The 144,179-nt window shown below is 46.8% G+C and overlaps 1 pseudogene; it reads left to right on the forward strand.

The window, feature by feature from the left end:
- Nucleotides 1-17,473: 17,473 nt before the first annotated feature.
- On the forward strand, nt 17,474-93,256 carry LOC137537958 (wolframin-like; annotated as a pseudogene).
- The last annotated feature ends 50,923 nt before the right edge of the window (nt 93,257-144,179 follow it).

Raw genomic sequence — 144,179 nt, forward strand, 5'->3', positions numbered from 1 at the left:
GTCTCCGGGATCCGGATTTGAGCATCACTAATCATCACCAAATGTGGCAACTTGCAGAAAACCACTGCGGGGCATATTTTAAATTATTTAAATATGCCACCTAAGAATGGCCTCCTCCTCTCCTACAGCCATGCCAATCCTCACCAAACGTGGCAATCTGCAGAGTACCACTCAGGGGCGTATTTAAAATGATTTAAATATGCCGCCCAAGTATGGCCTCCTCCTCCCCTACAGCCAAGCCAATCCTCACCAGTGATGCTCAAATCCGGATCCGGGAGACACACGGATAGTTGCTATCCAGATATCTTTTACTAAACCTGTGCGCGGTGGGTGGGGGGGGGGGCAATATTACCTGTCTGACGTCTTTTCGTCCGTCCCTGACGCCTCCCATGATGCGGTCCTTGTGGCGGTCACGTGACTACAAACACTTCCACCTTTCAGGTTGAAGGAGGAAGTGTTTGTAGTCAAGTGATGCGCATGAACCGCATCGTTGGAGGTGCCAGGGATGGACGAAGAAGATGTCAGACGGGTAAGATTGAGCCCCCCGCCCACCCCGCACAGGTCTACTGGGAGATATCTGGATAGCAACTATACGGGTGTCTCCGGGATCCGTATTTGAGCATCACTAATCGTCACCAAATGTGGCAACTTGCAGAAAACCACTGTGGGGCATATTTAAAATTATTTAACTATGCCGCCTAAGTATGGCCTCCTCCTCCCCTACAGCCATGCCAATCCTCACCAGTGATGCTCAAATCCACATTTGGGAGACACCCGGATAGTTGCTGTCCGGATATCTCTTAGTAAACCTGTGTGGGGTGGGCGGGGGGGTTCAATCTTACCAGTCTGACGTCTTCTTCGTCCGTTCTGGGCACCTACCACGATGCGGTCCACGCGGCGGTCACGTAACTACATACACTTCCTCCTTCCGGGTTGAAGGTGTGATGCTTGCGGGATAACCTCCACAGTCAGTGTGCAATGTGCACGCTGACACAGAGGAGATCGTGCGCAAGCGCTGTATGAGAAATAGGATTTCCCCAAATATAGTGGAGGAGCGGAAACAGACACAAGGGGGAGTTGTGGAGCACAAAGCAACCGTGCCTCTGTGCGACCCACAAATCCCGATGAACAATGGCTGCACGGTGCAAACACAGCGCAGCGCTTAACCTGCGCAACTCAGAAAAGAGCAAGGACAGACTGGGTGAATGTCCGCCAATCTAGTCGCCACCCATTCAAGAGAAGGACAGATAGAACGAGATAGCTAATCGCAAGATCCGCGATAGCAGACAGATAAACAGAACAGGACGAAACAGCAAGAAAGGAATAGAGGAACACACAGTAAAATAACAATGTAAGGAAAAAAACAAACGCTAGCTAAACGCGAACTCCGCACTCATTCGCAACAGAGAACGTGTTTAAGACACGATCACCGCGCGTTAGTCGCCCAGTGACAAGCGTGCCACCCTAACTAAAACAAGTAATACAAATGAACACAAATAGACAGAGACAGACAGAATGAACACTTGCGAGAGCAAGCGATCAACACAGACAAACAGATAGCGTAAACACTTGCTAATCGGTTGCCTAACACCAAGCAACAGCAGGCGCAGAAACATCGTGGCCAGCAGGATAAGTCACAAACATGATCATGACAGGACATGATCCTGACAGAAGGAGGAAGTGTTTGTAGTTACGTGATGCGCATGGACCGCATCGTTTGAGGCGCCAGGGATGGACAAAGAAGACGTGAGACAGGTAAGATTGAGCCCCCCGCCCACCCCGCACAGGTTTACTGGGAGATATCCGGATAGCAACTATACGGGTGTCTCCGGGATCCGGATTTGAGCATCACTAATCCTCACCAAATGTGGCAACTTGCAGAAAACCACTGCGGGGCATATTTAAAATTATTTAAATATGCCACCTAAGAATGGCCTCCTCCTCCCCTACAGCCATGCTTATTCTCACCAAATGTGGCAATCTGCAGAGTACCACTTGGGCGTAGTTAAAATGATTCAAATATGCCGCCTAAGTATGGCCTCCTCCTCCCCTACAGCTATGCCAATCCTCACCAAATGTGGCAATCTTAATGGGTCCACAAGAACAGAAAAACAAATCGGCACAAGATGAGCTCCTGGCAGGTTGGGAGATGCAGGTGCAAAAAACAATTGTGCCTCCGGCAGACAATTGTATGATTAAAAAAAAAAAGAGCAGAGGATTTCCGGGCACCAATTCAAGTAGTCACCTTTAATCTATACTCCCAACACCTTCAGACATGTACATGCAATAAAGATCAGCCTAACAGCCGTTTCGCAGGAAACCTGCTTCTTCAGAGGCAGCAATGTGGCAATCTGCAGAATACCATTTAGAGGCGTATTTAAAATGATTTAAATATGCCGCCCAAGTATGGCCTCTCCTCCCCTACAGCCAAGCCAATCCTCACCAAATGTGGCAATCTGCAGAGTACCACTGCGGGGCATATTTAAAATTATTTAAATATGCCACCTAAGAATGGCCTCCTCCTCCCCTACAGCCATGCCAATCCTCACCAAATACCAAATATGGCAATCTGCAGAGTACCACTCGGGCGTAGTTAAAATGATTTAAATATGCCGCCTAAGTATAGCCTCCTCCTCCCCTACAGCCAAGCCAATCCTCACCAGTGATGCTCAAATCCGGATCCGGGAGACACACGGATAGTTGCTATCCAGATATCTCTTAGTAAACCTGTGCGTGGTGGGTGGGGGTGGGGGGGGGGTCAATATTACCTGTCTGACGTCTTCTTCGTCCGTCCCTGGCGCCTACCATGATGCGGTCCTTGTGGCGGTCCCGTTGACTACAAACACTTCCTTCTTCCGGGTTGAAGGAGGAAGTGTTTGTAGTCAAGTGATGCGCATGAACCACATCGTTGGAGGCGCTAGGGATGGACAAAGAAGACGTCAGAAAGGTAAGATTGAGCCCCCCGCCCACCCCGCACAGGTTTACTGGGAGATATCCGGATAGCAACTATACGGGTGTCTCCGGGATCCGGATTTGAGCATCACTAATCGTCACCAAATATGGCAACTTGCAGAAAACCACTGCGGGGCATATTTAAAATTATTTAAATATGCCACCTAAGAATGGCCTCCTCCTCCCCTACAGCCATGCCAATCCTCACCAAATGTGGCAATCTGCAGAGTACCATTCGGGCGTAGTTAAAATGATTTAAATATGCCGCCTAAGTATGGCCTCCTCCTCCCCTACAGCCATGCCAATCCTCACCAAATGTGGCAATCTGCAGAGTACCACTCAGGGGCGTATTTAAAATGATTTAAATATGCCGCCCAAGTATGGCCTCCTCCTCCCCTACAGCCAAGCCAATCCTCACCAGTGATGCTCAAATCCGAATCCGGGAGACACACGGATAGTTGCTATCCAGATATCTCTTAGTAAACCTGTGCGCGGTGGGTCGGGGGGGGGGGGTCAATATCACCTGTCTGCAGTCTTCTTCATCCGTCCCTGGCGCCTCCCATGATGCGGTCCTTGTGGCGGTCACGTGACTACATACACTTCCTCCTTCCGGGTTGAAGGAGGAAGTGTTTGTAGTCACGTGATGCGCATAGACCTTATTCACGCATAGATCACACACAAGGATTCAAGTTAAGCACCTCTTGAAGCCTTGTGCAGATCGCTTCATACTCCTCCCTGTATTGCCTAATGAAGCGGAATTGAGCCTGTGAAACCCGTTGCAAAAAGTTTTTGGGGAGTTTCTAATAAATGTGTTTGATTTTCTGAATCACAGACCACCACTTTCTCCTTCATTTTTGCCATTTGAGTCGGTTTTTAAGCTCATTTAAATATTTAATGTAATTTTATACTTTTGGCACCTCTGTTCACTGTATACAATTTTGAGTCTACCCTTGGTGGAGGGTTGCTACCCTTTTGTCCTGTCCATAGAGAGCGACTTCTTAATCCTGAGTGGGGTCAGGAGAATCTCCCCACCTGCCTTTACAGTGGTTGCCTGCTGGTGACCCTGACTTGTGAGTGTCTAGCAATACAAATTTATTGCCCCCTTATCCAGTGCGTATTACACTATTGGGGCTCTTGGTGTTCCCTGTTTTTATCTCTTTGCAAGAACTTACCTGAGCATCAGCCTTGTGCTGCCTCATCCTGCCACTGCTGGCTGCACTGTGTCAAATGTTACAAGTACCTCATTTACTTATAGTGTAAAGAGTACTATGACATCAGAGTGGGCGTGGCCAATGTTACCAGACAATAACAACAGAAAACCCCAGACTTATCCCCCACAGAAAATGCTGGAACAGTCCCCAGACATGCCCCCACAAAACAAGCACACTCATCCCCACACCCCGCACCCAATCAAAATGTAGCCATATTCTTGCCACTGCCACTTATTAAGTTTTGAAGCTACAGTCACCAAACGTGGACCAAATATTTTGGGAGTCAACCTGAAGTAAAATGTAAATTTATGTGGTTTACCCCAATGTGGGCGGAGCCTAAAACACCCAATGAAAAAATAGGGGTTTTTTTTAATCATTTTCCAATTATTGCCACTGATACAGTTTTGAAGCTACAGTCACTAAAATTGGAGGAAATATTCTGGGAGTCAAACCTAATTAAAATGTGAATTTTGGGGGCTTACCCCAAAATGGGTGGAGCCTAAAACAGCTAATCACAAATGAGCTATTTTTCTATCACTGCCACTCATACCGTTTTGAAGCTATAGTCACAAAAAACTTGAACCAAATATTTTGGGAAACAACCAAAGACCTAGAGCTGCCAGGCCACAGGCCAGAACTTACCTGAGCAGCAGCATTGTGCTGCCTCATCCTGTCACTGCTGGCTACACTGTGTCAAATGTTACAAGTACCTCATTTACTTATAGTGTGAATAGTACTATGACATCAGCAGGGGCAGTACGATGACATCAGAGGGGGCGTGGCCACCTTTACCAGACAACAACAACGGAAAAACCCCAGACTTATCCCCCACAGAAAATTCTGGAACATTTCCAAGACATGCCCACAAAAAACACTCACACACATCCTACCCACCCCAACCCCCCTCCCCCGCAGCCAATTAAAATGTAGCTATATTCTTATCATTGCCACTTATACCGTTTTGAAGCTATACTCACAAAAGACGTGAACAAAATATTTGGAGAACCAACCAAAGACCTAGAGCTGCCAGGCCATAATTTACCTGAGCATCAGCCTTGTGCCGCCTCGTCCTGCTACTGCTGCCTGCACTTACAAGTACCTCATTTCCTTACCGTATATACTCGAATATAAGTCGACCCCGTATATAAGTCGACCCCAATATTTGACCTTCTTAAGCTGGAATTTGTTGATTTCTCAAGTATAAGTCATCCCACTCAGGGGCGTAGCAAAAGGGGGTGCAGCGGTAGCAACCGCATCGGGGCCCTTGGGCCAGAGGGGCCCCGAAGGGCCCTCCCTCAACCACAGTATTAGCTCTTTATTGGTCCTGTGCTCATAATAATCACTTCTATAGATACATTGAATAGTGGTAATTACAAACAAACTGTTCCCCATCCCTTTCTTGCACCTCTGACACTGTAGTTGTCATTGGCAGGTTTTGGTGCGCCGTATCAATTGTTATGTATAGAGGGCTTGGGGGGCCCCAAAGTAAAACTTGCATCGGGGCCCACAGCTCCTTAGCTACGCCACTGATCCCACTGTTCAACTCCCCACACATATAGTAGTCGTCCTTTTCTTCAATATATTTTATGTATTTTTTAAATATATTTTATAATAATCCTTTAAGGAAATTACTGTACATTTTTATATGTTGTTTTTACATATATGAAGCAAGATACCTGGAGCAAATGACCCTGCATGATTTCCATGCATCTTCCCCACACTGTGCTGCTGTTAATGTGTTAATACATAACATTAACAGCAGCACAGTGTTATATGCTTGTAGATAAGGGTTACTTGTTCCAGGTATCTTGCCTCAGATCTGGCTGGGATGGATACCTGCTGACTGTAGGGTCAATAACGCTGCTCTCTCCCTGGCGCTGCACAGTGACGCTATAATCACTGTATCAGCAGCGCTGACACTTCAGGGGGGAGCAGCAATTAGACGGGCTGGGCATGGGACAGTGATGCGGTGGGCGGAGCTTAAATCGCCGGTGTCCTGCTGAGAATGTTACCTAGGCTGCGGGGGTAGGAGCTGCTCACTGTGCCTCATCTAGCTGGCTAAGAGGACTAACGCAGCTCTCTCCCCGGCACTCGCTGTATAAACAGCGCTGACACTTCAGGGGGGAGCAGCAATTAGACAGGCTGGACATGGGAAAGTGATGTGGCTGGCGGGGGGCGGAGCTTAAATCGCCGGTGCCCTGTCAAGAAAAGCTGCTTGCCTCAGGGACAGGCTGGTGAGGACAGTGATCGGTGGCTGGATCAGAGGGATTTAGAGCAGCTCCTACCCCTGCAGCGGTTGTAGGAGCAGCTTTAAATCCCTCCGTTCCAGCCACCGATCACTGTCCTCGCCTGCCTGTCCCTGATAGAAGCAGCTTTTCTTGACAGGACACCGGCGAATTAAGCTCCGCCCCCGCCAGCCACATCACTTTCCCATGTCCAGCCTTGTCTAATTGCTGCTCCCCCCTGAAGTGTCAGCGCTGTTTATACAGCGAGTGCCGGGGAGAGAGCTGCTGACAGGGGAGGATTGCTGGCAGGCTTGACAGGCGTTTTGATCTGATTTTACACTGTGAGTGTGTTTTTTTATGCGTGTCTTTTTTAAAGTAAAAACTTATTGCACCAGCGGTGCGCTCCTCTCTTCTTGCCTCTTGTGCTGCCTCATCCTGCCACTGCTGGCTGCACTTACAAGTACCTCATTTACTTATAGTGTAAAGAGTACTATGACATCAGAGTGGGCGTGGCCAACATTACCAGGCAATAACAACAGAAAAACCCCAGACTTATCCCCCACAGAAAATTCTGGAACATTTCCAAGACATATCCCCCACAGAGCAGGCACACATATCCCCTCCTCCCCTCCTGAATTTTGGAGTGTGTGGAGAAAATCCACACCGACAAGGGGAAACACACAAATCTCCTGCATATAGTGTCCTGGCTGGGATTCCAACCAAAGACCTAGAGCTGCCAGGCCAGAACTTACCTGAGCATCAGCCTTGTGCTGCCTCATCCTGCCACTGCTGGCTGCACTGTGTCACATGTTACATGCACCTCATTTACATATAGTGTGAAGAATACTATGACATCAGCAGGGGCAGTACTATGACATCAGAGGGGGCGTGGCCAACTTTAACAGACAACAACAATGGAAAAACCCCAGCCTTATTCCCCACAGAAAATTCTGGAACATTTCCAAGACATGCCTCCAAAAAATAAGCACACAGAGCCCCCCCTCCCCCGCAGCCAATCAAAATGTAGCTATATTCTTATCGCTGCCACTTATACCGTTTTGAAACTATAGTCACCAGGGATGATCGTAATCAAGTACCTCATTTACATATAGTGTAAAGAGTACTATGACATCAGAGTGGGCGTGGGCAACATTACCAGGCAACAACAACAGAAAAACCCCAGACTTATCCCCCACAGAAAATTCTGGAACATTTCCAAGACATATCTCCCACAGAGCAGGCACGCATATCCCCTCCTCCCCCACAGCCAATCGAAATGTAGCTGTATTTTTATCACTGCCACTTATACAGTTTTGAAGCTACAGTCACCAATCTTGGACCAAATATTTTGGCAGTTAAACCAAATTAAAATGTGAATTTTGGAGTGTGCGGAGAAAATCCACACCGACAAAGGGAAAACACACAAATCTCCTGCATATAGTGCCCTGGCTGGGATTCCCACCAAAGACCTAGCGCTGCCAGGCCAGAACTTACCTGAGCATCAGCCTCGTGCTGCCTCATCCTGCCACTGCTGGCTGCACTGTGTCACATGTTACATGCACCTCATTTACATATAGTGTGAAGAATACTATGACATCAGCAGGGGCAGTACTATGACATCAGAGGGGGCGTGGCCAACTTTACCAGACAACAACAATGGAAAAACCCCAGACTTATCTCCCACAGAAAATTCTGGAACATTTCCAAGACATGCCCACAACAAACAAGCACACAGAGCCTGCCGCCCCTCCCCCTCCCCCGCAGCCAATCAAAATGTAGCTATATTCTTATCGCTGCTACTCATACCGTTTTTAAACTGTAGTCACCAGTGATGATCGTAATCAGCAAAATTACGATTTTGCAAAATTTCGCTTACATTTTTGCAATTACGCCTATACGTAATTACGATTAGCAAACGAAAATTGATTTCAAAGTCATTCGTAATTTCACATAAAAATGTGCGTAAGTTCGCGAAATTTTGCGTAATTTTGTGCCGACTTTGGAGGTTAATAGCAAAGCCCCCATACATGCTACTGACACCAAAATTGCTACCAATGTTAAAGGGAATAGTGGGTACAAGGGAACATTTTTTTTCCAAAAAGGCCATATAGTTTTTGAGAGAATCAATATTAAAAATGCAAAGAAAAATGGTTTTTAAACTTGCAAAAAATGACAGTTTAAAAACCATTTATTTTTGCATTTTTAAAATCGATTTTCTCAAAAACGACGTCTTTTTGAAAAATATTTTTTTTTAATTGTACTCAAAAATTCTCTTTAACATATGTACCAATTTTGGTAGCTATAGCATGTATAGGGGTTTTGCTATTAACTGCCAAAGTGGGCAAGAAATTGCGCAAAATTGCGCGAATATTCAAAAATTACACAAAATTATGAAATACTATTATTACATACTAAATCAATTAAGATTTTCTCAGAAATTTCGCATTATGAATATGATGTGAAAATGCAAATTTATTTTCAAAATTTTGCATATGCGAAATTTCGGCCCATCACTGATAGTCACAAAAAACTTGAACCAAAAATTTTGGGAAACAACCAAAGACCTAGAGCTGCCAGGCCAGAACTTACCTGAGCATCAGCCTCGTGCTGCCTCATCCTGCCACAGCTGGCTGCACTGTGTCACATGTTACACATACCTCCTTTACTTATAGTGTGAAGAGTACTATGACATCAGAGTGGGCGTGGCCAATGTTACTAGACTTATCCCCCACAGAAAATTCTGGAACAGTCCCCAGACATGCCCCCACAAAACAAGCACGCACATCCCCCCAAAATGGGTGGAGCCTAAAACAGCTAATCACAAATGAGCTATTTTTCTATCACTGCCACTCATACCGTTTTGAAGCTATAGTCACAAAAAACTTGAACCAAATATTTTGGGAAACAACCAAAGATCTAGAGCTGCCAGGCCACAGGCCAGAACTTACCTGAGCAACAGCCTTGTGTTGCCTCATCCTGTCACTGCTGGCTACACTGTGTCAAATGTTACAAGTACATCATTTACTTATGGTGTGAATAGTACTATGACATCAGCAGGGGCAGTACTATGACATCAGAGGGGGCGTGGCCACCTTTACCAGACAACAACAACGGAAAAACCCCAGACTTACCTCCCACAGAAAATTCTGGAACATTTCCAAGACATTACCACAAAAAACAAACACACACATCCCCCCACCCCAACCCCCCCTCCCCGCAGCCAATCAAAATGTAGCTATATTCTTATTATTGACACTTATACCGTTTTGAAGCTATACTCACAAAAAACTTGAACAAAATATTTGGGGAAACAACCAAAGACCTAGAGCTGCCAGGCCATAATTTACCTGAGCATCAGCCTTGTGCTGCCTCATCCTGCCACTGCTGGCTGCACTTACAAGTACCTCATTTACTTATAGTGTAAAGAGTACTATGACATCAGAGTGGGCGTGGCCAACATTACCAGGCAATAACAACAGAAAAACCCCAGACTTATCCCCCACAGAAAATTCTGGAACATTTCCAAGACATATCCCCCACAGAGCAGGCACACATATCCCCTCCTCCCCTCCTGAATTTTGGAGTGTGTGGAGAAAATCCACACCGACAAGGGGAAACACACAAATCTCCTGCATATAGTGTCCTGGCTGGGATTCCAACCAAAGACCTAGAGCTGCCAGGCCAGAACTTACCTGAGCATCAGCCTTGTGCTGCCTCATCCTGCCACTGCTGGCTGCACTGTGTCACATGTTACATGCACCTCATTTACATATAGTGTGAAGAATACTATGACATCAGCAGGGGCAGTACTATGACATCAGAGGGGGCGTGGCCAACTTTAACAGACAACAACAATGGAAAAACCCCAGCCTTATTCCCCACAGAAAATTCTGGAACATTTCCAAGACATGCCTCCAAAAAATAAGCACACAGAGCCCCCCCTCCCCCGCAGCCAATCAAAATGTAGCTATATTCTTATCGCTGCCACTTATATCGTTTTGAAACTATAGTCACCAGGGATGATCGTAATCAAGTACCTCATTTACATATAGTGTAAAGAGTACTATGACATCAGAGTGGGCGTGGGCAACATTACCAGGCAACAACAACAGAAAAACCCCAGACTTATCCCCCACAGAAAATTCTGGAACATTTCCAAGACATATCTCCCACAGAGCAGGCACGCATATCCCCTCCTCCCCCACAGCCAATCGAAATGTAGCTGTATTTTTATCACTGCCACTTATACAGTTTTGAAGCTACAGTTACCAAACTTGGACCAAATATTTTGGCAGTTAAACCAAATTAAAATGTGAATTTTGGAGTGTGTGGAGAAAATCCACACCGACAAGGGGAAACACACAAATCTCCTGCATATAGTGCCCTGGCTGGGATTCCCACCAAAGACCTAGCGCTGCCAGGCCAGAACTTACCTGAGCATCAGCCTCGTGCTGCCTCATCCTGCCACTGCTGGCTGCACTGTGTCACATGTTACATGCACCTCATTTACATATAGTGTGAAGAATACTATGACATCAGCAGGGGCAGTACTATGACATCAGAGGGGGCGTGGCCAACTTTACCAGACAACAACAATGGAAAAACCCCAGACTTATCTCCCACAGAAAATTCTGGAACATTTCCAAGACATGCCCACAACAAACAAGCACACAGAGCCTGCAGCCCCTCCCCCTCCCCCGCAGCCAATCAAAATGTAGCTATATTCTTATCGCTGCTACTCATACCGTTTTTAAACTGTAGTCACCAGTGATGATCGTAATCAGCAAAATTACGATTTTGCAAAATTTCGCTTACATTTTTGCAATTATGCCTATACGTAATTACGATTAGCAAACGAAAATTGATTTCAAAGTCATTCGTAATTTCACATAAAAATGTGCGTAAGTTCGCGAAATTTTGCGTAATTTTGTGCCGACTTTGGAGGTTAATAGCAAAGCCCCCATACATGCTACTGACACCAAAATTGCTACCAATGTTAAAGGGAATAGTGGGTACAAGGGAACATTTTTTTTTTCCAAAAAGGCCATATAGTTTTTGAGAGAATCAATATTAAAAAATGCAAAGAAAAATGGTTTTTAAACTTGCAAAAAATGACAGTTTAAAAACCATTTGTTTTTGCATTTTTAAAATCGATTTTCTCAAAAACTACGTCTTTTTGAAAAATTATTTTTTTGAATTGTACTCAAAATTCTCTTTAACATATGTACCAATTTTGGTAGCTATAGCATGTATAGGGGCTTTGCTATTAACTGCCAAAGTGGGCAAGAAATTGCACAAAATTGCGCGAATATTCGAAAAATGACACAAAATCATGAAATACTATTATTACATACTAAATCAATTAAGATTTTCTCCAAATTTTGTATTATGAAAACGATGTGAAAATGCAAATTTCTTTTCTAAATTTCGCATATACGAAATTTTGGCCCATCACTGATAGTCACAAAAAACTTGAACCAAAAATGTTGGGAAACAACCAAAGACCTAGAGCTGCCAGGCCAGAACTTACCTGAGCATCAGCCTCATGCTGCCTCATCCTGCCACTGCTGGCTGCACTGTGTCAAACGTTACAAGTACCTCATTTACTTATAGTGTGAAGAGTACTATGACATCAGAGTGGGCGTGGCCAATGTTACTAGACTTATCCCCCACAGAAAATTCTGGAACAGTCCCCAACACCCCACCCACCCCGCAGCCAATCAAAATGTAGCTATATTCTTGCCACTGCCACTTATTAAGTTTTGAAGCTACAGTCACCAAACTTGGACCAAATATTTTGGGAGTCAACCTGAAGTAAAATGTAAATTGATGGGGTTTACCCCAACGTGGGTGGAGCCTAAAACACCCAATCAAAAAATAGTTTTTTTTCCAATTATTTTCCAATTATTGCCACTGATACAGTTTTGAAGCTACAGTCACTAAAATTGGAGGAAATATTCTGGGAGTCAAACCTAATTAAAATGTGAATTTTGGGGGCTTACCCCAAAATGGGTGGAGCCTAAAACAGCTAATCACAAATTAGCTATTTTTCTATCACTTCCACTCATAACGTTTTGAAGCTATAGTCACAAAAGACTTGAACCAAATAATTTGGGAAACAACCAAAGACCTAGAGCTGCCAGGCCACAGGCCAGAACTTACCTGAGCAGCAGCCTTGTGTTGCCTCATCCTGCCACTGCTGGCTACACTGTGTCAAATGTTACAAGTACATCATTTACTTATAGTGTGAATAGTACTATGACATCAGCAGGGGCAGAACTATGACATCAGAGGGGGCGTGGCCACCTTTACCAGACAACAACAACAGAAGAACCCCAGACTTATCCCCCACAGAAAATTCTGGAACATTTCCAAGACATGCCCACAAAAAAACACTCACACACATCCTACCCACCCCAACCCCCCTCCCCCGCAGCCAATCAAAAAATAGCTATATTCTTATCATTGCCACTTATACCGTTAAGCTATACTCACAAAAAACTTGAACAAAAATATTTGGGGAAACAACCAAAGACCTAGAGCTGCCAGGCCATATTTTACCTGAGCATCAGCCTTGTGCTGCCTCGTCCTGCTACTGCTGGCTGCACTTACAAGTACCTCATTTACATATAGTGTAAAGAGTGCTATGACATCAGAGTGGGCGTGGCCAACATTATCAGACAACAACAACAACAAAACTCAGACTTATCCCCACAGAAAATTCTGGAACATTTCCAAGACATATCCCCCACAGAGCAGGCACACATATCCCCTCCTCCCCCGCAGCCAATCAAAATGTAGCTGTATTCTTATCACTGCCACTTATACAGTTTTGAAGCTACAGTCACCAAACTTGGACCAAATATTTTGGCAGTTAAACCAAATTAAAATGTGAATTTTGGAGTGTGCAGAGAAAATCCACACAGACAAGGGGAAAACACACAAATCTCCTGCATATAGTGCCCTGGCTGGGATTCCGAATCAAAGACCTAACGCTGCCAGGCCAGAACTTACCTGAGCATCAGCCTCGTTCTGCCTCATCCTGCCACTGCTGGCTGCACTGTGTCAAATATTACAAGCACCTCATTTACTTATAGTGTGAATAGTACTATGACATCAGCAGGGGCAGTACTATGACATCAGAGGGGGCGTGGCCACCTTTACCAGACAACAACAGCGGAAAAACCCCAGACTTATCCTCCACAGAAAATTCTGGAACAGTCCCCAGTAGAGTTGGGCCGAACGGTTCGCCTGCGAACGGTTCCATGCGAACTTCCGTGGTTCGCGTTCGCGTCCCGCAGGCGAACTTTTGCGGAAGTTCGGTTCGCCCCATAATGCACCATGAGGGTCAACTTTGACCCTCTACATCACAGTCAGCAGGCCCAGTGTAGCCAATTAGGCTACACTAGCCCCTGGAGCCACTCCCCCCCTACTAAAAGGCCTGTACTGTGAACCCACCACTGCATACCTGTTCTGTGAACCCACCACTGCATACCTGTACTGTGAACCCACCACTGCATACCTGTTCAGTAAACCCACCACTGCATACCTGTTCTGTGAACCCACCACTGCATACCTGTTCTGTGAACCCACCACTGCATACCTGTTCTGTGTACCCACCACTGCATACCTGTACTGTGAACCCACCACTGCATACCTGTTCAGTGAACCTGCCACTGCATACCTGTACTGTTCAGTGAACCCGCCACTGCATACCTGTTCTGTTCAGTGAACCCACCACTGTATACCTGTTCTGTTCAGTGAACCCGCCACTGCATACCTGTTCTGTTCAGTGAACCCGCCACTGCATACCTGTTCAGTGAACCCGCCACTGCATACCTGTTCAGTGAACCCACCACTGCATACCTGTTCTGTGAACCCACCACTGCATACCTGTTCTGTGAACCCACCACTGCATACCTGTACTGTGAACCCACCACTGCATACCTGTTCTGTGAACCCACCACTGCATACCTGTTCTGTGAACCCACCACTGCATACCTGTACTGTGAACCCACCACTGCATACCTGTTCAGTAAACCCACCACTGCATACCTGTTCTGTGAACCCACCACTGCATACCTGTTCTGTGAACCCACCACTGCATACCTGTTCTGTGAACCCACCACTGCATACCTGTACTGTGAACCCACCACTGCATACCTGTTCAGTGAACCTGCCACTGCATACCTGTACTGTTCAGTGAACCCGCCACTGCATACCTGTTCTGTTCAGTGAACCCACCACTGTATACCTGTTCTGTTCAGTGAACCCGCCACTGCATACCTGTTCTGTTCAGTGAACCCGCCACTGCATACCTGTTCAGTGAACCCGCCACTGCATACCTGTTCAGTGAACCCACCACTGCATACCTGTTCTGTGAACCCACCACTGCATACCTGTTCTGTGAACCCACCACTGCATACCTGTTCTGTGAACCCACCACTGCATACCTGTTCTGTGAACCCACCACTGCATACCTGTACTGTGAACCCACCACTGCATACCTGTACTGTGAACCCACCACTGCATACCTGTTCAGTGAACCTGCCACTGCATACCTGTACTGTTCAGTGAACCCACCACTGCATACCTGTACTGTGAACCCACCACTGCATACCTGATCAGTAAACCCACCACTGCATACCTGTTCTGTGAACCCACCACTGCATACCTGTTCTGTGAACCCACCACTGCATACCTGTTCTGTGAACCCACCACTGCATACCTGTTCTGTGAACCCACCACTGCATACCTGTTCTGTGAACCCACCACTGCATACCTGTTCTGTGAACTCACCACTGCATACCTATACTGTGAACCCACCACTGCATACCTGTACTGTGAACCCATCACTGCATACCTGTTCAGTGAACCTGCCACTGCAAACCTGTACTGTTCAGTGAACCCGCCACTGCATACCTGTTCTGTTCAGTGAACCCGCCACTGTATACCTGTTCTGTTCAGTGAACCCGCCACTGCATACCTGTTCTGTTCAGTGAACCCGCCACTGCATACCTGTTCTGTTCAGTGAACCCGCCACTGCATACCTGTTCTGTTCAGTGAACCCGCCACTGTATACCTGTTCTGTTCAGTGAACCCGCCACTGCATACCTGTTCTGTTCAGTGAACCCGCCACTGTATACCTGTTCTGTTCAGTGAACCCGCCACTGCATACCTGTTCTGTTCAGTGAACCCGCCACTGTATACCTGTTCTGTTCAGTGAACAGTTTGGTGTGTCAGTGTGAAGCAGTACCTTAATTACACTATCTGATTGATGTATACACATGCAAGATGTTTTAAAGCACTTTAGGCCTGTCATTTAGCATTCAATATGATTTCTGCCCTTAAAACGCTGCTTTGCGTCAAATCCAGATTTTTCCCGGGGACTTTTGGCGTGTATCCCACTCCGCCATGCCCCCCTCCAGGTGTTAGACCCCCTTGAAACATCTTTTCCATCACTTTTGTGGCCAGCATAAATTTTTTTTCCAAAGTTCGCATCCCCATTGAAGTCTATTGCGGTTCGCAAACTTTAACGCGAACCGAACCTTCCGCGAAAGTTCGCGAACCCGGTTCGCGAACCTAAAATCGGAGGTTCGGCCCAACTCTAGTCCCCAGACATGCCCCCACAAAACAAGCACGCACATCCCCCCATCCCAACACCTGCTAAAGGAACGGAGTGCTGGAGATGGAAAACTAATGCCTTTAAAATCCATGGATCAGTTTTTAAAGGCATCAGTTTTCTATCTGTGCCAGTGTGGCCCGGGGCTTAAATTAATAATTTCTTACTTTTAAATATTATGAAATAAACTAATTGATGGTAGACAGGACCAGCATAGTTTGAATGATAAAACAAATTATTTTGCTTTCGAACTTCTTTGTGATCACAACTTCTTTGTGATATGTTTGACTAGGGGTGTAGTTAGAGGTAGTACTGTGCAGGTGCAGAATGCTAGATAGGGGCATGCGCAGTAAAGCACAACTCAGAACGACACAGGACTTTACTAGGACAGCCAGTGGATGATCGAAGCGGCCCGGGAGGACAGCGAGGGAAGCCCATGTCTGAATGGGGTTGGAGAAAGCCCCAGGAATATATAAAAGCGTTCATTTATTTTTGGTCTCAGGTTTCTTTTAAAGTGAACCTAAATCGGTTGAAAAAAAGACCTGTGCATGCGCCGTCCATCAACGATTCTCCGGTCCTCCGCCGTGGCTGTTTCGTTCTTCAGAAATTGACCAGTCGATGGCCAGTGCGCCTGCGTGGCCCTGGCTTGTCCTCGATCACGCTCCCGTCTCATGAAGTGTACTGCGCAGTGGGATGCTCCTGGCAATAGGCGCGTGATCGAGGACGCTCACGGCCAGGGACGCGCAGACGCACTGGCCATCGACTGAAGAAGGAAACTAAGCCACAGCGGGGGACCGGAGGATTGTTGACTGATGGCGTGTGCACAGGCTGGTTGCAAGGGGCTGGTAGACTTTAAAGTGTCCCTTTTTCTTAACTCAAAAAGTTGACAACGCCCTGATATCATAAGTGTGCAGCCACCTAAATGAAAGTTAAGAAAGCATTCTTAAACACTTACAGAGCTCTCACTGCTAATAAAAACATGGAAGTCAAGAGGGTACTCCAGATGATAACCACAGCAGTGGGTGCTTGATAAAATGTATCCTTAATAAGTGATTACATCATGTGGTAAAGATGTTGAGAAACATTTAATTGCTCAGAGCAACGTCTTCAGTTCTGATTAAGCAAGTTAGATAACGGGAAACCTTCACAAACCCACGCAGGCCAAAAAGGCTATGCAGCCAGAGCTTGGCACTCGTCTGAAGCCAGCACACTGCGGAACCCACTATAGGGTTAATGACGTCGGCGCGCGCAGCCAGGAATGGAACACACAGGCCAGTCATTTAGAACGCTTCCAGCGGCCAGCATGCGCAGTACATCTGCCTTTGACTGCCACAGGGAAAAGCAATCGAGCGCCGCACGTGAGTGCAGGGAGTTTAGTGAGTGAGGCGAAGAGCGATAGATTGGTGCGGCCTGGCCGTACAGTCAGCTAGAATTGCAGAGTACAGCAGTGTGGAAGTAGAGAGAGGATAGGAGGAGAGGTGTGACAGTCTGCAAGTGGATCTGCTCTGCTGGCATTGGCACTGCAGGGAGGACACCCCTCAGCACCTCACTGCATGGGAGAACCTGCTGCTGTACTGGTGAGCATGGGGGGCATTGTGTGCAGGGAGCCCATACACGCCCAGGTGATGACAGGGTGCTGCTCTCAACTGGGCAGAGATGGGGGCAAGACGTCAGCCAGTCATTCCTGACACTACATTGCTGGGTCATGTGCCTGGATATGCCCCTCCAGGCTTGGCCAGTGTACAGATGGACATACAGAGCAGGAGGGCAGTTTCTGAACTCCTCCACAGGTCCCAACAGTGTCTGCAAGTCATCAGCAGCTATTCCTTTGTTTGTGATTGTTTGGTACTAGCAGCTCCCTTGCAGGATTAGTTAGATGCACTATCTGTCCCAGGGAGGACATTAAGGATATGTGCTCCTATTCCCTAGATAGGGTTTGATGCGCCGAACGTGTGCATGTTTGTGCTATGCATGCTACAGGGCCAGAGTTAGGACACAAACGACACTGGGCTACCTCTACGCGGTGTATGTGACTACGCAAAACACTTTATTGTAACGAAGATCTAAGCTTTTAACTTAGCTGTAGGGACAGCATTGATTGCTGCATGATTTTTGTAAATGGATTTGCACGAGTGTGCAGAAGTTCATTTTGATGTTTTGCTGGTTCCAGACCAGACACCACTCCTTGTAGATTGCATGCTCTTTTTCTACAGATGTTGTGCCAGATCAGATCAGGTTTCTCAACATCAGTGTAGCTAATACGCTATAATCAAATAATTAGTTTGTAAAGTATTACTTGTCGATAACATCATCTCAGTACACCTTTGCAAATGTAAATTTGTTGGAGGCTATAGATTCCCAGATGATTTGATGAAAGTTAGATTAGGGGCTGAGCTTGTATTAGGATGTTTCATACCAAGTAGGGATTCAGCACAAGCACTGCTTCATATTTTTCCCTACATAAGGTGAATGTTTACTATCCTGGGATATATGGGATTTAACTTTACTGTAAATCTTGCAGTTGTTTTGGGGCAGGTTGGTAGTGTGGAATTTGATTGTAGAGATGTGTGGAAGGCACAGATGAAGCAGAAATAAACTAAAGGGAACCCGAGCTGAGAGCTACAGTGCTGCCCTTAATTATTCATATACCCCTGGCAAATTTTGACTTAAAGTTACTTTTATTCAACCAGCAAGTAATTTTTTGATCAGAAATAACATAGATGTCTCCCAAAAGATAATAAGACAATGTACAAGAGACATTATTGTGGGAAAGAAAAAATTTCTCAGCTTTTATTTACATTTGAGCAAAACGTGTTGGGATCACTTTAAAGAGGAACTGTAACGACAAAACGGCCCCTGGGGGGTACTCACTTCGGGTGGGGGAAGCCTCAGGATCCTAATGAGGCTTCCCACGCCGTCCTGCGTCCCTCGGGGGTCTCGCTGTAGCCCTCCGTGCAGCGGTGACGCAATATTTACTTTCCTGGCTCCTGCGCAGGCGCTCTGATGCCTCTCGGCGCCGAAGTAGGCGGAAATACCCGATCGCCGTCGGGTCTGCTCTACTGCGCAGGCGCAAGTTTCCGGCGCCTGCGCAGTAGAGCGGACCCGACGGAGATCGGGTATTTCCGTCTATTTCCGTGCCGAAAGTCGCCACAGCGCCCCCGCTGGAGCCAGCAAAGGTAAATATTGAACTGACAGTCGGCACAGTCGCCGGCTGTTCGGAGGGCTGCAACGAGACCCTCGTGGGACAGAGGACGGCGTGGGAAGCCTCATTAGGATCCGGAGGCTTCCCCCACCCGAGGTGAGTACCCCACAGGGGAGGTTTTTGTTGTTACAGAGTCTCTTTAAAGAAGGTAACAGATTTGCATTGCTTTCCATATTTACCTTTTCAGTTTACATATACCATTTACCTCTGAAAACCACATACACAGGGCAGCAACAGGAGGTATTCCTACCTAGCTATGATGCAAAATGAAGGGGTGATTATTTTCATTGCTCTTGCGGGGTTTCTGTTACCTCAAATTTTGCTTGCCTACTTAAAGTGATCCTAAAGTCAACCCCAAAAAAAAGAGTTTTACTCACCTGGGGCTTCCAATAGCCCCCTGCAGCTGTCCGGTGCCCTCGCCGTGTCCCTCCAATCCTCCTGTCCCCGCCGGCAGCCACTTCCGGTTTCGCTGTCAGGACCCGACAGGCTATAGCAAGCACATGGCAGCATAGAGGGCCATATTGTGGCTGGGAACGCGAAGAATCACTCACGTTCCCAGCCTGTCGGCTCCTGACGGCGAAACCGGAAGTGGCTGCCGGCGGGGCCAGGAGGATCGGAGGGACATGGCGACGGCACCGGACAGCTGCAGGGGGCTATTGGAAGCCCCAGGTGAGTAAAACTCATTTTTTTTGGTTGACTTAAGGTTCATTTTAAAGGCCAGAGTGGCTAAATGAAGTAATATGGGGCCCTAAGGGCTCATTCACATTGCATTCCGCTCGCGTTGGCTTTCGTGTTGAGATTTTTTGTAGCGATTTTTTTTTTTTTTGATTCCCGGCGCTTGGGTTGGCGTTCCGTTTTTGTGAAAAGCGTTTTTTCTAAGTGCTTTTCCCAAGCGTTGTTTTTTATTCACTCCCTGACGCAAGTCAGGAAGTGAACTCTTTGACTCGGAATATAATAAATACAGTGTATTTATTCTTTAAAACGCGAACTCAATCGCTGCACAAAGTGATTTTGTGAGCGTTTTGCGTTTTTCCTATACCTTCCATTATAGCAAAATCGCCCCAAAAATGGTACAGGCAGCGCTTTGCTGGACGCACAGCGCACGACCCGCACTGATATAAACCTTCTTATAGACATTTATTGCGCAAGCGTTTTGGGGGCGATTTTAAAAATCACCTGCGCTTGAAAAAAGGCCAAAAACGCCCTAGATGTGAACGAGCACGAATTGAGGTACAAGCTTATGCTTCCCCTGAACATTTTTGGTAAGAAGTAATATGAGAGGTCGGCATCCGAGGTGGCTCCTTGACTTCCACCAGACCCTAGACAACCACCCAGATTGCCTTGTGTATAATCTGGTACTAGCTATACTAAATTGGCCTTGTGCTCAAATGTTATATTTTAGTGTTTCCCCTTATATATTTATAAGATTGCATGCGTATTTGCTTATTTGTGAAACTATAAGGCAAGGTTCGCACGAGGCAGGGCGTCTTGGCGCGTGCCGGGTAGCGCCTGCATTGGGCGCCACTATATTCACAGTGCTACAGTGCACGGCCCACGCAGTGGTTATTCAGGGTTCTGGCAACTGCTGTCATTTGGCTCACCCTGTGCCAAAGTGCCCGGGCGCCAAACTGGCAAGGATCAAGGTTTGCAGTGGGTGTTGTGTTGCGTTTTCCATAAAAGCAAGAGCTCAGCAGAATGGAAAAGTCATGCGACCTGTCATCTGTGCATTGCATTGCATCGCATAGAGTGAAGCATACAGTCACTGAAAAGTATGCTTCACTGTCACCGTTAAACGCACGTGTTTTTTTCATTACACGTTGGGATGCTACATGCTGTTAAAAAACACACCACCGGCCACACTGAACGTCACATTGTTTTTTCATTGCAGTGCGGAAAACTGCGTTGCAATATGGCCTTCACTTTACACCGAAACGCCCCACTGTGAACATATTGCACATACCGCTAGCACATTTGCTGCTAATGTTATCCTATGGTATTGCTACTATCTATTCCACACTAGCAGCAGCTTGGTGCTTCATCCTCTTGTGTTGTAGTTTCTACACACTCAGAGGCGTATCTAGAGGGGTGCAGGTATGGCTTGTGCCATGGGCGCCACAGCACCGTGGGGTGCCATGCCTCATGCCTCAAATAAGGGGAATCTGGGGAACATGGGTACTTAATCTGCCCTCTTTTCTCACTTGGCTTAGTGTTAGAAAAGGGGGCAGAGAGGGAATAAGTAGAAATACTTCCCAAAAAGTAACTTCAGCAATCTCCCGAGCCAAAAAACACAGGCAACCATAACATGTACGCGAGAAAGAACATTGCGGCCAGCTGGTCGCAATAGCAGCATAGGGGGCGATATACAGGCTGGGAACGCAAACATTCACTCGCGTTCCCATGCCTGTCGGCCGGTGACGGCCAAACCGGAAGTGTTCGCCGGCGGGTCCTGGAGCGTCAGAGCGTGGCTGCGAGGGCACCGAACGGCTGCAGGGGGCTGAGGGAAGCCCCAGGTGAGTAAATCTCATTTTTTATACTTGACTTAAGTTTTCCTTTAATGCTTTAAGATTGTGCTGAGCTACTATCTTGTAATTTTGTGCTTTCAGAAACTACGACACATAGAGAGTGTTTGATGAACTCCCAAGCTTGTACCATGTTTTCTGAGCTTTGCAGATCATTAAAGTTATTTGGTATTGGAAGGGTTAACCACCCTGGCGTTCTGATTAAATCGCCAGGGTGGCTGCGGGAGGGTTTTTTTTAAATAAAAAAAAAACTATTTCATGCAGCCAACTGAAAGTTGGCTGCATGAAAGCCCACTAGAGGGCGCTCCGGAGGCGATCTTCCGATCGCCTCCGGCGGCAAGAGATAACACGGAAGGCCGCAATGAGCGGCCCTCCGTGTTTCGCTTCCCTCGTCGCCATGGCGACGAGCGGAGTGACGTCATGGACGTCAGCCGACGTCCTGACGTCAGCCGCCTCCGATCCAGCCCTTAGCGCTGGCCGGAACTGTTTGTTCCGGCTACGCTGGGCTCGGGCGGCTGGGGGGACCCTCTTTCGCCGCTGCACGCGGCGGATCGCCGCGCTGCAGCGGCGATCAGGCAGCACACGCGGCTGGCAAAGTGCCGGCTGCGTGTGCTGCTTTTTATTTGGTTAAAATCGGCCCAGCAGGGCCTGAGCGGCAGCCTCTGGCGGTGTTGGACGAGCTGAGCTCGTCCAGACCGCTCAGCAGGTTAAACTGTGGTGCACTCCGCGAGTATATCTTGGCCAGCACTGGGAGCAGGCATTTTATTGGTTGTCAGCCAAAGGCTCTCCCAGCGGTAATGTTTATCTGCTGCCATAGCTTGGCATGTGAGGTTGCTGCAGACTTGTGATGTCCTGGGTGCAGAGAGATGGCCTGGCTGAGTGGCCTGGGAGGGACTCCTCCTGAGTCACTCTCTCAGCCTGAAGGTCAGCACATTCTTTGTCCTGAATCTGGAAAGTGTCAGGTCTGTCCACATTCTCCCGGCAGCTGCACCATTTTTGGAATAATATGTGACTGCCGCAGCCTCAGATCTGTTTATAAAATGGGATTGGCATTGGGAAGTTGTAGTGCAGAAAATATGACTTTTTAAATTTTTTCCCCCTACAGAAATCATGGACTCGGAGCCAGCAGCTACCCCGCCCGTGCTTGGCAGATCACAGCTGAATGCTGCTACTGATGCCGATGTGCAGCATGAAGATAGCCACAAGGCGGCCCCATCCACCCCAGTGTCCCCCAGAGATTTTGCAGCTGTGCCAGGTATGCCTAAAACCAACCTGTTGCTGCTTGTGTCTGCCCACCACTGCTGCTACTGTAAAAATGCACAGGGGCACCTCAAATCCACTTGGCAATTGTTGGCGAAATGACTTGAGCCATGTACACACTATTATTTATTTATTGGATTTATATAGCGCCAACATATTATTATGCTGCGCGGTGACCGACAACACAATACAGGTAATAAGCAGTACGACACACAATGCCAGATCATACACTTGGCAAAGACAGTTAGGGCAGTGGCGAGGTGAGGTAGGCCTTCTTGAATAGGTGAGTTTTGAGGCCTTGTTTGAAGGTGCTGAAAGCATACCTGAGTTTATGGATAAGAAAGATTTTATACTTACCCTGGGCTTCCTCCAGCCCCATGAACACCACTGCGTCCCTTGCCGTCCTCCCGGGAAGCTCCATTCAGCCCCAATCAGCCCTGTTAATCTGGCTTGGCTGCGCCAATCGGGTTCTTCTGCGCATGCGTGGCCGAGCCAGTTACCGTGGCTGATTGCGGCCAAACGGAGGCACTTGGGAGGACGCCGAGGGATGCAGCGGTGCTCATGGGGCTGGAGGAAGCCTGGGTAAATATAAAATCTTTCTTATCCATGGTCTAAAGTACACTTGAAGTAAGGGGAAACCTGAGGGACAGGTGGAGAAAGTTCCAAAGGATGGGGGCAGCTTTAGTAAAGTCCTGTAGTCGCACATGGGCGTGCTAAATGTATGGTATGGTTAGGAAGAGGTCATTGGATTAGTGAAGTGGGCAGCCAGGTTTGTATCTGCTGACCAGGTCAGAGATGTAGGTCAAGCAAGACTTGTGTATAGATGTGTAGGCCAGGCACAGGATCTTGAAACTGATTCTGAAGCGGATCAGGAGACAGGGGAAGGATTTGCATAGGGAAGTCGTGGAGATGGCGATGTGGAAGGAGTAGATGGCTACTGCATTTATGATGGAATGTAGGGGAGGTGACGCGTTTCACAGGGAAGCCTGACAGGAGGGTGCAGAGACTGTCACCTGCAGGGTTCGGGACTTGATCCTTCAGGCAACATTTTGGTGCTGAGTTCTGCACAGAATAACGTTGCAGCACTTTGTACCTATGGTAGTTTGAATCCCAACATTATCTGCATGGAGTTTGTATGTTCCCTCTGTGTTTAGTGTGGGTTTTCTCCAGGCACCCCGGGCACATACAAGACATTATTGTATGTCTGGTGGGGGACTGGACGTCTGGGTTAGTAATACAGCAGGCATAAGATTTCCCCATACATGGTCTTTTGGAAGAAGAAAAGAACACTAAATGTATTTTGAATGGTAAGTTCTCCCCAATGCAGTGTTCTGAGTAAAATGTAACCTGTGAAGATAAACAGCCATCCTCCCCTCTCTAGGAAGAGTAGCTTGCGTCCTCACCGCTCCCTTCTCCCCCTTCAGGGAGGGTGCGATAGCTGGCGCCATGCTCCTCTCAGCTCCGGTACCCCCGCTGTTGTGTTCTCGTCTGATAGGGAGGGTGCGATAGCTGGCGCCATGCTCCTCTCACCTCCGGTACCCCCGCTGTTGTGTTCTCGTCTGATAGGGAGGGAGCAATAGCTGGCGCCATGCTCCTCTCAGCTCCGGTACCCCCGCTGTGGTGTTCTCGTCTGATAGGGAGGGTGCGATAGCTGGCGCCATGCTCCTCTCACCTCCGGTACCCCCGCTGTGGTGTTCTCGTCTGATAGGGAGGGAGCGATAGCTGGCGCCATGCTCCTCTCAGCTCCGGTACCCCCGCTGTGGTGTTCTCGTCTGATAGGGAGGGAGCGATAGCTGGCGCCATGCTCCTCTCAGCTCCGGTACCCCCGCTGTTGTGTTCTCGTCTGATAGGGAGGGAGCAATAGCTGGCGCCATGCTCCTCTCAGCTCCGGTACCCCCGCTGTGGTGTTCTCGTCTGATAGGGAGGGAGCGATAGCTGGCGCCATGCTCCTCTCAGCTCCGGTACCCCCGCTGTTGTGTTCTCGTCTGATAGGGAGGGAGCAATAGCTGGCGCCATGCTCCTCTCACCTCCGGTACCCCCGTTGTTGTGTTCTCGTCTGATAGGGAGGGAGCAATAGCTGGCGCCATGCTCCTCTCAGCTCCGGTACCCCCGCTGTGGTGTTCTCGTCTGATAGGGAGGGAGCGATAGCTGGCGCCATGCTCCTCTCAGCTCCGGTACCCCCGCTGTTGTGTTCTCGTCTGATAGGGAGGGAGCAATAGCTGGCGCCATGCTCCTCACAGCTCCGGTACCCCCGCTGTGGTGTTCTCGTCTGATAGGGAGGGAGCAATAGCTGGCGCCATGCTCCTCTCACCTCCGGTACCCCCGCTGTGGTGTTCTCGTCTGATAGGGAGGGTGCGATAGCTGGCGCCATGCTCCTCACCTCCGGTACCCCCGCTGTGGTGTTCTCGTCTGATAGGGAGGGTGCGATAGCTGGCGCCATGCTCCTCTCAGCTCCGGTACCCCCGCTGTTGTGTTCTCGTCTGATAGGGAGGGAGCAATAGCTGGCGCCATGCTCCTCTCACCTCCGGTACCCCCGCTGTGGTGTTCTCGTCTGATAGGGAGGGAGCGATAGCTGGCGCCATGCTCCTCTCAGCTCCGGTACCCCCGCTGTTGTGTTCTCGTCTGATAGGGAGGGAGCAATAGCTGGCGCCATGCTCCTCTCACCTCCGGTACCCCCGCTGTGGTGTTCTCGTCTGATAGGGAGGGTGCGATAGCTGGCGCCATGCTCCTCACCTCCGGTACCCCCGCTGTGGTGTTCTCGTCTGATAGGGAGGGTGCGATAGCTGGCGCCATGCTCCTCTCACCTCCGGTACCCCCGATGTGGTGTTCTCGTCTGATAGGGAGGGAGCGATAGCTGGCGCCATGCTCCTCTCAGCTCCGGTACCCCCGCTGTGGTGTTCTCGTCTGATAGGGAGGGAGCGATAGCTGGCGCCATGCTCCTCTCACCTCCGGTACCTCCGCTGTTGTGTTCTCGTCTGATAGGGAGGGAGCGATAGCTGGCGCCATGCTCCTCTCACCTCCGGTACCCCCGCTGTTGTGTTCTCGTCTGATAGGGAGGGAGCGATAGCTGGCGCCATGCTCCTCTCAGCTCCGGTACCCCCGCTGTGCTGTTCTTGTCTGATAGGGAGGGTGTAATAGCTGGCGCCATGCTCCTCTCAGCTCCGGTACCCCCGCTGTGCTGTTCTCGTCTGATGGGGAGTGTGCAATAGCTGGCACCATGCTCCTCTCAGCTCCGGTACCGCCGCTGTGGTGTTCTCGTCTGATAGGGAGGGTGCAATAGCTGGCGCCATGCTCCTCTCAGCTCCGGTACCCCCGCTGTGGTGTTCTCGTCTGATAGGGAGGGTGCAATAGCTGGCGCCATGCTCCTCTCAGCTCTGGTACCCCCGCTGTGGTGTTCTCGTCTGATAGGGAGGGTGCAATAGCTGGCGCCATGCTCCTCACAGCTCCGGTACCCCCGCTGTGGTGTTCTCGTCTGATAGGGAAGGTGCAATAGCTGGCGCCATGCTCCTCACAGCTCCGGTACCCCCGCTGTGGTGTTCTCGTCTGATAGGGAAGGTTTGCCATCACACTAGCGATATCCCATGCCAGATCAGTGTTTACCCAGCAGCATCCTGTGTTCCTGCCAGTAAATAACAAATATTGCCTGTAGGAATGTATGGCTCAGCATTTAGGAATAATTATCCAGGCTTAGCATGTTTATGCAGCGACCTTTATTACTGCGGTCTGCATCCGCTGGAAGCATCTGGAGGATTTTTTTTTTTCTGAAGAAATCCTTTGAGTAGAAATGATTTAAAAGTCCAGGCAGATATACAAACTTCGATTTCATGAGGTTGTGGAGTCATTAAAAGATTTTCAAGGTTTATGATAAGTGTGTGTGTCATTGTGTGTGAGCCTTCATGTTATTACATCCCCATCGTCCTCTCCACACAGCTGCAAATCACATCACATTATTGATGGGAGTTCCTGCAATGGCTTCTGGGATATGGGCATTAAGGACCAGAGATATCCACCAGCAGATCTCTCTTCTCACAGCTGGGAATAGTGCCATACATCATACACTGGCGTTTTAAAGGACAACTGAAGTGAGAAGACTATGGAGGCTGCCATATTTATTGCCTTTTAAACAATACTCGTTGCCTGACATCCTGCTGATCTGTTTGGCTGCAGTAGTCTCTGAATAACACCAGGAATAAGCATGCAGCTTATCTTGTCAGATCGAACAATAATGTCAAAAACACCTGATCTGCTGCATGCTTGTTCAGGGCCTATGGCTAAAAATATTAGAAGCAGAGGATTAGCAGGACAGCCAGGTAACTGGTATTGCTTAAAAGGAAATAAATACCTATAACAGCCTTCATGCCCCCTCCCCAACTCTTCTCAGCAGTATACAAGATTAATATATCCCCGCAGTAGCTGTAGCAATTATTACAATCAATCTGATGGTACCGTTGATGTGTCATGGAGTGATTTCAAATGGTTAACATTTGTTTTCGTAGGTCATTTAGTCCATGTATTCCTATATCAGCACCATCTTTAGGCCTGGAACCGACTACAAATCGCAAAGCGCTATCGCTAGCGTTTTTCATGAGCATTTTGTAAGTGATCTCATGAGCGTTTTCCAGCGATTTTGGTAGCGATTTTAAAAAGTGTAAGCTTTTTTACCAGCGATTGTGATAGCGATTTGCGATTTTATTTCTGATTGGTCCTTTCAAATTATTATACATTTTTTACAGTTTGCAGCATTTGTAGCGATTTTCATATCGATTAGCCAGCGCTTATATACTTTATATTGAAGCACAAACGCTCCCAAATTGCATGGCCTGCGATTGCGCTAATCCCAATCGCTACTGTGGAATGTGTTACATTTATTTACATTGGCAGATTGTTAAAGAGACACTGAAGCGGAAAAAAAAATGATATAATGAATTGGTTGTGTACTATTTTCAGGTATATAGTGTGTTTTCTAACATTGCATCACTCTATAATATGTGCAGATTACACAACACTCAGCATTCAAAATGATTCTTTCAGGGCTGGAACCCACAGGAGCGCTTTTGGCAGCGTTTTGGCAGCACTGCGATACGCTAGCAGTTTGCCAAAACGCTGGGCTAATGTTAATGGATGGGGCAACTTCCACAGGAGCGTTTGCGTTTCTCAGAAACGCAAACGCAGGACGTGCAGCATTTTGGGAGCGTTAGCGCTTCAATGTAAAGTATTGAACCGCTAGCGGAAATGCTCAGCAAAACCTAAACCGAGCGGTTTTGCTAGCGTTTTGCGGTTCAGCACACTGTAACAAAATGAAAAATAATTCACAGGACCAATCAGGATAAAAACGCAAAACGCTAGGCACCCGCTGGGGAAAAAAATACAATGTTGCAAAACACGACCCAAAACGCGCATGAATCCGCTTGCAAACCGCGCAGACAAAACGCTAGCGGTTGCGTTTTGCGTTTGCGGTTTTCAGTGGGTTCCAGGCCTCAGAGCAGTCTGTGAACTAATGACCTCTCCTCTGCCAGAGAAAAAGACATTTGTTTACTTACAGTTGAGATAATAAAAGTCAGATAACAGCCCTTCCTACGACTTTGAAAGTCATAGAGATTATTGGCTTTTTTGCATAGAGATAACAACTGGAGTTTCTTAACTCTTACTGTACTGGAAACAATTACACTAATGTATCTGATCTTAATGTTTTATTTCTTAGCTGTGCTACACATACAAATCATAATATCATAATTTTTTTTTCGCTTCAGTGTCTCTTTAAGGGAAAACGCTAGCGATTTAACCACTTCGCCATATCTGGACGCATATATCCGTCCAGATAGGCAGTGGTGCTGCAGCCGTGTGGTGCGCGCGATCGGGCGCGCGCCCGCGCGCGCCCCCGCTGCCTCCCGCTACCCCCCCCGATCAGTGAATGGGAATATAATTCCCATTCACCGATCCAAGTCCCCGGCAGAAATACCGACGCTTTCTCATCAGAGAGCGTGGTATTTCTGCCCCCAGGAAACAACTTCTCTTCATTTTAGTTCCTAGATGCGACATCGTTCGCATCTAGGAACTTTTTGAATGTGGCCATCTTGTGGCCAAATAGTAAACTGCACCCACATACCTGTATTGAATAAAAAATACATTATTTTACATCTAAAATTGGCTATTTACCTCCCAAACTAAAATTACCCAAATACATTTTTGTATTAAAAAAAATAATTAAAAAAATTACAATTAAAAAAAAAAAAAACTACATAAATAGTTACCTAAGGGTCTGAACTTTTTAAATATACATGTCAAGAGAGTATCTCATTACATTTTTTAAAATTATAAGCTTGTAAATAGTGATCGACGCAAATTGAAAAAATGCACCTTTATTTCTAAATAAAATATCGGCGCCATAAATTGTGATAGGGACGTAATTTAAATGGTGTAATAAGCGGGACAAATGGGCACATAAAATACATGGGTTTTAATTACTGTAGCATGTATTAATTTTAAACTATAATGGCTAAAAACTGAGAAATAATGTTTTTTTTCCATTTCTATCTTAATCTTCCTGTTAAAATGTATTTACAGTAAAGTGGCTCTTAGCAAAATGTACTACCTAAAGAAAGCCTAATTAGTGGCGGAAAAAACGAGATATAGATCAATTAATTTTGATAAGTAGCGATAAAGTTATTAGCGAATGAATGGGAGGTGAACATTGCTTGGATGCATAAGATTTTCGAAGCTGTAGGCTGAAGTGGTTAAAGCGCTCCCTAAATGCTCAAAAAAGCGCTCTAGTGGGTTCCAGGCCCCTGGTTACTTTTAGGTTGTGTCTTTTTTTTTTGTTTTTTTTCGTTACTGTTATTGCAAGAAATAAAAGAGGAACTGGTGAAAATTACAAATAAAATAGCTTCTTTTTTTTTTTTTTTTCTTTTTTTTTTTTTTTTTTTAATACAATGTTCGTTTATATATTATATAGGCAGTATTTGCTAATTGTAAAATCTTTCCTCGCCCTGATTTACATTCTGAAATGTATCAAAGGTGGTAAGATCTTTTCTGCTGTCAGATGCATCACTGCAGAATGTTTGGCTACTGGGAGTTCCAAAGCCATTACAAAATATACCTGGGTTCCCAGAATGCTCTGGGAGGAGAATTCAGCACAGTTAATCAGCCTAGGCTAAACATCACTGGGAGGTATACAGGAATATATGTAGGAAGTGTTTCTGTTGCTGCAACCACAAACATTACCAAAAAAGTGGGTCGCCTGAATAATTTACTGCATTCTACTGTATGTGACTACTGTGCTACTGTACTACTGTATGTGACTACTGTGCTACTGTACTACTGTATGTGACTACTGTGCTACTGTACTACTGTATGTGACTACCGTGCTACTGTACTACTGTATGTGACTACTGTGCTACTGTACTACTGTATGTGACTACCGTGCCTCTTGAAAAAGCTGCACAGACGTGAGGAGGTCAAACAAACAGCCCCCAAAAGATGCATGCAGAAAATTGGAAGACAAGTGTGTCCCCTGCTTCCTGCTTTAGTCATAATGCATTCTCGTAAATTAACCTCCTTGTCAGCTGTTGTTACAGAGTTGTTTAAAGCTGAATGCTCGCCTAATGATGGATCAGGGAACCTCACAGCGACGCCTCCCAACAAACGTGGTTCTCCGATCCATCTTCCTGCCCGCAGGAACAAGCGACAGGTGAAAACGAGAGTCCACGCGATCATGGCGCTTTGCAATCTGCCGTGACGGTCTTTATTGCTGCATGTCGCAAAGTGTTGTTCACCTCATTGCGTGCCTGTACCCACATCGCTGGTCGTCGGAGGAATCGCGTAGTAGGTACCGGCCTTTACAGTTCAGCATTCTGACACCAGAGCAAGGCCCGCTGAATTCACTCTGCCTCCCTTGTGCTGGATATTGGCACAGTAACCATACATCAGGGAATTTTCTACATCTGCTTGTGGAGGTGTCTCCTGAGCTGGCCTGAGTTTGTTCTCACAGGAACCTCACAGCTGCTCTGATAGAGGGTGCAGGAGGTGAGTGTGGAATGCTGCTGCTGCTGCTGATAATGATGGAGACCAGACCAGCAAACAGGCTATTTTCCTATGCTGCTTCTGCAACAGACACTTCAGCTTTTTTTCCTGCCTGGTCTGTATTTCCTGTACTAGAGGAGTAAAGCAACCACAACATAATGCAATCACTACTGGCAGACTGATTCAGCTGAGTTATGTTATGCATACTCGGGGATAAAGCAAACAGCAATAAATGGCGCAGTTATGTAAAATGAATACAAAAGTTTGCTTTCTTAAAACAGAAATAATTTGCTATAATTCAGGTTGGAGTGAGCTTGAGATGTCTCCCACAATGCATCACTGCTGAATATATGCAAATTAACCATTGTTGCCCTTAGAAGCTAAACACACCTGCAGATCCGCTGGAATGCAATGATGTGTCAGCTTGTTAATTTGTACAGAGCCATAATAATCCAACATGCATACAGACTGTTTCGGATTGTTTGATCCTCATCAGTGCATGGCATGGATTAATTTGGCTCTGTAGAGTAGGGCTTGTAACACCGAGAGGTACAGACTAACCAGCAAGCTCATGGTGACCCAGGACTCATTGGAGTGCGTGAGGGGCTACAATGGTCCTAAAAGCCCCCTTACTAAAATGCTATGAATACAAACGTTTGCTTTCTTAAAGGGGAACTGAAGTAAGAGGTATACGGAGGCTGCCATATTTATTTCCTTTTAATCAATACCAGTTGCCTGGCAGCCCTGCTGGTCTATTTCTCTGCAGTAGTATCTGAATAACACCAGAAACAAGCATGCAGCTAGTCTTGTCAGATCTGACGTTAAAGTCTGAAACACCTGATCTGCTGCATGCTTGTTCAGGGGCTATGGCTAATAGTATTAGAGGCAGAGGATCAGCAGGGCTGCCAGGCAACTGGTATTGCTTAAAGAGAGTCTAAAGCAAGAATAAATCTCGCTTCAAACCTCATAGATAGCAGGGGCATGTGTGCCCCTGCTAAAACGCCACTATCCCGCGGCTTAAGGGGGGTCCCTGATCCCCCAAATCTCCTCCGTACAGCCGGGGAGCGCTTCCTGGTTGGGGCAGGGCTAACCGCCGCAGCCCTGCCCCACGCGCGTCTGTCAGCGCGTATCTCCGCCTCTCCCCCGCCCCTCTCAGTCTTCCTTCACTGAGAGGGGCGGGAGAGAGGCGGCGATGCGCCGCTGATGGACGCGACTGGAGGCAGGGCTGCAGCCGTTATCCCTGCCTCCAGGAAGCCATAAATCTGCAACCAAAAGACGACCAAGCTTTTGCGGGGGTAGGTTTGGGGGTGAAGGGACCCCCGTTTAGCGGCGCGATAGCGACGGTTTAGCAGGGGCACACATGCCCCTGCTAACTATGAGCTCTGAAGCGAGATTTATTCTCGCTTCAGAGTCTCTTTAAAAGGGAATAAACATGGCAGCCTCCATATACCTCTGTCTTCAGGTCCCCTTTAAAACCAGGGCTGTGGAGTCGGTACAAAAATCCACCGACTCCGACTCCTCAGTTTAGGATTCCACCGACTCCTCGACTCCGACTCCTAATTTGCATATTACAATCTTGTTGAATGAAAGTATGTCACATGAAATTCGTCTCTTATCTGCCAACGCTTAGGAATTTTAAAAGACAACTGAAGTGAGAAGGATATGGAGACTGCAATATTTATTCCCTTTAGTCATAGACTAAAACTAGTCCTTGGTAAGAGTACTTGTAAAAGGTACAGGCCGGAACAAAGAACATCTATCAGGCCCTAGGCAATGTAACTGTGGGTACATGTAAGAATGATGTGCAGGTACTCTGCAGGGGAATGAGGAGATTCTTCCTCTATTACACATTCTTCATGTACAATCTGAACCAGGTTTATGGGTGATAGACAACACCTCTGTGTTCAATGTACACAACATTCTCAGTGGATTCCCTGCAGCTCTGTGGGGAGAGCATATGTAGAGTATAGTACTACTGTGTAACAAAGTAAACCTGAGACAGATGAAATTAAAGTTTTATACATACCTGGGGCTTCCTCCAGCCCCTTCAGGCTAATCAGTCCCTCGCTGTCCTCCTCCGCCACCTGGAACTTCTGCTATGAGTCCAGGTACTTGAGCCAGTCGGGCGTAGTGCGCATGCACACACTCCGCCGCTGGGAGCGTACTACACCTGTGCAGCACTATTGTGCAGGTGCAGAACACTTCTGGCTGTGGAAGCGGCATGCGGCCGGACTGTGCTGACTGGCTGAATTACCAGGACTCATAGCAGAAGATCCAGGTGGTGGAGGTGGACAGCGAGGGACTGATTAGCCTGAAGGGGGCTGGAAGAAGCCCCAGGTATGTATAAAACTTTTCTTTTCATCCGTCTCAGTTACCCTTTAATTTGTAGTCACCAAACCAAATTTTAACAACATATCAAATTATTTGATTTCATGAGCAAAGAGAGTGTGTACATTTGCATAAATCAGCATCAGTGCAGAATTATTTCCATCTCATTGACCATCTCTTTTAGTGACACAGCTACACATCAGGCTTTATTCTTACAGCATAGATGTTATTTAGTATATATAAGAGATTCCTGTGTACACATCATATATACAGTCACAATCAGATATGTATATCTGACCTTAAAAATACGGGGACTGCTTTATTGAAGCAGCACAAGTAACTAAGTTTGATTGTTTTATTTCATTTTTGTGGACTAAGCACAACTATTACTGTATGTATAAATTATTTATGATGACTATTATTTGAGAAATAGAACATTTTATTATATTTTCTATTTTAATTACAGTTTAAATTTATTAGGAGTCGGAGTCGGTGCATTTTTTCCTGACTCCGACTCCAGGCACCCAAAATTACTCCGACTCCACAGCCCTGTTTAAAACAGAAAGAATTTGCTATAATTCAGGTTGGAGTGAGCTTGAGATGTCTCCCAGTGCATCACTGCTGAATATATGCAAATTAACCATTGTTGCCTTTAGAAGGCAATGTGCAATGTGTAGCTACTTCATAAATAAAGGAGAACAGCAATGTGTAGCAGCTGGTTCTACAGGCAGGTCTTGTGGGGTGGTAGGAGATTCTCTATTCATTCCTCCTGCTCCAGTCAGCTGAGTTGTAAGGAAATTCTGCTTTCATCATTTCATTATTGCCATACACTCAGATCTGTGCTGCACCGGTGTATGTGTGCTTCAAAGTGACCCTGACAAAAAATGTATTAAAGTGCTATGAAACTCAGCATTTCCACTTTGTTCTTAAAGAGTAACTGTCAGGCTGCAGAAGCTAATTTAAACCTCTATTCTCCTGTGTTAAACAGTTTAGAAGGAAGCCAGAAAGCCATTAGTGAAGATAAAAATCTCAGTTACCTTTGATGTGTGCTTATCTTAAAGGCTGTTATAGACCCATAAGGACGCAAGCCGCATAGTAAACTGCAAAGCATTCTGGGGCCCTCCCCTCGGCTGCTAATGAGACGTTACAGCAGCTTTCTAATCAGTCCAGCGCGAAGCACTGATAAATCTCCGGGCAGAGTACACTGCAGGAGTCAGCTATTGTTCCTAGCCACATGGCTCATTAATATTCACTGCACACTGTGTTATTCTGTACGAGCTCCTCTGTGATCAGGAAGCAGGCAGGACATGACGACACATTTGGCAGAAAAACATGGAGCCTGCCATGAGCTGTCAGGAGCATCTATCTCTGCATATACTATATAAAAATTCTGTGAAATCCAAACGTGGACAGTGAAATGCATATGTAATGTAAGTACAGCCAATCTTTAGCTACTGATATATGTGTTTATTTTCTCTGATACCTTATACCTAACAGCTCCTCTTTAAAGATTATTTACAGCGTAAAAACTACTACCACACACAAATAAAATAAAATAAAAATGTAGCAGAACAGCATTCAGACAGCTAAACACAGCACTTTGTTCTTCAGTGGGAAGTACCTTGCTTTAGGGGAAAGCTTCTTGCTTGAATTGAAAGCTTCTGGCAGCATCTGAAGAGGCGGTACATTAACTTTTGTTTACATTCCTTTGTCAGATACATTTTGTAAACATTAGCAAATTGCTGAAGCTGAGCTGCACTGAGCTGAGAAGTGATCACTAGATAGATTTTAATATATAAATACAGCAGCTATGCAATAAAATGCAATGGCAGCTTTCAAAGCAGATAAACTGTACTTTGGGAATTTGTAAACAGACAATATTACTGCACATTTGCACAAAAGCATATATGATAACTATATGGGTAATAAAAAGTCGGAAAACACATTTTTATGGAATGTTATATCAGAGTTTTATCCCACTTTAAAGCCCAATCTACACGATACGATTCTTTGTACGATTCGATTACGATTCTATTTACGATCCGATTAAATCTGACATGTCCGATCGGGATTCGATTCAATTTTATTTTCCATTGAAAAACAATGGCAAATTGAATCGAATCGAATCCCAATCGGACATGTCGTATTTAATCGGATCGTAAATAGAATCGTAATCGAATCGTATAAAGAATCGTATCGTGTAGATAGGGCTTAAAGGTCTAGCTCTCTTCCTCTCCCAATAGCATTTTAAAAAATAGATTTGAGGTTTGAAAGATTTGTAAGTAATTGTATTGTGATGCCAGCAGCAGCAGTCATGTGACCATCGCTGCCCATCGTATCCGGCAATAGACAGGCAGGCTCTACTTAGCAGGATCCAAGGAGACTACAACTGAATCCTATGCCTTCTGTTAAAGAGGAACTGTAACGACAAAACGGCCCCTGGGGGGTACTCACCTCGGGTGGGGGAAGCCTCAGGATCCTAATGAGGCTTCCCACGCCGTCCTGCGTCCCTCGGGGGTCTTGCTGTAGCCCTCCGTACAGCGGTGACGTCAATATTTACCTTCCTGGCTCCTGCGCAGGCGCTCTGATGCCTCTCGGCGCCGAAGTAGGCGGAAATACCCGATCGCCGTCGGGTCTGCTCTACTGCGCAGGCGCAAGTTTCCGGCGCCTGCGCAGTAGAGCGGACCCGACGGAGATCGGGTATTTCCGTCTATTTCCGTGCCGAAAGTCGCCACAACGCCCCCGCTGGAGCCAGCAAAGGTAAATATTGAACTGACAGTCGGCACAGTCGCCGGCTGTTCGGAGGGCTGCGGCGAGACCCCCGTGGGACAGAGGACGGCGTGGGAAGCCTCATTAGGATCCGGAGGCTTCCCCCACCCGAGGTGAGTACCCCCCAGGGGAGGTTTTTGTTGTTACAGAGTCTCTTTAAAGGGACACAATGCCGGAAAAATGGACATCTTGTCTACGCCCCCATGTCTTGGTTGGAGTGGTATGTGTCAAAACGGCATTCCTTTCCTCCAGTCAAAGGGCTGGTGCACACCAAGAGCGATTCTGAGCGTTTTTTTTAAAGGGGAACTTAAGTAAGAGGTATACGGAGGCTGCCATATTTATTTCCTTTTAATCAATACCAGTTGCCTGGCAGCTCTGCTGGTCTATTTCTCTGCAGTAGTATCTGAATAACACCAGAAACAAGCATGCAGCTAGTCTTGTCAGGTCTGAAACACCTGATCTGCTGCATGCTTGTTCAGGGGCTATGGCTAATAGTATTTGAGGCAGAGGATCAGCAGGGCTGCCAGGCAACTGGTATTGCTTAAAAGGAAATAAATATGGCAGCCTCCGTATACCTCTATCTTCAGTTCCCCTTTAAATACTTGCGGGTTGAAAACCGCATGGCTAAAGTATTGCAATGGAATGGTGCACACCACAGTGGTTATTTTTCCCTCAAACGCAAACTCTGGTCCTGCAGCATTTTTCCGGATTTCTGAGGAGTTTCTGCCTCAAAGTAAAGTATAGGAAAGTGGTGATCAAAGTGGTAGATCAGAGCGGTTTTGCAAGCATTTTTGTTACAGAAGCTGTTCAGTTACACCAAAACACTCCAAAAACTCTAGGCCTGTTTAGATAATCGCTCCAAACATGCCTAGAATTGCTCTGAAAAACCGCTAGCGTTTGTGGATATGCTAGTGGTTTTTGGTGTGCACTGGCCCAAAGTCAGTACCTTTCTCCCGGACACTGAGAGTGCATGTGCCGGTCACATAACTGCAGCTGATTGCATCTAAATACATGAATTTTACATTTTTCCCCCCCTCTTTTTGATCTACTTTATGACTGTTGAGTGAGAACTTTAATAGTAGTTTTGCCTGGAGCGTTTCTTTAATGGGAGTCCAGAAAGTCCTGGGTATTCCTCTTCCTTATGTTCTACCCTCTATATAACCCTATTTTCCAGTAGAAAGACAGCGCTATCCCAGACTTAGAAGCTCAGGCTCTGTGCATAACTCTTTGTGAACTGCTAGAGGGGTAATTTGGTACCTTACCAAATAACTACATTGATTGCTGCTTCTATGCCCAGGGGTTCACATTCCCCCTCTAAATATCCTCAGCCTTGATGTATATACTGTACATATATCTCATAAGCCAGGGGTCCCCAAACTTTTTGGGTCAAGGGCCAGGTCAACATACTTCAGACTGCTGGGGGCCGGAGCATACATGAAATGATGTAGAAAAATATAACATTGAGCCTAGGTATTGTAGACAGCGCCTATTAACATAGGCAGCCCTCATGTCTCACATTTAACCAGAGCAGATGTTATGCCGCCCAACACAGCATGTGTAGACAGTATTCCCCCCCCAACACAGCATGTGCAGATAGTATGCACTCCACCACAGCATGTGCAGGTAGTATGGCCCCCCCAACACAGCATGTGCAGCTATTATGCCACCAACACAGTGCAGATATCGTGACCCTAACATAGCAAGTCATATGTGAACCGTAATGTCACCCAATGGCCTGCCAAAGCCTGCAGCACAATCTCACCCATACACACACTATCTCTGTAGAAACATATGCAGTGCAACCCTCCATTTCCCCTTCGCAAAGAAACCATAACATTCCTGCACAGCACTGACCAAAATATATGTGACTATGCTTGCTACAAGTCATCCCCTCCAGCCAATAACCCAGAAGCCAGTAGTGTTGTCCGGATCATGAACGATTCGGATCTTTGATCCGAATCTATTTTGTGAGTCGAATCATCCGAATCATCAAAATGAGTGATTCGGATCGCAAAAGGGGCGGGGCCAGGAGCGACACGCCCCCTCTCAGCGGGCAGCGGGGTCCTGGAAGCAGAGCAGAGATGGATCGCTTTGTTGGAGGGGACTCAGGGGAGCCAGCCTTGCAGGGACAGGTAGAGGGGACATGGGTGCCACTGCCAGATATGTGTAGAGCACACATACTGGCTGAAATGTGCTGCTGATTATAGGCTGTCTGTTCCTAGTTGTGCACAGTGAACACATTGGAAGCTTTTGGCTCAGCTCAGCATAGCTCAGTAACTTTGCAGGCACTGTGATTGCTGTGCAATATGATCCTCCTGCACTCGGCACTAAACAGCTGCACTTCACTTCTGGGAATGCTTTGGGGAATGCTTTCTTTCACTGTGCGACACAGATGAACATATAGGTGAAATATATGTAAAGCATATGATTGCAGTATGTGGGTATTGTGTGCAAGCAAACATTTCTGCTCGTCCCTCCTCCCATCTCTGTCCAGTCCCTGCCCTCTGTCCATCTTCTCCCCTTCTCTGTGTGTCCACCCCCCTCCCCTTCTCCTGTCCACTGCAGGGAAAGACCTCTCCTGCTGTTCATTTCACCCCCGAATGCTTCGTAGTAAAATGATCCGAGATTCGGATCAAAGATCCGGATCTTTTCAATGATCCGATTCGAATCATCCGGATCATTGAAAAGATCCGAACTTCCCATCTCTAGAAGCCAGCAAATGACTGCTTTCTGGCTTCAATGTGGAAGGGGGTGGTGCCAGAACTGCTATTCTATATACGGCCACCAATATTTAAAGATGCAGCAGACCGCATTGAAAAGTAATACAATTTGTGTGTGGGGGGCCGGTAAAAAAGCCTCAGGGGGCCGCATCCGGCCCGCGGGCCTTAGTTTGAGGACCACTGTCATAAGCCATAATGTTTTGTCAACCTTCTAAGTTTAATATAAAGCCCATTTATAGGCATAGACCTAAATATGCAGTGTACGGGGTTATATGTTACCATTTTGTGTGAAACAAGGCTACTGCATGATAAAAATCCTGGGGTTTTTATTTTGATTGTTTTTTTTGTTTTTTTTTAAATGATCACGACTTAAAACCTGTATTAAAGTTGACCTCAGCTGTTGCACAGGACGGAAGGAAACAGTGAGAAATTCACCCTGTATGTATTTAGAGAGTTTAGCCTGTAATTCCCCCTCATCTGTGACTAATCACAAGTGTAATTTGATCTCCCATCTGTGTCATCTCAGGAATCTCTGCAGTCCTCTGCACAACAGCTAATTTGTAAACACAGGATATTAACCGTATGCCTGCTTCCATGAAAGCAGGAAATAGACACTGCAGATTTATTGCAGGATTTCTATCAGCTGTAACAAATGTTTTTTCTTTAAAGGTTATTATGCTGTTGCTTATCTTTTAGAGCAGAGGGGAAGTTCTGAATTTAGGTCCGCTAAGGCAGTCTACTTCTGGTTGTGACGGCTGCTCAGATTGCATCATCGAACTTTTCAGGGATGCAGGCGCAGACTGGATTCCATGGGTAAATTACATCCTGTTGTAATAAATATATGAGGTACAGGAAGTGGCCAATGCCTGGGCTCCTGATCAGGCTCATATGTGCTCAACAAGAGCTTTTACAGGAAACTATTTCTGGCACTGGGTACCTGCACAGAACTAGAAAAACACAGGTGTGTGGAGTGGGGCTTTGAGAAGAGAGATTTACTCCTAAACCTGCTGTCCAGATACAATATACCAGTCCTGTATTCTGTAGTTGTCTGTGAATATGTGCAGCATGTGATCTGATGGGACTTCCTATTGCAGATACATTGGCTGGAGAAGATGAGGCCACACTGCAGGAGCTGCTGGACAGAGCCAGACATGGGGACTCCAAGGCTCAGAGTGAGGTGAGCCATGTTGTGTGTTAGCAGATAGGACAGTGGTTTTTCTGGAATTCTGCTGTGTGAGGCCAAGATGATTCACTACATAAACAGCTTCACACCCCTCCACAAACAATGCAGCCTGCCAATGCAATGCCAGTGTGTACTGATAGGACTGGTACACAAGACTGGTTCTCCTCTGTAAGAGAGCACTCCATTTCCCTTTGTTTTACTATCTACCCTCTGCCTTTACTCCTCTGCATTTCCTGTGTCTGTTCTATTTGAAGTTACAATTTTCCGATCTTAAATGGACACTTAAGGCAAAAAAAAGTTTTACTCACCTTGGGCTTCTACCAGCCCCCTGAAGCTGTCTGGTGCCCTCGCAGTCTCGCTCGGATCCTCCTGTCCCCGCCGGCAGCTACTTCCGGCTTTGGCAAAGGGCCTGGGAATGCGAGTGATTCTTCGCATTCCTGGCCGCAATAGCAGTATAGACGGCGCTATTGCGGCCAGGAACGCAAAGAATCACTCGCGTTCCCAGGCCTGTCGCCGAAACCAGAAGTAGCTGCCGGCGGGGACAGGAGGATCCGAGCGAGACTGCATGGGCACGGGACAGCTGCAGGGGGCTGGTAGAAGCCCAAGGTGAGTAAAGCTCATTTTTTTTTGTTTGCCTTAAATGACCCTTTAAAGCAGTGGTCCCCAACCTTTTTTGACCCAAGGACCGCTTCAGCATCTGGCCGTTTTTCCAAGGACCGGGGGCGTATGCGGGGGACAGGGGTGTTATTGCGTGGGGAGGGGGGCAGGGGGCTTGTTCTACAGGCTGGGTCATTACATAAAGAAGTCCTGGCAACACCAGCTCTAGCTAACCACTATCTTCATCACCCTCAGCACTTTGGAAAAGATGTCTTCGCACTGCACTGGGGCTGCTGCTTAAGCCACCAGCACAAGATGTGACAGGTGGTGTGAAGGGGAGTACTGCCTGGGCTTCCTTATCTATTGACACAGTAATTTCGGTACTATTCCATAGCCGGGCGTATCCACTAGGTGGCGATAATTACTATTCCCCCTCCAGGCCGCCATGAATAGTAGGAAAAGATGTAACTGGAGTTTTATCGCCACCTAGTGGATGCTCCTGGCTAACGGAAAAGAACTGTAATTTCCTACCCTCATCTGCCTCCTCTCACTTTTACCCTTCCCTCCACCCCACAGCCCCTTTACCCTCCTCCCCACCCCACAGCCCCTTTACCCTCCTCCCCACACTCAATTCACCCTTTCCTCCTCCTTACACCCACTTCACACTTCCCTCCTCCCCACACTCACTTCACCCTTTCCTCCTCCTTACACCCACTTCACACTTCCCTCCTCCCCACACTCACTTCCCTCCTCCCCACACTCACTTCACCCTTTCCTCCTCCATACACCCACTTCACACTTCCCTCCCTCCCACTCTCACTTCTCCCCACACTCACTTTACCCTTCCATTCTTCTTCCCACACTAGCTTCCAGAATCAGCTGCTCCCCTCCATGCAGACTGAACTCTGTGGCTGGCAAGAGACCAGAGCATCCCAGTCGTCCTCGCTACTGCTACCTGGTCTCCGTACAGACAGAAAGCATGCTACATTACAAATAACAGACACTAGGTGGCAGCAGTAAAAATGGCTGCAGGAGGCTCTTCTCTATAGCTTCCGGCAAACTTCAGTGACACTTCTCTCTGCACTGTGATGATGGCGCTGCCCAGCTCAGAGCAGCCTGCGGCCCGGCAGTGGGCCGGGGGTTGGGGACCCCTGCTTTAAAGGGATTGTTTATTGAAAAGTCATGGTGGCCAGTCGCTGGTCTGTTCCCCTGGTGTCCCCCTTCATAACCTGATTGGCTCGGCCAGTCGCTGACTGCGCACCTCCTCGCTCGTGCTCCTGTTGCTGGGAGCGTTCTGCGCAGTAGCAATTTATACCTTGACTTGGTTCACGCATAAAAGGGTGTCCAGTCCTGCCATGTCAGTTTTTGAGAGTTGGCATCAGTTTTGTATGTGTTTCTGTGGCTGTGTTCACACATATAAGGTGTTCATTTCCGGCCCAGTCAGGTAAACCTGACGGGACAGTACTGGCCCGGACCGGAAATGTGAAGATTTATGTGTGAACCAAGCTTTACTGCACAAGCACCAATAGCTCTTGGCTATGGGAGCATAATGGAGATGGCAGAGGGCAGCGCATGCAGTGTTTGGAGGGGGGCAGAGGATGAACAGCGGAGCACGGAACAGCCTAGGACTTCAGGGGGCTGGAAGGAGCCCCAGATAAGTAACTGGCCACATTACTTTTCAATTAGTTCCTTTAACCTAACTGGCTTTCAATACCCCAGGATTTCTGTGCTAGTATACAGTGCAGGAGAGTATTGACGTGTATGCATGCCAATACTGTTCACATCATATTTTGTATTGACATGTGTAACCGTCTATTCTGCTAGGGAGGTTAAGTGTGAAGATATGTGCAGGTTTCACCTCCACATAAGCGAGAAGCAGCCCTTTACACCCTCAGAAGCCGTTTGTACATCCAGGTTGGGTTTTAGCACACCTGTAACTTGTGAATTTATTACGTTTGTGAACCTTTTGAAATGCTCTATATTTTTATATGAATGTTACCTCTGATGTTCAAACCATTCCTAAATGCAGATGAAGGAATTCTAGTTAAAAAAAAATGACCACTTCCTATTCCCAAAAACTCCATGGAGCTTAGTCATTTTAATATGGAAACTAGTAGTCCTGGGACAGCCCATGTGGGGAAGCAATAAACAGTTGTCAGGGATTCCCACTTTTTTTTTCCCCACGGTACAAAAAAGGGTTTTATTTGTTGCTGTTTTTGTTGTGAGGTAGATTTCCATACTTCATGTCTAAAGGTGGCCACTAATGATCCAATTTGTAGCGAAAAATCGTTAGAGCGATCAGAAATTCTGATCGGAAGTGAAATATTGTAATACATTGTTCACTACACCATCAACGAACCAATCTTTGCTTTCTATCTATCACAGCCAACAAGAAAATCCAAATTTTGGTTCGACAAATCCATTCGGACGACATTTTTTTTTCACTCGTTCATAATCGATTGAGTCCATCAACGGAGGCTATTTACAACCAATCCGATCAGAATTTCTGATCGCTCAAACGATTTTTCGCTAGAAATTGGACAGTTAGTGGCCACCTTAAAGAACTTGGAGATGACCCAAGAGAATTTCGTATCTTCAAAGCATAATTCAGGTTTAAAAGAGTAATAATAGGCTAATAATCAGAAAGGCTTCAAAGATGCTAAATTTACTGCATATTGATGGTGCTGGGTCATCTCTAAGTTCTTACAATTTGCTTCACCTCCCTGGGCATGGAGGTTGGACCTGCAGCACGCAACTGGTCTGGTGGGTGCAGCCTACATCTTTGTTGTTCAGTACTTCCTGTCTAGACAGGAAATGATGGAAATTCTTACAGATGGGGCCTGGGACAGAAATACAAATTCCCAAATGAGATTCTAACTCCTTTTCAAACTATCTTTGAAGTAATTTTTTTGTCTTTGGGCTCAGGCTTTAACCTCCTGAGCAGTATGGACGAGCTCAGCTCGTCCATCACCGCCGGAGGCTGCCGCTCAGGCCCTGCTGGGCTGATTTTGATAAAATAAAAAGCAGCACACGCAGCCGGCACTTTGCCAGCCGCGTGTGCTGCCTGCGGCGGCGATCCGCCGCGTGCAGCGGCGAAAGAGGGTCCCCCCAGCCGCCCGAGCCCTGCGCAGCCGGAACAAATAGTTCCGGCAAGCGCTAAGGGCTGGATCGGAGGCGGCTGACGTCAGGACGTCGGCTGACGTCCATGACGTCACTCCGCTCGCCGCCATGGCGACGAGGAAAGCCAAACAGGGAAGGCTGCTCATTGCAGCCTTCCTTGTTAATTCTGATCGCCGAAGGCGATCAGAATTATGCATCAGGAGCGCCCTCTAGTGGGCTTTCATGCAGCCAACTTTCAATTGGCTGCATGAAATAGTTTTTTTTTTAATTAAAAAAAACCCCTCCCGTTAATAGAACGCCAGGGAGGTTAAAGGAAGAGATAGTTGCACTTCCTTTTTTTGGCATGACAGCTGAAGTGGGCATGTTGTCATGGGACGAGCAACAGAGCATCAAAGGAAGCCGGAGAAAGAGTAACAGTCTGAGACTTGGAGGTCTCCCATAATACCAGAAGAAGATGAAGGGAGATGCCAAGAGCCATTAGTGCAAACTGTAAATGACACCTTTCGGGATGAGGATTAGGTATTATACTCACGTTTCTCGGGTTGCAAGTATATGGTAACCACTTTCATTTCATTTGGAAAGTCCTCGCTTCTGCTCAGGTTTGGTCGCTCTCTAGAGAATTAGGCTCCTTGATGTAGGGAGTTACAGAGTACCCAGCAAGCTCATAGTGAACCATAACTCCCAATCTATCTTTAGCTGACACCACATCAGACTGGAGAGCAGCTATGGAGTCTTCTAGGTCCTCAAGGTCCAGATCGGGGACCTCTTTCCATCTTTAAAAAAAAGAGACTGAAAAGCTGTTATGATCGCTTCTGCAGCGTTTACTGCTGACTGCACTGGTATTGCAAACCAAGCAGTTCTAATGTCATTACATGCATTTGCTTGCATAGTTTGGTTTGCACTTAAACTAGTTGCTGATTCCATCTGCAGTCGCTCTGAAGTTTATGACAGTTTAATATGCTTTTGTGTAAACAAACATTGTCTGCTGCAGTGGAGGGGCGGTCCCTTTCCTGCAGGCTGCATATCATTGTCTGCCTTTTCCTGCTATCAGCCTGTGATTAATTACCATTCACTTGTGTGGGAATCTGCAGGTCTGCTCCCATTGGATGACCTCAGTATAAAGAACTGCTTCCTGCAATGCCTCATGGGCTATCATAGTTTCAGACTCTATCTGTTACTCTGCTCGTGCCCCACCTCGTTCCTGGTCCGTGTGGACTGCGCTGACTCCTGCGAAGGGGTCAGCGAGTCCTCCTAGTTCTGCTCTTGTTCTAGAAGTTGCTACTTGCTTGTCTTGTGTCATATATTGGTTCATCGCCAATATATACGCATACTTGCGCATTTTGTTATTTTCCTTGTATTCGTGTTACGTTAATATATCAGTGTCGCTGATATATACGTACACGAACTGTTTATTTCCTGTGTTCAGTTAGTCAGTTTTCCAGCACGTTTTGGTAGTTTGCGCGTATCGTGAACACCCGTGCTGAGCTAGTTATCCTGTTCCTGGTCCTGTTTGTGGATTGCGTTCATCTCTGCGAAGAGATAACGAATCCTTCTGAATCCTGTTCCTGGTCCTGTTTGTGGATTGCGTTCATCTCTGCGAAGAGATAGCGAATCCTTCTGAGTCCTGTTCCCTGTATTACTTCAGTCTTAGTCAGAGTTCCTGCTTATGTCATATATCGGTTCATTGCCAATATATACATATGTTAGTCAGACGTTACGAATAGTTTCATTGATAGCTGTAATTGTAATACGCTAGGAAAACATACTTATTGTATATTTATCTGTGTTACGTTCATCTATCTCGATCCTGCTATTCCTGTCTCTCCTGTCCTGTCTTTGTGAGGCACGCCATCGCCGCAACGCATTGGCTGCCTCATTCCAGTCTGTCTGGTCTTGGACGCTTGCTGTCGCTAAGTAATCGCTAGCTAGCAAGCGTTCATTCTGTCTACCTGTCCTGATCTCCTCAGTCCTGGTTTATGCGCTCAGCGCTACTTTGCGCTGAGACGTTATTACGAAAGTGTTTGTGGCTGTTCAGATCTGCACCGGCTCTGTGCACCACAATCTCCTATTGGAGTCAGTCCTCTCCTCCACTAAACTGGGGATATCCTGATCCCTTGTGCTGGTGTGTGTACCTCCTTCACGTCAGCTTATGTGTTGTATGCTGACTGTGGAGATTACACCCCCAAGCTTAACATTATGATAGCCCCATTACCAATCCCCATTGTGGGGGGGGTTCCCAGCAAAAATGACACTGTTTGTTATGGTTCCTGTTCCTTTAAGAAATTTGAGAAGCTCAATTCTGAAACAGAAAATGAGTTTTTTTCTGAATGTGCCAGGTTCCTGGCCAATCCTGAGCTCCAGGCTACTCCTGTTTCAACGTGGGCCCCCCAGCTAGTTTATGTTTTATTTAAGGGAAGATTGTTTCAGTGGGCCTACGATGTCTTGGATTATACCAATTTAAAAGAAAGACCACTGGAATTTCTAGCGTTTGTGATCCATAACTGGCTGCGCAAAACCGATTTGCCTAGCCCTTTTGATAAGCTCCTGGCAGCTTGTCAATCAGCTGCTCCTTCTACTGCCTACAAAAATAATCAGCAAGCAGATAATTGTTCTGATAACTTTTCTTCTGCTAAGGCAGCAGGGTCTAAAGCCAAACGTAAACGCTCCAAAAGAAAAGCGTTACAATCAGCGGAGTCGTTGCCCTTGGCGACTGCGCATCAGATCTGTAACGAGACTCCACCATTAGCAGATAATGAAATTCAGTCACCATTCAGGGGAGTCAAATGGACCTATGAAACTACTAATGAACTTTCATTGCTAGCCAGGGAAAATAAAGGTTCTTGTTTAAATGAATTATCTGAATATGATTATGAAGATATATTACAGAGTATTGAACAGATCAATTTATTCGTGCAGCAAGGGAAATTTGCATACACTACAGTTCAATACTTGCTACAGGTATTGGAGATCCTTAGGAATAAGAAATCGGCCAATCACCTGCTAAATAACTCAATGTATGTTTCTGCCACTAACACATTTGCAAACTATGATCAGCCGGAATGCTCAGCTGTTAAATATGCATGGGATCCTCCATTTGAGAAAGGAGAGATGGAAGCTCTGGTCTATGAATGGAAGAAAGATGCAAGTTCATTTTGTCAGTTTTACAGTGCAAAAAGTGAATTAGTATTGAATGCATGCATTAAGTCTGCTTATAACCTAATAAAAACTGGTGTGTGTGGGTATGACTTTGTGGCTCCATTGATCGATGTGTGGAGAATGATTCTGGACGATTTTTATGCAATTCAATCAGTTGATACCAGGGAAGACACACTGTCAAGTGGAGATTGTTCCACTTCCTCAGTTCCTGAGGACTCGCCTGCTTCAGCACCTTTGGCTGATTCAGCGAGTGATTCTGAGCTCCTTTTGTGTGAAATTGAAGTTCCTGTAATTCCACCCTGTACCATGGATAACTCAGTGTTACTTCCCAGTAAGACAGAAATTACTAATACTTCCTTAATCTTGCCCTGCACAAATTTCTCAGCAGAGGACCCAGAGGTCCTGCTGACTTTCGAGTCCAGCCTAGCCAGTACTCATGACTCTTTGTTTAGTGAAACAGACACCAGAAAAATCTTGCCTGTCTCTGCAAACACTTCTGCAGAAATTACCTGTGTTAATAAAGTTCAACTCTTGTCTGATCCAGCAGATGCCAATAGATGCACTACATCAGTTTCCGAGTCCCAGCAATCCTGTCTAGTAAACTCAGAACCCCAGCATCTGAATTTTCCAATTTTACAAATGAATGGTGATTCAGATGCGCAAACATTGTGTCTTGATCTTCCTGTTTCTACACCTCGCTCTAGTTTCGTGAATAGCTCAGAGCATCTGCTATGTGAACCTGAAATCGCAGAATTATTACCTTGTTCAGAAAATTTTCCAATAAATTTGCCCTGTACCATGAATTGTGCAGTAGATCTCTCCAATGAAACTCAGGTCACAGAATCATTATGCTGTCCAGCAGGTGCTTCCATGGTTTTGCCCTGCAATATGGACTGTTCAGTGATCCTGTCCAGTGAAGCTGTGGTCGCAGAGTCTTATGCTTCACCCAGTACTTTGGATACTTTAAACCCTTTAGCAGAGGAGGCTGAAGCACTGCTTACCTCAGTTGGTGTTGCAGTAATATTCACTTGTCTAGCAGCTGTTTTGGAATTACAGTCTGCTCTAATAAAACTTGATGAATTTCTGCCCAGCGAAGCAGAAGCCATTGAAATATTGTCCTCATCAGCAAGTGTGTTAGATACCTTGCCCTGTACACAGTCTGATTTAACCAATGTTGTTGAGTCCCTCTCCAGTGTTGTAACAGCCGAGGAACTCCAGCCCTGTCCTCTGAATGTTTCAAAAGTCTTGCCCTGTAACATGGATAATTCTGACTCGCTGGAAAAAATAATAGAAATCTCAGAATTTCAGTCCGGGTTAATGAGTGTTTCTGAAACCCAGCCCTGTATCCTGGAAAATTCTGGTTCTCTGGCCGGTGTGGCAGAAGTTCCAGAGCCCCCTTCCTGTCCAGTGAGTTACTCAGTTTTGCCTAGTTCAGTGGGGATTGCTGCAATATTGACTTGTTTTGCAGCCCTTCATGAGCTCCAGTCCAGTGTATTTGATGAGTCTCTGTCTAGTCCAGAAGAAGCTATGGGAACCCTGTCTAGTTCAGTGCATACATCAGAAGATTTGCCCTGTCTTGTAAATGCCCCTGAACATGATTTGTTAATAACCCTGCTGGAATCAGCGACATCTAAGTCTGATCCTGCAGTTTTTAGTGAGAATCCAGTAACTATGAAGTCTAGTCATGATGAATTTTTTTTGCCCAGTTCTGGTTTCGGTCCTGTCTTGACTGACTTTGAGGTTCGCAGTTCCTTGACATGCCCAGAGGTTTCTCTCGTGCCGGTGTGCCCAGATGTGCTTCGTATGCCAGACTGCCCAGATGTGTCTGTGTTAGCGTGCTCACGTGCTTCCCTAGTGGAGACATGTTCTGATGTTGCCGGTTGGCCTGCATGCCCGGAGATGGTTCTGGTCCCTAAAAGCCCTGATCTTGATGTTTGTCCTTGTGACCCTGACTCTGGAGTTGCCCTGGGTTCCATAGGGGTTCTTGATGGTTCTCCATGTGAGCCTAAGGGGCGTTCTGACCTGTGGGGATCTCTTTGGAGCTTCCAAGTGTTCTGGGAGATCTCTGAGGAAACTTGTCCTGGTACCTTGGACTGGTTCAACGGTGGGTTTTGTGTTGGTAGGGACAGTTCCGGTGGGCATTGCAAAGGCTTTGGCGTTTTTGGACAGTCCTTGGAAGGCGGTGGGTATCGCGCAGAGAGTTTCTTGGGGTTGTTTTCTGGAAGTCGTGGTTCTGATGGGTGTCACACTGAGGCTTGTAGTGCTGACGGGCATGGTTCGGTAGGTTCTGGTTCCAATTGGTCTAGTTTTGGTGAGACTGATTCGGGAATTTGGTTTTGTCGGACGGATCCGACCTTCATGAATTTTCAGTCAGATCAGTTTGCTGGATTTCCCACTTCTGATTTTTTGGTTTGGGTGGTTCAGGAGAAATATGTCAGTTTTCATAGGCGTCCAGAGGCCGCGTTTAAGGGAGGGGGTACTGTTATGATCGCTTCTGCAGCGTTTACTGCTGACTGCACTGGTATTGCAAACCAAGCAGTTCTAATGTCATTACATGCATTTGCTTGCATAGTTTGGTTTGCACTTAAACTAGTTGCTGATTCCATCTGCAGTCGCTCTGAAGTTTATGACAGTTTAATATGCTTTTGTGTAAACAAACATTGTCTGCTGCAGTGGAGGGGCGGTCCCTTTCCTGCAGGCTGCATATCATTGTCTGCCTTTTCCTGCTATCAGCCTGTGATTAATTACCATTCACTTGTGTGGGAATCTGCAGGTCTGCTCCCATTGGATGACCTCAGTATAAAGAACTGCTTCCTGCAATGCCTCATGGGCTATCATAGTTTCAGACTCTATCTGTTACTCTGCTCGTGCCCCACCTCGTTCCTGGTCCGTGTGGACTGCGCTGACTCCTGCGAAGGGGTCAGCGAGTCCTCCTAGTTCTGCTCTTGTTCTAGAAGTTGCTACTTGCTTGTCTTGTGTCATATATTGGTTCATCGCCAATATATACGCATACTTGCGCATTTTGTTATTTTCCTTGTATTCGTGTTACGTTAATATATCAGTGTCGCTGATATATACGTACACGAACTGTTTATTTCCTGTGTTCAGTTAGTCAGTTTTCCAGCACGTTTTGGTAGTTTGCGCGTATCGTGAACACCCGTGCTGAGCTAGTTATCCTGTTCCTGGTCCTGTTTGTGGATTGCGTTCATCTCTGCGAAGAGATAACGAATCCTTCTGAATCCTGTTCCTGGTCCTGTTTGTGGATTGCGTTCATCTCTGCGAAGAGATAGCGAATCCTTCTGAGTCCTGTTCCCTGTATTACTTCAGTCTTAGTCAGAGTTCCTGCTTATGTCATATATCGGTTCATTGCCAATATATACATATGTTAGTCAGACGTTACGAATAGTTTCATTGATAGCTGTAATTGTAATACGCTAGGAAAACATACTTATTGTATATTTATCTGTGTTACGTTCATCTATCTCGATCCTGCTATTTCCTGTCTCTCCTGTCCTGTCTTTGTGAGGCACGCCATCGCCGCAACGCATTGGCTGCCTCATTCCAGTCTGTCTGGTCTTGGACGCTTGCTGTCGCTAAGTAATCGCTAGCTAGCAAGCGTTCATTCTGTCTACCTGTCCTGATCTCCTCAGTCCTGGTTTATGCGCTCAGCGCTACTTTGCGCTGAGACGTTATTACGAAAGTGTTTGTGGCTGTTCAGATCTGCACCGGCTCTGTGCACCACAATCTCCTATTGGAGTCAGTCCTCTCCTCCACTAAACTGGGGATATCCTGATCCCTTGTGCTGGTGTGTGTACCTCCTTCACGTCAGCTTATGTGTTGTATGCTGACTGTGGAGATTACACCCCCAAGCTTAACAAAAGCCCACTTACTAAGATGATATAAAAAAACAGAAGGTTGCCTTCTTAAAACAGAAGGTATTTACAATTATTGAGGTAGGGAGGCAAGCTCACAAACCGAGTTAGAAATGGAAAAAAACAACCTTTAGGCAAATTCATCAAAACTGGCAGCAATGCATATAGTGTGAACCCATCCCTAAGACTGTAATGATGATGTCAGCAGATATTACCAGTTGCTTCTAGATGTCTGCTTTAGTTTTCACAAGTTTGAATGTGAAAAGGATGAAAGATGTAACGTTACAAGGTTATACAACATAGGACAAAGTATTCAATCTTGCAGATATGCACCCTGTCGCGTTTGTGATGTAGATGTGCCCAGCAATGGAATCACCACTCCATCAATCACAAAAGCATGTACGCTGGCACCATCTGTATTATAAGCTCTTTATTCAGTCATGTCATCAATAACCACGACGTTTCGGAGTAGTCTCCTTTATCAAGTGTTTGACAGACTGACACCAATTCACAGTATTACATTGCTTTTTTTTAAAAAAAAACATGTTTTTAAAAAACATGCTATTACTTGGATGAGATATATAGATGACATATTTTGCATATGGGCGGGGTCACGTTCGGCTCTTGATCTATTTATATCAGAGGTACATACTCAATGTGGATCTATACGACTTACTGTACATTGCGATTCCCAACAGATCAATTTTTTGGATACAGTGATTTCTTTACAGGAGGGCAGACTGATATCTGACCTATATGTAAAACCTACGGATCGCAATGCTATATTATCATACAATAGCTTCCATCCTACTCAAACCAAAGATGCCATTCCCAAGAGCCAATTTCAGAGGGTCAATAGAATAGTGGGAGATACTCAGAATAAGCAGCTTAGATTCACAGAAATGACTCAGAAATTTTTGGCAAGATCATATCCTGTTGAACTAATAGAGACAGCCAAAAGTGATACCCTCATTCAGAGGCCAGACAACAGGAGGGGAAGGAGACAATGTGCCAACCGTTTACCTTTTGTATCTAAATACAATGTATATAGTGATACTATACATAAGATTATTAAAAAGCATTGGTCACAGCTGGCAGTCTCTTCCCTCTATAGGTGAGTTACAAAACCCTCCTTTAATGTCATACAAGAGACCACCTACACTTCGAGACCGTTTAACACATGCAGAAATGAGGACCCTGGTTAGACCACCAGAGTCCTCTCGCAAAGGCACGTTTCCATGCCTAAACTGTGTCCATTGTAACTCTATAATTAGAAGTCCTTATTTTGTTCACCCCCTTACTGGTAAACGATATTACATTCATGGTTGTTACACGTGTGATTCACAATATATAGTATATCTACTCAAATGCCCATGTGGATTAATTTATGTAGGGCAGACGACTACCAAATTTAAGGTGCGCCTGTCCTCTCATGCTATTAGAAAAAAATTGACAGATCAGGCAGTATCCAATCATTTCAGATTGTATAATCATAATGTCAGTCAACTCAGATGCCAGATAATTGAAGCTATACCTCCACTCAAAAGGGGAGGGGATAGATACAAAAAATTATTAGAACGTGAGGCATACTGGATTAGGACTTTAGATGCACTTGAACCCAATGGTCCCAATCGAGAATATGATCTATTGCCTTGTAATTACTGTTATTATTATTCTTTATTGTTCTTCCAATATTTCTGATCTACTGTCTCTTCTTACTTCTTGCAGTATTGGTGACTCCAGATGAACGGGGACTCTCTGCCGCTCGTCACGGCACGACTATACCAACTACTGACTCTTGTCAGTTTATACTGTTCACCATGTATTGTGGCCCCCCACGATCGGCCACGGGCTGTGTCTCCGGATGGTGCTAGGTATAACCACACTCTGCGGAGATGGGTTACTTGGTGTCGGGCGGTGGATGCAGGCTGGGGCTGATGCCGCCGTCTACTGCTGGCCAACCTACGCACAGACCTCGTGCACCATTCCGAGTGGAGCTGCATAGCAACGCTTTGCTTGGTTGCTGGGGTGTGGGTGGGTTGCGCTGCGGTGGATGACGTGCAAGTGGGTGGTGCGCACACATCCTGGTGATTGGTCGCTTCTCTCTGGCCTTATGCCAGAGATGACGTGCCGCTTCTCTTGTCCCCCATCCGGTCCGCAGACTTGGAGGTGGAGACGGAGAAATGACGAGCGGCAGAAGGGCATGCGCCCCTGACGGAGCTGTCACGCCCTCTTTCCCCCGGCATTTCCTGGATGATCACGAGGTCTATTGCAGAATCCGTAAGTGGCTCTTCCTTTTCAGCACTAGTTCTCCATCAGGTCCGCAGACCTATAGATGGAAAATGATTGGATGATTTTAACACAGATAGATTATTGGCTGTATTAGATAAGGTGAGGGTATAAAAGCAATGTAATACTGTGAATTGATGTCAGTCTGTCAAACACTTGATAAAGGAGACTACTCCGAAACGTCGTGGTTATTGATGACATGACTGAATAAAGAGCTTATAATACAGATGTTGCCAGCGTACATGCTTTCATACAACATAGGACAAAGTTATACAAGGCAAATGGGAGTACCTATAATTAAGCCGCTGGGAAATTTGGGCCCAGGGTAAAGCTGATAAACTGCTCACCCTGCTCCTGTAAAAGTCCCGGCGGTGTTAAATCGAATCCGAGATGAAAAACGAACTATAGCAAGTAACTTGTGTGTGTGTGTGTGTGTGTGTGTGTGTGTGTGTGTGTGTGTATATATAGATAGATAGATGGATAGATAGATAGATAGAGAGAGATAGATGGATGGATGGATGGATAGAGAGAGAGATAGATAGAGATATCTACTGCATGCGCAGTAGAGCCCGGAGGACGTCCGATGACGTCAGCGCGCCGGCGTGGGACGCAGAAGTTCCGGGCCTTGGAGCGCAGAAGAGCCCGACCTGGCAGCCGGCCAGGTCGGGTCGGCCACCGGAGAGCCTTCGGAGCGGCGGCAAGGGCACCTCCTGCCTGCCACGGGCTGGAGGAAGCCCCAGGTAAGTGGAAATTGATTTTTATTTTTTACCCACCCTCCCTGAACCTTCCCTTTAAGTTTATTGGATTTACAGAAAGTGTGCAATAATTGTTTAAACAAAATTAGGCAGGTGCATACATTTGGGCACCACAAAAAAGAAATGAAAATCAATATTTAGTAGATCCTCCTTTTGCAGAAATTACAGCCTCTAAATGCTTCCTGTAGGTTCCAATGAGAGTCTGAATTATGGTTGAAGGTATTTTGGACCATTTCTCTTTACAAGACATCTCTAGTTCTTTCAGGTTTGATGGCTTCCGAGCATGGACAGCTCTCTTTAACTCACGCCACAGATTTTTAATTATATTCGGGTCTGGGGACTGAGATGGCCATTCCAGAACGTTGTACTTGTTCCTCAGCATGAATGCCTTAGTGGATTTTGAGTAGTGTTTTGGGTCCTTGTCTTGTTGAAAAATCCAGCCATAGCGCAGCTTCAGCTTTGTCACTGATTCCTGGACATTGGTCTCCAGAATCTGCAGATACTGAGTGGAATCCATGCATTCCTCAACTTTGACAAGATTCCCAGTCCCTGCACTGGCCACACAGCCCTGCAGCAAGATGGAACCACCACCATATTTTACTGTAGATAGCAGGTGTTTTTCTTGGAATGCTGTTATTTTTCCTCCATGCATAACACCCCTTGTTATGCCCAAATAACTAAATTTTAGTTTCATCAGTCCACAGCACCTTATTCCTAAATGAAGCTGGCTTGTCCAAATGTGCTTTAGCATACCTCAAGCGGCTCTGTTTGTGCTGTGAGCAGAGAAAAGGCTTCCTCTGCATCACTCTCACACACCGCATCACCTTGTGTAAAGTGCGCCGAATGTTTAAATGATGCACAGTGACGCCATCTGCGGCAAGATGATGTTGTAGGTCTTTGGTGCTGGTCTGTTGGTCGACTCTGACTGTTCTCACTATTTATCACTTCTGTCTATTCAATATTTTTCTTGGTCTGCCACTTCAAGCCTTAACTTGAACTGAGCCTGTGGGTTTCCATTTCCTCAATATGTTCCTAACTGTGGAAACAGACATCTGAAATCTCTGAGACAGCTTTCTGTATCCTTCCTCTAAACCATGATGGTGAACAATCTTTCTCTTCAGGTCATTTGAGAGTTGTTTTGAGACCCCCATGTTGCTACTCTTCATAGAAAATTAAAAGAGGAGGGAAACTTACAATTGCCCCCCCCCCCCCCCCCCACCACCACCACCACCACCACCACCACCTTAAATACTCTGTCTCATAATAGGATTCACCTGTGTATGTAGGTCAGGGGTCACTGAGCTTACCAAGCCAATTTGAGTTTTAATAATTAGTTCTAAAGGTTTTGGAATCAATAAAATGACAACAGTGCCCACATTTATGCACCTGCCTAATTTTATTTAAACAATTATTGCACACTTTCTGTAAATCCAATAAACTTAATATCACTGTGTGTGTCTCCTATATAATATACTCAACTTACATTTTTTGTTGTAACAACCAATGATTTATACAGGAAAATCATGACAATTAACAAGGTTGCCCAAACTTTCGCACCCCACTGTATAGTCACCTGATGCCTGGAGGATGAGGCAATCCAGATGAATGAATCAGATGCCTGCAGAGACAGATGTTCCAGAGTGGCAAGGAAGTCCAGATAATACTTTTCAAAGATAGCATAGTCTAGGTAGGCCGAGGTCAGTCAAGGCAGTGTTCATGCAAGTCTGTGTCCAAGCCGAAGTCCATCCAGGCAGTTAGCAAGCGTAGTCCAGGAACAAGAATAAGTTTGGCAACAGGAAATCCAGTAGAGATAAGCGTAGTCAGGATACCAGGCAGTAGTCGGCACAGGAATCAATCAGAGGTTAAACGTGGTCAGGATACAAGGCAATAATCGGCAACAGGAATCAATCAGGTAGTGACCGCATACTCAGCAACAAGCCACAGCTAATGCTATCACGGGCAATGACTGGGGCCGCTCTCTGAGTTTAAATACAAGTGCTTAACCAATCAACACAAAACAGAATTGAAACTAAACCAATAGTTATTCAGCGTGTCAGCTAATCAGCTGACAGGCAGGCACACGTGAACTATTGTTTACATCTGCGGAGCGCGTACTGGGAACGTGCCTTCCGCTTATCCAATGGCATCTGAGAACCACCCTGTGCTCCAGTGACGTCAGCTGCTCGCCGAGACCCGGAAGTCCGAGCTGCAGCTCTTGTCTCGGTGTTCTGTCGCCGCATACACACTGTGGATCTTACAGTGTTAAAGTGGACCTGAACTCTAGCACAGGACAGAAGGAAAACATATAGAAATACACCCTGTATGTTTTAGAGAGTTTAGCCTGTCTAATCTCCCCCCCCCCCCATCTGTGACTAATCACAACTGTAATTTGAGCCCACAGCTGTTTCAGTTGACTGCCATGGCAGAGAGGTAATTGGTAAACACAGGATGTTAACAATATGTCTGCTTCCATGAAAGTAGAAAGTAGACACACTGCAGATTTATTGCAGGATTTGTATCAGCTGTAACGAAGAAATTTTTTTCTTTAAAGGTTATTATGCTGTTTCGTATCTTTTAGAGCAGAGATGAAGTTCTGAGTTCAGGTCCGTTTTAAATAAAATGATCCACCTAGTTACGGTAGTACATTTCTTTTTAACCACGTTTTCTCTTGCTTATAGTCTGCTTTAAAAGGCAGTTAGAAACGTTCAGGCAGTGAAGGATTTAAGCAAACTTTAGGAAGGTGTGTTTCTATTTACACATCTTTCTATGCTAAAAGTACTGTAGGCTGTTTTCCAAGCGGTTCCCAGTCATTTTGTTGAATTTCTAAGCATTATTACTGATACAAAAAATATTTTTTCCGATCTTCCGTAGTTGCTTCTTTTAAGGTCTGATTTATATGACGTGAGTCAGCCAGCTGGCTAGAATGAGAGCTTGAAGAATCGTATTATTTTATTATTATTTAGTATTTATATGGGGCTGACATCTTCCACAGCACTGTACAGAGAATATATAATCATGTCACTCAGGGGAGCTCAAATCCCTACCATAGTCATGTGTTGTACTCTAGGGCCAATTTAGAGGCAATAATAGTATATAGTAGCGTATAAGACTACTTTTTAACCCTTGAAAATCTTCTGAAAAGTCAGGGGTCATCTTAAAAGCCGGGTGTCATTGATGCCGGGTGATACACCCTATCCTGTTACCGACTCTCAGATCTCGCTGAGGACTGTAGTGGAGTGTCGCAGGCACACGTGCGAGATCTGAGTGGCAGGGAAGGAGGTTAATAGGATACAAGGGTGGGCCAGAAGTGTGAAAGAGGCGTGTTTTATGGGCACAGCGCAATCTATTCTTCCATAACACTCAGATAAACAGACAAGGAGAACTGACCAATCCACTTAGGGAGAGGGAGAGTTGACCAATTTAACCAGTCAATCGCCTGTATACTGTTATATACTGGGTACCCCTTACAGTACAGCACCAGTATCTGTTCATACATAGCAACAGTATATGATGTTGTTTAATTTTTATTTGGTGTGCGTTGGAAGAAGGGTAGTCTTATATGGCAAGTATATCCCAAACTCTATATTTTAACTGGAAAAGTTGAGGGGTCGTCTTATTCGCCACAATATACGGTACAGTAACTTATCTGTATGTTTTTGGAACGTGGGAGGAAACCAAAGATCTCGGTTACAAAACTCCATGCAGTTAGTGCCCTGGCTGGGATTAGAACCAGGGACTCAGTGCTACAAGGCGAGAGTGCTAACCAGGGGTGCTCGGATACCCCTTTTCAAAATCCGAATTGATCCGGATACCCTGATATCCGGATCAATATCCAGATCTGATCGTTCAGATATCCGCGTTCATGCGGATATCCGAACGCATTATCGGGTGGATTTGGATATCCGGATAGAAAAACCGGAAGTGCACTTTAAATTGCTTTAAAAAAGTTTTTTGGGGTAAATGAGGCATGTAGCATCATTATTTTTTAAAGGGGAACACTAAATGATGATGTGGGGAGTTAAAATCCTCCCCCCCCCCCAAAAAAAAAAAATTGCTGTCAATTAACATTAGGCCTAGGTTCCAGACAGCGGTCGTGCAGCCCACATTGTGTCCAAAGTCCAACCGCACAACTGGGACATGACAGTTTTCAGCCAAGACACCTCCAAAGAATTATGCAGCAATTGTGTTTTGGGTTAAATATAGGTGGTATTAGTGGCCTGTGGCACCCTGGCCTGGTGGTGGGAGTTGCACAGGCAGCAGGAGCAGAGCAATGCAGCAGGTGTAACGTTTGCCAGGAGCATGCCAGACGTGGCACATGGCAATTGGCACTTAGCACGTGGCACTGGGCACTTGCCATGTTGCACTGGGCACGTGTCAAGTGGCACTTGTCACATGGCACTTGTCACGTGACACTTGGCAAGTGGCACGTGCCAAGTGACACATGCTACGTGGCAAGTGACACGTGCCAAGTGCCAAATGACAGTCAGACAGCAGAGGAAAAGACACTAGTGCACACTAACTGTCACACTGGCACTGCTCACAGCACAGCAGTTCTGTAGAAAGCTAACATAGTAATACTACTACTCTAACAACTACTAGCACACTGACTGCAGTACTACAGTACTAACTACACAATAACACAGTAATCCTATCTCCTAATCCCTAACCTATACCTAAGGCTAATAGCTGGCCAGCAGGCAGCAGCTGGCCTGGTCTGTGCACAGAGCACACACAGACACATAGCAGCTGCCTACAGCACACACTCTGTCACACAAATGACATCAAGCTAATTAATGATTTAACAATAGTGTAGTGATTAATCGCTGAACAGCTTTCAAGTTAATCACTGCTAGGCCAGCAGCACTGGAGCACACATTCTGACTGTCATACATTGACATCAGTCAAGCTAATTAACGATTTAACAATAGTGTAGTGATAGTAGTGAAGGGGTTAATCACTGAACAGCTTTAGGTTTATAACTGTGTACAGGCTTACAACCCTTGCTAGGCCACCAGCACTGGAGCATGTCTCTCAGGCCTAGTGCACACCAAAAACCGCTAGCAGATCCGCAAAATGCTAGCAGATTTTGAAACGCTTTTTCTTATTTTTCTGCAGCGTTTCAGCTAGCGTTTTGCGGTTTTGTGTAGCGGTTTTGGTGTAGTAGATTTCATGTATTGTTACAGTAAAGCTGTTACTGAACAGCTACTGTAACAAAAAACGCCTGGCAAACCGCTCTGAAGTGCCGTTTTTCAGAGCGGTTTGCGTTTTTCCTATACTTAACATTGAGGCAGAAACGCATCCGCAATCCAAAATCTGCAGCAGCCCGGGAGTATGCGTTTCTGCAAAACGCCTCCCGCTCCGGTGTGCACCAGCCCATTGAAATACATTACCCTAGCGGATCCGCACCCGCAAGCAGATCGCAAACCGCAGCGGAAACGCTCCGGTGTGCACTAGGCCTGTGTGAGCATTCAGCAAGCTAAGACCATGGGCTCGATTCACAAAGCGGTGCTAACCCAGTTAGATACTTTAGGCGTGATAACCATTGCACCACGCTGGTGAAAAGCCAGTTTAGGCATGACAGTTTAGGCGTGATAAGTTTAGATAACTTTAGATCGCGCGCAAAGTCCTGCACGCAAAGCAGCGCCAGTAAACTGTATGCGAAGTACACCAAAACTTTTGATCAGCTGTGCACTGCGGTGCTAACCCAGTTGGTGTTATAGTTATCACGCCTAAACTTATCACGCCTAAACTGAGTTTAGGCGTGATAAAGGGCTTTTCACCAGCGTGCTAACTGTTAGCGCCGCTTTGTGAATCAAGCCCAATATGTCTCATCATGGCAGCCCTCCTTATTATACAGGGGGGCTGGCCAGTGTTTCTTTCTGTGATTGGGTGCCAGGGTTTAGGCTGGGAGCCCTCTGATTGGCTCAATGAGGTCAGGTGGGGCTGGCCAGAGTTCCCCTCTGTGATTGGTTGCTAGGGCTTCTGCTGGGAGCCCTCTGGTTGTTTCCAGGATGTCATCTCCTTAGTTACATTATTTCGGATCCGAATATCCGCGTTATGCGGCCAAATATCCGCAGATCGCTAGCCGGATTTTAAAAAATTAGAATCCGAATCAGATAGCGTAAAAAGTTTGGATATTCGGGTTACCCGGATGTCCGGAATCCGGATGAGCATCCCTGGTGCTAACCACTACTCCCCCGTGTTACTGATGCACCTTTCTTCGGATTTGCGTCAAATGATAGTGAGCTTTCTTTGTATTATTAGCTATGGCTCCTGATAAAATACTTAGAGGAATAGCAGTGATTGGTGATGAAGTACCGCTATTAAAAAATATTAAAATGTACTGTTTTCTCCTTTTGCCTTTTTCCTATGTTGCTGTCACTTACAGGAAGCAGTAAAAATCTGACAGATTTTGAACTCATCCGTCTGCTCATGAAGGATTCTCAATATTACCTTTATTCTTTACAAAAGCGATTACTGGAGAAGAACTAAACAAAGACGTCGCCCAGCCACCCTACTAGTTTGCACACTCTTTTGGCAGCCGGACTGGCAACTGCTATTGAGTAAATCGTTTTGTAAGGAAAAAAAATACAAAAATAAAAATCTGTTTGTCTATCTGAGAATTCCTCATGAGGAGATGGACTAGTACAAAATCTGTCAGATCCCAGAAAGCTTGCATCATTTAACTCTATTCGTTAGCCATTAAAAGGTATTATTTTTTACAAAACGTTGTTTTTTTCTACCTATTTATACTGTCTACAGTAAGTGACAGGAACATGGGGGAATGGTAATTTATGGTGCATCTTACTCTATGAGAAATGTATATTATATACCAGGTAGTCCCTGAAAGAATGAGATAGGAACTGTAGATTTGTTCTTAACTTGAATCCGTTCTTAAGTCGGGACATTTGAGACCGCTTCTTTAAACTTCCCCCACGGAAATGACATCATCGCGACGGGATCGGGCCGTTCGTAAATCAAGCGTCTGTAAACCGGGGACTACCTGTATTCTGTATTTATTTTAAAGTTTAAAATTTTTGGTGATAGGTTTCCTGTAACACGTTCGCTTGTGGAGCAGTGTTGTACCTCTTGTCCATTCTGTAAACAAGGCAAGCTCGTGTCAGTTTTATGTTACTACATGTGGAGTTTTCAGGTGCCGCATCCTAAAATATTTCACACATCTCTTAGACAACGTTTCAACTTGTAAAGCAAAGTTTAAGAAGCCGTTTCTACCTCAACTTGAACCAGAAATTCTAGTTAAACTTATTATGTCTTTCTGTCTTTCCAGGTGACACAGATCCTTTCAGCTGCCTTCGTATTGCCAAAACGAGGCAGGGAGAGGTTACTGTGGGGGGTGGCTAGGGGGCAGAAGTGACTGTGGCTGCTGTGAGGAGGTCACGGTGTGGGGTGTCAGGGGGGAGAGGAAACTGTGGGTTCTGTTGGGGTAACTGTGGCAACTGTTGTGGAATAGTGTGGGTGGGTGGGTGGGTAGAGAGAAAGAAAAGATGGCCCCTGAGCTCAAACCACCAACCATTAAGACACCAGGGAGTCAAACAACAAACGCCCACATCCCACAGAGGTGTAACGTCAATCGTGACGAATAAGCAGGCAGTAACTTTATTTATTAGTGGTAACATAACCACAAACAGCACACAGGCCTTTGCCAAATGGCCTGCGTGCCAAAATATTGTGCTGTTTGTGGCTATGTTATCACTAATAAATTAAACTATAACTGCAAAAATCTGGAGGGGGTAGAGAGGTCACTGTGAGTTCTGCTGGGGAGTGTTCGGGATGGGGGAAGGGGGGGAGCTCACTGTGGGCGCTGCTAGGGGAAAGGAGAGTTAATTGTGGTTGCTCCTAGAGATGGAAGGGAGGGGAGTGGTCACTGGGGGTTGTGTTGGTGAGGAAGAGGTCACAGTGGTTGCTGCTGAAAGGAGGACAAGGTCACTGGAGGTGGCTAGGGGCAGAGGTCACTGTTGGGAGGAGCGAGAGGTCACAGTTGGGGGTGACCAGAGGGAAAAGGTCATTTTGGTTGCTGCTTTAAAGAGACTCCGTAACAAAAATTGCATCCTGTTTTTTATCATCCTACAAGTTCCAAAAGCTATTCTAATGTGTTCTGGCTCACTGCAGCACTTTCTACTATAACAGTCTCTGTAATAAATCAATGTATCTTTCCCCTGTCAGACTTGTCAGCCTGTGTCTGGAAGGCTGCCAAGTTCTTCAGTGTTGTGGTTCTGTGATGAATCTCCCCCCTCCAGGCCCCTCTGCACACTGCCTGTGTGTTATTTAGATTTTGGCAGATTCTCTCTTCTCTCTTATCTTTTACAAGCTGGATAAATCGTCCTCTGAGCTAGCTGGGCTTTCACATACTGAGGATTACAGACAAGGGCAAAGCTGTTTGCAAGAAGAAAAGACCAGCCTGAAACTTCAGTGCATGAGAGCAGAAGGGGGAAATAAAAACACAATGATCTCTTGAGATACAAAAGGAAGGGTGTATACAGCCTGCTTGTGTATGGATGTATTTTCTATGTGTGGACATACTGTACATCAACCTACTTCCTGTTTTGGTGGCCATTTTGTTTGTTTATAAACAAACTTTTTTAAACTGTTTTTAACCACTTTTAATGCGGCGGGGAGCGGCAAAATTGTGACAGGGTAATAGGAGATGTCCCTCCGGCGATAGGCGGGGCTGGGGGGATGCCGCTGAGCAGCGGCTATCATCAGGGCTCGCTACATGATTTAAAAAAAATAAAATAAAAAAAAAACTGCTGCGCTGCCCCCTGGCGGTATTTTTCATACCGCCAAGGGGGTTAAGGACAACTGAAGTGAGAGGTATATGGAGGTTGCCATATTTTTATAAGCAATACCAGTTGCCCTGCTGACCCTCTGCCTCTAATAATTTTAGGCATAGACCCTGACCAAGCAGATGCAGATCAGGTGTTTCTGATAATATCATTAGAACTGACAAGATTAGCTGCATGCTTGTTTCTGGTCTACTTCAAACACTACTGCAGCTAAATAGATCAGCAGGCTAGCCAAGCAACTGGTATTGTTTAAAAGGAGATAAAAAAAATATGGCAGCATCCATATTCTTCTCACTTCAGTTATCTTTTAGTTGAGCAGCACGGTGGCATATTTGTTATTACTTTCGCTTGCAGCACTTGGTCCCTGGTTTGAACCCCAGACAGGGCACTATCTGCACAGAGTTTGTATGTTCCCATCGTGTTGCCCGGAAGCTGCGCGGCCCGTCCTCTCGCTCCGTCCACTGTCCTCCCGGCGGCTTCTCATGCGTCGCATAATGACGCAATCAGGAGAAGCCCCCTAGTGGCGGCGCCTCCTGATGCGTCATTATGCGACGCATGTGAAGCCGCTGGGAGGACAGTGGACGGAGCGAGAGGATGGGCCGCGCAGCTTCCGGGCAGCACGAGGGGACCTTCTACCGCCGAGGATCAGGTGAGATGTCCCCTGTCTACCTTCCGCTGCGCTTACTCTGCATTAAAAACGGGGGCAAAGGGGCTGTCCCGACTTAAGGACAGATTCAGGTTAAGAACGAGCCGACAGTCCCTATCTCGTTCGTTAACCGAGGACTACCGGTATTTCTTCCTGTGATACAATGACAGCAGCCAAGTTGTTTGTAAACCTTACACACAGGCAAGCTTATCTGCATCTTCAGCGCTCAGCCTGTGAAAAAAACCTAATCCTCCTCCCCTCTGCCTCTGAAATCTCTGGCTAGTGAAACCTCCCCCTCCTCCTGCCCAGACTGAGCTCCCATGAGCCCTTGCTACTGTCTGCAAATGCCAAGGCTCTCTAAAAAGCTGAGGGCGAGGCTTGTTTAGTTTATAGGGAATTTGAGTATTAAAACAAAAACAAAAAAGTATTTGGCTTGAGGAATGCCCTATAAACTATAGGAAAGGAACACAATTATGCAATGAGTAAAAGTTCATCTCGGATCCACTTAAAAAAAAATCTCCCAAAGCAGCACTAGACTCCCCCTGAAATTAGAAAAGAATAGCCACACGGCCAAATGGTCTCCAGTAATTTACTTCCTTACCAGCTTTGCACATCTAGCCTGTCCAGTATTTGCCCACCTTTCTTTACAGAACTTGTCAGACAAATTAGATTTTCCTTTCAGTCACTGTGTGGTAAATTTTGTTGTGTGCTTCTGGTCATTGTCATGTTGGTAGGTGCACCTTCTCCTCACTGGCAGCTCTCTGGAAGGGCAGTAGATTTTCCTCAAGAATTTGTCACATTTATATTTCCTGCTATCCTGTCAAGTGACCCAGTCCCTGTTGCAGAAAAACATCCCCACAGAATTATACCATCTTCATTCATCTACTGTACTGTAGGTATGGTGCCCTTTTGAATAGTGAACTTAATTGGTTGTCTACTAGATATACCATTTGGCATTAAAGTGGACCAGAACTCTTGCACAGGACAGAAGTAAAACACAGAGAAATGCACCCTGTATGTATTTAGAGAGTTTAGCCTATCTAATTCCCCCTCATTTGTAATTTGACCTCTTCCTGTGTCACATGACTGCCAATGGCAGAGATGGTAGACATACTGCAGATTTATTTTGGGATTTGTATCAGCTGTAACAAAGAAATGTTTTTTTGTTTGAAGGTTATTATGCTGTTGTATATTTTTTAGAGCAGAGAGGAAGTTCTGAGTTCAGGTCCACTTTAAAAGACCACTGAGGCTGGGGGAAGAAGTTGAGCTTACTTACCTGGCACCTCTTCAGCCTTTTCTAGCACCCCGTAGTCTCTAAGGTCCTCCAGTTTTTACATTTCATCACCTAACGTGAACGGTGCCCCCCATTATGAGTTACTTTAGGTGACGAAACATGTAGGGACAGGAGCCAGTCCATTGGCCTACTTGCAGGGGAGAGCCCTTAAAAACTCATGCGTAAAAATGTATGCATCATTTATGATGCGTTAAACCACTTTTTAATAAATTGTTACACAATTTTACACTATGGAGAGTATTAGGTTGTATTTCCTGAGGTGATTGGTCCGTGCTAAACGTTCTGGAGACTGAGGAGGAAGTCCAGTGTGTCCATGTAAGACAAAGGGGTGGCCTGACTACCCCTATAGTGCTTCAGACCCATATAACATTAGGGTCACCAATTAACAGTGAGTTCTACTTTGAAGAGGGTGAGGTGGAGGTGTTCACCACAAATCGAAGGAATCCACTGCCTGAAGTCTTTGTGTATTCACCAAGGTGTATGGAGTGTTTAACCACTTCGCCTTATCTGGACGGATATATCCGTCCAGATAGGCACTGCTGCTGCAGCCGTGTGGTGCACGCGATTGGGCGCACGCCCGCGGGCGCTCCCACTGCCTCCCGCTGCCCCCCCAATCAGTGAATGGGAATATAATTCCCATTCACCGATCTAAGTCCCCGGCAGAAATACCGACGCTTTCTCATCAGCGAGCGCGGTATTTCTGCCCCCAGGAAACATCACCTTCTTCTTTTAGTTCCTGGATGCGAGATCGTTCGCATCCAGGAATTTTTTGAATGTGGCCATCTTGTGGCCAAATAGTAAACTGCACCCACATACAGTTATTAAATAAATAAACACATTATATTACATCTAAAATGATCTATTTACCTCCCAAACTAAAATTGCCCAAATACATTTTTTTACTAAAAAAAAAAAAAAAAAAAAAACTACATAAATAATTACCTTAGGGTCTGAACTTTTTAAATATACGTGTCATTAACCACTTGCGGACCTTGATGATTGAAATCTACACCCTGTTTAGGTCCTGTTATTCCTGCCAGGGCATAGATTTCAATCATCCCTGCCATGTGCGCTGTTCGTTCTCGCCCTTCCCGCCGATGTCCATTTCCCTGCACCCACTCGCTCTGCTGTTACGCTGACAGCAGAGCTTCTGTGTATCGGATTTCGTTGGCTCTTGACCCTGTGATTGCTGTGAGCCATTCACAGCAATCACTGCTTTTAAAAGGTCAATGACAGTTCTGGTCTTAAAGTGGCCAGAGCTGTTGGGTCCGCAAGGGTTGCATATTGAGATTGTTTTATAAGAAGCACACCACTAAATAGCCCAGCCTTTTTAAATAGTTAAGCACAGCATGGGATCTATATTACATCTGTATTCCTTGTGCCATGTTTATGCAGGAATCACCAATGAGAATGAGAGTGAGGTGAAGAAGCTGTCCTCTGAGACGGACCTGGAGAGAGCTGTGAGAAAGGCGGCTTTGGTCATGTACTGGAGACTAAACCCCAAGAAGAAGAAACAGCTCTCTGTATCTGAGCTGCTGGAGAACGTCGGCCATGTCAATTCTGGAGGTGGGTTCATCTCAGATTTTGATGTTATGTATGTGTTCTGAAGAATGCCTTGATTGTGTTTTACCTGCAGAATCCTATGTATGCCTACATTGCATTTACATGGTACAGCAGCAGGCGGGCCCTTTTCCACTAGCATGCGTTTGCTGATTCTGAAGTGCACCCTGTTTAAAATAAGAATCTTGGGTGGCCTTTTCCACTGCTGCGTTCCGATTTTTAAACATGCATGTGTATGCGATTATGCTGCGTTTTGCGTTTTAATGTAAAGTATAGGAACACACGAAAAACGCATAGAAATGCGTTTTGTATTGATTTAACCACTAGTATCAATTTTCAAGACAACACTTGACACTTACCAATCAGAAAAACAAAAACCGCAAATGCATAAAAAACGCACATCAAAATTGGGAAAAACACAAACATTTGCAGTTGCGTTTTGCAGTGGAAAAGGGACCTAAACTGTGTCAAGTAAGTCAGCCAATGAATCGGCGTAAACTTGTATAACGTTTGAGACGTTTGGCTAATATTCTGGAGGCCTCAGTGTTGCAGACATGACTCTACATGCAGGACAGGAAGTGGAGAGATTGGTCATCCTGCTGACTGTGCCTGTACCACATCCTTGCATGCACAGTACAGGTGTATTGATGGTACTGATCAGAATGGAAGAGTCTTTGTAAGGGCCGATCAGCCATATCAAATTTCTGTAATTTGAGCATTTAAAGAGAAAGCTCTAGTACAGAAACACATACTTGCCTAAGGAGAGGGAAGCCTCTGGATCCTAGTGAGGCTTCCCTCACTGTTCTCTGTTGCTCCTCCACCTGATCTGGGCTGTGCTCCTTTTCTAGGAGGCATTATAGCTACTGTAATATCTTATCACACACATGTTCTGACCCTCTCTACAATGAAATGTTCCTCTGCATGTATCAGGTAAGACCACACCTCCATGACAGACAGAATCTTGGCCAGTGGGCTATGTTAGCTCTTGGTTGGCTCATCTGCAGCAAGGACAGCGATTCTTGACCTGCCAGTTTAACAGGTAGCTGTGATGTTTCCAAGCCTAGTGTTGTAGAATGCTTTGAAGTCAGGCCCTGGAGCTTTCTCCCCAGGCGGGAGCATTTCAATCACTAGTAGATATCTGAGTTTCAAAGCTCGTGTATTGTTTCCAGCTGTTTACCAATGTCCTTGAGAAGTGCCCACAGAGGTGCGTACACACCAAACTACTGATATCACACGTCGGAACAGAACCCGATCCCCTTAGACAACATCGCTGGATTCAGCTGTACAGACGTGTGTCAGCTTTTAGCTGACGACCTGCTGTATTCCTATGCAGGGGGGTGGAGGGATGACAGAGCTACGTGTGCGTGATGTCACACAGTGGGCGGGGGAGCTGCGCGAACAATGAAGTTGGCCATCGCTGGAGGTCAGTTGATCCGCCGGCCTTCATACACACGCCTGATTATTGGCAGAGGTGTGTACAGAATCCCCCCCTACCCCACTCCCACTTGTATTTCCCTGCTTCTAATTGATACTGCTATAATGTGTATTTATGGCCACTTGTCACTAGGGGGCACCGAGAGACAATAATAGAGGACTTCTGCTTTCAGTTTCTATATTTTCTGCTAGTAGAGAGAGATCAAAGCATTCCAAACATTTAATGCACAAAGAGTTCCTGCAGAATGAGGTCAAAAGCAGTGCACTTATCTCAAACGAGATAACCATCGAATCTGCTAATGGGTTAATGTGGAAATCTGTATGCGCTATCAATCATAGTTCGGTAAACTGATTCATGGTGCAGAAATCTGCAGCAAACAATCCATATGTTTTCCTGCATTGCAGCACAATTGCAAATTTGCATTTTAATGAAAAGGACTCCATTGGCATGCATAGCTTTCAGTGTCAGTGGGAATAATTGCATTGCAATTTCATACTAGTGAACTGAATGCTTTGTGTCTTTCTCAACATACGTGGAATTTTCCCTGTAATGATTCGGTGATTTTTTTTTTTTTGTGGCATGAGCCATTTGCCTTATAGAACAGAATCTCAGTTTTGCACTGGGAAACACTGTCATTCCAGTACTACAAATGATTCCAGCAGAGCCATGACTTCTCCTAATGTCAGTGCAGAGTCACACTCATGTGATGGGCTGTGAGGCTGAAAATCCATTCTACGGTATATGTGAAAAAACAAGCAATGATACAGCCTCACACAATGGGCTTATTTGTATGTAGCTTATATACGGTACAGGAGGATTAGCTCTGCATTTTATGATAATCTGTATTATAATGCACATTGCATACTTCATGTTAGGACTGGACAACTTTCCTGCTTGGAGGGTGGTGAGAAGGATGCTGTTTTTTTCATGTTGGCTCTCACTCTAAAGGTCATTGGGTCTGTTTTATGTAAGAATCCACCCAGCCACTGCCTGCAGCATACAACATGGATCTGAATCTGCTTACCTCATCAAGTGTGTGTGTGTCAGTGTGTCATATATTTTAAAGTGGACCTGAACTCACAGGATAGAAGGAAAACATATTGAGGTGTGCCCTATATGTATTTAAAGAGTTTAGCATGTTTAACCCTCCTGGCGTTAACCCCGAGCTACGCTCGGGCTAGCCGCCGCAGAGGATCACATGGCGCCGGGAGGATTTTTAAAAATAAAATTTGCAGTGTATGCTTAAGCTAGCACTTGGCTAGCTAACCATGTCCCCCAAGTTTCGCCGCTCTCCACCGATTTCCCCCCCCATCGCCGCCGGTATACGTACCCCCCAGGGATCCCGCGATGGCGCAGCCTCCCAATCAGCTCCAGGCTTCGCTATAGGGAGGATCGGGAGTGCGCATGACGTCATGTCCGATCGTCGCCATAGCGTCGAGTGAAGCTGAATGGTGAAGCTGCAGCTCTCGCGGGAACGCGGAGGGGTAAATATTGCCGCCGGCGATCGGGGGGTTTAGTTAGGTGCGGCGGGGCTTGGGGGACATAGTTAGCTAGCGAAGTGCTAGCTAAAGCATAAAAAAAAAATTTCATTAATAATAATCCTCCCGTGGACGCAGCCTCTGAAACTGTGTACCGCCAGGAGGGTTAATTCCCCCCCTATCTGTAACTAATCAAAATGTGTAATTTGATCTCTCAGATGTGTCAGCTCCTGCCACAGAGTTTTTCTACATGGGCACTGACGATGTAGCCTTTTCCAGGAAACAAGCCATACACAGTTAGATTGCCATACGATGTGGCAAACAGATCAATCCTTCTCGGATCTGAATCTGATCAGAGAGGGATCAAATTCCCCCTATACATGGCACACAGATTTTTAGTAGATTTCATCATGAAATCTATTGAAAATCTATCAAATTGCAGCTGTACAGTTCGATAGGTTGCAACGATATAGGCAGTTCGTCTACCGATGGTCCCCCATATCTGTTTGACAGAAATTCTGTACCATCCGATGAGTCGAAATTTAGTATTGTCCTAACGTAATTTCTATCGATTTTGCCACAAATGAATCTAAATGTGTCTTTGCGTCACAGATAACCAGCAGATTCGATCACGGTGATCAAATCTGCCGGTAAAAAAATCAATGCTTGTATGACCAGCTTAAAGCTTGAAAAAAAAAAACCGTCAGTCTCCAGTCTAGCAGTAGACTGATGAGCAGCTGGTTGGTAAATCGGTCTACTAGGGCCCTCTGCCCCATCTGAAAATTTTAGATTAGGAGTCTCACTTATCCGGTGAACTGAAACTAACTTGTTTGGGTAGAGTTTTGGGGTATCTTCCCAGTACTGATTTAGGTTCCACTTTCCCCATGGTAAACTAAACCATCACGATAATCATGCACTTTGTGAGCCTACTCCTGACATCCTTCCCTGGTTGACCTTGCTTGAACAAGTTGAGATCTGTCCTACTTACCTCATGTAAGCACTGGTGTTGAGTGCGTGGCTACATGAATGTAACCAATCCATCGTAGGTAACAGTGCCCTGGACAGGGGTGTCCACACTTTTTAGGCCAGGAGCCATATCGCCTTTCTAAAAAATGCTAGGGGGTCAAACTAGTATGATTAAACACCATTTTTGCTGATTGCCATTCTGTATACTATGCCTGTGACATTTTGTCAAATAAAACATTTGCATGGGAAATAACCCATATACCGTGTGCAGTTAGCACAGTGGCAGCTGCTAATTGGTGGCTGTTACTGCTGCTGGCCCCTGCATGTGGCACTGCAGTTATGGCCTGTGGTCCGCATGGAATAAACAACTGTAGAAAGCTTTGAGGGCCACCAGAAATGGTTCGGCAGGTCGCAATTGGCCCCCAGGCTGGACTTTGGACATGCCTGGCCTAGGTGGTCTTATTCAGAATAGCCTCTGGGATTTCATGATTTTAGTCTGTGGATATTGGGCCCTGTACATTTTTGGATGGCACTGTCAATTACTGTTGCACAATAAAGGTTGGGAACTATAAGTGCAGGTTATCATTTATTCTCTTGCTGTAGGTTGGACAAACCAGTTATATACCACATCTCTTTCTTTGTGAGGTGGTTCATAAATGATTATGAAAACTGTGTTTTTAGTCCTCAGAATGTTTGCAGGTGGTGGTAATTGTATGTTTTGTACTTTTGTATTCCAGAAGGAGAAGCTCAGCCAGGCCCAATTCCAAAGTCAGCCCAGAAGGAGCGGCGAGTGCTGGAGCGCTTAGTCAGCAGTGAATGTAAGTATCTGTTTTGGGAGTCCCTAGAAAATGCCCCTACGCATTTCTGACTCTCTTCTGAAACTTCACTGAAGTACTTGAAAGTCCAATTTTTGGAATCTTGTTTTTTCGTTTCGACTCCATTGCGGAATGTGAGGAATAGCGGAGCCACCGCCGCGCAGGGCAGCATGGCGGCGGCCTCCGCTTCCCAGCCGGCAGTTTCCGACTCCAATACGGAGCCGCCGGCGCAGAGCAGGGGGGTCACCGCCGCGACTGACAGCATGGCGGCGGGTCCCGCTACCCAGCCGGCGGACTTCCGTGTGCGGGCGTGCGATGACCGGGGACCTGGCCTCTCTGATGTTCAGAGGCAGAGGGTCATGCGCACGCGCGTGAGGCGGCAGGACATTTATCAGTTGAGAAGAAGGGTCAGCTGATCCGGCGATCAGCTGACCTCAGCCAACCTATCACAAGCTGACTTCAGTTCCAGCCCCCTGGGCGGGCTGGTGGAGCAGGGCTTCTGCATTTACATGTGTTAGCGCTCAGACCTTAGCTCAGTTTCCCAGGTGTTGTCACCAAGGACGTCACACCTTAGACTAGGATTGTATCTTGTATATTTACCTGTGTTTTGACCTTGGCTTGCTCTGACTTCTCTTTACTCTTGCCGCTCTTGTACTTCTGCCTATCTGATTCAAGTTGCCGACCCTGCCTGTTAAACGACAGCCTTCTGTTTCTGTACTGTTGCCACCTTCTCTGTTGCCGAACCTTTTGCTCGCCTGACCTTTCTCCCTCCAGTGGAACGTCTCCCACTGTAGGGTTATCTCTGAGGCTTACCTCTCCGAGACGCCTGCCCTAGCAGACTATTACTGCCAGAGGCCGAGATTCCTCTCTTTGTCCGGACTGAGGATCTCACACACGGAGTTCCCATTCAGAGGTAACCACACCTCTGAGGAATCGCCGTGTGGTGGATATTTCCACGATCTTATACTATCATTACTGTTGTGATCGTTTATCTACTGTGTTAGGTGTCCAGAGGTTAGTCGCACTTGTATTATTGGTGATACTGCAGATCATCAATAATCGGGTGACCTTTGTATTATTGGTGATACTGCAGATCGCCAGTAATCAGATTCTCTTTGCGTGCTGACACCAATCCTTACAGGGAAGAGTTAGAATCGTTTTATTGCTGTTGGTATTCCCATTCTAAAGATCTTCTCTCACATCTTTTCTTTGGGCCCTCCATGGAGCTTTATAGATTTACAGTAATATCAAAACTGGTAATCCAGAGGTCAGGAATGAGGGACAGCAATAAAATATTTGAGAGCTCCTTATTGTACAAAAATGTTTTGTTGCTGTTTCTCTTACTCCTGTAGAGATTTTCCCACTTCCTGTCTGAACAGGAAGTGATGGGATTCTCAATGGTGTGGACAGGGGACAGCAATGTTTATACTGAAAAAGGCAAATCATTTTTTTCTTTTAGTTCCTTCTTACTGATGTAGAAGCAAGGCACCATCTATTTTCTCTGTCCTCCATTTCTCTTCTCTCCTCTTTTGCATAACCACTCCTCCCATGCAACGCTTCCCCTCCAACCTCGGGTTGCAAGCACGACTTATGCAGTAGCGAAGCATCCTCCTCAGAACCACTCAAGAAAATGAGTAAGTGCCAAAGAGCTGCTCGACCAAGCAGGTCGAACAGCTTTACCAGCGGACAGTAGAGGAACAGGAAGGCTCGATACTGTCCAGAGCCTTCCCTCTACTCAGGTAAGTATCAAACCTGAAGTGTGTTGTTTCACTTTAGAGTCTCTGAAGCCTCCTAAAATTCCACTTTTTATTCAATATTTCTCTTCTGCAATATCAGAATAGCTAAAACGCCACTGTAACGATTGTGGAATATCTCCGCGGCCAGCGCTCAGGATGTGCGCTGACACTGCGGAAATCCTCCACAAATGTCTGAATAACGGAACCCAGCTTTGGTGCAATGCACCTGTAGAGGGGAATTCCCACCGGCAGATGGAGCTGTGGAGTGCAGAGGAATAAACCCTCTGCACTGCCACAGATGCCAGATAGGAATTGTACGAGGGGAAGCAAGATAGCCCCTAGTGAAGGAGAGTGAGCGCAGAGACAGAATGTATGTATGTCCACCAATCTAGTCGCCACCTGGCGACGGGGAACACACAACAGTGAAGAACAAGTGAGAAAGGAATCGCAAGAAATGGTGATTGCTAACAGCGACACAAGACTGAGTAAAGACAGAGCATAGACGTAGTAAGAAAGATACAGTAAACAATAATGATCAGAACGCCAAAGAAAATAACAAACCCACTTTCTAAACGCGGTCGCCGCACGAAAAGTGCAACAGCGACAAAACACGCTAATTGCGCGGTCTCTGCGTGAAGAGCGCGACAGAGACAAAACATGCCAACCCTAACTAACACATGAAACCAGAAACACAAACAAACAAATAACAGAAACGCTTGCTAATCGATTGCCTTACCTCAGGCAACAGCAAGCGTTTGCTCCGGACAAACAGACAACAGAAACAAGTCAGATAGGATCCACTGCTCTTCCGCAAGAGAGAGTGCGATCCGTACACAGGAACAGGACTTAAAGAATCCACTGCTCTTCCGCAAGAGCAAGTGTGATCCGAATAACAAAACAGATAGAAGGAGTAACCAGCAGCAACCGCAGCTGAGGTTAAACTCCAAGACAGAATACAGAGAGATCTACCGCCTCTAACGTTAGGGCAAGTGCGATCCAAACAGACAGAGCGATTTTCAGTCGGCCGCCGCTGGCGACAGAACAATCGCAACGGAAAGACAAAACGATTCACTACCGCCAACCGCTGGCGACAGTGCAATCGCAAGGACAAGACAAGACAGAATAGGCAGTACAAATACAACACAACCTGACTGCACTAAATAGGAATTCAAGGAGCACTCCCAAAGGGTAACTACTCTAAGCTAGCAATAATAGCTTACTATGAGCAGAGGGCTGAGACTTCCAGGCAAGTTAGCAGGAACAAACCATCATGACCAGCAAGGAATTCTGGGAGGAAATGGTATCTATACTGCAAGCCATCAAAGGAAGCAGCTAAGCAATTTGCATGACAAGTGGATGCAAATTCCTCACCAGAACAGCAGCTCTGCAACTCACAGAGTGAAGATAGGTCTCTTTTCCAGAGACCTGCAGCACTCAGACCTAAAAAATGGTCAAAAAGCTGTCTGCCTGTGCAGACAGCAGAGCAGATCATTACAGCCACATCCCTGTGGCAGAACGCTCTATTTATACTCCCAAATACCATGGCAAAAATCGGGGATTTTGCTGCCTGGGGAGGCAGAGCTGAGGGCTGTAGCTCTGCCTCTATTAGCATCAATCATCGCTGATCGCCGCCTCTCCCCGCCCATCTCAGTGAAAGAAGACTGAGAGGGGCGGGGAGAGGCAGGGATTGATGCGAGTAGAGGCAGAGCTACAGACCTAAGCTCTGCCTCTACAAGGAACCGCTCCCCACATTTTTCCCCCGGGGATTTGGGGGGTTTAAACACGGCGTTCTGCCGCGGGGATGCAGTGTTTTAGTTATACTAAAAAGTTAAATTTTAGGAGGCTTCAGAGTCTCTTTAAGTTTACTTTAAATGCTCGCAGACAGGTGGATGTATGTCTGAGCATGATCAGACAGTGCCCAAAATCTGACAGTGCTGTTTCAAGGGAGGGGGGGGTTCTCTTTTCCAAGGTTGTACTGCTGGAGAGGCCGACATTTGTGCTACCTGGCCCTAGGATATATAATTGTTTCTGACCAAAACTGACCTGCTATTTGCGTGCTGCAACAATTGTAGGCTTGATTCTGCTTCCCACTTGGTGTAAATTTGTATCTAGTATTTGTAGCGTTTCTATGTACTGTTGTGGATGACGTGTCTTCTCCACTTTTTGAGCACACTATAATTCATTTTACAAATGTTATTATATTATATTATTATTGTATACAAAATTAAAAAAAATCAAACTAATTTATTTTGTGAGCCAAATTACTTTTAAAGTAGTGTGGAATTGACCGTGGAGCTGACTATAGCTACACAGCTCAAATAAAAGGAAAACACTTATTATAATATACTATAATCAAAATTAAAAAGTTTTTATGCCTGTTGAGTTGCATAACAGCTCAGCTGGACTTCACACCAATGAAACAACTACAATCAGAGCATTATTTTATATCCAGCTCCCAGGTACTCAATTTAAAGCCCTGTTTTCATGATCTCATTGGCCATTATCAGAGTGGAAATGTAGGTTATTACAAATGCAAGTTTATGCCTAGTTTTAATTTGTGAGAGTCAGTGTCAATGTCAAAAACGATGTCAATTACATATTGTACCCACTATTTTTGTATTGTTTCTGTAACGATCGGTGTCAGCACACAGAGAGAATCTGATTATTGGTGATTTGCAGTATCACCAAGAATACAGCTATATACCTGATTATGGATGATCTGCAGAATCACCAATAATACAGATATATTGCTAACCTCTGGACACCTGTATATATAGTGAGTGTTTGGTGCAACAGTAATAACTTTGAGTAAATCACCTGATGAGCAGGTGGTCCTTGGCAGTACGGGCAATACTGTTTTTTTGAGAAGCACAAGAACCTTCCAGCAGCCTGAGACCTTCCAAGGGGTGGATTCTCAGGCTGAAGATAGGAAGGGCCAGTGAGTGAGTGACACCTGAAGGTGGATGTCACTAGCTGGTCTGGAGACTATCTCTTACAGGAGAGAGATAGCTCTCGAGGTCGGGCAAGCCAGGTCGGCAACACACGGACAGACAAAGCACAAAGACAGAAGGCCGACCCGGCATCCAAGACAGGCAGGGTTGGCAACAGGTAATCAGATGTGCATGGCACCGAATCAGAGAGCGAAGGGATAGTCAGGAAAGCAATAGGTCATAACAGATATCAAACAATGCCTAGTCTTGGGTGTGAGGTCCGTGGTCTCTACACCCTGGAACTAGTCTGAAGTATAACAGAATGATAACACAAGTTCCTTAATCTTGGGTGTGAGGTTCCGTGGTCTCTACACCCTGGAACTAGTCTGAAGTATAACAGAATGATAACACAAGTAGTAATCTGGCTCAGTGTGAATTCCCAGGTCCTCCTGGTTCAAACACACTGTTGGATCTGACTAATGTCTGAGTGCTTCCACGTAGTGATCGCAACGGCAGACAACCAGACACTGGCCAGTGGTAACTATACATAGAGCAGCGCTCTCTGGCGCCACTCCTAAGTGATGGACCAATAGACACTTGCTCTGTGGTCAGCTGACCAGCCTGGTCAGCTGATCCCCCCCCCCCCCCTTGGCCGTCACAAAAGTTCTGCCTCTGTGAACTAACAGACCCAGCCACACCAGACGCATGCCGCTGCGTGCAACCCGCCGCGCTGGAAGCGGAACCAGCCGCCTTGCTATCAGTACACGCGGCGGCTTTTCCACGTTCACTCACAGTACCAGACGCATGCTTCTGCGTGCAAACCGCCGCACTAGACGCGGAATCAGCCGCCTTGCTATCAGCACACGCGGTGGCTTTTCCGCGTTCTCTCACAGTACCCCCCCCCCCCCCGAGGAGTGGACTCCGGACACTTCCCACCAGGCTTTCCAGGGTGCAAGTTATGGAATGCCTTCTTTAATTCCTCTGCGTGCATACGACAGTCTGGCACCCAAGTTCTTTCCTCTATGCCATACCCCTTCCAGTGAACCAAATACAGCACGGAGTTCTGCACAAGCCGTGAGTCCAGAATCTTTTCAATTTCATACTCCGGTTGGTCATCAATCAACACAGGGGGGGGGGGGGGGGAGCGGAATCCACGTGCACTGCCGGCTTGAGCAAGGACACATGAAATGATCTCTCACCTCGCATGCTGGTAGGGAGATCAATGGCATAAGTGACATTATTGATTTTTTTGGTCACTGGAAAGGGACCCACAAATCTTGGACCTAATTTGGGTGACAGTTGCTTTAAAGCCAAATGTCATGTGGACACCCAGACCAAGTCTCCTGGAAGAAATTCCCATTCTATGGAACGTCTCTTGTCAGCCTGTTTTGGTTCTGAAAAGCCCTCCCCAGATTTCTTTTAACCATTCCCCAAGTCTGTCTTAAAGACCTCTGCCAATTCTCCAGGGCTGGAAATGGAGTAGAAGCCGCTGGCAATGGGGTGAACTTAGGTGATCTTCCCGTCACCACCTGAAATGGGGAAAATCCTGAAGAGGAACTTTTCAGGATGTTGTGTGCAAATTCTGCAAACGGCAAAAATGTGACCCAGTCGGTCTGTGCATCTGCAACATAACATCTCAGAAACTGTTCCAGGGACTGATTGACTCTTTCGGTCTGGCCATTGGTCTGTGGGTGGTAGCTTAATGAGAAAGAAAGCTCCATGTCTAACTGATGGCAGAATGCTCTCCAAAACTTGGATACAAATTGGACTCCCCGATCTGACACTATATTTTCCAGAATGCCATGCAGCCGGAAAATGTGCTGGATGAAGAGATCAGCCAACTCCTGGGCCGAGGGGAGTCCTTTCAGAGGGAGGGCCATCTTACTGAATCGACTACCACCCAAATGACCGTCCTGCCCTCAGACCTGGGGAGTCCGCCCACAAAATCCATGGACAAATGGGTCCACGGCTCACTAGGAACTGGTAAAGGCTGCAATGTTCCAACAGGTGCCTAACGGGAGGGTTTGCTCCTAGCACACACTGCATATTCTCTTACATACTCCTTACAGTCTGTTGCCAATGACGGCCACCAAGCACATCTAGCAATGAGATCCTGAGTTCTGGTGGCCCCAGGATGCCCAGCATTCCTGTGGGAATGAAATAGCTGCAACAGTTGTAGGCAAAAAGGCAATGGTACAAACATGACCCCATCAGGCTTCCCCTCTGGAACATCTTGTTGGAATGGACTTAAAGTGACAGTCCAGTCTTTCCAGGTCTCAGTGGCTGCCAGGACCACTTTCTGAGGGACAATGGTCTCTGGGTCTGAGGGCTGTGCTGTCTCGGGCTCAAAACACCTGGATAAGGCATCAGACTTGATGTTCTTACTACCAGGGGTATACGTGATTACAAATCTGAATCTTGAGAAGAATAACGACCACCGGGCCTGTCGGGGGCTAAGTCTCTTAGCGCTCTCAATGTACTCCAAATTCTTGTGGTCAGTGTAAACAGTAATGGTATGTTCTGCCTCTTCTAGCCAATGTCGCCATTCCTCAAAGGCCAATTTGATGGCTAGAAGTTCCCTATTGCCTATATCGTAGTTTTTTCTCTGCAGGTGAAAACCTACGGGAGAAATAGGCACAAGGATTCAGTTTTCCCTGCAACCCAGAACGCTGAGACATCACAGCCCCTACCCCTACTTCTGAGGCATCTACCTCCACAATAAAGGGAAAGGTGACGTCAACATGTCTCAGTATGGGTGCAGAACAGAACAATTTCTTCAGAGTGGAGAAAGCAGCATGGGCCTCTGGGGACCAGTGGTGAGTATCTGCCCCTTTCTTGGTGAGACTGGTGAGAGGTGAAATCACCGTAGAGTACCCCTTTATGAACCTCCTGTAGTAGTTGGCAAACCCCAGGAATCTCTGGAGAGCTTTCAGTCCTACAGGTTGGGGCCACTCCAAGACAGCTGAAACCTTTCCAGGGTCCATAGAGAGGCCAGAGGTCGAGATGATGTACCCCAGAAAGGCGACAGAGGTCACTTCGAAAATGCACTTTTCCAACTTAGCATACAGCATATTTTGTCTTAACTTCCGCAACACAAACCCAACATGTTTCCTGTGTTCTGAGAGGTTGGATGAGAAAATTAGTATGTCGTCTAAGTACACTAAGACGAATTTGCCCAATACCTCTCTGAAGACCTCGTTAATTAGCTCTTGAAAGACGGCTGGGGCGTTACACAACCCGAAGGGCATCACTAGGTACTCGTAATGCCCGTCGGGTGTATTAAAGGCGGTCTTCCATTCATCACCGTCCCTGATACGCACAAGGTTGTATGCACCCCTTAAATCCAGCTACGAGAAAATCTTAGCATTGGTGACTTGGGTAAAAAAATCATCTATTAATGGCAGAGGATAACTATTTTTTTACTCTGATTTTATTTAAGCCCCGATAATCAATGCATGGACGGAGGCCTCCATCCTTCTTTTACACATAAAAGAATCCTGCCCCTGTTGGTGACCGAGAGGGACGAATAAAGCCTTTAGCTAAATTTTCTCGGATGTATTCTTGCATAGTGTGAGAATCCGCTCAGCTGCCTGCGCAGGCAGGCAGCCTTTTGACCATTGTTTAGGTTTGCTTGCTGCAGGACTCTGGAAAGGAGACCTTCTGTCAGTTGTGCAGCTTGTGTTGCTGAGGGATTTGCATATATTAGTCATGCAAATCCGTTACCTGCCTTCTTTTGATGACTGGCACTATAAAAGCATTCTGCTCCCAGAATGCTTTGCTGGACATTTCCCTTCCATGGTCTGTTCCTGATGGACACTGCTGGAGTGTCAGCCATTGCTATGTAGTATACACTCCTAGTGAGTGTCAGCCATGCTACTTCTCGTTGAAGACTAGTTTAGAGTTATTCGTGGGACTGCGCTAGGCAGATTCCCTAGTCTAGTTAGGATTGTATTATTTGTATTGCCTGTTCTGTCTGTCTGTGGGGTGCTAACCAGAGCAGCGGTTGCTACTGGTAGGCCCTTCTGTTCTGTTATTATCTTCTCTGGATCGCACTAGTCTCTTTGCGCTAGTGCTGTGGATCCTTCTGTTCTGTCTTCTGGGATCGCGCTAGCCACTTTTCGCTAGCGCTGGGGATCCTTCTGTTCTGTCTCCTGGGATCGCGCTAGCTACTTTTTGCTAGCGCTGGGGATCCTTCTGTTCTGTCTTCTGGGATCGCGCTAGCCACTTTTCGCTAGCGCTGGGGATCCTTCTGTTCTGCTACTCTGTACCTGGATCGCGCTAGCCACTTTTTCGCTAGTGCTGTGGATCCTTCTGATCTGTCTTCCTGAATCGCACTAACTGCTAGCAGTAGCGGCTGTGGATTGTTCTGATCTGTGTTTCTGCTTGGATCACGCTTGCTCTGACGGAAGAGCGGTGGATCCTTTCTGCCTAGTTCCTGTTTCACGTTTGTCTGTCTTGTCTGATTCGAAACGCTTGCTGTAGGCTCGGTGAGGTAACCGTTAAGCAAGCGCTCGCGTTCTCTGTTTCGTGTTTGTCTGTCTTTGGTTAGTTAGGCGTGCTTGTCTCTGTTGTGCGTAACACGCGGAGACCGCGCATAACCGCGTGCACTGTTGCGAATGAGTGCGGTGTTCGCGGTTAGCTAGCGTTACAGAATGTCCAGCCAAACCAAAATTCCCAGGGCAGAGGGAACCTTCGATTTGTTTCAGATGTCATTGCCTGAGGCAAAGGCATATGTGGATCCTACTATAGGTAGGATCGCACACTACATTAAAGCAGTTAAAAAGTCTGTCCTCGTTCCTGACCCCAACCCATATGGAGATTACCTAGATACTGGGTTGTTTGAACCGCCATTTGCCTCATGGGAGATTGGGGCCTTGTTGGAAGAGTTTGATTTCGATTGGAAAGCCTTTTGCGATTTTTATATCGCAAAGAGCGCGGATGACCTGAATGATTGTCTCGACTCTATGTACCTTTTGATCGATTCTGATGAATGTGATGAGTGTGATGTGGATCTGGTGATTTATGTGTGGCAGACTATTTTGGACGAATTGCACACACATCAACCAATTATTTCCAATAAAGAGACACCATTGTCACATAATTATTCCTGTCTTTCTGGGGTAAAGCAAGTGAGTTTGGACATTGTGCGACCTGAAATGAATGGGTGTGCCTCGACTGTGGACACCTGCGTGAATTCTGATGGAGTTTCTCCCGTTTGTTTAGAGGTTAAATCTGTGCGATCTGATGCCTGTTTCTCAGATGTTCCTGTCGATTGTGATCGGCGTGAGTGCGTCAGTTTTGTCAATGATTTGTGGGATCCCTTGTCATGTAAAAACAGATCTTCTTCTCTCAGTACTACTTTAAGATCCTCCATCTATGATCTTGCTATGGGGAAAATTCCCAAACTATGCAGTTTCAAGAGTAAAATTAATATGATTCCTCATGTTGTTGTCACAACTTCCCCTAACATTGTTCAGTATGAATGCTCAGACCTAGTCAGGTGTGAATGGGAGCCCCCGTTCCAGAAAAAACAGCTCGAAGCGTTGTCGTATGAATTGGAGAACGATTCAGAGTCGTTTTGTGAGTACTACATTGCCAGAAGTGAATCTGTCTTGAGAGCATGTATAAGTTATGCATCCGCCTTAAGAGAAAAAAAGGGGTGTGAATTTGACTTTGTGAGTCCGCTGATTTGTATGTGGAAAATGATTCTGAATGAATTATGTGTACGTCATTCAGGTGACGTTTGTAAAGGTACATTGTCAGCTGGCGTTTCTGAGATCCAGCAATCCAGCCTGGAGACCTCAGAATCCCTGCCTTTGGAGTGTTCGGTTTCGCAACCTAAAGCGATTGTGGATTCGCAAATTTTGCGTTCTGTCTCCTCGGGTTCGACATCGTTAGCCGAGTCTAAGAATGAGACAGCACTTTGGTTTTGTGAACCTGATACTGAAGCACCTTTGCTCTGTCCAGAGAAGATGTCTCTGAGCCTGCCCTGTATCATGAATAAAGACATTATGTCCATGCGCATTGACATTTGCGAGTCTGATTCTGAAGTAAGTACTGACTCTCCACCCAGTAATCTGGATGAGCCAATATTACCTTGTTTAAAATCTCCTGCAGTGTCCCTAGAGGCTCGTCTAGGTATTGCAACCATTGTTACCTGTTTCTCTGCTATTTTGGAATTGCAGTCTGGTTTGACTGCTATGGAGGAATTTCCCTGCAGTGAAACGAAACTCAGAAAGCCAGAGTTAGTTTCACTAGATATTTCTGTGTATCCCTGTCCTGATGATGAAATTCAGTCTCAGTTTATGGTGGAACCTTCCCTGGGACATCTGCCCGGTTCACAAAATAAAGTTCAAGCCTTGCCCTGTAACATGGATAGTTCAGAATCCTTCTTAGGAAACTTGAAAAAGGATGTTCCTGAGGTCCTGTCTGACCTCCTGGAGATCTCCGAGTTCCTCCCAAAGGGTGCAGAACTTGTAGGAGACGTCTCCTGCCCCCCAAGTCCTTCTGAGGTGTTGCCCACTTCAGTAGGCATTGCTGCCTTGCTGGCTACCTTTTCAGCTCTGATGGAGCTTCACGCCTGTGTAGTCAATGATGATATTATTGTCACAGAAATTTCTGAATTTGTATCCGAGTCTTCTTTTGAAAGTCCAGTGCCTGTGACCTCCACTCATGATGTTTCTCTGCCCGGTACTGGTTTTGGTCTTGACGTGCCGGACTCTGAGGTTGGCAGTTCCCCGACATGTCCTGAGGTTTCTCCTGTGCTGGTGTACCCCAGTGTGCTCTGTGACCCAGAAAGCCCAAGTGTGCCTCGGTTACCAGCGTACTCAGATGCTTCCTCGGTGGAGACATGCTCTGATATGGGCTGCCTGCTTGCATGCCCAGAAGTGGTCCCTGAAAGTCTTGATCTTGATTAGTGTCCTCGTAATTTTGAATCCGGAATTGTCATTGGTTCCATGGGGGTTCTTGGTAATTCTCCATGTGAGCCTGGTGATTGTTCTACCCTCTTGGGATCTCTGTGGAGCTTCAAAAGGTTCTGGGAGATTCCGGGAGAGATTTTGCTTGGTACCCTGGATAAGATCAACGGTGGCTTTTGTGTTGTAAGGGACACTTCGAACAGGTATTGTGGCAGGTTTGGTATTTTCGGACGCTCCTTGGAAGGTGGTGGGTATTGTCTGGAGGGTGTTGATGGCTTCTTCTCTGGCGTTCACAGTCCTGATGGGTGTTATACTGAGACTGGTAGTACTGATGGGCATGTTTCGGTGGCTTCTGTTTCCGATGAGGTCGGTTTCGGGTGGACTGACTCTGGAATTGGACCTTGTCGGGCTGCCCCGACCTTCATGAGTCTTCTGTTAGAGTGGTTTGGAGATATCAGTTTTGAGGGTAGTCTGGAATTCGACCCTAGGAGGTGGGGTACTGTGAGAATCCGCTCAGCTGCCTGCGCAGGCAGGCAGCCTTTTGACCATTGTTTAGGTTTGCTTGCTGCAGGACTCTGGAAAGGAGACCTTCTGTCAGTTGTGCAGCTTGTGTTGCTGAGGGATTTGCATACATTAGTCATGCAAATCCGTTACCTGCCTTCTTTTGATGACTGGCACTATAAAAGCATTCTGCTCCCAGAATGCTTTGCTGGACATTTCCCTTCCATGGTCTGTTCCTGATGGACACTGCTGGAGTGTCAGCCATTGCTATGTAGTATACACTCCTAGTGAGTGTCAGCCATGCTACTTCTCGTTGAAGATTAGTTTAGAGTTATTCGTGGGACTGCGCTAGGCAGATTCCCTAGTCTAGTTAGGATTGTATTATTTGTATTGCCTGTTCTGTCTGTCTGTGGGGTGCTAACCAGAGCAGCGGTTGCTACTGGTAGGCCCTTCTGTTCTGTTATTATCTTCTCTGGATCGCACTAGTCTCTTTGCGCTAGTGCTGTGGATCCTTCTGTTCTGTCTTCTGGGATCGCGCTAGCCACTTTTCGCTAGCGCTGGGGATCCTTCTGTTCTGTCTCCTGGGATCGCGCTAGCTACTTTTTGCTAGCGCTGGGGATCCTTCTGTTCTGTCTTCTGGGATCGCGCTAGCCACTTTTCGCTAGCGCTGGGGATCCTTCTGTTCTGCTACTCTGTACCTGGATCGCGCTAGCCACTTTTTCGCTAGTGCTGTGGATCCTTCTGATCTGTCTTCCTGAATCGCACTAACCGCTAGCAGTAGCGGCTGTGGATTGTTCTGATCTGTGTTTCTGCTTGGATCACGCTTGCTCTGACGGAAGAGCGGTGGATCCTTTCTGCCTAGTTCCTGTTTCACGTTTGTCTGTCTTGTCTGATTCGAAACGCTTGCTGTAGGCTCGGTGAGGTAACCGTTAAGCAAGCGCTCGCGTTCTCTGTTTCGTGTTTGTCTGTCTTTGGTTAGTTAGGCGTGCTTGTCTCTGTTGTGCGTAACACGCGGAGACCGCGCATAACCGCGTGCACTGTTGCGAATGAGTGCGGTGTTCGCGGTTAGCTAGCGTTACACATAGCTAATTTCTCTGGTCCAGATAAATTATAGAGATGACCTCTAGGGGGCATACAACCAGACCTGAGATCAATGGGACAATCAAAAGGACAATGCGGAGGAAGTTTATCTGCTGATTTGGGACAAAACACGTCCGCAAATTCTGAATACTGATCTGGCAACCCCTCCATGTGAATCTTGGTTTTACCCAATGTTACCTTCGCTAGACAATGATGATAACAATGGGTAGACCAGCTCGTTAGCTGACCTGAAGCCCAATTGATCTGAGGAGAGTGAAGTTGTAACCAGGGCATACCAAGAATGATCGTGGAGGTTGTCATCCGCAAGACCAGGAAGTGTAGATTCTCTCTATGTAACACCCCCACCGTGACCCTTAACTCTGGGGTCTGAGACAGGGGGTGTTTACTCTGCAGCGGGGAGTCATCCACTGCAGTGACCAGAATCTGTTGCTTCAATGGGGGAAATAGGAATCCCCAATTTCTTAGCAAATTCGTAATCTATAAAATTGGCTGCTGAGCCAGAGTCAATGAAGGCCTCAGTGGTCTCTGTCTTATCCCTCCAAGTTATAGTACAAGGGAGGAGCAAACGTTTATCTTCTAGAGGTAACGACTGCGCGCCTAGGGTATTACCTCTGACTACACCTAGGCGGCAGCGTTTCCCGACTTCTTGGGACAATTCTGTACTTTATGACCCTCCTCTGCACAGTATAGACAGAGCTGCTCTGTTTCTCTGCGCCTCCGCTCCACCCGGGACAATCTCGACCGACCAATCTGCATTGGTTCTAGTGGAGGGGAATCGGGTGGGGATGAAACAGATGGAGGCGCGGCGTAGGAAACATCTCACATTGTTCCTACTCCGAGTCTGTCTTTGATAACGTAGGCGACGATCAACTCTGACTGCTAATGAAATGGCCTCATCAATAGACTTTGGCTCAGGATGACCCAACATTAGATCAGAGACAGCGTCTGACAACCCTGACAAAAAACAGTCCAGAAGTGCGAATGAGTCCCATCTAGCTGAAACTGCCCATCTCCTGAACTCCGGTGCATAATTCTCCACCGGACCCTTGCCCTGCCGTAGTGTCTTGAGCTTCCGCTCAGCGGTAGAGGCAATGTCCGGATCATCATAAATTATAGCCATAGCTTTAAAAAATTCCTCCACTGAGGTTAGGGCCTCATGCCCTGTCTGAAGACTATATGCCCAGGTCTGGGAATCCCCCGATAACAGAGTTTTAATGAATGTAACTCTCTGTGCCACGGTTCCTGATGAATTAGGTCTCAACTCAAAGTATGACAACACTCTATTTCTAAAATTCTGAAAGTCAGATCTGTGACCAGCAAACCTTTCGGGTACAGGCATACGTATGTCTGTGCTAGGAGGAGATCGCACTGTATTCACAGCCATCTGAAAGACTTGTACAGTCCCAGACAAAGCGTTGATCTGGGTCTGGAGACTGTCCAGCACTCGGGTGTAATTCTCCACCGAAGTGGTGAGTGCATCAAGACGGCTGTTGAGTGCGTCCATTTGGTTTTGGTCTGCCGTTCTGTAACGATCGGTGTCAGCACACAGAGAGAATCTGATTATTGGTGATCTGCAGTATCACCAAGAATACAGATATATACCTGATTATGGATGATCTGCAGAATCACCAATATTACAGATATATTGCTAACCTCTGGACACCTGTATATATAGTGAGTGTTTGGTGCAACAGTAATAACTTTGAGTAAACCACCTGATGAGCAGGTGGTCCTTGGCAGTATGGGCAATACTGTTTTTTTGAGAAGCACGAGAACCTTCTAGCAGCCTGAGACCTTCCAAGGGGTGGATTCTCAGGCTGAAGATAGGAAGGGCCAGTGAGTGAGTGACACCTGAAGGTGGATGTCACTAGCTGGTCTGGAGACTATCTCTTACAGGAGAGAGATAGCTCTCAAGGTCGGGCAAGCCAGGTCGGCAACACACGGACAGACAAAGCACAAAGACAGAAGGCCGACCCGGCATCCAAGACAGGCAGGGTTGGCAACAGGTAATCAGATGTGCGTGGCACCGAATCAGAGAGCGGAGGGATAGTCAGGAAAGCAATAGGTCATAACAGATATCAAACAATGCCTAGTCTTGGGTGTGAGGTCCGTGGTCTCTACACCCTGGAACTAGTCTGAAGTATAACAGAATGATAACACAAGTTCCCTAATCTTGGGTGTGAGGTTCCGTGGTCTCTACACCCTGGAACTAGTCTGAAGTATAACAGAATGATAACACAAGTAGTAATCTGGCTCAGTGCGAATTCCCATGTCCTCCTGGTTCAAACACACTGTTGGATCTGACTAGGGTCTGAGTGCTTCCACGTAGTGATCGCAACGGCAGACAACCAGACACTGGCCAGTGGTAACTATACATAGAGCAGCGCTCTCTGGTGCCACCCCTAAGTGATGGACCAATAGACACTTGCTCTGTGGTCAGCTGACCAGCCTGGTCAGCTGATCCCCTCCTTGGCCGTCATAAAAGTTCTGCCTCTCCGCGCGCGCACGCGTATTCCTGAATCTGTGAACTAACAGACCCAGCCACACCAGACGCATGCTGCTGCGTGCAACCTGCCGCACTGGACGCGGAACCAGCCGCCTTGCTATCAGTACACGCGGCGGCTTTTCCGCGTTCACTCACAGTACCAGACGCATGCTTCTGCGTGCAAACCGCCGCACTGGACGCGGAACCAGCCGCCTGCTATCAGTACACGCGGCGGCTTTTCCGCGTTCTCTCACAGTTTCACAGTTCTTGTTGAATGCCCTTTTACTTAATTTGTGTTTGTCCTTTTTTTTCTTCCAGCTAAAAGCCACATTGCCTTGGATGATTTTGTGGAGATTACGAAGAAATATGCAAAGGGCATTGTGCCACCCAACTTGTCTGTCCATGATGATGAAGATGATGAGTTTGCTGGGAAGGGCCCAGAGGAACTACCATTGCAACAAAAGGTGAGTTGGAGGTACAGGTAGTCCTCGGTTAACGAACTAGATGGGGACTGTAGGTTCGTTCTTAACCTGAATCTGTTCTTAAGTCAGAACATTGTGCCATCTCTGTCCCCTGTGCCTCCAGTGTCCCCCTCTGTGTCACCTCTGCCCTTTGTACCTGTTTATACAAGTTTAAAGAGAGTCTGAAGCGAGAATAAACCTCGCTTTTCCCCTTATATTCCGCAGGGGCATGTTTGCCCCTGCTAAAACGCCGCTATCCCGTGGCAGAACGGGGGTCCTTTACCCCCTAAATCCCCTCCGTGTTGTGTGGGGAGCTCTTCCTGCTTGAGGCAGGGCTAACGGCCGCTGCCCTACCTCTTAGCGCGTCTATCCGCGCTAATCGCCACCTCTCCCCCGCCCCTCGCAGTCTTCCTTCACTGAGAGGGGTGGGGAGAGGCGGAGATCCGCCGCTGATAGACGCGCATGGGGCAGAGCTACAGCTCATAGCTCTGCCTCCATGAGCAGCAAAATCTACAACCAAGTTGGTTGTGGATTTTGCAGGGGGGGATTTGGGAGGTAAAGGACCCCCGTTCTTCCGCGGGATAGCGGCGTTTTAGCAGGGGCAAACATCCCCCTGCTGAATATAAGGGAAAAAGAGAGTTTTATTCTCGCTTCAGAGTCTCTTTAACCACCTTGGCGGTAATGACGAGCTCAGCTCATCCATTACCGCCAGAGGGCGCCGCTCAGGCCCCGCTGGGCCGATCTTTAATAATGCTAGCTGCGTGTGGGGTACGATCATCTCCGCCGATGCCCCGCTACCCGCCGTGTAACAGGGCCCCCCCCCCCCCCCCCCCGAGACCCCTGCGCAGCCTGGCCAATCAGTGCCAGGCAGCGCTGAGGGGTGGATCGGGATTCCCTGTGACGTCGATGACGTCATTCTGTTCATCGCCATGGCGACGGGGGAAGCCCTAAAAGAAATCCCGTTTAGACCGGGATTTCTTTACGGGCCTACGCGCCGGCGGCGATTGGAGGGGTGGGAGGGGACGCCGCAGGGAGGGGGGCATCATGTAGCTGGGCCCAGGCTAGCTACATGATTTAAAAAAAAAAAAAAAAAACTGCTGCGCAGCCACCCTGGCAGATTTAATAGAACGCCAGGGTGGTTAAAAGCCATTTTTTCTTGTTTTTTTTTTGTTATCCATTTTCTCAAAAACTACAAGTCCAATTTGAAAAAAAAAATGTTTTGGCTTGTTCCCATGGAAACAGAGAATCCATGCCGTTCGTATCGGCGGGTCGTTCGTAAGTCGGGCGTTTGTAAGTCGGGGACTACCTGTACATGTATTGTGTTAGCAAGACCCAGGTCATTTCATCCTGCCGGTGATCAGCACTATATTTGACCTGCTGTCGTTTTTCCATCTGTGTGATTTGGAATTAGTAGGAGCTGGACCAGAATTTGCACAGGCAAATGACATTTGAAATGCTAATAGTAGCTTGATGTATTAATCATTATCTGATCAACACATGCAAAGTTCTAGTTTAGGCCCCACTAATTCTGATAATTGTAGCTTAAAAACACAACTGATGTTAAGATCACATATCTATTTTACTAGGTCTAATTTAAAAGAAATTTAACGGTTAAAAAAGAAACATCTGGCATCAGATTGCATTATTTCTGCACTGGACATGTGATTTAATTCTAAGAAATTATGGCTATTAATAGCGTTTAGTGATGTATTCCAGTTCTAGTGCGAGCATTGCCTGAGCATAGAGCCATTTATCTAACTTTATTAGATCTTATATCACTGAGATATTTGCCCTAACATCACAATTTTTGCAGTGTTTGATTAAAAAACTATTTCATTATATCCCCAATATTAAAATTAGTTTTTTTTACCCCTCTCTGTTCCAGATTATGAAGTATCCTCTTCACGTTATCATGGAGCTTAAGGAATACCTTATTGAAATGGCCTCAAAGGCCGGAATGCACTGGCTGCATACCATTGTGCCAACACACCACATCAATGCACTCATCTTCTTCTTTATCATTAGCAATCTCACCATAGACTTCTTTGCTTGTTTTATTCCCCTGGTTGTCTTCTACTTGTCCTTCATCTCCATGGTGATCTGTACCCTGAAAGTATTTCAGAACAGCAAAGCCTGGGAGAATTTCCGTGCCTTTACAGACCTGCTGATCCACTTCGAACCAAACCTGGACGTTGAGCAAGCAGAGGAGAATTTTGGCTGGAACCATTTAGAGCCCTATTTATACTTCTTAATGTCAGTATTCTTTGTCATTTTTTCATTCCCAATTCAGATCAGCACTGGATACCCTGTTCAGAATTGGCCATTATCTCGATGTTCTTCACCATTACCAGTTATCTGAGTTTGAACACAAGTGCGGAACCATACACCCGTCGAGCTTTATACACGGAAGTGGCTGCTGGAGCACTTACCTTTTTAAACCTATTGCCTGAATCAGTGCCATACGTACAGCTGCTTAGTAAGACATTCTATACTGTACCTATTGGGCACTTATATCCTATTCCGCATAAGTGTCCCATGTTTGTTCTTTGTCCACTTATTTTACCTTTTCTTCAGGATGGCACAACTCTGAAACTTCAAGGGTTTCTACTACTACCTGGTCCCGTACCTAGTGTGCTTCATGTGGTGCGAACTTTCTGTTGTCATTCTACGTGAATCTACCATGATTGGTCTCATTCGCGCCTCTGTTGGCTATTTTCTGTTTTTGTTTGCTCTTCCCATACTCCTAGTAGGCATTGCTGTAATGTGTGTGGTTCACTTCATGAAATGGTTTATTGCTCTGGAGCTGACCAAGATTGTGGTGACTCTTATCGTGTTGACTGTCCCACTGGTTTTCCGCTGGTGGTCTAAAGCCAATTATTCCTTGGTTGGAATGGTCAAGTCTCTCACTAAAAGTTCCATTGTGAAGCTGATCTTGGTGTGGATCACTGCCATTGTAATGTTTTGTTGGGTTTATGTCTACCGCTCCGAGGGAATGAAAGTCTACAATTTCACATTGACTTGGCAGCAGTATAGCTTTTTGTGTGGCCCCAGGGCATGGAAGGATACCAACATGGCGAGGACTCAGATTATGTGCAATCATTTGGAAGGACACAGAGTGACATCGACAGGCAGGTTCAAGTATGTCCGTGTCACTGAGATTGAGAACAGTGCTGAATCTGCTGTCAACATGCTTCCCCTATTTATTGGAGATTGGATGAGATGTCTTTATGGAGAAATCTATCCTCCTTGCGATCCACAAAATGTCACCTTAGAAGAAGAAGAACTCTGTCGACTAAAGTTCCTCTCAAAACACGGATGCCATATGAAGAAATTTGACAGGTACAAATTTGAGATATCAGTTGGAATGCCTCTCAATGGAAAGAACGGCAACAGGACGCTTGAAGATGATGATGTCACCAAAGATATTGTGCTTAAAGCTAGCAATGAGTTCAAAACCGTGCTGCTAAACTTGCGGCAAGGCAGCATGATTGAATTCAGCACCATACTTGAAGGACGCCTGGGCAGCAAGTGGCCAGTCTTTGAACTCAAAGCTATAAGCTGCTTAAATTGTATGGCTAAACTCACTCCGGCCTCCAGGCACGTCAAGATAGAACAAGACTGGAGACGAGACGTCCACACTGCTGTTAAAGGAGTACTATCGATTGAAACGACTTTTTTTTTTAATACTCTATATTAGTGTACACATTACCACTAGTGCTAAGGGCACTTTATTTATTCACCCAGGTCTCTCTCTCGCTATCCCTGCTTAAAAATTCATTTCTCACACAGCTCAAAGTAGTTTGGGTCACCCTGAGCTGCTTGGTTACTCTGTCACACAGCTCACAAATATATTTCACTGTGTCACTCACAGCATGCAGCAGACATGAGGAGAAATAGGCTGATCTGAGGTGGTAACAGGTAACTAAATGAGCTGTAATATTGCTGGAATATAACAAGCTATAACAATAGTCTGTGTTTACACTCAGACTGGCTGCCTGCTTGAGGCGATTCACTCCAGGCTGCATCCACTTTACAAGCTGCTGAGAGGGGCAGACCACTGTCTACAATTAGCATTATTAGTATCTTTATCAGTAAAGAGAAGCAAAGATAATAAACACACATTGCTAGAATGTTTAACCCCTTACCACCATATCAACAAGATTCTTTCAGCAAGGTGATAATTAAACTATAAACTGAGGAGTTGATAGCAACTCCCCTGTGCAAAGACATGGTCTAGCCCTCTGGGAGCCCAGTATTAGATACATTTTGTATCCAACACTGACGCCAAAACTGACAGAGGATTTTACAGCTGAGAGGAACAGCTGTGTGAGGAATCAAATTGCTCCTAGTACTTGTCATATTGTGTGCTACAACATACAGCATTTAAAAATAAATGCATACATCGATAGTATTCCTTTAAGTTTGCCTTTGATTTTATCTTTTCTCCGTTCTTTTCTGCCATTTGAAAAAGTAAGGCATTCAGGTGCCATCAAAATGCTGAAAGCAAAGTGAGAACTACTCAGTTAATTTAACGTGTAAAAACTCAAAAAAGGTGGTGGGCGCTTAGGTAGGTGTGTTTAGCTGTTCTGCCCGCTGCTAACTAGTTAGGTATGGGGACCCACTCACCTCATACAAAATAATTATATTTGAGTAAACAGATACTAGTTGCGCTGGGTCTGTCTGGTGCCCTGTATCATTCAGCCAATATTGTATACGTTCAAACCGTTATTCAGTAAAACATCTGAAGATTTATTGATACAATAAAATACATTACATCACATGTGGGTCAAGCAATAATAATATGTAACTATCTCATTCAGATTAAAGAGACTCCGTAACAAAAATTGCATCCTGTTTTTTATCATCCTACAAGTTCCAAAAGCTATTCTAATGTGTTCTGGCTTACTGCAGCACTTTCTGCTATCACAGTCTCTGTAATAAATCAACTTATCTCTCTCTTGTCAGACTTGTCAGGTCTGTGTCTGGAAGGCTGCCAAGTTCTTCAGTGTTGTGGTTCTGCTATGAACTCCCCCTTCCAGGCCCCTCTCTGCACACTGCCTGTGTGATATTTAGATTAGTGCATCTTCTCTCTGCTCTCTTATCTTTTACAAGCTGGATAAATCATCCTCTGAGCTGGCTGGGCTTTCACATACTGAAGAATTACAGACAAGGGCAAAGCTGTTTGCAGGAAGAAAAGAGCAGCCTGAAACTTCAGTGCATGAGAACAGGGGGAAAGAAACACACAAATGATCTCTTGAGATTCAAAAGGAAGGGTGTATATAGCCTGCTTGTGTATGGATGTATTTTCTATGTGTGGACATGCTGTACATCAACCTACTTCCTGTTTTAGTGGCCATTTTGTTTGTTTATAAACAAACTTTTTAAAACTGTTTTTAACCACTTTTAATGCGGCGGGGAGCGGCGAAATTGTGACAGAGGGTAATAGGAGATGTCCCCTAACGCACTGGTATGTTTACTTTTGTGTGATTTTAACAATCATCCACAGACCCTCCAATGTGCATAGATTGCCAAAAAATAGGTGAATATAAAATATAAATATATAAAGGCCTTAGAGATAAGCAATTGCAAAAAATAGAAAAAATAAAAAAAATGTCCTGCGGATACCTAAAAATAGTATATCAATGATTATAAATTGGACTCCCTCCAACGGAAAGAAATGCTGATGTGTCCCAATGTAGATCACAATAAAGTCTCATGGAGGGATGACTCACCAGCACTTAATATGGAATCTGTCTTCCAATGCAGATTATGCTTATGAATGCCAGGCGTCAAAGGCTCTAATCGGCAATGCAGATTGCATATAGTTCATATAGTTCATGGGTGGACTCACCTCCTTCCTCAAAGGCCAGTGGTGTTTGCAAGTTGTAAAAGCGGTGGATGTACTCACGTCCTAAGGTAAGGGCTGCTAAGAGATTTGCAGGGGGTCCAGTTCGTGTGTCCGAGCTCCGGCCGGCAGCTCGATGACAATATTCGGCTCCGTACTGTATCCACGATCGTCCGCAGCGATCTGGTGACCAGTTACATATTATTATTGCTTGACCCACAAGTGATGTAATTTAACGTGTAACTCCATTTTTCTGACCTATGGGACATTGTAATGGTGACACTGAGATAGTCAACTTTGTACATTGTGTTAACTCGTTTGGCTTGTTAACCACTTGAGGACCGTGGGCTTTACCCCCCTTAAGGACCAGGCACTTTTTTTCCATTCAGACCACTGCAGCTTTCACGGTTTATTGCTCGCTCATACAACCTACCACCTAAATGAATTTTGGCTCCTTTTCTTGTCACTAATAAAGCTTTCTTTTGATGCTATTTGATTGCTGCTGCGATTTTTACTTTTTATTATATTCATCAAAAAAACATGTATTTTGGCAAAAAAAGGATTTTTTTAACTTTCTGTGCTGACATTTTTCAAATAAAGTAACATTTCTGTATACATGCAGCGCGAAAAATGTGGACAAACATGTTTTTGATTAAAAAAAAAATCCCATTCAGTGTATATTTATTGGTTTTGGTAAAAGTTATAGCGTTTACAAACTATGGTGCAAAAAGTGAATTTTCCCATTTTCAAGCATCTATGACTTTTCTGACCCCCTGTCATGTTTTATGAGGGGCTAGAATTCCAGGATAGTATAAATACCCCCCAAATGACCCCATTTTGGAAAGAAGACATCCCAAAGTATTCACTGAGAGGCATAGTGAGTTCATAGAAGATAATATTTTTTGTCACAAGTAAGCGGAAAATGACACTTTGTGACAAAAAAAAGTTTCCATTTCTTCTAACTTGCGACAAAAAAAATGAAATCTGCCACGGACTCACTATGCCCCTCTCTGAATACCTTGAAGTGTCTACTTTCCAAAATGGGGTCATTTGTGGGGTGTGTTTACTGTCCTCGCATTTTGAGGGGTGCTAATTTGTAAGCACCCCTGTAAAGCCTAAAGGTGTTCATTGGACTTTGGGCCCCTTAGCGCAGTTAAGCTGCAAAAAAGTGCCACACATGTGGTATTGCCGTACTCAGTAGAAGTAGTATAATGTGTTTTGGGGTGTATTTTTACACATACCGATGCTGGGTGGGAGAAAAATCTCTGTAAATGACAATTTTTTAATTTTTTTTACACACAATTGTCCATTTACAGAGATCTTTCTCCCACTCAGCATGGGTATGTGTAAAAATACACCCCAAAACACATTATACTACTTCTCCTGAGTACGGCGATACCACATGTGTGGCACTTTTTTGCACCCTAACTGCGCTAAGGGGCCCAAAGTCCAATGAGTACCTTTAGGATTTCACAGGTCATTTTTGTTTCAAGACTACTCCTACTCCTCACGGGTTAGGGCCCCTAAAATGCCAGGGCAGTATAAGAACCCCACTAATAACCCCATTTTAGAAAGAAGACACCCCAAGGTATTCCGTTAGGAGTATGGTGAGTTCATAGAAGTTTTTTTTTTTTTGTAACAAGTTAGCGGAAATTGATTTTAATTGTTTTTTTTCACAAAGTGTCATTTTCCGCTAACTTGTGACAAAAAATAAAATCTTCTATGAACTCACCATACTCCTAACGGAATACCTTTGGGTGTCTTTTTTCTAGAATGGTGTCATTTGTGGGGTTCCTATACTGCCCTGGCATTTTAGGGGCCCTAAACCGTGAGGAGTAGTCTTGAAACCAAATGTCGCAAAATGACCTGTGAAATCCTAAAGGTACTCATTGGACTTTGGGCCCCTTAGCGTACTTAGGGTGTAAAAAAGTGCCACACATGTGCTACCGCCATACTCAGGAGAAGTAGTATAATGTGTTTTGGGGTGTATTTTTACACATACCCATGCTGGGTGGGAGAAATATCTCTGTAAATGACAATTGTTTGATTTTTTTTTTACACACAATTGTCCATTTACAGAGATATTTCTCCCACCCAGCATGGGTATGTGTAAAAATACACCCCAAAACACATTATACTACTTCTCCTGAGTACGGCGATACCACATGTGTGACACTTTTTTGCAGCCTAGGTGCACTAAGGGGCCCAACGTCCTATTCACAGGTAATTTTGAGGCATTTGTTTTCTAGACTACTCCTCACGGTTTAGGGCCCCTAAAATGCCAGGGCAGTATAGGAACCCCACAAGTGACCCCATTTTAGAAAGAAGACACCCCAAGGTATTCCGTTAGGTGTATGGCGAGTTCATAGAAGATTTTATTTTTTGTCACAAGTTAATGAAAAATGACACTTTGTGAAGAAAAACAATAAAAATAAATTTCCGCTAACTTTTGACAAAAAATAAAATCTACTATGAACTCGTCATACACCTAACAGAATACATTGGGGTGTCTTTTTTTCTAAAATGGGGTCACTTGTGGGGTTCCTATACCGCCCTGGCATTTTACGGGCCCAAAACCGTGAGTAGTCTGGAAACCAAATGTCTCAAAATGACTGTTCAGGGATATAAGCATCTGCAAATTTAGATGACAGGTGGTGTATGAGGGGGCGAATTTTGTGGAACCGGTCATAAGCAGGGTGGCCTTTTAGATGACAGGTTGTATTGGGCCTGATCTGATGGATAGGAGTGCTAGGGGGGTGACAGGAGGTGATTGATGGGTGTCTCAGGGGGTGGTTAGAGGGGAAAATAGATGCAATCAATGCACTGGGAGGTGATCGGAAGGGGGTCTGAGGGGGATCTGAGGGTTTGGCCGAGTGATCAGGAGCCCACACGGGGCAAATTAGGGCCTGATCTGATGGGTAGGTGTGCTAGGGGGTGACAGGAGGTGATTGATGGGTGTCTCAAGGTGTGATTAGAGGGGGGAATAGATGCAAGCAATGCACTGGCGAGGTGATCAGGGCTGGGGTCTGAGGGCGTTCTGAGGGTGTGGGCGGGTGATTGAGTGCCCTAGGGGCAGATAGGGGTCTAATCTGATGGATAGCAGTGACAGGGGTTGATTGATGGGTAATTAGTGGGTGTTTAGGGTAGAGAACAGATGTAAACACTGCACTTGGGAGGTAATCTGACGTCGGATCTGCGGGCGATCTATTGGTGTGGGTGGGTGATCAGATTGCCCGCAAGGGGCAGGTTAGGGGCTGATTGATGGGTGGCAGTGCCAGGGGGAGATTGATGGGTGGCAGTGACAGGGGGTGATTAATGGGTGATTGACAGGTGATCAGTGGGTTATTACAGGGAAGCACAGATGTAAATATTGCACTGGCGAATTGATAAGGGGGGGTGCTGTGGGCAATCTGAGCGTGTAGGCGGGTGATTGGGTGCCCGCAAGGGGCAGATTAGGGTCTGATCTGATGGGTAACAGTGACAGGTGGTGATAGGGGGTGATTGATGGGTAATTAGTGGGTGTTTAGGGTAGAGAACAGATGTAAACACTGCACTTGGGAGGTGATCTGACGTCGGATCTGCGGGCGATCTATTGGTGTGGGTGGGTGATCAGATTGCCCGCAAGGGGCAGGTTAGGGGCTGATTGATGGGTGGCAGTGACAGGGGGTGATTGACGGGTGATTGACAGGTGATCAGGGGGATAGAGGCATACAGTACACGGGGGGGGGGGGGGTCTGGGGAGAATCTGAGGGGTGGGGGGGTGATCAGGAGTCCCCAGGGGGCAGTTTAGGGTTAAAAAAAAATAGCGTAGACAGATAGTGACAGGGAGTGATTGATGGGTGATTAGGGGGTGATTGGGTGTAAACAGGGGTCTGGGGGGTGGGCAGGGGGGGTCTGAGGGGTGCTGTGGGCAATCTGGGGCAGGGGGGGGGAAATCAGTGTGCTTGGGTGCGACATAGGGTGGCTGCAGCCTGCCCTGGTGGTCACTCGGACTCTGGGTCCACCAGGGCAGGAGGCAGCCTGTATAATACACTTTGTATGCGGCGATCGTAGGGTTAACATCCCGCCGGCGCTTCCGTATGGCCGGCGGGATGTTGCGGAGGGTGAGCGGAGTCAGGCGCCGGCGGAGGATCGCGTCACGGATGACGCGATCGCTCCGCCCATGCCCCTACAAGGACCGCCGCCTTTGGGCATGAGCTGGTCCTTGCGGGCTCCGCTTCCCGGCCGCCTCTGTGTGTTAGGCGGTCGGGAAGTGGTTAAGTCAGTACAGACTATTGAAGTAGGTGTTTTGCAGGTGGTATATATCTTCACTGTCATGGGGTCTACCTACAGCTGTGATTTCTAAAGCTGGCCACTAACGGCCCAATTTCTAGTGAAAAATCGTTCGAGCGATCAGAAATTCTGATCGGACGAAAAATCGTTCACTACACCATCAACTAACCAATCATTGCTTCCTATCTATCACGACCACCAAGAAAATCCAAATTTTTGTTCGACGAAAATTCATTCGGGCGACATTTTTTTCACTCGTTCATAATCAATTGTGTCCACCAATGGAGATTATTTACAACCAATCCGATCAGAATTTCTGATCGCTCGAACGATTTTTCGCTAGAAATTGGACCGTTAGTGGCCAGCTTAACAGGGGTCAGGGGTGCTGATCTGTAAAAGCTGGTGGTTGAAATGAGTAGTTGCTTGACATAACCAATCAGTTACAATGTTAAATTAAATAGGAGTGGTACAAAACATCTGTACTCCCCATCAGTAGTAAAATGTATTCCCCAGTAGAAAAGCCACCAGTTATTGGACAGCTGCATCCATTACGACCCCTACATACAGAATAGCCTAATAACACTCAGGACTAGCTGAGCTAAGCATGGGTTACTGGCTGGGCAAGGAAGTTTGGCACTGTTTTGGTAATTATCACACCGTATGAGAAGAAGATATGCTGACATCAAACCAACAGACATTGATTCGGGTAATAACTTTACCAAATGACAAGCTGAACATGGTTATTGCTGCTCTATGACTGATAGCAGAGTCTTAGGGGGGGGGCAAGTGGGGTGATTGGCCCAGGCCCCGCACCTGAAAGGTGCCCTGCGGTCATGCCCACTGCACTCGCACTGAGAGCTTCCTGGTCGGCTTATGCTCAGGTGCTTTCTTCCTGGTCGGCTTATGCTCAGGTGCTTTCTTCCTGGTCGGCTTATGCTCAGGTACTGACCCGCTGATTTACGTCATGTGCATAGCACTCCCGGCCATGGGCGCGCAACCACTGCGAGTCTGCGACAATCAACCTCTCACAGGACTCAGGAGCATCATATTTTGGAATTTGCTAAACAGGTAAAGACTCTACAATACCACCAACAGAATCAGAGTCAGCCAGCAAAGTCAGGCCAAAAAACACAACACATATCACCCTGTCCCCTGTTGGTGGTGCAGAAAAGGCATGTAGAGCTCCCCAGCTCCCTATTCAGCCTAGTACCCATCCCCAGCCAGTCTGGCACACACCTGTAGCTCCCCAGCCAGCCTGTATCTATCTCAAGCTCCCCAGCCAGCCTCTACCTATCCTTAGCTCCCCAACCAGCCTGGTACCCATCCGTAGCGCCCCAGCTAGCCTAGTACCCATCTCTAACTCCCCAGCCAGCTTAGTACCCATCTCCAGTTTATTGGTTGGCTTAGTGGCCTTTAACAAACGTAATCGTTTTTAAACAATAATAAGGCATACTGCATTAGAAGTGGATAAGACCGTGAGCATGATGGTACGGGATATGGCCTACACTTATGGCTCTAGTCCCCACATATGACCCTTGCACCAGGCTTCACGTACTCTAAGGCCGCCTCTGCTGAGAGCTAAGTTGTTTGTGTTTGCCTATATTGTCAAATGCTATCAGGGTTCAGTAGATCTGAGCACTGATGAGGTATTTTACATTTCAAAAGGGAATAAGTGTGACATGGTATCAGATTGCTCATTAAGCCTACAGAATCATATTTATGTCTCTGTATGTTACATTCACTTTTGTACGGTTCTGATCTAGTTCTGTATAATGCCTAAAGAAGAAACATAATGGTTTGAAACCTTGCTATATACCATGTCCAGTCCGTCATTAAAGGTATTACTCAAATCATCATTTTTTGGTTTGATGTCTGCATATCTGCTCCACAACTAACAACGAACCACACTTGACTTGCTATAAGATGATGATTTAGGGAAGGGCGTTTTTTTTTCATCTGTTTTTGAAATAATCATTTAGACTATTTAATCACTTCTGATTGGTACAGAACTGAGGACTTTTGCGAGGAAGTGACAAGTACATAAACCAGCTGCATTGGTGTACGGACTACACAGCCAGTATCCCTGGGATACTGTTTTTATGTTAAGGTGGCCATACAACTATAGGTAGCCACAAGATTGGCCATCAGATAGATTCCTCTCTGATCAGATCAATTGACTGCCCACCTGACACACAGATTTTCAATCAATTTCATCATGAAATTAATGAACCGTGGAGCCTCCACCACCCAGGTCTCCTCTATCTGTGCTTCCCCCAGACAGCAGCAGAGCTCTAACCTATCCTGCTGGTGGGGTCTGGTGGTTTAACTTTATGCAGCGGGTCTCCTCCTCCGTGTCCTCTTCTCTTCTTGGTCATGTGACACAAGCTTTAGTTCAAACACTAGAGGTCCGGCATTTATGCTGCTGGACCTTTAGTATTTAAACTTCAACTTGTGTCACATGACCAGGATGAGGAAAATACACAGGAAGGAGAAGACCTGCTGCATGAAGTTAAACCACCGGAGGCGGGAAAACATGCGCCAGCGGGCCAGTTGGTCTTTGCTGTATTGAATGCTGCTAGCGATGCGCTCCGGGCCAGTTGCCGATTGAGCACAATTTTCTGTCCTGTGCGATCAACCAGATCAAGCCATTCTGAATGGAAATTGATGGCTCGAGCAACATTTGCGTTAACGATTTCTAGCGGATTCGATCACAGAAATCATATATCTATATGATCTATCATAAATCCATATATCTATGGGTAAAATCGCCTAGTGTATGGCCAGCATTAGGTACACGTGTTCCATGGTAATCAGACATGGATAGCATGATCCAGCTATACCCTTAGCCAAGCCTGAATGTCCTTTCCTGTGGAGGGAGAGGAGAGCAACTGTGGCTGAATGTATCTTTCAAGCGCAACATTAAGAGAAAGCCTGGTGGGATCAACCAAATCAATTAATTCCAAACTAAAATTGTTTGAGCATTTGTAGCACCGATTTTCAGTTGATCACAGTTTTTACTACAGGCATGATACAGAACTGGGTCGGAGCGGTACTGGAGGTTTTCTTTTTACATGTCTGGAGGAAGAATTGTACCAGTTTCTTCAATTCCATTGCATTACTGCTAGGGAACTTAACAGTTTTCATAGTGTTCTAATGATAGTTGTACTTTAAACTCTGAAGCCATGGGATGAGCTTGACAGATGTGGTATTAGTAATCAATTTGTAGTTCTCATATTCATTTCAAGGCAGATCCCCACAGTGTCCCTGCTCAGCTCAGCTGGTACCACAAAAACCTGTACAGACAGAAGATGGTGAGCTATAGAGATGATCCTTTATAAGAGTGTTTTCTGTTTACAAAGCTGCTGACTGGGCTATCCAGCCATGTCAGCTGTGGGGAAAGAAATGGAAGAAAGTGCACTTTAATCTGTTAAAATACACCAGACATGAAAGAAATATGGAGGCTACCATTACTTGACCTCCTTAAATAAGTCACTTCTCTGGAACAAATCTGCATATTCAGAGCATCAGAACACCCGATCTGCCTTTTTCTGCTAAAAACAAAGTATTTCAGCCAGAAAATTGGCAATTTTGGTATTAGTAACTCACCGTAGGTGATGGATTCTTTAGTGGTTTTGTCATGACAGATGTGCTTTAACCTCCTTAGCGGTAACCCCGTGTGTGACACGGGGTAAGCCGCCGGAGGGTGCCGCTCAGGTCCTTCTGGGCCGATTTACTTAATTTTTTTTTTGCTGGACGCAGCTAGCACTTTGCTAGCTGCACCAGCACCCCGATCGCCGCCGCCGCGCGCCCGATCGCCGCTATCCGGTGCGGCGCGCGCCCCCCCCCCCCCCCCCCCCCAGACCCCGAGCGCTGCCTGGCCAATCAGTGCCAGGCAGCGCCGAGGGGTGGATCGGGTCTCCCAATGACGTCGGTGACGTCATTCCGCCCCGTCGCCATGGCGACGGGGGAAGCCCTCCAGGAAATCCCGTTCTTTGAACGGGATCTCCTGATCGCCTATCGCCGGAGGCGATCGGCGGGGCTGGGGGGATGCCGCTGAGCAGCGGCTATCATGTAGCGAGCCCTCGGCTCGCTACATGATTTTAAAAAAAAATAATTTAAAAAAACCTGCTGCGCTGCCCCCTGGCGGTATTTTTCATACCGCCAAGGGGGTTAAAGTCCTTATCTAGCTATATATTTTTTGTCTCACTCCCTAATAATGCAGTCAAATAAGTGACATTCCAATCAAAATAATCTTAAATAGCTTAGCTTTAACCTTCTGTAGCTTTGTCATATGACAGCATTAGATGTCATCCTCATTCTTATTGGCTAATAGACAAATTCCCTCCCAGCACTCCCAGGAAGCCTGATTTCAGACCCCCACTTTGCTGCAGGTGCCCAATTTCTCCATTCCATAAGAGGAGGGTTCAGTGGTAGCTCGTCCATGCACCCTTTGAAGTCCTGAGTGAGAGAGCTCAGTTTCAGCTTGCCACACCCCTCTGAAGGCCTGAGTGAGAGAGCTCAGTTTCAGCTTGCCACACCCCTCTGAAGGCCTGAGTGAGAGAGCTCACCCCTCTGAAGGCCTGAGTGAGAGAGCTCAGTTTCAGCTTGCCACACCCCTCTGAAGGCCTGAGTGAGAGAGCTCAGTTTCAGCTTGGCACACCCCTCTGAAGGCCTGAGTGAGAGAGCTCAGTTTCAGCTTGCTACGCCCCTCTGAAGTCCTGAGTGAGGAGTGTTGAAGGAAAATAACTTACTCAATGAGACTTCTCCAATGTGTGCCAAAAACATAGAAATCTTTATTTACTCAGCTGAGGACCTTTTCATATACCAGCATTTTTAAAGAGAGCACAAGCTAGCTGCAGCTTGGCTAGTTAGAAAAGGTGGGGGTCTTGTTCATCTGTTGATCTTTATATCCTAGTTAACATGCTAATATATTCCTCCCTCCAAACAATCTGTCACCCCATGAGTCCAATGAGCAATGTCCAAAGGAGACTGGACTTCCTCTCTTGGCGGGTTTTCTTCTTGTGTCCTTCATGAGACTTCCTGTAATTTAACTTTCACTTTCATGGAAGATAGAACAGATTCGTTTCTCCAGAATGACCTCAGAGGTAAGGTAACCCTGCCCCCAGAGTCCGGTTCAAACTGGCTCTCCTTTGTCTCCAGAGACTGGAATTCCACTGCAAGGACATAATAAACTGTGCACAGTAAATAGCTCGGGAACATGTATACATTCAATAATATTGTGATAACTCTTAAGTAATCATAATAATCATATTTAAAGTGTCACTCTAGCACACTGGTCTGATTACATTAATGTGGTTCTTATAGCCACGTGAAAATATAACAGATATACCATGTGATTAATTATAAATCTTAAATTCTTTCCACATTTCCCTCCTGTTTATAATTAATACTGTGGGTTGTGGCTTGATTATATATATATTTATATATATGAAAATATTTACATTCACATTTCTGTGCTTATGCTTGCTTAACCTTTTCGGGACCGGCCACCTAACCCCCCCTTAAGGACCAGGCATTTTGCGCGGGAAGGGGGTGCGCGCGTTTGGGGGGGTCAGGCGGCCGGATCCCGTGTGTGGCTGGCTAGAGTGGTGTCCCCCATGGTGGCCTGTACCTCCCCCTTCTGCCCGCAGCCTTCACTTACCTTCCAGGCTCCAGCGATGAGCCGCACGGGACCCTCTTCTCCGGCCGGCATCTCCGTTCTGTCTGAAGATCAGTTCCGGGTCGCGGCTTGATGACGTCATCAAGCCGGGACCCGGCGCTGACGTCAGACGGAGCGGAGATGCCGGCCAGAGCGGAGGGGGGTGCCGATCGTCGCTGGAACGGCAGGGAGGTGAGTGGATCTTCTTTTCCCCCCTGCCGCCGCAGCTGTCAAACTGATCACTACGATCCGACGGCGATCGTAGTGATCAGCAGCCATACGCGATGGCTGCTGATCACTCGGGGGAGATGTCGGCTGTCATATGACAGCTTAATCTCCCCCTCCGGGTGCGCACGATCGCGTCGGGAGCGGAAATTGCGGGCCGGCGTAGATCCTACGCCGCATCAGGCTAGAACAGCCACAAGTGCGGCGTAGGATCTCATTAACATGGTCCCGAAAAGGTTAAGCCTCAGTTATCTGCAAATGTGTCTCCACTACAGGGATTGGAGACTCAAGCAAACACAGCCTTCTATTCCCCTTTACTGCAAATGGGTATGCACTACAGCAAGTCAGGGCATAGAAGTGAAATGATCAAAAAAAAAAAAATCAGGCTCTGGCCGTGAGCTGGAATAATTGCCTCACACGTTAGCCTGGCCATCCCCCTCCAGCATGCCATCATAATCTCCTCCCTGATCACCGTATGATTCTTCATCATGCTGTGCTAAGGCTGCATGCATGGTAGTACTCATATGCTTATCTATCAATCTTGCAAAAAATATTCTTAGCATTGGGAAAATACAGCAGGCTAGCAGGAACAGAACCATAAAAACAGTTAGGAATGCTACCAAAACTCTGAAAAAATGAGGTCCAGCTTCCAAACCAGTTCTGTAACCAGTCTGTTATTGGGTTTGAAACACCTGAGTTTCGTTTTAGCTCTTCAGATAGGTCTTTTAACTACTGAAGAGCCACTGTCACTTTTCCATCAGGGGACGTATTATCTGGAATGTAGGTACAACATTGTTCCCCAAAAAATTCACATACACCCCCTTTTTCTGCCAACAGCATATCTAATGCAATTCTATTCTGTAATGATGTTGTTCTGCCAAACTTTCGATAGCATCTCTAGTATAATTAACCACTTCCCGATCGCCCCCAGCCGATGGGCGGCGGCAAAGTCCGGGCCCAAACGACCGCAATACGCCCATCGGCGGGGGCGGCTGCGGGTGTTGCTATGCGGCGATCGCGTCATTCGTGACGCGATCAGCCGCCGGGGACTGGCTCCGCCCCCCATTCGCTGTAATCCGCCGGCCGTTCGGAAGCGCCGGCGGGTTACTAGCACCCGGATCGCTGCATGTAAATAGTATAATAGGCTTTGTAATGTATACAAAGCCTACTATACTGGCTGCCTCCTGCCCTGGGGGTCCCAGTGTCCGAGGGACCACCAGGGCAGGCTGCAGCCACCCTAGTCTGCACCAAGCACACTGATTTCTCCCCCCCTGCCCCCTGATCGCCCACAGCACCCATCAGACCCCCCCCCCCTGCCCACCCCCCAGACCCCTGTTTGCACCTAATCACCCATCAATCACTCCCTGTCACTATCTGTCAACGCTATTTTTTTTTTTAGTCCCCCTAATCTGCCCCCTACTCCCTCCTGATCACCCCCTCAGATTCTCCCCCTCCCCCCCCCCCGTGTACTGTATGCATCTATCCCCCCTGATCACCTGTCAATCACCCCCTGTCACTGCCACCCATCAATCAGCCCCTAACCTGCCCCTTGCGGGCAATCTGATCACCCACCCACACCAATAGATCGCCCGCAGATCCGACATCAGATCACCTCCCAAGTGCAGTGTTTACATCTCTTCTCTCCTCTAAACACCCACTAATTACCCATCAATCACCACCTGTCACTGTTACCCATCAGATTAGACCCTAATCTGCCCCTTGCGGGCACCCAATCACCCGCCCACACCTCAGAACGCCCTCAGACCCCAGCCCTGATCACCTCGCTAGTGCATTGCTTGCATCTATTTCCCCCCTCTAATCACACCTTGAGACACCCATCAATCACCTCCTGTCACCCCCTAGCACACCTACCCATCAGATCAGGCCCTAATTTGCCCCGTGTGGGCTCCTGATCACTCGGCCAAACCCTCAGATCCCCCTCAGACCCCCTTCCGATCACCTCCCCAGTGCATTGATTGCATCTATTTTCCCCTCTAATCGCCCCCTGAGACACCCATCAATCACCTCCTGTCACCCCCCTAGCACTCCTATCCATCAGATCAGGCCCAATACATCCTGTCATCTAAGAGGCCACCCTGCTTATGACCGGTTCCACAAAATTTGCCTCCTCATAGACCACCTGTCATCAAAATTTGCAGATGCTTATACCCCTGAACAGTCATTTTGAGAAATTTGGTTTCCAGACTACTCACAGTTTTGGGCCCGTAAAATGCCAGGGCAATATAGGAACCCCACAAGTGACCCCATTTTAGAAAGAAGACACCCCAAGGTATTCTGTTAGGTGTATGATGAGTTCATAGAAGATTTTATTTTTTGTCAAAAGTTAGCGGAAATTGGATTTTTATTGTTTTTTTCACAAAGTGTCATTTTTCACTAACTTGTGACAAAAAATAAAATCTTCTATGAACTCACCATACCCCTAACGGAATACCTTGGGGTGTCTTCTTTCTAAAATGGGGTCACTTGTGGGGTTCCTATACTGCCCTGGAATTTTAGGGGCCCTAAACCGTGAGGAGTAGTCTAGAAAACAAATGCCTCAAAATGACCTGTGAGTAGGACGTTGGGCCCCTTAGCGCACCTAGGCTGCAAAAAAGTGTCACACATGTGGTATCGCCATACTCAGGAGAAGTAGTATAATGTGTTTTGTGGTGTATTTTTACACATACCCATGCTGGGTGGGAGAAATCTCTCTGTAAATGGACAATTGTGTGTAAAAAAAAATCAAAAATGTGTCATTTACAGAGATATTTCTCCCACCCAGCATGGTTATATGTAAAAATACACCACAAAACACATTAAACTACTTCTTCTGAGTACGGCGATACCACATGTGTGACACTTTTTTGCAGCCTAACTGTGCTAAGGGGCCCAAAGTCCAATGAGTACCTGTAGGATTTCACAGGTCATTTTGAGACATTTGGGTTCAAGACTACTCCTCACGGTTTAGGGCCCCTAAAATTCCAGGGCAGTATAGGAACCCCACAAGTGACCCCATTTTAGAAAGAAGACACCCCAAGGTATTCTGTTAGGTGTATGATGAGTTCATAGAAGATTTTATTTTTTGTCACAAGTTAGCGGAAATTGATATGTATTGGGTTTTTTTTCACAAAGTGTCATTTTCCGCTAACTTGTGACAAAAAAAAATCTTCTATGAACTCACCATACTCCTAACAGAATACCTTGGGTTGTCTTCTTTCTAAAATGGGGTCACTTGTGGGGTTCCTATACTGCCCTGGCATTTTAGGGGCCCTAAACCGTGAGGAGTAGTCTAGAATCTAAATGCCTCAAAATGACCTGTGAATAGGACGTTAGGCCCCTTAGCGCACCTAGGTTGCAAAAAAGTGTCACACATGTGGTATCGCCGTACTCAGAAGAAGTAGTATATTGTGTTTTGGGGTGTATTTTTACACATACCCATGCTGGGTGGGAGAAATCTCTCTGTAAATGGACAATTGTGTGTAAAAAAAATCAAACAATTGTCATTTACAGAGATATTTCTCCCACCCAGCATGGGTATGTGTAAAAATACACCCCAAAACACATTATACTACTTCTCCTGAGTACGGCGATACCACATGTGTGGCACTTTTTTGCACCCTAAGTGCGCTAAGGGGCCCAAAGTCCAATGAGTACCTTTAGGATTTCACAGGTCATTTTGCGACATTTGGTTTCAAGACTACTCCTCACGGTTTAGGGCCCCTAAAATGCCAGGGCAGTATAGGAACCCCACAAATGACCCCATTTTAGAAAGAAGACACCCCAAGGTATTCCGTTAGGAGTATGGTGAATTCATAGAAGATTTTATTTTTTGTCACAAGTTAGCGGAAAATGACACTTTGTGAAAAAAAACAATTAAAAACAATTTCCGCTAACTTGTGACAAAAAAAAAAATCTTCTATGAACTCACCATCCTCCTAACGGAATACCTTGGGGTGTCTTCTTTCTAAAATGGGGTAATTTGTGGGGTTCCTATACTGTCCTGGCATTTTAGGGGCCCTAAACCGTGAGGAGTAGTCTTGAAACGAAATTTCTCAAAATGACCTGTGAAATCCTAAAGGTACTCATTGGACTTTGGGCCCCTTAGCGCAGTTAGGGTGCAAAAAAGTGCCACACATGTGGTATCGCCGTATTCAGGAGAAGTAGTATAATGTGTTTTGGGGTGTATTTTTCCACATACCCATGCTGAGTGGGAGAAATATCTCTATAAATAGACAATTGTGTGTAAAAAAAATAAAACAATTGTCATTTACGGAGATATTTCTCCCACCCAGCATGGGTATGTGTAAAAATACACCCCAAAACACATTATACTACTTCTCCTGAGTACGGCAATACCACATGTGTGGCACTTTTTTGCAGCCTAACTGCGCTAAGGGGCCCAAAGTCCAATGAGCATCTTTAGGCTTTACAGGGGTGCTTACAATTAGGCACCCCCCAAAATGCCAGGACAGTGAACACACCCCACAAATGACCCCATTTTGGAAAGTAGACACTTCAAGGTATTCAGAGAGGAGCATAGTGAGTCCGTGGCAGATTTTATTTTTTTTTTGTCGCAAGTTAGAAGAAATGGAAACTTTTTTTTTTGTCAGAAAGTGTCATTTTCCGCTAACTTGTGACAAAAAATAAAATCTTCTATGAACTCACCATGCCTCTCACTGAATACTTTGGGATGTCTTCTTTCCAAAATGGGGTCATTTGGGGGGTATTTGTACTATCCTGGAATTTTAGCCCCTCATGAAACCTAACAGGGGCGCAGAAAAGTCAGAGATGCTTGAAAATGGGAAAATTCACTTTTGGCACCATAGTTTGTAAACGCTATAACTTTTACCCAATCCAATAAATATACACTGAATGGTTTTTTTTTTATCAAAGACATGTAGCAGAATAACTTTCGCGCTCAAACGTATAGGAAATTTTACTTAATTTGAAAAATGTCAGCACAGCAAGTTAAAAAAGTCATTTTTTTGACAAAATTCATGTCTTTTTTGATGAATATAATAAAAAGTAAAACTCGCAGCAGCAATCAAATAGCACCAAAAGAAAGCTGTATTAGTGACAAGAAAAGGAGGTAAAATTCCTTTAGGTGGTAGGTTGTATGACCGAGCAATAAACCATGAAAGCTGCAGTGGTCTGAATGGAGAAAAAGGCTCTGGTCCTTAAGGGGCGAAAAGACTGTGGTCCTCAAGTGGTTAAGAAATCTTTGCTGATTGTAGTAAATATAATTAATCCAATCCACATTTTTGTTAACTGTTGGCCATAGGAAAATTGATTCAAAACCTGCAGCAATTTGGTTCCTAGCCTTGAACTCATCTGGCACCCCTCTTGGGACTCCTATCGCATCAATATATACATATGGGTCCAAACTCCCCTTTGATGCCTCTCTTTTACTCCGGTGTACCTTTTTATACACCAAGATTTGAAAAGACTCATAGGTGTAACGATCGGTGTAACACAGAGAGGGTCTGATTACCGGTGATCTGCAGTATCAACGAGAATGCAGATAAATACCCGATTATTGATGATCTGCAGTATCACCGATAATCAGATATATCTCTAACCTCTGGACACCTGAGAGAGAAGTGAGTGTTTGGAGTAGCAGTAACACTTTGAGGACTGTACCTCAGGAATAGGTATAGAAGCAGTAGGGAATACTGCACAGGAGGATGTTCCTTCCACTAGCCTAGATTCTCCCGGGGGAGGAGCTAGGCAGGACGTGGGAAGGACAGAGCGTGAGTGACACCAGAGAGAAGGTGTCACTAACAGGTCTGGGAACTGCCTCTAACCATAAGGCCAGTTCTCGAGGTCGGGCAAGCCAGGTCGTAAACACACAGACAGATAAGGTACAGATTCAGGAGACAGATATGGAATCCAATGAACAGGCAGGGTTTGGCAACGGAGTATCAGAATAGCAAGGTACAGAATCAGAGTTCAGAGGAATAGTCAGGCAGGCAGAAGGTCATAACAAATAATACAGTTCAATTCCTAATGCTAAGGTGTGAGCTCCGTGATCATCAACACCTTTGGAAACTATGCTAGAACACAGATACTGACAAGGTCTGAGTGCTACCACATAGTGATTGCAACGCCAGACACCAGAGAAATGACCAGCACCCAGTATATATACTACAGCGCTCTCAAGCGCCACCCCTAAGTGCTGGACCAATGGAAGGTGGTGAAAATGTCAGCTGACCAGCTTGGTCAGCTGACTCTTCTCTGGCTGTCATATAAGCTCTGCCTCTCAACGCGCGCGCGCGCGTCCTTCTGAACCTGTGTGGACTAGCAGTCCCAGCCACACCAGACATGTTTTGCAATGTGTCCGCCGATTATAGCGCGGGAGCCGCCGCACCGCTCTCCAAGCAAGCGGCGGCTTCCCCGCGTCCAACCACAGTGTCAGTAGTATTGCTATGCGCGCCATCCGCCGCATCCAACGCGGACTCCGCCGCTCTGCCCATGCGGCATGTGGCGGTTTCTTCACGTTGTGCCGCCATGTTGGACGCGGAAACAGCCGCCTCACTCTGAGCACTTGCGGCGGCTTTTCCGCGTTTCCTCACAATAGGGCAATATAGTTACATGTTCTATCATCCAGACAGGGGCACACAACCCTTTCCATTCTGGTGGCAATGATGATTCTGCTTTGTTAGGTTCACAAGTCCACCAAGTATCTTCTAGCTGCCATTTTGTTCCTAAGCTCAACCCTTTATCATTTGTTACCTCCAATTGATTCACACTTATCATACTCTGTATCATACATTCTAATTCAGACCCACTCGCCACTATCGGTACCAGAGCAATCTGCGGTCTAGCCACTGCACATACAATACAGTCAGACACATTCATTTGGTTTGCAGTAAAAGTTGCCAAAGTAGTCCAAAGATTCTACCGGTCACTAGAACCTTGTTACTAGTCACTTCCATCTTGTTAATACTGTTCGGTGGGGATGGGTCAGTAGTCTCTTTGTCTATCCTGTCGTTGCTGTTCAATGGAAGTCGTTCAGTCATTGTCATTCCAGGGCTCTTCTTCTTCTTCTTTTCCCTTTAAAATACTATGGTTTTAACCCAACTTCCCCTATGTAGCCTTTCAGGTATCTGTTCCCCCTTTTTTATCTCCTTTTCACCACAGTTCAAGATAAAGAACTACACCTGTGCCTTAGGAAAAATCTTCTAATATCTTCCCACAGCCTTTGAGATCGTGGTCGCACTGAGGCTCAAGCAAATGTTCCCGTCGCCTCAGGATCTCAAATTTCCACCCCTCTTTTCCCCCGTGGTGCTAACTATCAAGAACAGATTGGATCTGGCTACTATTTTAAAAGGAAATGACCGCTAAACATTCTTCTTGACCAAAATTCAAACAACATTTCTTTTATTTCCAAAACCACCAAAGCTTCATGTGAGTGTTTGTAGTAAGCTGTGGCTCTGGATCTTTAATTAATCTGGACTCGGAAGGCCCATGTGCGCCCTCTTACAATAGCTCAAATGTTTCCATGTAGTGTTATTCTAATTTAGCCACCATCCCTCCTGTTGACACATGTAAGAACTCACGTGTCATAATCACCATTCAATTGAACATAGTCAGTCAAAGGAAGGTTAGTAGGTCAGCAGTGTACAGGGCGAACTGAAAGTAAAGTCTTAGACTGCAAGTCAGCAGAGGGAGCTGTAGTTGTAGACGTCAGGACTGCCAAGTCGTTGCCACGGGAGATGAGGGGACTGGGATGTTGCACACATGTGAATGGCCAGTGTTATGGGAGCCCGGAAAACATCCATAATATAGAAACAATTCTGTGGGACGGGTGGGCTCCTCAGTCGCTGACACCCAACCCTGCTGACGCCATTAAGTCGCAAACGTATGCATGATGGGAAAGCATACAGACTGTCAGTAAGAACAGTGGGGGACAGAATCCCATATAACAGGCTGGCGTAGGGAAAGCGATAAAACACACAGCTTGAGCAAAGACGCAGAAAGAAGCTTATCTATTCTACGATGTTCTTCAGCTCACTACTGTAAGACCAGCTTAGTTGTCTGTTTATTCCCTCCTGTGCACATAGAACTTATCCGCAAAGATTTGTTAATTCCTCTGCGGAAAAGTCACCGTGCAGATGCGGACGGGGAAAAACATCCTCTGGTCAGTAGAAAACAAAGGTGCAGGGGGCCAGGGTGGTGCAGCTTTGGACAATGATACGTAGGTGCCCAAGCAAACTGGCTGTGCAGCATAGGTGGGGGGGGGGGTGGATGGATCTGGTGGGGCGGGACTGGTGGGGGGTGGGGTGGGGCTGGTGGCGGGCTCTTGGCAGAGAACTACAGTCATGCATCCCTCTCGCAGTTCGTCATTAGACAAAGGATTGTGGTCAAAATGTTTCCATCAAAGTAATTTTACTTAACTTTTTCTAACATACCCATAAATTATAAAAATTTAATCAGGTGACAATCAAACAGTCAATCAATCGATGACAATGACCCATATACCACAGCAATGCAGCAATCAATTGTTCCCAGAAAAAGAAAATCATCATATTTGTTCTTATAACTAAAAGTAGTATTTGCAGGGTTTTTTTTTTTTTTTTTTTGTTTGTTTTTTTTTTAATATCCCGCTTTCTGGGTTTCACAAAATATATATATTTCTTTCAAACAAACCTCTTATTTTGCTACATGCATTCTTTCAAATCACTCTTTTCTGCCTGCGCACACACACACACACACAAAATCCACCATTAAGCTGGGATCAGTAGTCCATGAGGCTTCTTGCCCCACCTCGGATATGTGGGCGTAAACCATACTTTCACACAGATCCCAGGCAGAAACTCCACTCGAATTTTACAGAATTTAACATTACAAACACATTCCAAGTAACCGACATTACACAGACAGACAATTGCAGGCAGTAAAAATCGCTTTTAAGTCTTCAGACAAAACATCAGGCAGACAAATTATAAAACTTTTACAGACATTTCTGTAACCACACAAGCAACAAACAAACAGCAGCTCATAACTTGTGACCCCCCCCCCCCCTCTTCTCCCTCTGTTGGATACTTATACCTCCCAGGGGGCTCTGGTGATGAGATTTCAGAGCTCCTGAATACCCAGCTTCACAAATCTACACAATCCTTTTAGTACTACACCTTAAAGAGTAACTGTCAGGCTGCAAAAGCTAATTTAAACCTCTATTCTCCTGTGTTAAACAGTTTAGAAGCAAGCCAAAAAGGCAATACTGAAGTTAAAAATCTCTCTTTTGATGTGTGCTGACAGCAAGGCTCTGTATTCCCAAGCTCTTAAAAGGACGAGAGGCCGCATAACATACAGCAAAGCATTCTGGGGCCCTCCCCTCGGCTGCTAGTGAGAAGTTACAGGGTCAAGTTACAACAGCATGTAACTCAGTCCAGCACACAGCACTGATAAATCTTGGGGCAGAGTACACTGCAGGAGTCCGCTATTGTTCCTAGCCACATGGCTAATTAATATTCACTGCACAGTAATGTTATTCATTAGGAGCTTTTCTGTGAGTGGAATCATCAGGAAGCAGGGAGGATATGACATCACATTTGGCTTCATAGGAGACAGACAAACATGGAACCTGCCATGAGCTGTCAGGAGCATCATTCTCTGCAAATACTATATAAAAATTCTGTGAAGTACAAACGTGGACAGTGAAATGCATATGTAATGTAAGTACAGCCAATATTTAGCTACTGATATATGTGTTTATTTTCTCTGAGACCTTATACCTAACAGCTCCTCTTTAACATTCTATTTTCACATTCTGTGTCCATCAATAGATTCACTTACACATTTGCTTTCAACTAGGGTACTGAGTTACTTAGTAACCTTGGTGTCTGTCAGGACACTGTTGGACTAGATGATCCTTTTTACCACATAAAAAACATTCTCTGCGTCGTTTGCGACCTTTATAATCCCTATATCTGCGCCCTTGTGGGCGAAGTGTATACCCATTATCATTCATATAACAGCCACTTTCATCATTATCGCAATCATAAATATATGCAGCAGCTTTCTTCCCTTTCTCTTTGATCACACGTTCAGCATGCCGGGCATATTCTAGAAAGTCAGTCAATCTACAAGTTCTATGATTAACCATATGCTTTGTCACAAACCTGCCTATCTCTTCCTTCAAAGCTCTGTGTATAGCAATTTTAAGCTGTTGTTCATATGGGGAATCTACTGTTCTGTCGGCAGGGGGAGCTATGCCACTATGTTGAAAACCTCCACCATTCTAGCTACTAACTCATCTACTCCCTCCCCGTCTTTTTGGGTGATGATGGAAATCTGTCCCCAATATGGTGATGTCTTATATTTCTCCCTAGCCCTGTCGAGAACAGCATCATACCTTTGAATCAGATCAGCGCTGTCCCAGGCTAGGGCTTTAGGGAGAACAGGTGGGTCTTTTGTTGGATCCCCTGCATCAAAGGGGTTCCAGGTACCAGCTACCATGTGCCAGTCTGTTTGAAACTTTTCTCTAAGGACCCTCTCGCATTCCAACCCGTCTCGGCCATAGCTGATACGGAGGTTTTTCATATCCCTTATACATGTAACTATTTCCTCACGATGTGAGGGTATGCCCTGTAGGGCTTCCTTTACATCGTTGTCTGTCCATGGCCAATAAACCCTCACAGCCTCACCTCCTGCAGGATTTGGCATCTGAATCATGGGCATAGTAGTTGCCTCATCGGCAGGGGCTGTAGCCCGCAGGTGCACATATGGCGGGGAAAGTGGTGGAAACACCTGAAAAACATGCACTCCTGCCTCCCCCTCTGCCTTCTTTTTTTTCTAACCAATAGGTATACAGCTGCTTCTGCCGCTTATGTGCCTCCTCTAGCCATATTTTAGCCTCAGATAACCTCAGGGTACAGGTGTCCTGAAAACCCATATTTTCTTCTCCACAGACTGCAATGTTTTACCCAGTTTTTGTTTTTTCTGTACATGACATATTCATCATCGGTTGCTTTAATCTTGCCTGTACTTTGGCCCATTTACAACGCTCCCCCAGTTCACACACATACACGAAAGGATTATTAGTCACAGGGTCCCCCCCGGAAAATATACTGCCTTCTATGCACAAAAATATAACAATTCCTGCATTTTTAGCGCAAAGATCTTACAATTCCCACTGAGGCAGCGTGCCTGCGCTAAGATAAAAACTTTCCTGCTAAGGCACCTCGGGGACTGCAGCTGGGGACCTGACCCAACTCCGCGTGTGGAACTTTATGTAGGGGCACACACTCCAAGATACTCTAATTTTGTGCAGCCCTGTGTTTGAAAAGTTACAGAGAAAAAGAGAAACAAAAAAAAGTAGTACTTACAATTAAGATGCTTTCAGGACAGAGGCGTAGCTAGGATTTTCAGCGCCCGGGGACAAAGACTATTAATGCGCCCCCCCAAAGTTAAGGTTGCGCGCCGTGCCAAAAAGGGGCGTGGTCACATAATAAATGTGGGCGTGGTTATGGGTGGAGCCAAATGTATATGGAGGTTAGCAGGCTCACGCTCACCCACCCTCCCTCAGTATGTACCTTCCAGCATGTTCCAAGACAAATTCAGCAATCATGAGCCCCCCCCCCCCCATCAAGACAAATTCAGCAATCATGAGGCCCCCAACATAACCAACTCAGCAATCATGAGGCCCCCAACAAGACAAATTTAGCAATCATGAGGTCCCCAACAAGACAAATTCAGCGATCTTGAGGCCCCCAACAAGACAAATTCAGTAACCATGAGGCCCCCAAAAAGACAAATTCAGCAGTCATGAGTCACATAAATAGACAGCATTTCACATAAATAGGTAGAATGCCCCCTTAATATGGTAGACACCTCTCACCTGGCAGCAGTTCTCCAAAATACACTCAATCTGACGTGGTTCCCCAAAAATAGGTAGCCCCAGGTCTATAGTTGTCCCCAGAATAGGTGGCCAGCAGTATAGATGTCCCCAGAATAGGTGGCCAGCGGTATAGATGTCCCCAGAACAGGTAGCCAGGGGTAGAGATGTCCACAGAACAGTTAGCCAGGGGTATATGTGCCCAGTATATGTAGGCAGGGGTATGTGTGCCCAGTATATGTAGCCAGAGGTATATGTGCCCAGTATATGTAGCCAGTGGTATATATGCCCAGTATATGTAGCCAGGAGAATAATATGTGCCCAGTATATATAGTCAGGCGTATATGTGCCCAGTATATGTAGCCAGGGGTATATATGCCCAGTATATGTAGCCAGGGGTATATATGCCCAGTATATGTAGCCAGGGGTATATATGCCCAGTATATGTAGCCAGGGGGTATATATGCCCAGTCCACGTAGCCAGGGGGTATATATGCCCAGTATATGTAGCCAGGGGTATATATGCCCAATATATGTAGGCAGGGGGTATATATGCCCAGTATATATAGGCAGGGGTATATATGCCCAGTATATGTAGCCAGGGGTATATATGCCAAGTATATGTAGCCAGGGGGTATATATGCCCAGTATATGTAGCCAGGGGTATATATGCCCAGTATATGTAGCCAGGGGGTATATATGCCCAGTATATATAGGCAGGGGTATATATGCCCAGTATATGTAGCCAGGGGTATATATGCCAAGTATATGTAGCCAGGGGGTATATATGCCCAGTCCACGTAGCCAGGGGGTATATATGCCCAGTATATGTAGCCAGGGGTATATATGCCCAATATATGTAGGCAGGGGGTATATATGCCCAGTATATATAGGCAGGGGTATATATGCCCAGTATATGTAGCCAGGGGTATATATGCCAAGTATATGTAGCCAGGGAGTATATATGCCCAGTATATGTAGCCAGGGGTATATATGCCCAATATATGTAGGCACGGGGTATATATGCCCAGTATATATAGGCAGGGGTATATATGCCCAGTATATGTAGCCAGGGGTATATATGCCAAGTATATGTAGCCAGGGGGTATATATGCCCAGTATATGTAGCCAGGGGTATATATGCCCAATATATGTAGGCAGGGGGTATATATGCCCAGTATATATAGGCAGGGGTATATATGCCCAGTATATGTAGCCAGGGGTATATATGCCAAGTATATGTAGCCAGGGGGTATATATGCCCAGTATATGTAGCCAGGGGTATATATGCCCAGTATATGTAGCCAGGGGGTATATATGCTCAGTCCACGTAGCCAGGGGGTATATATGCCCAGTATATGTAGCCAGGGGTATATATGCCCAGTATATGTAGCCAGGGGTATATATGCCCAGTATATGTAGGCAGGGGTATATGTGCCCAGAGTAGGTAGCCAGGGGTATATGTGCCCAGAGTAGGTAGCCAGGGGTATATGTGCCCAGAGTAGGTAGCCAGGGGTATATGTGCCCAGAGTAGGTAGCCAGGGGTATATGTGCCCAGAGTAGGTAGCCAGGGGTATAGGTGCCCAGAGTAGGTAGCCAGGGGTAGATGTGCCCAGGGTAGGTAGCCAGGGGTATATGCCCAGTATATGTAGTTAGGGGTATATGTGCCCAATATATGTAGGCAGGGGTATATGTGCCCAGAGTAGGTAGCCAGGGGTATATGTGCCCAGAGTAGGTAGCCAGGGGTATATGCCCAGTATATGTAGTTAGGGGTATATGTGCCCATTATATGTAGGCAGGGGTATATGTGCCCAGAGTAGGTAGCCAGGGTTATATGTGGCCAGAGTAGGTAGCCAGGGGTATATGCCCAGTATATGTAGTTAGGGGTATATGTGCCCAATATATGTAGGCAGGGGTATATGTGCCCAGAGTAGGTAGCCAGGGGTATATGTGCCCTGAGTAGAGTTGGGCCGAACCTCCGATTTTAGGTTCGCGAACCGGGTATGTAGGCAGGGGGTATATATGCCCAGTATATATAGGCAGGGGTATATATGCCCAGTATATGTAGCCAGGGGTATATATGCCAAGTATATGTAGCCAGGGAGTATATATGCCCAGTATATGTAGCCAGGGGTATATATGCCCAATATATGTAGGCACGGGGTATATATGCCCAGTATATATAGGCAGGGGTATATATGCCCAGTATATGTAGCCAGGGGTATATATGCCAAGTATATGTAGCCAGGGGGTATATATGCCCAGTATATGTAGCCAGGGGTATATATGCCCAATATATGTAGGCAGGGGGTATATATGCCCAGTATATATAGGCAGGGGTATATATGCCCAGTATATGTAGCCAGGGGTATATATGCCAAGTATATGTAGCCAGGGGGTATATATGCCCAGTATATGTAGCCAGGGGTATATATGCCCAGTATATGTAGCCAGGGGGTATATATGCTCAGTCCACGTAGCCAGGGGGTATATATGCCCAGTATATGTAGCCAGGGGTATATATGCCCAGTATATGTAGCCAGGGGTATATATGCCCAGTATATGTAGGCAGGGGTATATGTGCCCAGAGTAGGTAGCCAGGGGTATATGTGCCCAGAGTAGGTAGCCAGGGGTATATGTGCCCAGAGTAGGTAGCCAGGGGTATATGTGCCCAGAGTAGGTAGCCAGGGGTATATGTGCCCAGAGTAGGTAGCCAGGGGTATAGGTGCCCAGAGTAGGTAGCCAGGGGTAGATGTGCCCAGGGTAGGTAGCCAGGGGTATATGCCCAGTATATGTAGTTAGGGGTATATGTGCCCAATATATGTAGGCAGGGGTATATGTGCCCAGAGTAGGTAGCCAGGGGTATATGTGCCCAGAGTAGGTAGCCAGGGGTATATGCCCAGTATATGTAGTTAGGGGTATATGTGCCCATTATATGTAGGCAGGGGTATATGTGCCCAGAGTAGGTAGCCAGGGTTATATGTGGCCAGAGTAGGTAGCCAGGGGTATATGCCCAGTATATGTAGTTAGGGGTATATGTGCCCAATATATGTAGGCAGGGGTATATGTGCCCAGAGTAGGTAGCCAGGGGTATATGTGCCCTGAGTAGAGTTGGGCCGAACCTCCGATTTTAGGTTCGCGAACCGGGTTCGCGAACTTCCGCGGAAGGTTCGGTTCGCGTTAAAGTTCGCGAACCGCAATAGACTTCAATGGGGATGCGAACTTTGAAAAAAAAAATAATTATGCTGGCCACAAAAGTGATGGAAAAGATGTTTCAAGGGGTCTAACACCAGGAGGGGGGCATGGCGGAGTGGGATACACGCCAAAAGTCCCCGGGAAAAATCTGGATTTGACGCAAAGCAGCGTTTTAAGGGCAGAAATCACATTGAATGCTAAATGACAGGCCTAAAGTGCTTTAAAACATCTTGCATGTGTATACATCAATCAGGTAGTGTAATTAAGGTACTGCTTCACACTGACACACCAAACTCACCGTGTAACGCACCGCAAACAGCTGTTTGTACTAGTGACGGCTGTGCTGGACTGGTGCGCACCATGGCGAGAGTGCAGGTCCACTGAACAGAACAGGTATACAGTGGCGGGTCCACTGAACAGAACAGGTATACAGTGGCGGGTTCACAGAACAGGTATGCAGTGGCAGGATCACTGAACACAATAGGTATGCAGTGGCGTGTTCACTAAACAGGTATACAGTGGCGGGTCCACTGAACAGAACAGGTATACAGTGGCGGGTCCACTGAACAGGTATACAGTGGCGGGTCCACTGAACAGAACAGGTATACAGTGGCGGGTTCACAGAACAGGTATGCAGTGGCAGGTTCACTGAACACAACAGGTATGCAGTGGCAGGTTCACTGAACACAACAGGTATGCAGTGGCGGGTTCACTGAACAGGTATACAGTGGCGGGTCCACTGAACAGAACAGGTATACAGTGGCGGGTCCACTGAACAGAACAGGTATACAGTGGCGGGTCCACTGAACAGAACAGGTATACAGTGGCGGGTTCACAGAACAGGTATACAGTGGCGGGTCCACTGAACAGAACAGGTATACAGTGGCGGGTTCACAGAACAGGTATGCAGTGGCAGGATCACTGAACAGGTATGCAGTGGCAGGATCACTGAACAGGTATGGAGTGGCAGGATCACAGTACAGGTATGCAGTGGGCTGAGGGCTCACTGAACAGAACAGGTATGCAGTGGCAGGATCACTGAACAGGTATGGAGTGGCAGGATCACAGTACAGGTATGCAGTGGGCTGAGGGCTCACTGAACAGAACAGGTATGCAGTGGCAGGATCACTGAACAGGTATGCAGTGGCAGGATCACTGAACAGGTATGCAGTGGCAGGATCACAGTACAGGTATGCAGTGGGCTGAGGGCTCACTGAACAGAACAGGTATGCAGTGGCAGGATCACTGAACAGGTATGGAGTGGCAGGATCACAGTACAGGTATGCAGTGGGCTGAGGGCTCACTGAACAGAATAGGTATGCAGTGGCAGGATCACTGAACAGGTATGCAGTGGCAGGATCACAGTACAGGTATGCAGTGGGCTGAGGGCTCACTGAACAGAACAGGTATGCAGCCAGGAAGAAGTTAAGCCTAACTAATCTTTCCCTATATGAGAGACTGCAGCAGCTCGCCCTACTCTCACTAATGCAGGCACACGAGTGGCCGTAATGGCCGCCGCTGCCTGCCTTATATAAGGGGGGGTGGGGCTCCAGGGGCTAGTGTAGCCTAATTGGCTACACTGGGCCTGCTGACTGTGATGTAGAGGGTCAAAGTTGACCCTCAGTGCATTATGGGGCGAACCGAACTTCTTCCGCAAAAGGTGCCCGCACGCGAACCACCTAAGTTCGCGCGAACCACGTTCGCCGGCGAACCGTTCGGCCCAACTCTAGCCCTGAGTAGGTCGCCAGGGGTATATGTGCCCAGAGTAGGTAGCCAGTAGCCAGGGGTATATGTGCCCATAATAGGTAGCCAGAGGTATAGGTGCCCAGAGTAGGTAGCCAGGTGTCCCCCTCCCCAGCAGGAGGGGAGCAGCGCAGAGAAGAGCTGCTCTCTCTCTCCCTCGCTGTCCCCTCCAATGTCTGTCCGGTGTCTGGCAGCGGCGGGCGGAACTTACCTCCGTCTCGTCGCAGCGCCAGATGGATCTGCCGCTACTCTGGTCTAGTCCAGACCAGAGCAGCGGCTGCGCACCCGAACTTCCGGCCGGTGTTCCGACGCGGTGCTGGAGCGTGACGGAGGTGAGTTCCGCCCGCCGCTGCCAGCCACCGGACAGACATTGGAAGGGACAGCGAGGGAGAGAGAGAGCACCTAAGGTGAGGGAAGGAGGGGGGAGATGGCCCCCCTTTCCCACCGTCCGCACAGCTCTCTCTCTTCTCTGCGCTGCTCCCCTCAGCCCCGCAACAACAAAAAAACCCGAAGCTCAGCTGGGCGCCCTTGGGGACCCGGCGCCCCGGGCACTTGTCCTACCCCGACCCCCCCTAGCTCCGCGCCTGTTTCAGGACACCCAAGAACTTTATTTTAGAATCCTAAGCAGGCGATTTCAACGATCTTGGCTGAAGAAGTCTCACGGTTTGAAATAAACCGTATGTCACAAGGACATGAGACCTAGTTGCGTTTGGCCACCTTTTTGAAGCGAACGTTTTGCCCCGGGGGACTTTACTGGGCTTCTATCAGATTGCTCCCAGTCGCAAACGCGCTCCTAGGCCTCAATTCTTTCAGACGATAGGTTCCGGTTCGAAAAAAGGACCAGATGTTGAAGGAAAATAACTTACTCAATGAGACTTCTCCAATGTGTGCCAAAAACAGAAATCTTTATTTACTCGGCTGAGGACCTTTTCATATACCAGCATTGTTAAAGAGAGCACAAGCTAGCTGCAGCCTGCTTGGCTAGTTAGAAAAGGTGGGGGTCTCGTTCATCTGTTGATCTTTATATCCTAGTTAACATGCTAATATATTCCTCCCTCCAAACAATCTGTCATCCCATGAGTCCAATGAGCAATGTCCAAAGGAGACTGGACTTCCTCTCTGGGCGGGTTTTCTTCTTGTGTCCTTCATGAGACTTCCTGTAATTTAACTTTCACTTTCATGGAAGATAGAACAGATTCGTTTCTCCAGAATGACCTCAGAGGTAAGGTAACCCTGCCCCCAGAGTCCGGTTCAAACTGGCTCTCCTTTGTCTCCAGAGACTGGAATTCCACTGCAAGGACATAATAAACTGTGCACAGTAAATAGCTCGGGAACATGTATACATTCAATAATATTGTGATAACTCTTAAGGTAATCATAATAATCATATTATTTAAAGTGTCACTCTAGCACACTGGTCTGATTACATTAATGTGGTTCTTATAGCCAGGTGAGAATATAAAGGATATACCATGTGATTAATTATAAATCTTAAATTCTTTCCACAGGAGTGACATGCTACACACCTCACAGAAGGCAGCGCGCCTTTCATGAGGAAAGACTGACCAGCAGCAGCAAGTCATGTGACCACACTGCAAAAGATTAAAGGGAACCTAAAGTGAGAAGGGTATATGGAGGGGTGCCACATGTATTTATTTTTAAACAATACCAGTTTCCTGGCTGTCCTGCTGATCATTCCAGCATCAGTACGGTAGTATCTGAATCACACACCTAAAACAAGCATGCAGCTAATCTAGTCAGATTTTTGTCATAAACATCTGATCTGCATGCTTGTTCAGGGTCTGTCACAGGAGCCCTAGTGGCTGACCGCACTTAGCCCTCTAAACGGTGCCAGCGCACAGATCGTGCGAACTCTGGTCGCAGTCAATGCGCAGGAACCGTTAAGAATTAGCCGCAGACAACTCAGAAGGGAGCCTGTGAGACACGGGTAATTACAACGTCACCCACTGGTTCAGAGTAAACTGCCACCACCGCGGTTACCATGGGACCGTGGAGCCCACTAACTGACTGACTAGTCCTGCGAATGAAACGGTTAAACACACGGTATTCTGTCTAGCCAACAACAAACAAACAGTAGCGTATCTTCAGAGACCCGGGATCAGTTCTGTGTGTGCTGATAAGCAGGGTAGCGGACAGTGAATGACTTGGAGAAAGTCGTTTATTCACGCAATATAAATAATTAATATATACAGACAATTATTAAAATCACAATTATTAAGACAGTAATAGCCAGTATAAAAAATAAAAGAAGGGAGAAAAATACTTAGTTCCTGGAAAGATGTCCTTTTTGTGGGAAAAACAGAGTTCTGGGTTTCAATCAGAGTTCAGACCAGGTGGATGCCAGCATATCCTCAAGCTGGCACCTGATGAGTTCAAGATGTTTTCAGGGTGGAGGACACTGAGTTTGGGTCCTCTGCCATACTTATGCCCCTGATTCAGTAGGAGGGAGTGAGGGCGGGCCCACACCCCCCCTTAGAACATGAGATGAGTTCTCCCCTTGTCCTGGGGGCCAGAAATCATGCCTTAACCATATATGGGCTCTATCTCACAGAACCGTACAGGTCAGGGCAGATTTATTAATATTTTCAGGTCTGCCTCGATGTACCCAGCAGCCTGATACCAAACATGAGGGGTGGGACCCTTGTGGTATCAGCAGGGCACTTCCGAACTGCCTAACTGGCAGTCTTTCCCTCAGGATGGTCTGAAATTTCTTCAGAACCAGCGCCAGATAGGGTCAAGCCTGCTCTGTTAGTTTGGAGGGTCTGCCAGCCTGGCAACACAGAAAATATGATACATATAGCAGTTTATGGAATATGAGAGACCCCTGGGATTTATACCAGGTCATTCCCAGGCAAAGGCTCTTTGAAGTTGGCAGCAGCAAGCCACATGTCGGCTCCCTGCTGGGAAAAGGAGCCGGAGTGTCTGAGTTTCCTCACTCTAGATTGGTTCTGTCATGGTGCTTGTCACCTTATACCTGATGGATGGGCCATCAGCACAGCTTGAAGCCAGGGACTCTCTGGGCCCAGGCTCATTAGCATATCAAAAGAGCCATCCAGCCTTTAGGATGGTGCTCTCTCTCTGCTAAGAAAAGGACTTCAGCTGCCCCTACACACTCAACCCAGATTGTATCGATTTGAAGCGCAATCGATGCAGGGAATCGAGTGCGATCGCTTTTTCTTCATGGGCGGTTCCAGGACGCGTCTGCGGCCCCGCAACCGTCCGTGACAGGGTCTATTGCTAAAAGTAATAGAGGTAGAGGATCAACAAGACAGCCAGGCAACCGATATTGTTTAAAAGGAAATAAATATGGCAGCCTCCATATATCTCTCACTTCGGATTCCCTTTAAGTTACTCTGTTTTTATTCCTTCCTCAATCAAATCTCATACGTTTGATAATACATTAATCAGGACAAGCAAAAAATTTGTACCTGAAGAATGGTGTTAAAGGGAAGGTTCAAGCAAAATAAAAAAATGAGTTTCACTTACCTGGGGCTTCTTCCAGCCCCATGTAGCCATCCTGTGCCCTCGTAGTCACTCACTGCTGCTCCAGTCCCCCGCTGGCAGCTTGCCGACCTCGGAGGTCGGCGGGCTGCATTGCGTTGATTTTTTTTCGCATTCCCGCTAGTGCAGGAACATTAACACATACATTTTTACGCGTTACTGGTTCAATGTGTAAATTTTTACGCATTGAACCAGTAACACGTAAAATGTATGTGTTAATGTTCCTGCACTAGCGGGAATGCGTAAAGATGTATGCAATGCGTCCCGCCGACCTCCTAGGTCGGCAAGCTGCCAGCGGGGGACTGGAGCAGCAGTGAGTGACTACGAGGGCACAGGATGGCTGCATGGGGCTGGTGGAAGCCCCAGGTAAGTGAAACTCATTTTTTTATTTTGCTTGGACAGTCCCTTTAAAGTGAACCTGAGAATAATGTCTCAGATTTTATACTTGCCTTGGGCTTCCTCCAGCCCCCTTGTGGCCGCTCGGTCCCTCACTGTCTCTGTCGAGTAGTGCTTTGTCGTGCATGCTCAGGCCACGTGCGCTGCGTCACACTCCTATGGCCGGAGCTTCTGCACCTGCACAATAACTCCTGCACAGGTGCAGAGCACGCCCGGCCATGGTAGCACGGCGATGAAGCTATTGGGCCAGAGTACCGGGCCATCCAGCAGGGGACAGGAGCGGCCCGGGGACACTGCAAGGGACTGAGCAGCGGGAAGGGGGCTGGAGGAAGCTCCAGGTAAGTATAAAACCTGAGACGACTTTCATCGAAAGGGTTCCTTTAAGCTCTAGGCTTTGAACTATGCCAGTCGCGTTGACAATATAACTTGTATATTTTGAGGTCATAAAATTCAATTGTGCCTTCTTGTTTTTAGTGAAATGTTTTGTTTTGTTACTTTCTCGGGCAATAACTAGCCTTCCGTACGGATATACTCACCACTATAGAATCACCTTAACTATCTGTATGTAGCACACTTGTATATAGAAAGACATTTTGTTATTTTCACATCACTGTGTTTGCTGCTTTAGTACACTGTATCTATCAGTGAGATGTATTTCTTTACATTCTGTTACAAGGAAAATTGTCTATTTAAATATTCAGTTATTTATCACAATTTAAAGAGAGTCTGAAGCTAAAATAAATTCTTCTTTTTACAGGCTATTTATCTTAAGCAATATGAGTTGATCTGAAATGCCACATTCCCACAACAGAACGAGGTTTTATTACCCCCTCAAATCCCTGGGGCAAAAATCGGGGGGTACTTCCTGTAAGAGAAGCTTTGCGCTGTAGCTCTGCCTCTACTGAAGTCAATCACCGCTGATAGCCGCCAGTGGCGTAGCTAAGGAGCTGTGGGCCCCGATGCAAGTCTTACATTGGGGCCCCCCCAAGCCCTCTATACATAACAATTGATACAGCGCACCAAAACCTGCCAATGGCAACTACAGTGTCAGAGGTGCAAGAAGGGGATGGGGAACAGTGTGTTAGTGATTACTACTATTCAAAGTATCTATAGAAGTGATTATTATGAGCACAGGACCAATAGAGAGCTAATAATGTAGTTGAGGGAGAGCCCTTCGGGGCCCCTCTGGCCCAAGGGCCCCGATGCGGTCGCTACCTCTGCACCCCCTATTGCTACGCCCCTGATAGCCGCCTCTCCCTGCCCCTCTCAGTCTTCTTTCACTGAGAGGGGCAGGGAGAGGCAGAGATTGACTTCAGTAGAGGCAGAACTACAGCGCTAAGCTCTGCCTCCTCTAGCAGCAAACTCCACGGGTCGTGGATGTTTGCCCCGGAATTTGGGGGGTATAAAGCCCTCGTTCTGATGCGGGAATGCGGCGTTTCAGCTCTACTCATACTGCTTAAGATAGATAGAAGGTAAAAAGAAGATTTTATAATGGCTTCAGACTGTCTTTAAATTGGACCGTTTTGACTGCTTAACCCATTTGCAGTTTCAAACTAAATATTTTATTTGAAACTGCTGTGCACTCTGAACCACTGCCAGCAAATCTAATTTCGCTGCTTAGTGCAGCTAGATGAGCGGGCGGCAGGGAGCAGTTATAGATACCTGTTCCGGACGGTTTCTTCTCTTCCTCTACTGGCGGTTCTGAGCTTCTGGCAGGTCTTCTGGGTCCCGATCACATGATATGATGTGTAATCGGGATCCAGGAGACCATGGCAGCGTTACACTGCCACCCGTCTTCCAACACTGGGTGGCGCTGTAATGCTGACACTTTCTCCTGGATCCCGATTACACATCATATCATGTGATCAGATCTGAAAAGATATGTTAGGGTTACATCGCCGACACAGTGAAGGTTAATGATTAGAGGTAGCCCATTTCTCCAATTCCAAACTGCATACAATTAACATGAAATGTGCATTGACTTGAAATTATTTGTATCTCATTGACCAGCTCTGACATTGATTACCACCTCCTGAATCTGATAAGCCCCTTGCCCTGTTCAGTCCCAGCCCAGATCTGCTTCCTGGGGAGCAAGAAACTGCTCCAAAGTTAGAATATGTGACGATTAGGAAATGAAAATTGTTCCAAGTTGATGTATGATTATGGAAATTAGGTATGTAAAGTTATGCTTATTGAAAACTGACCAATCAAATCCTGCCGAGCAGGCGCTCAATTGGTCCATTTTCAAGTTGCAATAATTTGCATAAAAAATGTGTATAAGTCTGCATCAGTGTGGAACGATTTGCATCGCATTGACCTTCCCTAGTGATGATCTCTATTTGTAGGCTATTGCTAAAACAAAAAGCAGACCGAATTGCTGAAAGGTTGTACTCGGAGCTTCCAGTGTTAAATGATACTAGATCAGTATAAGCTGGCTCCATGCTCTTTGCAGCTTAGGGCTCACATATATCACTGGGCAGAAGCTAATATTCCTCAGCAGACACTACTGGTGCAAATTACATAAAGCTGAATACTCACCTAGTGATGGATCAGGGAACCTCACAGCGATGCTACATAGCCAACAAGGTTCCCATATCCATCTTCCTACCCGACGGAACACCAGACGGCAAACGGCGGTAGCGAACGAGAGGGTAAAATTTAGGTGCAGTGTAGAATGCAGCTGAATTGCAGGGTTGTAACACCACGCGTGTCACATGGTGGTGTTACAGGGCGGCTGAAGACTGCTACATGTCATGTCTGAGCAGTAACTCTAAAGGGGAGCCGTCTGTCTAGCGCCGGTATCGAGCGTTAACAAGTGCCCTAGCTGGTGCAGGAGAGCAGCTGACAGGAAGTGAATTCACCGCCTGTCAGCTGCTCATCTGAAAAGCCTGTCAGTTCAACTCTTTGGATTCAGCTAATGTAATCTGCTAGCAAGTGTTTGCAGAGTGATTCCTCTATTTTCTTCCAACTTCTGGTCACTGATCAGGATAAGAGATTGTAGGGAGGTAAGGCAAAGGCCCTGTACACAGCATGCAATTTTCATCATACTTCTGATCGAGGACATACGTTGGGCAAAAAATATATACAGCCCATTGGTAGCTAGTGACCGTTCCCAAGCTCAAAATCAATCTCTTTCTTGATCAAAAGCATATTGGACAAGCTGGACAATATCCAGTCCTTTCCATTGATACCAAGTTGGAAAAAATATCTTAAAGCGAATCTGTATTGTTAAAATCGCACAAAAGTAAACATACCAGTGTGTTAGGGGACATCTCCTATTCGCCTCTGTCACAATTTCGCCGCTCCCCGCCGCAATAAAAGTAGTCAAAAACAGTTTTTAAAAGTTTGTTTATAAACAAACAAAATGGCCACCAAAACAGGAAGTAGATTGATGTACAATATGTCCACACATAGAAAATACATCCATACACAAGCAGGCTGTATACAGCTTTCCTTTTGAATCTCAAAAGATCATTTGTGTGTTTACCTTCTGTCCCTTTCTTCTCTCATGCACTGAAGTGACAGGCTTCCTGCAGACAGCTCTGCCTGTGCCTGTGTTTGTAATCCCAGTATGTGTCAGCCAGCTACTTTCACAGCCTAACAGAGGAGGATTTTTATCCAGCTCTCTTCTATCACTGATAAGATAGCAGAGAAGCTGCTGGCTTATGTAAATAAAACACACACTGGAGTGTGCATAGAGGAACAGACCAGCACTGAAGAGTTGGCAGCCTTCCAGACACAGGCCGACAAGTCTGACAGGGGAAAGATACATTGATTTATTACAGAGACCGTGATAGTACAAAGTGCTGCAGTGAGCCAAAACACATTAGAATAGGTTTAGGAACTTGTAAGATGGTAGAAAAAAACGTTGTAATTTTTGTTACAGAGTCACTTTAAATATGAACACAATTTTAAAAACATTGCATAGGTGTCTGAATATTGATCGGACCTCTCGCTTGAGTAGCATCTGAACTGAAAATTACGGTACATGGTGTGTACCGGGCCTAAAGGAGCGAGGAGAAAGCCTTCTCTTCTGTGTGACTCTGCAGGAACTGCCAGAAAACAGAAAAGCCTAGCTTCCAGATACAGATAAGCTGTCCTACTTTGTTTATACATATGTTATTGGTTTTTATTTAATAATAAAAGTCAATAACATACATTATTTTAAGCTATTTAGATGTGAGCATTAGGTGGATGGGGTTGAGGTTTTTCCTCCCATAGCTGTGCCTAAATGTATGTCTCATAATGCAGATTGTTTTATATATAAAAAAAATCCTATATGGTCTTTTTTTGTTTAACTGCCATAGTATTCCTACCAAAGCCTTACTTTGTGAGAAGTTTCATGGACACCCTTATAAGGTCCATGGGTCCCTTGTTATGACAGCAGAGTGTGCTGAGGTAATTGTGAAACAGCTGTCTGTCTGAGCAGCATTTACCCTTTTGTTGATGTTGTGTCCATGAAAGTGTTTAATAAATGAGCCTAATCTGGTGAAGACTATTGGAACCCTTATCCTTTCTCTTGTGGTAAAACAAGAAACATTTTGGCGGTATTTGAACCTTAAAGTGTTGCTAACTACCTAACACTGGAAAGAAGATACCTGTTTACTGTGGAAATCTTAATAAAATGTTTAAACATGGCACAAGGTTATTATTATTTTTTTGAATAGTGTTGTTGGTGAAATGCGTGTTCAGTGTTTGAGCAGTGGCCAACATACAGCCATGCAGCCGTACCATGGCCCTGTGACCTCTGGCTATTACAGCTGCATTACCCACAAGGCACTGAGGCAGCCATCCTGGGCCTTGTAGGCCCCACCAGCAAGACCCCCTGAATGGCTATTTAATTATGGTATCTGCACTGTATATGGCTACCTAATAGCCATGGCAGACTCCAAATCCCTCTCTTTACAGTTGTACTTTAATTAAAGCAGCTTGTAAGTGCATGCATTGTACACTACTGGCTCATTGTCCACATAGAGTTTCACAGAAGTGCTAGTGATTGGGCGATGTCTGGTAATCTTCTCCAGTAATAAAAATCGAGGTACTTTATTTGCTTCAAAAATATTTTTTTAAACAACCTGATTTTGATGCAATGCTACTTCTCATCACAAGATGGCAGAATATACTTATATTAACATACAGTACACTCCCAGTTTAGAAGAAATGTTTGCTGAATCCAGTTGCCTTTCACATATGGATTCCATAATGCCCAACCCCAGGAAAAAAAATAGTCTTAGATAATGTGGATTTATTTGAACCTGGTTACTGTTTTTTTTCCCGATCCAAGCTAATTTCCATACAGAGGACTTTCATACTAAATACAGAAATCCAGCAGCCTGCAAGAAAAAGAAAGTTATATTTACCCGAGAATTTCGGGACGGCATCGCGAAACAAGGCTTCTCGGGTAAACATAACTTTCTTTTTCTTGCAGGCTGCCGGATTTTTGTATTTAGTATGGAGGTCCTCTTTAACTTTGTATTTTGAAAGAAAATATGTACCATCAGAAACAGGAACAAGTAAAACTTTATTTATTTATTTTTTACAGTGAGATGAGAAGTTAGACTCCCCATCATGTTTTTATTTTTGTCCCTCATTCCCTGTATCTGCGACCACCGACGTTCACAATAAAGTCACGATGGTCTCAGGAACAGGAAGTGAGGGGAAGTCTCCACAAAGAGAGCACAAACAGCACAAACACTCCAAAGAGTAGAAATCCTGGAACTGGATTTTAAACCCCATCTTAAAGAGACTCTGTAACATGAAAAAGATCCCCTGGGGGGTACTCACCTCGGGTGGGGGAAGCCTCCGGATCCTAATGAGGCTTCCCACGCCGTCCTCTGTCCCACGGGGGTCTCGCCGCAGCCCTCCGAACAGCCGGCGACAGGCCCGACTGTAATTTCAATATTTACCTTTGCTGGCTCCAGCGGGGGCACTGTGGCTGCTTTCCTCTCCGAACTACACGGAAATACCCGATCTCAGTTGGGTCCGCTCTACTGCGCAGGCGCAAGTTTCCGGCGCCTGCGCAGTAGAGCAGACCCGACGGCGATCGGGTATTTCCGTGTAGTTCGGAGCCGACAGCCGTCAGAGCGCCTGCGCAGGAGCCAGGAAGGTAAATATTACGTCACGGCTGCACGGAGGGCTGCAGCGAGACCCCCGTGGGACAGAGGACGGCGTGGGAAGCCTCATTAGGATCCGGAGGCTTCCCCCACCCGAGGTGAGTACCCCCCAGGGGATTTTTTGAGGTTACAGATCCTCTTTAAGTAAAATTATGAAAGACACCAACCTAGACTTGTGCTGATTAGTCCAGTGTGCCGTGCAGTTTAATCCTTGATCATTCCTGTAGGATAGGAACCAGAGGGGTAAGCATGTAGCACCAGATGTGTGTGGTTGTAGTGCATACACACGTTACAATTGCTTTCACCAGAAATATCTTTTAAGTTCATTTCTGGGATAGAATGTTGTACAGACACACACCCTAGCAGCCTCCTTTGTTCTAAGTATGAGCTAGAAGTGCCCCTCTGCAGGGACTAAAACAGAAGAACAAAAGAGAGTGGCCATAACTGATGCAATGTGGAAGATCATTAACAACACTGTCAGTGGAGATGGGGGACACTTGTACTCTTATAAGATTTTTAAACAATCTTTCCTTGAAAGATCTTTCTGGCTGACATGAACTCAAGTGAAACCCTTGTCAACCTTCTTAAAGAGACTATACCAGCGCTGGACAAACTACGGTCTGCTTGCGCTGTTACTCCAGGCAGCCGGATCCCCCTCCTTACCCCCTTCCTCCCTGCAGAGTCTTGAGCAGGCGGTAACTAGTGTTGGGCGAACAGTGTTCGCCACTGTTCGGGTTCTGCAGAACATCACCCTGTTCGGGTGATGTTCGAGTTCGGCCGAACACCTGACGGTGCTCGGCCAAACCGTTCGGCCACATGGCCGAACTAAGAGCGCATGGCCGAACGTTCCCCGAACGTTCGGCTAGCGCTGTGATTGGCCGAACGGGTCACGTGGTTCGGACCCGAACGCGCTCTGATTGGCCGAACTGTCACGTGGTTCGGGTAAATAAATACCCGAACCACGTCATATCTCCGCCATTTGTCTGTGGTTTTAGCTTTGGGTAGGCAGGCAGGGTAGTTCGCGCTCCAGCTACGCTAGCCAGGGTCCCCCCTGTCATTGTGTCGCTGCTGGGAACAGTAGTACACCGCTCGCTCAGCCACACTATATAGCATTCTGTTTACTGCCACTCTGTGTACCTCGCTCAGCCACATTATATAGCATTCTGTTCACTGTTCTGTGTCTGCTGGGAATAGTGGTACACCGCTCGCTCAGCCACACTATATAGCATTCTGTTTACTGTTCTGTGTCTGCTGGGAATAGTGGTACACCGCTCGCTCAGCCACACTATATAGCATTCTGTTTACTGTTCTGTGTCTGCTGGGAATAGTGGTACACCGCTCGCTCAGCCACACTATATAGCATTCTGTTTACTGTTCTGTGTCTGTTGGGAATAGTGGTACACCGCTCGCTCAGCCACACTATATAGCATTCTGTTTACTGTTCTGTGTCTGCTGGGAATAGTAGTACACCGCTCACCCGCCACTGTATAGCTTTGTGCTCTGTGTCGCTGCTGGGAATAGTGGTACACCGCTCACCCGTCACTGTATAGCATTGTGCTCTGTGTCGCTGCTGGGAATAGTGGTACTGTATAGCATTTCTGTACTGCCACTGTACTGCTGCCAGTCAGCGTGTACTGTAAGGATAAGTGAAATGAGGAAGAAATCCGGTGAAAGAGGGAGGGGCAAGGGAAGAGGTGTTTCCCCTGACGGTTCACGTACAGGCCACAGGGGAGCACCCAAGAAAACCCACTCAATACCGCCCATGTTGTCCAGGACAACAACCCTCACAAATCCAAAAGAACAGGACCAGATAATTACTTGGATGACCTCTCAAGCGTCCAGCAGTGGGTTAAGCAGCACCAGCACATCACGCACGAGGTCCGAGTCCTCAGCCAGTTACAAGGAGCCAGTGGGCACAAAGCTGACACAACCGGCAGCGACACCACGCACACAACTGCCAGATAACCAGTCCGATTAATTACCTCAGGACACAATGGGGTATTCGCAGGAGCTATTCCCAGCCCAACAAACTTCCACCTTTCAAAGGTCAATGGAGGAACAGCCAGAAATGTTGTGCCTGGATTCACAACCGTTAACTGTGGGAAATGCACCGCGCACTGAAATACAAGGCGAGTCCGAGGAGGACTCGGAAACCCAAATCCCAGAGCAATTTGGGCAGGAGGGGTTGCAATTGCAGGAGGTCGGCCGACAAGATCTGGAAGACGACGTTGGAGTGTGCTGCGCAGAGGTTGTTGTGGGGAGCTCTACTCCACGGCGGCGGCCCACAATGACATATGACGAGTTTGAGGAGATGGAAGAGGAGGGTATGGACAATGTGGACAGAGACCCAGATTTTGTTTGTGAACGAGAAAATCGGCGTCGTAGCAGCAGCACAGATGAGTCTGTTGAAGAACCCACTGCTGCACGAGTTCGCCTTGTGCCACAAGGTAGGCGGCGCACAATTTTAGGCACCACAAGCGTGGAAGTTCAAGTGAGAGGCAAAAGAGGAGCAAACAGAAATCGCCAGCAAGGAGGCAGGTGCTCCAAAGTCTGGGCTTTCTTTGAAGACTGCACTGAGGATGTTACCATGGCGATTTGCAAGGTGTGCAAGACCCGCTTGAGCAGGGGGAAAAGTATTAACAACCTCTCCACCACCAGCATGAGCCGTCACATGCTATCCAAACATCCCACTCTGTGGGCAAACGCGTCAGGACAGGGTACCAGCAACAACACTGCCTCCCTTGGGTTCACCAGACTCACCACCAGACCCGCCTCAGCAGCAGCAGTAGCCCAGCCATTGCGTGGTTCACAACATTCACAAACATCAGACGACGCTGACACTGTCACTTTCCGGAGTAGTGCTCTTGAGGTCTCCCAGTGTTCATCAAACACAACAACCAACAGCCCTTCCGTGTGCAGCGCTACGGTTCAGTTGTCTGTGTCGGAGATGTTTGAGCGCAAGAGGAAATTGCCAGCAAATGACCCCCGGGCCGTGGCAGTAACAGCCAGCATAGCCAAGCTTCTGGCCTGCGAAATGCTGCCATATCGAGTGGTGGAGACAAACAGCTTCAAGGGCATGATGTCAGTGGCCATCCCACGTTACGTGGTTCCCAGCCGCTACCACTTTGCGCGCTCTGCAGCGCCTGAGTTGCATGAGCACGTGGTCAGCAAAATAACCCGAAGAAGCTTGAAGAATGCCGTTGCCTGCAAGGTTCACCTCACCACTGACACCTGGACGAGTGCGTTCGGCCAGGGTCGATACATCTCCCTTACCGCGCACTGGGTGAACCTTGTGGAGCCTGGCAGCGATTCCTCACCTGCTACGGCACGGGTGTTGCCCACGCCACAAACAGCTGCACCGCCGTCCCTCCCACTGGATAACAACAGCAGCACCTACCTCTCTGACTCCTTCTCCTCCAACGCATCTCAAAGCTGTACCTCATCCGGAAACGCTAACCCAGCAGCAGTAGGATCGTGGAAGCAGTGCAGCACAGCTGTTGGCATGCGTCAGCAAGCGTTGCTGAAGCTAATCTGCCTTGGGGATAAGCAGCACACAGGGGAGGAAATTTGGAGGGGAATAAAGGAACAGACGGATTTGTGGCTGGCACCGCTGGACCTGAAACCGGGCATGGTTGTGTGTGATAATGGGAGTAATCTCATTCGCGCTTTAAGGTTGGCTAAGCTGACACACATCCCTTGCCTGGCGCACGTGATGAACCTAGTAGTTCAGCGGTTCCTGAGGACATACCCAGGCGTGGACGATCTTCTGTTGAAGGTGTGTCGAGTCGCCAAACATTGTAGAAATTCCAGTACTGCTTCGGGGGCACTCGCCAAGATGCAGGAGCGCTTCAATCTCCCCCACCATCGCTTGCTGTGTGATGTCCCTACGCGCTGGAATTCTACGCTGCACATGCTAGCCCGCTTTTGCGAGCAGAAGAGTGCAGTGGTCCAGTACATGACGGCGCAGTACCGAGGCGCATCCGGCCAGCTGCCAAGCTTCTGTGGATCCGATTGGGCCAACATGATGCATCACAACAACTATCACAACGCTCACAAGAGGATGATGAGGATTCTGGTAGGACTCTGGCACACATGGCTCAATTCATGCTAGACTGCATTGAACGTGACCCACGCATTGTGCGCATTCTGGACAACACCAATTACTGGGTTTATACCCTTCTGGATCCACGGTACAAACACAATGTTCCAAAACTGCTTGAAGAAAGAGTCAGACAGGTCAAAATGGAAGAATACCAGCAGGCCCTTGTGGAGACTTTAGAGAGGAGATTGACATCCTCCCCCTTCTCTAGCCAGTTGTACGCAGACAGACTGACTTCCGCAAACCCAGGACGACCAGGAGGGCAGCAAACAACGCAAGCCGCAGCTAGTACCCAAAAGGGAACGGTATCGGCAGTGTCCTTGGAGTGGGAAAATTTTCTGACACCCATGCAGCAGCAGCCCACTGAACAGCAAGCGTGCAGATCCACCTCCAACACCGATCGCCTGGAGAAGATGGTCAAGGACTACATGTCAGATGACGTAGCTGTGTCGAACAATCCATCTGCACCCTTCAACTATTGGGTATCGAAGCTAGACACCTGGCACGAACTGGCAATGTACGCAATAGAGGTGCTGGCTTGCCCGGCAGCCAGCGTTATGTCGGAACGCTGTTTCAGTGCTGCCGGAGGCATCGTCACAGATCGGCGTATCCGCCTCTCTACAGAAAATGCAGACCGTCTGACTCAAATTAAAATGAATCAATCCTGGATTGGAAATGACTACGCAACACTCCAGGACCCCAACCAAGTAACATGACCAATGAACATCTGGGATGGTGTAGCGTTTCCGGTCCCTGTTTATTGAACCTCTCATCTGTATTACATTTATGACTGCATGGCGGCAAAAAGCATTGCTGCTATATCCGCACGTTTTTTGTCCTCATGCAAGGCCTGGGTTGTTGTGTCTCAAAAACCGTGACCTTCTCCTCCTGCGCCTGCTCCTGTTCCATCACGTCTGCTGCTACTGGGTTAGCGTTGCCGCGTGGTCCCTGTTTATTGAACCACTTATCTTTATTACATTTATGACTGCATGGCGGTACAAAGCATGCTATCCGCACGCTTCTTGCCCTCATGCAAGGCCTGGGTTGTTGTGTCTCACAAAGCGTGGCCTTCTCCTCCTGCGCCTCCTCCTGTTCCATCACGTCTGCTGCTGCTGGGTTAGCGTTGCCGCGTGGTCCCTGTTTATTGAACCACTTATCTTTATTACATTTATGACTGCATGGCGGTAAAAAGCATGCTATCCGCACGCTTTTTGTCCTCATGCAAGGCCTGGGTTGTTGTGTCTCACAAAGCGTGGCCTTCTCCTCCTGCGCCTCCTCCTGTTCCATCACGTGTGCTGCTGCTGGGTTAGCGTTACCGGTCCCTTTTCCTGGAACCTCTTATATGTATTACATTTATGACTGCATGCCGACAAAAAACATGTTACCTGTGCAAAGAAAACAGACATTTCCCGCATTTAAAAGACAGTTTTCCATTTGAAACTTTAAAATCGATTTTCTCAAAAACTATAAGCTCTTTTTGCTAATTTTTTTTTTCCTCTTGTACCCACTCCCAAGGTTCACATACCCTGTAAATTTGGGGTATGTAGCATGTAAGGAGGCTTTACAAACCACAAAAGTTCGGGTCCCCATTGACTTCCATTATGTTCGGAGTTCGGGTCGAACACCCGAACATCGCGGCCATGTTCGGCCTGTTCGGCCCGAACCCGAACATCTAGATGTTCGCCCAACACTAGCGGTAACTGGGGAGACTTAAAACTCACCTGATCGCCATCCAGCGCCGCGTCTCCATGGCAACATGACGTGGGGACGAGCCAGCGTATTACACGCTGCCTGCCAGAGAATTTTAGGAATACGGCCCGGGCCGCTCAAAGTTTGCCCAACCCCTTGACTTTACAGTCTAAATAAACATTGTATGAATCACGTTCTGATGAAAAAAAAAAAGTTTTGACCTGCCTGGTGTTTTTTGTCTGCAACCCGTGTGTGCCGACTTTCAGCACGTAGCCCCGCCAAGTGTTGCCAACCTCGGAAAACATTTTTTACTGACGCCCCATGTGCAATATACCGGCAACCACGTGGGATGTAAATGTGGAAGGAAAGTGCAGATACAGCGGTGAGCACCACATCACGTCTGTGGTCCATCTCTGCCCCCTACAGTCGAGTGCATGAACTGTCCATCAGCTATATGCAGCGCTCACTGGCCTGCAGTAACGTATATTGCTTTTCTGCCGACATGCTGCAGGGCTTGAAGTCCTGTGTATTTTCTTATTCATGCTCCAGGCAGTGGCTTCATACAACTGAACTCTTTTTGTTACCTAGAAACAAATATATAGTTTTCTAAATAATACAGCAATCTGGTATCACACAAAACACTTATAACAGTATAATCTCATTACAGTAAACTCCAAGGGAGCAGAAAAAGTGGTTTACTATATCAGAAGTTTACTATATCAGAAATTGTCTTAGAAATAGCCCAGCATGCCCTGGTACAATCTCTGCTGCAAAGGAGCAACTCTGTTCTCCCATTGGCGGTACAGTACAAGCACTTGCACATTTGGTGGACTACAAGGTTACATATACCTTAGGGCTGCATATCCAGGCTGCACAAATCTTGGGCACAGTATCCAGGATCCTTAAAAATTACAGCTGTCACTGAATAGAGGCAGCCACTCACTTCCTGTGAATGGCTCCGATACCTCCACACGCGAGACTCAGACTTGCAGCACATGTCCTGCATAACTTTCTGCTCACACTTGAGCCAATCATGAAGCCTGTCTTCAAAATGCAGCCAATCATAATAAGCAACTCACATCTGTAAAGCGAGGGGCTCCGATCGATACCTCCGCGGACGGGACTCAGCACTCTACTCTCCACTCTCCTTAGTTTTGCAGCGAGTAGCAGTGTTGCTCGGATACCTCATTATCCTATTCGAGTTTGGTCGAATTCGGATAGTAAACTATCCGAATTCACTCGAAGTTCACCAACTCCGAGCCCTCCTCCTCAGAGGTGGCCTGTGAAGCTGCCTGCAGCTCCTGCTGGTCCAAGGCTGCCGCTCCCTCTTCCGCCAGTGCATACAGGGCCCTGTCCAGCACACACACCAAGGGGACCCACTCGCACACCATTGCATGGTCCCTGCTCACCATGTTGGTGGCCTGCAGGAAGGGTGCCAGGACTGAGCACACCTGCTGCATGTGCCCCCAGTCCTCCGTGGAGATGATGGACGGGAGGTTGGTGGCGGCACGCCCAGTTGCAGTGAAGGAGGCAACTGTTGCTCGTGCAACGTACTGGCTGACTGCCTGCCTCTGTTCAACCAGACGCTCCAACATCGCCAGGGTGGAGTTCCAGCGAGTTGGAACATCGAGCATGAGCCGGTGCTGTGGCAGGTGCAGCTCCTTCTGCACCTCTTCCAGGCTCGCCGCGGCTGCAGGCGAGTGCCGGAAGTGCCGCACAACCTTCCTTGCCGCCTCAAGGAGTCGGTCCATCCCCTGGTAGGTCCGCAGGAACTTTTGGACTACCAGGTTCAGGACGTGCGCCAGGCAGGGGATGTGGGTCAGGTCTCCCCTGCTGATGGCAGCAACCAGGTTAGCCCCATTGTCGGACACCACCTTTCCGACTCTGGGGCCTCTGGGGGTCAGCCAATTCCTCTCCTGCTCTCGGAGTTTGGCCAGGACGTGGTTCGCCGTCAGTTTGGTCTTCCCCAGGCTGACCAATTCCAGCAGCGCTTGGCAGTGGCGGGGCTTCACGCTGCTGCTGAGGCGGGGGGTTTGGGCTGGTGTGGCGGAGGATGGAAGCGGATCAGAGGAACCTGCTGCTGTTCCGCTGACCCTGCATGGTGGCACCACCCACTGCGTTGTTGGTGCTGCTGCTGCTCTGACAGTGCCCGATGCTGCTCCCCCCTCCTCACCCCCTTCCACCAAGCTGACCCAATGCGCTGTGAAGGACAAATAGCGGCCTGTCCCAAACCGGCTGCTCCAGGAGTCCATGGTGACGTGGACCCGTTGACCCACCACGTGCTCCAGCCCTCTCCCGACATTGGCCATCACAGAGCGTTGAAGTGCAGGGATGGCCGTGCGTGCAAAATAATGTCGGCTGGGGATTGGCCAATCGGGGGCTGCACACATCAGGAGCGCACGCATGTCGCTCCCCTCCTGCACAAGGGAATAAGGCAGGAATGGGAGCACATGGCCCATGCCAGCAAGCCGTTCAGCTGACGCACGCGACGGCTGCTGGGAGGCAGAACCCTGACCACCCCCTGGAAGGTGTCGCTGAGCAGGGTCTGGCGAGGTCTTTTGTATGCTCGGTGTGTATTATATCCCACAAGTGGGGCTTGCACTCTTTTGCAGGTAGGCACTTGCCTGTTTTTAAGTAGCGCTGTTCATTTTCTTGCTATGGCGAGGTCTTTTGCTGGCACGGGAAGCAGTGGAGGGAGCAGAGGAGGCCACTGAGGACTGGCTGCCAGAACAGGCCTCAGTGTCGGCGGCAGGAGTTGCAGAGGGAGGAGGAGCAGTGCGTTGCTGACGCACTCCTGCTGCCGACGGCTTCGCAGTGGTGGCGGGTCTGCCACTGCCACTGCCAGCTTCCTTCAACTTCACGAACTCCTCATGCTCGTGAAAGTGTTTCCCTGCAAGGTGGTTGACCAGAGAGGTGGTGCCAAACGCAGAGGGCTCCTTCCCTCTGCTGAGCTGCTTGCGGCACTGGTTGCAGGTGGCATACTTGCACTCCAAATATGGAAGGGTGAAAAAATTCCATATTGGGGAGGTGAAGTTGCCCGTTCGGCTGGAAGGTGTTGCTGCCGCTGGTCTCCCTGTGGTGGTTGGGGGGGGTGTTCTTGGTGCAGCTGGTGGTGGCACTGGCAGAACTCGTCTCCTGATCAGCACGCTGTGTGGCCTGCATACCACGCCCACTTGTGATCCTGCCCATGCCTGCGATGCTGATCCTTCTAGCAAGGCCCGCAGACGCATCCTCCTCCTCCTCCTCAGAGCTAATGACATCCCCACTCCCAGGACCTGGCAACCAGTCTTTGTCCTTCACAGTGTCATCATCATCCTCCCCCTCCGCAAACATGTCATGCTGGGATCCCCCAAACTCCCCTTCTGCATGCATGGGCGGATGGACAGTCACCACTGTCTGACTGTCCAAAGCATCATCCCCCAAAGTGCCCATCAGCATTTCTTCCTCCTCAAAATCTGCCACAACAGCACTCAATACCCTCGCTGTGTTTGGGGTAAAGAAGGTGCTGAGTGACAGGGTGCTGGTGTCGCCCGCTGGGGCTGGAGAACTGCACTCCTCCTCCTCCTGCTCCCCAGGCAGTGCTGGGCAGCTGCTGCTGCTCTTGCGAACAGGAGTGGTGGCAGGGGTGGAGGACTCCAGAGCTAATGGTGGCCTGCTTATCCACCATCAGTTCCACCACAGCGTCTGCGTCCTTCTCCTCAATAGGACGGCTACGACCTGGCGGTGGGAGGAACATCTGGGCCACACGCTGCTGCTGATGCTGCTGTGTCTCTGCAGCGTGACTCCCAGCTGTTGGGCGGCCAAGGCGTCCACGGCCAGTGGCTAATGGCGGAATAGCCACTGGTGCAGACGCAGAACTGCGCATGGTGGTGGTGGCGCGGCTGCCACGCCCACGACCTCCTCTTTTGGCGATGCCCTTTCTGCCCCTGCCCAAACCGCGGCTGCCAGTGCCAGACATTGTATATTTTTAATATTATACAAATGAAAAAAAACGTATGTATGTAAAGGCGGGTGGGACAAGTGGGGTACTTTAATGGGGTGGGACTGGTGGTGGTGGGTGTGTGAGGTGACGGACAGGTGTACTCTACAGCAGAGTTTGCTGTAGCGCTAACGAGAGAGTGCGCACTGCGCACACAAAGACCCTAGCTGACGCTGACTGACGGTGTCCCTATACACAGACTACAGTACAAGTCAGCAAATACACAATAGAAGTAATAGAAAAAAATAGGACGGGTGTAGCACTAACGAGAGGGTGCGGACAGCGCAGATGTGCACTGCGCACACAAAGACCCTAGGTAACGCGGTGACGGACGGTACCTATACACAGACTAGAGTACACTGACTACAGTACTACTAACTAAACAATAGAAGAATCTAGCTAAATAATACAACAAGTGTGACTAGATTACAGAGAGCAGATACAGCAGGACAGGTATAGCAGTAGGGCCCGTTCACACTGCACGCGTTTCCAGCCGCGTTTTGGAAACGCGTGCAGGTGGCCGACACGCAGGACATCAGACATTGCATAGAGTGCAATGTCTGATGTTCACACTGCATGCGTTCCGGACCTGTGCGGTCCGGGAACGCATGCTGCACGCAGATTTTACAAAAACGCGCGGCTGTCCCATTCACTTTTCAGTGATGGGATCAGCCACGCAACGCATATGAACGTGGATGGCGTGCATTGGTACGCGTTGCGGTCCGCATGCGTGGCCGTCCGCATTTTGCAGTCTGAACGGGCCCTAAAGCTGGGCCTTGCTAACTACAAAATACTATAGTACAATAATCTATCTAACACAGAAGTAGTAGTACAGGAGTAGAGTAGGACAGGTGAGAGCACAGGTAAGGTAGAGACTAGAGCACAGAGCAGGGCAGGCTGCCTTGCCTAGGCACAGGGCCTAGCTGCTGGCTGCAGGCCTGCAGCAGCACCAGTGACAGTCTCCCTCCCTAGTCCCTAATCACACAACCTAAACTGCCTAAAATACAATCTATCTACAATACAAAGCAATACAGTTGAAGATCAAGTGTTGGAGTGTAAAAACGCTTGGTTTAGAACAATAGCAATGCACTTGCACACAGACAAAAAGCACTGGAGCAGTTCTCTCAGTACAATCAGTCAGTAAGTCGCAAGCAGGACGAGTGAGGCAAGATGGCGTCCGCTATTTATAGAGGGGGCTTGGCCAGGCTCCCCCTCTGTGATTGGCTGCAGTCAGAGGGCTTGGAGCCCTCTGATTCGCTTGTGAGGACTCGAGGTGACGTCTGTCGTGACGCTATCCGAGCTCGTGACGCTATACGAGCTCATGACGCTATCCGAGCTCGGATAGCTAGGATATCTCCGGATAGCTGCTTGCTATCCGAGTGCGTTCGGATAGCACAGCCCGGATAGCTAATACTATTCGAGCTCGCTATTCGAGCTCGAATAGTGAAAAAAGAGCTAGGATATCTGAGTACCTCGGATATCCTAGCTCAGATGAGCATCACTAGCGAGTAGGCCCGCTCTGATGTGCACTTCAAGTGAAAGTAGCCTGTACTGTGCTCCACACACTACCAGGAGCGTCATCGCTAACAAGGGAAGAGATACCTGAGACTGTGACTATACTTTTATCTGTGATTGCTAAGTGGAAGTGGTAACACTACATCCTCTTTTGTTTATGTTCACATTATTCCTCATTTTCCCCAGGCTGCTTATTTGGACAGTACTAATATCCAGCACTGGTGCCCTTCTTCTTGTCTTACAAATGTTATCAGGTATAAACTCACCTGCAACCAGCCTGAATAGAGCAGCCAACAATGGGTCTCACACTGACATGTGACGCATGCACAGCCCACTGTTTACTATATCCAGAGTCAGCGTCACGTGGGGCCAAAAAACATGTTTACTATAACAGAAGTTTTATTATATCAGAGTTTACTATACCAAGCGTTGCTCCCATAGACTTATAATGGAGATTGACTGGGACCTGCAGAGGTAGTTTGCTATACCAAAATGTTTACAATATCAGAGTTTATTATAATGAGATTATACTGTATTAAAATACATGAGTAGCAGTGGTGTAGCAATAGGGGATGCAGAGGTAGCAACCACACTAGGGCTCTTGGGCGGAGCAGTGCTTTTCAGCGCTGCTAGATTTGGGCGCAGCCGGCGCTTCCATAGACTACAATAGGAATCACTCCTATTGCAATGCTCAGTGAGTAACGTCGGCTCTGTCAGAAGACGTAGCCGAGGTTGCTTAAAAAACACTATAATTCGGCCTCCAGCAATCGCTGGAAGTCAAATTATTTCATTCCCCCACTATCCATGTCGCCCTGGAGGGGGAATAGTAATTAAAACGGCCCGGACTTGTGCAGAAGCAGGATCAGCCATATACCGCTGTATCCTTCGCCCAAGTCTACCGGCGCCGATTTCAAATGTACTCCTCTTGGGGGCCTTCTCTCAACCGCAGTATTAGCTCTTTATTGGTCCTGTGCTGGTCATAATCACTTCTATAGGAGCTTTGAATAGTAAATAGTAGTAATCAGTAACAAGCTGTTCCCCATCCCCTTTCTTGCACCTCTGACACTGTGGTTGTCCTTGGCAGGTTTTGGTGAGCCGTATCCATTGTTATGCATTGAGTGCTTGGAAGGGGGGGGGGGGAGATAAAACTTCCACTGAGGCCTGTTGTGCCTTAGCTATGCCACTGATGGATAGTTGAATCCACAGTTGAGAATGATTTGCTTAAAGTGAACCTAAAGCCGATAAAAAAAAATGAGATTAACTCACCTGGGGCCTCCCTCAGCCCCCTGCAGCCGATCGGTGCCCTCGCAGCTCCGCTCCGATGTCCCAGGACCCGCCGGCGAGCACTTCCGGTTTCGCCGTCACTCGCCGTCACCGGCCGACAGGCATGGGAACGCGAGCCTCCTGGCCGCAATAGCAGCATAGGGGGCGATATACAGGCTGGGAACGCGAACAATCACTCGCGTTCCCATGCCTGTCGGCCGGTGACGGCGAAACCGGAAGTGCTCACCGGCGGGTCCTGGGACATCGGAGCGGAGCTGCGAGGGCACCGATCGGCTGCAGGGGGCTGAGGGAGGCCCCAGGTGAGTTAATCTCATTTTTTTTTATCGGCTTTAGGTTCACTTTAAAGCAGCCTAGTAGCTACACCTAAGATGGCTGCACATTATCTAGTCTGCTTAGTGAGCGAGCAGTCAGTCACACTGTCACAACATAAAACCATGAGAGCAGATGCAAATGTTTCAGTGGTTTCCGTGGGAAACATGAGGTAGAAGTGTTAGGGTCTTTATGAGAAGTGAGTAAAGTGTGTGTAACCGAACACATCAGCTCCACTAATGCAGGCAGTATAGGGCAAGGTTTCAGAGCTCCATGCAACCACAGAACATTCCATGGAGTTATGCAGCATTAAGTCAAAAGTGATTTATGGCCCATACTCACGGGCTACAATTGTTGCCGCAACACGCGGCGCGCGCGTGTTGCGGCAACAGGTCGCCCGTTAGTATGAGGTGCAACACGGGCGCGCACCCCAGACCGTCGCTCGTCGCTGCTGTCGCCAGGCGATTGGCGCGGCAACTTCGTCGCTAGTCCACGTGAGTATGCGGACTAGCGACAGCAACCTTTGTCCAGAACACGGAGCTTCCGGCGGCGGGGGAGGAACGTTGGCGACAGCTTCAGTCACACAGCTGATCCCTCTTCCGCATGTGTATGCGGAGGGACCTGGCGACGAGCTGTCGCCGGCCTGTCGCGCACACGCTCCCATGTGCTAGTGACAGGCCACAAATGTAGCCCGTGAGTATGGGCCATTACTGTTAGCATTACTGTTAGTGACTATACTGGTGACATCCTATTTGGAGAAGCACTTGGGAGCACTAGCTGATGTTAAAGGGGAACTGAAGTAAGAGGTATACGGAGGCTGTCATATTTATTTCCTTTTAATCAATACCATTTGCCTGGCAGCCCTGCTGGTCTATTTCTCTGCAGTAGTATCTGAATAACACCAGAAACAAGCATGCAGCTAGTCTTGTCAGATCTGACTTTAAAGTCTGAAACACCTGATCTGCTGCATGCTTGTTCAGGGGCTATGGCTAATAGTATTAGAGGCAGAGGATCAGCAGGGCCGCCAGGCAACTGGTATTGCTTAAAAGGAAATAAACATGGCAGCCTCCATATACCTCTCTCTTCAGTTCCCCTTTAAGTTAAAGTGGAACTAAGCTCAGAATTTCCTCTCTGCAGACTGCACTAAAAGATTATCCAGAGCATGACAACCTTTATGGGAAAGAAAAAAAAATCTTCATTAGAATACAGGGAAATCCTAAAAAAATCTGAAATTTTACTAGGCTTCACTTTTGCAGGGAGCCCTAAAAGGGTTAAGTCTAAGTGTTTACTGTAGGGCGGAGTGTTGAGATTTTTTATTTTTTGTACAGTAGTGCTGGAAGTGTACAGCTTTTGCATAAATAAAGCTTGGAAAATCGCTCTATTCTAGTTTTTTTTAGAGCGATTTTCTACTTTCCTATACTTAACATTGAGGCTGGATCGCCTCAGAAATGCTGCAGGACCCACAAAAAAAAATCACATGGCTCTGGTGTGTTCCATCCCGTTCATATACATTAGCCAAGCGCTTTTCAAAGTGCTAGCGTTTTTAAAAACACTCAGAAGAGCTCTA

Source organism: Hyperolius riggenbachi, chromosome 11 (assembly GCF_040937935.1).
Source record: "Hyperolius riggenbachi isolate aHypRig1 chromosome 11, aHypRig1.pri, whole genome shotgun sequence".
Taxonomy (NCBI): Eukaryota; Metazoa; Chordata; class Amphibia; order Anura; family Hyperoliidae; genus Hyperolius; species Hyperolius riggenbachi.